This window comes from Schistocerca serialis, chromosome 9 (genome assembly GCF_023864345.2).
Source record: "Schistocerca serialis cubense isolate TAMUIC-IGC-003099 chromosome 9, iqSchSeri2.2, whole genome shotgun sequence".
NCBI classification, from domain to species: Eukaryota; Metazoa; Arthropoda; class Insecta; order Orthoptera; family Acrididae; genus Schistocerca; species Schistocerca serialis.
The window spans coordinates 317,817,829-317,962,007 of NC_064646.1; positions in this window are offsets into that span (position 1 = coordinate 317,817,829).

Genomic DNA, 144,179 nt, shown 5'->3' on the forward strand with positions numbered 1-144,179 from the left:
ACGCTTCCTACGCGACGTTGCTAAGATCCCAGCTTCCGACATCTTGGACATCCATTTGTCCATATTAAGCAGTACGGTGTATGTCAAAGTCGTCAATGACGCGGTATGTGAAAGAATACTTTGTGACACCAAACACGGACTACGCTTTTGCCACGCCGGCGGCAATGTCGGTGCGGTCACTATCGACCACGCAGGCTTAGGAATGCGCACGATACGAGTTTTCGAACTCCCGTTCGAGCTCCCGGCGGAAGACGTTATCGCAGCTTTCCGCCCCTATGGCACTGTACATGGCCCCACTACCGAACGCTGGGCGCAGCTCCAGACGTACCCCGTTCTTAACGGTGTACGACGGATCACCATCGATCTCCATCGCCACGTGCCATCTTACCTGCAAATTAGCGGGTGCCACGCGGTTGTCATATACGATGGCCAACCCAAGACCTGTTCCGGGTGCGGCAAAGAAGGCCACCTCAGATCTGAGTGTCTTCAGCGACGAATCACCCAACTGCCAGCCGCTACCGTGGCACCTCCGGCTCCGACGACGGTTTTACCGATCACCTACTCATCGGCGCTCTCTTCTCCTCCCACCGGCCACCGCGCGTCTATTTACCGGTGATCCTTCCAGCTGCTATGGACAGCGCCGGGGCCGACACGTCGCGCTCACAGCCTGAAGCTACTCCGGCGCCACTACCAACAGCGACGACTTCCGACCCCCGCCCGACCGACCATATGGACGCCCCTTCATTTGACGGCCTTCCTCCCAGAGCGACGCGACTCCCTTCCGTCTTCTGACACAGAGGGACGAACCTGCAAACAACGTTCACCTAAGAGGCGCAAGAGGAGGCGCCGTACGGTCTCGGAACGAGACGGATCACCTCCCCCTGATGCTCCAGAGGCCGTCCGACCCGACGAGGCCTCGGAGAACCTGCACGACGATTCGAATGACGACAACATGACGCCGACTGTGGCTGTGTCGATGCCTACTCTACTGGCCCACCCAGATCCTCCTGAACCAATGGACTCCACCGTTGCGACTGCCACCGAGACGTCCTCCGTCCCCACGACCGAAGTGGAACGCACAACCATCACACCTTCAACGGCGTGGAGTGAAGACGATGAAGACCCGGACCACACACTGGGGACAGAGTTACCCCAGACGGAAGCATCGTTACGCCGCTGATAACGCCGTCAGGTGGCGTACGGCACGACTCGCCGTTGCCTCGCCCCTCTTCATCCTCCGCTGGTGGAGTTCCCATCCACGGCGGGGTACGGCTCCAAGCCTACCGAGTAGCGACGATCAACACTGACACCATTAGCTCAACCGTGAAACTTCAACTGTTGCGGGAGATGATACGGGCGTCGGACGTCGACATCGCACTACTACAAGAAGTACACTTGGTCACACTTCCAGACGGCGCGGGATATAACACTTATCATTCTCCTGGTGACCATCTGGGCCGCGGCGTAGCCATCTACGCCCGAGAAGGCATTCCTGTGGCCGATATCACATATCTTCCATCTGCCAGAGGCATGGCCGTCACCGTCATGGGGACGCGTATTGTCAACATTTACGCTCCGCCAGGCTCCACCCGAAGACGCGACAGGGCACTTTTTTATTCAGAAGAAATCGCTCCTTTGTTTCTTGGACGCTGCGACCATTACTTGCTTGGGGGGTGATTTTAATTGTGTCTTGCACCCTAAAGATCAAGTACCCCACTACAACACCTGTCAAGAACTGCATATTGTCGCCCGAGATCTGTTGCTCCGCGACACTTGGGAAGTTCGGCACGGCGACACGGCTGGACATAGTTACCAGACGAGTCACTCCGCGAGCCGCCTTCATAGGGTTTACGTCTCTTGGGAACTCACACCTGCAGTCCAAGGTGCAGAACTATGGCCCCTGGCCTTTTCGGACCACTGTACCTACATCTGCAATATTCTCCTCCCCCAGGAAGTGGTCTAGCGTAGTCGTGCACCGTGGAAGCTAAACACCTCCCATCTACATAATCCCGAATTTCTTCAACGTGTTACCGAGACATGGGCCACCTGTGAACGTCGCTTACCTATGTACTGCACGATCTTGACCTGGTGCCTGGAATGTGCCAAACCTGCCATTCGATGTACGTATGGCAAGGAAGTTGCTACGTGGCGCCGGCACACTACCGACTATTTCTACGCCGTTCTCCGCGACCTGGAAGCCAAGCCGCCCACCCCGGATACCCAGAAGGAACGCAGCAGGATTAAGGTGCAAATTTTAGCGTTGACACGCCGTAGGCTGCAGGGGGCTATGGTGCGAACCCGATGTCAAGATTCGGCGGAACAAGAACATCCTACCATGCATCATATCGCCTCCTATAGGAAACATCGACGACAACATCACTTAGATTAACACCTGTCGCTGCCAGCACGTCACTTGCCAGGCCGAAATCGTCAGTGCCTTTGTCGACTACTACCGCACAATGTACCAGGAGGAGACTACCAACAACCACGCTGAGGAGTCTATGTTACCACACGTAACTCGCACCCTCACCAGCAACGAAGCGGACGAGCTGATGGAGCCCATTACGCGTGACGAAGTCCACGATGCAATCAATAAAGGTGCTCCGAATAAGTCACCTGGCGTCGACGGATTGCCGATAGAATTTTATCGCGCTTTCCTCACACTAATGACTCTGCTTAACGAAGACTATAAAATTTTTACGCGCCTACTGGCAACGCGATGCCGCAAGGTCCTGCCTAGCATTCTATCCCCGGAACAGACAACTCCGGGCGGCTCAGTTAACATACAAACGGCCACAGAAGAATGACGCGATTTAATTGTACTGGCAGCGGCATGCAGACTCCGCGCCACGTTGGTTGCCATTGATTTTGACAGCGCATTCGACAAAGTGCGGCATCTTTTACTGTTCTCAGTGATGAACCGCATGGGTTTTCCACCAGCCTTTATCGACGTCATCGGGCGCCTGTACGGCTCCGCTGAATCGTTGATTCAGGTCAACGGCCGTGTGGCGGGACCAGTGGTGATCCGGCGTTCCGTACGGCAAGGCTGCCCACTTTCGACCCTATGCCATAAGCCTAGAGCCACTCATCGGGAGTCTGACGAGCCACCTTTCTGGTCTCACTTTGCGACAGCACAGTTTTCGATGTCGTGCGTATGCGGACGACCTCCTCCTCTTGATACGCTCACGGAGTGAAACACAAACGGTACTTAATTTGATATCAACGTAAGGAACTGCAGCGGGCAGTAACATGAATGTGGCTAAATCCACAGCGAAGTCCATTGGACGCGACCTCTCACACGACGACTTAGCACCTCTCCCGTGTGTACAAAAAATACGACACCTTGGTATCATTTTCACCTCCACCGTGCGCCGCTCCGAGGCCATCAATTTTCGGCGTGCACTCCAAACTATCCGCACAACGGTGCGACAAAATCTTCTCCGCCGACTCGATTCTTTACAACGTGTCCAATACCCCAATCAACATGTGGCGTCCAGAATGGTCCACATTGCACAGGTCCTCCCGCTGCCATCAACTATTGGACGCAGCCTCCAGGCTGCCTTCGGATACTTTCTTAAGGCCGGTACGCTCTTTAAGGTCCGCTACGACACGCTCACCCTTCCCCCGCGAGCGGGGGCCCTCGGCCTTGGCAACGTGCGACTCCGAGCGGCGTCCTTGTACATGTCCACCATGCACAAGCAGTGGGACGGGGGCACCTCCCTTACGCGCAGCTTGCTGGAAATTCTTGTGCCCGAGACCATAACGCCACCAGTACCAGTCGGACACATCAGGCACCACCTGATACACATTTCTGATTTCATCGTCGACTTCAGTTATGCTCACACACACTTACCGACCACGTGTTCTCCGCGACCTACAGATTTTTACACCCCACTGCTACGTTCCATATCCAGCAGCAATATCTAACTCAGACATCCGTCCAAGCGGTGGCCCACGATTTGGTGTCATATCCACCAGATTTTTCTTCCCTCCAACGTCCGGAAAACATGGTACCAAGTCGCAAATGGAAAATTCGCCGCAAATCAACGTCTTCACGCCATCGGACTAACGGACTCGCCACTTTGCTCCATTTGCCAGCTCATGGATGACGATGTCCATCATCTGATTTGTGCTGCCACCAGTGATGTCTAGAAACTCGCACGACAGTTCATTGCCTGTTACCTCCATATTCCGCCGGACTCGATTGACCCATGGACTTTTCTCCATCCTGAGGATACTTATTTCCCCGCCACCAAAAATCATGCGATTGTATGGGTCAAGGGATGGACGATCACCTACATGTATAATAATGGCGACAAATCACGCCTTAATTTCTGGCAGTACTTACAAACCGCCCACAGTGAAGTTGATCACCGACCACACTACCGCGCCTTCTTCGCCAATTACTTACATGCGATCTTTACGTTATCCCCGCTCAGTAAGATGTTTCCACACGCCGACAGTACTCCCGCCCCCTCCTGCTGACATCTGAGACTCCCCGCACACTTTCTATATTGTAACCCACAGTGGAGTAGGCGCATGGACACGTACCTCCTTTCTTTTATGCACTATACAGAACACATTGGTTTTTCCTCCACTCCACTGCATATTACTTCACACCTGTTAGCTTAAATCAGTATTATTATTCTTTTTTCCTACAACTTGTTAATAAAAAAAAATTGCTCGCCTTGTACGAGTCTAATGTGTCGTGTTATTTCCGCCGGAAGGATAGCATTACTGTTGTATTTAAGCTTGTACCAATAAAGATATTTTGTTCATTTACCCTGTTCCTGGTTAAAAAAAAAATCAAAAAACTACTTTGAGGGAGTGATTCAGGGACGGGAGGGGGGAGGCATCGCGGCCAGGCCTCGGGTACCGACCCCTGCCCGCCCTGTCTCCATCTACTCATAACCGAACACTCTTAAAAAAAAAAAGCGAAATGTAAGTTCAAACCTTATTCGGTGCTTAATTTCTTCTTTCTTTAAAAAATAAAAAAAAAATAAAAAAAAAAGAAGCAAAGTTGGTAGAGCACTTGCCCACGAAAGGCAAAGGCCCCGAGTTTGAGTCTCAGTCCGGCACACAGTTTTAATCTGCCAGGAAGTTTCAACTTTAAAAATTGATTATGTAACTGATTCAATCTATAATACTCCATTTGTTTTCAAAACCTTACGTTGGATCGTGTTATTAGGTAACTTTGATGCTTTCAATGTTTTAGTGTTGACTCGTGTAATCAAGGTTGAACAAAATGTGTTATGAAAGCAACATTTTGGGGTGCTTCGTAAATGTAATCCGGTACGAGCATGAAACTGAATGAACGAGAGAAACTCTCCTTACCTCCGACCTTACCTTAAAACAGTCCTAGGATTCAACCAAAGCTATGATTGCCCTCTCTCGTTGAGACGTTATAGTGCAGCAGTATCAAATGAGTTGCAGAGTTCGTTAACTGCGTGACAACGTGTTCCGGATATTCTCCATAGAATTCGAAACGACATCGGCTTCTGACTCAGATAATTTTCTCGATCTTCAAAAGTCACTGTTTTGTGGATTTTCTAGAACAGAAAATGCTTATTTGCTCTTTCTGACGGTAGGAGAATACTACCAATGCATGGCTGTCCTGTTTACCTGAAATTCCTTGCCGTTTAACGTTGTGTCGAACAATTTTGTGCAATGAAAGTCACTGCAGAGGATAAAACAGTACTATTAAAATCTTTCACCTGTCAGGACAGCACATTCCACGCAACTTGTCCATTGTTGAATAATTTTATGTTCAGAAAAGTAAAATACTTTTATAGCATTTTGATGTTTCCAGTTCGGTACAAGATAAGCCAATCCTCCTTCTATAATTCATACATTTTAGTATTCTAAATGTTTTTACGGTGCCATAAAAAATACTAACATCCTTAACCACTTGTGTTTGTGCTACTTCCACTTCCTAAAATGATTTTGACTTTGACAGGTAATAAAACTCCTGCCCTGCATTACTTTCTTAGATCACGTACTCAGGCGTGTACCTGTTGGTTTAAAGTACGTTCACAAATTAAGATATAGTCTAAGAGTATCCTAACATCAGTAGCATTCAGGAGACGCTATGGGAGCATATTAAACTACCTCTCACAGCAACTAAAGAAGACTGGGTCAGTCACTGCAGCATTGTACGGAACTGCTCAATCTTCGTAGAAGTTAAGCACCTGGAAATATTTGTTTAATAGTAGATACTTCAACACTTCGTACCTAAAGTAAGAAATACAGTTTTGTAAGAACTTCCTCCGCCATTCGTCCTTCTACGAATGCAAGACTTAACCGAGTCGGGCGGAAATCGGTTTATGTGATGTAGAAATTTCAAACAGGTAACCGATTCATCTTCTCATAGTTAGTGGTGACTATCATTTAGCCTCGTATGTTGGCGAAAACACATGTTTAAATCCGGAGGTACACATAAAACATCATCCGAATTTGTGCTAAATGCATCCTCTGACAATTATTTCGAGCAGTTAGTTCATGAGTCCACGCGACTAGTAAACGGTTATGAAATCACACTTGACCTCTCAGCAACAAATAATGTTGAGCTAATAACGAGCATCAAAACGCATACAGGGATTAGTGAACAAAGGGCTGTCGTAGCAAGACTGACTATTGTAACCCCCAAATCCTCCGAAAATAAATGAAAAATATATCTTTAAAAAAAAAAGGATAAAAATTCACTTGACGCCCTCCTGAGAGACAATCTCCACTCCTTCCAAATTAACAATGTAAGTGTGGACCACATGTGGCCTGAATTCAAAGAAATACTCGACAGCAACTGAGATATTTATACCAACTAAATTAGCCGTCGACGGAGCTAATCCTCCTTGGTACACAAAACGAGTCAGAGCACTGTTGAAACAACGAAAAAAAGCCTGCCAAATTTAAACGGACGCAAAATCTCCAATACTCGCGTTCTTCTACAGAAGCCCCAAATTTAGTGCGGACGTCAATGCGAGATACTTATAATAGTTTCCACGACGAAACATGGTCTCGAGACCTGTCAGAAAATCTAAAGAGATTCTGGTAGTATGTAAAGTATGCTAGCGGTAAGACGGAATCAATACCTTCTCTGCGCGATACCAACGGAAACAGAATAGACGACAACGCTGACAAAGCAGAGTTACTAAAAACAGCCTTCCGAAATTCCTTCATCAAAACAGACGAAGTAAGTATTTCAGAATTCGAATCAGGAACTGCTGCCAACAAGAGTAACTTAGAAGTCGATACCCTCGGAGAAGTGAAGCCACTTAAATCACTTAATAAAAGCAAAAATTCTGGTCCAGACTCAATATCAATTAGGTTCCTTTCAGAGTATGCTGATGCAATAGCTCCATACTGAACTATGATATACAACCGCTCGCTTGACGAATGATCCCTACCCAAAGACTGGAAAGTTGCACAAGTCGCATCAATATTCAAGAAAGGTAGTAGGAGCAACACACTAAGTAACAAGCTCATATCATTCACGTTGAAATGCAGCAGGATTTTGAAACATATATTGTGTTCGAACATTATGAATTACATCGTAAAGAACAATCTATTGAAACACAGTCAACATAGATCTGTAAAACATCGTTCTTGTGAAACATAACTATCTCTTTGCACGCACGAAGTACTGAGTGCTATTGACAACGAATATGAAATTTAGTACGTATTTCTAGATCTCCAGGAGCCTTTTCAAACCGCGCCACACAAGCGGCTTGTAGTAAAAATGTTTGTTGTGGAATATCGTCTCAGTTATGTGACTGGATTCGTGATTTACAGTCAGAGAGGTCACAGTTCCTCGTAATTGACAGAAAGTCACAGAGGAAAACAGAAGTGATTTCCGGCTTTCCCTAAGGTAGTGTTATAGGCCCTTTGCTGTTCGTCATCTATATAAACGATTTAGGACACAATCAGAACAGTCGTCTTAGGTTGTTTGCCGATGAAGCATGTTTTGTGCTATCGCGGAATAGGGGAAAGAGTGTTGCTGACATGATACATTATTTGGTGTGGACATAATTAAAACAAAGGCGTTTTTCGTTGCGGCGGAATCTATTCGCGAAATTTCAATCACCAACATTCTCCTCCGATTGCAAAAGTATATTACTGACGCCGGCTCACACAGGGAGAAACGATCATCATAATAAAAGAAGGGAAATCAGAGGTTGTACGGGAAGATATAGATGTTCCTTTCTTCCGTGGGCTGTTTAAGATTGGAATAATAGAGAATTACTGTGGAGGTGGATCGATGAACTCCCTGCCAGGCAGGCAGGCAGGGTAGAGTACCCATGTAGATGTATATGTACATGTATAGACAAACAAATGATTATCAAAATGGTTCAAATGGCTCTGAGCACTATGGGACTTAACAGCTATGGTCATCAGTCCCCTAGAACTTAGAACTACTTAAACCTAACTAACCTAAGGACATCACACAACACCCAGGCATCACGAGGCAGAGGATATCCCTGACCCCGCCGGGAATCGAACCCGGGAACCCGGGCGCGGGAAGCGAGAACGATACCGCACGACCACGAAATGATTATCATTTCAGACAAATCGTATGATTTATTCAAGAGAAAGAGCTTCAGAACTTGAGCAAGTCAATAATGCTTTAGTTCATCACTAGCCCTTTTGCTAGCAGTTGTTCGGCTTCCAACTGATTGATAGAGTTGTTGTATTTCATCATGAGAGATGGTTGGCCAAATTCCGCCCAACTGGCGCGTTATAACGTCAAAGCCCCAACTTGGTTGGAAAGTTCTGCTCACAACGCTCCAAATGTTCTTAGTTGGGGAGAGATCCGGCGATTTTTCAGGCCATGATAACGTTTGGCAAGCAAGAAGTCAAACATTAGAAACGCTCGTGGTGTGCGTGCGTACGTTATCTTCCTGAAATGTATACCCAGGAAGGCTTGCCATGAAGGGCAACAGAACAGGGCTTAATAGTATCATCGACGTACCGCTGTGCTGTAAAGGTGTCGCAGGAGACAACCAGCGGAATCTTACTGTGAAGCGAAATGGTAACCCAGACCATCACTGTTGTTTGTCGGGCCGTATGGCCAGCGACAGTCACGTTTGTATCCTACGACTGCCCTGGGCATCGCGAGACACGTCTTTGCCTTGAGATGTTATTGACTGGGGCAGAATTGATAGTCCCGCTTCGAACAGCCGTGATGACCAGCGAAGACGTGTACTGACAGTGCTGTGTTACCAAACTGACTGGCGCATGGCTTACGTCCCGACTACCAGGAGTGATGGTCTGGAATGCCATTTCATTTCATAGCGGGAGCCCTTTGGTAGTTAATCGCAACACCCTTACAGCACAGCGGCACGTTGACCATAGTCTAAACTTCCACGCTTCGTTTCGTTTTCCTTGATGACAAGGCATCTTCGGCTTTCATTTCCGCAAGATCATGCCCGTCCATAGACGGCGAGAGTTTCTGCTGCTTGTCTTCGTGCTTGCCTTGGCCAGCAACGTCGTCTGATCTCTCCCCAATTGAGAATCGTTGGAGCATTATGGTCAGGGCCCTCCAACCAGCTCGGGATTTTAAAGATCTTAAAGGCCATTCGGACAGGAACATGAACGTTATGTCTCAGGACGACATCCAGCAGCTCTATTTATCAGCGCTAACCCGAATAACTGCTTACAATGTTCCAGAGTAGCAACAACGCGCTATTGACTTGCTTGGCTTACGAAACTCTTTGTCTACAATAAATAATACAAATTTCCGAAATTTTGTTTGCCTGTACACGTACATCACATCAGCCGACTTCCGTTCTATTCGCATGTTTCCGTCGTGATGCGTCGCTTTTTATTTCGTCGTGGTTGGTTGGTTGATTTGGAGGCAGGGCCAAACGGCAAGGTCATAGGTCCCATCCGATTAGGGAAGGACGGGAGAGGAAGTCGAACGTGCCCTTTCAATGGAACCGTCCCGGCATTTTCCTGAAGCGATTTAGGGAAATCAAAGAAAACCTGAATCAGGATGCCGGACGCGGGTTTGAATCGTCGTCCTCCCGAATGCGACTCCAGTGGGAAAACCACTGCTTCCACCTCGATCGGTCTTGTCGTGCATTCTGCGCTTGTCAGTACGTGCGACATGATTAAAAGATACAGAACTATTGACCAGCAAATCACAGCCACAACCACAGTTGAAAAATTCAGCAATATAAACCGAAGAGCAATTTCACAATCTGACACTCAAACTGAAGTGTCAGTCGGTAAATAAACTTGTAACAACTGGACGACCAATACGAGAAGTAAAAATTTACCTTTTTTGTGACAAGCTGTGTCTCTGCAACCAATAAAATTGGGCATACGTTATATGTATTGTTTGGAATTAGTCTATAACGTCTGATAAATAGTATCTGGACACATATCAGTGGACATTGAAATGGGATGTGTTCGCCCTTCACCCTGATGATGAATTGAACTTTTCTGGGGAAACGTTCAATGAGGTGTCTGAATGTCAGTGCGAGAATGGCAGTCGAAACCAGAGAACGTAGCGATGTTGGACGCTGGAGTCTGGAGGGGAGTCAACATTCTACAGGTGTTCCACTGGATTCATGTCCGGATTCTGGACAGGTGAGTCCATCCGAGAATTATTATTTTCCATAAATGATTGCCTCACAGATTATGCATTATAGCAAGGTGAATTGTCATGCTGAGACAGGGAATCATGGTCTACGGACAGATTCTCTACTCAGCGTGGTACACCAGTCGCTAAAATGTGTTAAAATTCTTCGGTATTTAGCACTGTCTCAAGCCCAGTAGTGGACCACACCCTAACCACGGAGAACACTCTCATACAATAACGCCACCTCTTCTGTACTTCATTGTTGGCAGTACAAGTGACAGCAGTCAACAACATCCAGATATACGAAAAACCCAAAAATTTCCATTTTTTTGCCTCTGGTACAGCTTGATTCATCTCTCTGAGCCACTCGTCTCCAGTCATCCGTTGTCCAGTGGCGCTGCGCTGCTATTTACACCGCCTCAAACGTCGCTTCCAACTTACTACAACAGTGTGTGGATTCTGAGAAGCTGCACGACCTTTGTACTTGCAGCACTGCTGGCAAAACTTAGGAACTGATATGAAATGAATTTTGGCAACCACCCTCCGCAGTGCTCTGCGGCTCCAGCAGTACATCAGCTCTGCGTGGTCCGAAAACACGGGATTTCCCACCTCTTGTGACATCTAGTGATCAATTTCGCATTACATAAGTGTCCGAACACTTTTGATTAGCTAGTGAATACCAATTTCTTCTAAAATATTTGCAATTACTTCCCAAATGCAACGCCGAAGTGCATAGTACATATAGAAATTGTTCACCTCAATAGAGGGGCATTAGGATTCACGTTCTTGAAACACATTTCACTTTAGTTCCACTTAAACAGCAGACATGTTAATGTGCAATTTCTATTTCCAGAGAAAGATAGTAATGACGCCATGTCCTTCCCTCACGACAGGTAAAATAATTTCACTCTGTACACTAACATGTGTGCAAAAATTATCTGCCTACGTAAGAAGAGCCCCCTATTGTCCAACGTAGGCCACGTAACTCTGAGGTAATTCAAGCCTCCTAGGAGGAAGCTGCATTAAAATTTCTGGCGTCCCTCCCGTATACGCTCTAGCCAGGGGCCATTCTTCACGCCTTAATCACGTCCACCACTGTTTACTTTTTTCTTTCTGAAGCGCTTTCTCAGTCTTTCTTAAAGGTATAGCCTCGGCAGACAACCGAGAAATCCACTTAAGCCTGCAGCCTTTGCAGGATAAATCTCCATTTGCCGGTGCCAGTGCGTCGTGGTGGCAAATGGTGCAGACACTGCCCTGAGGTACGGTGCCGATCCTGGAGAGGAATACGAGACGCCGCAGCCACACGTTATATTTCTTCGCTGTCCCATTATAGCCCCGACTGACGGGTCGCAACGCAAAGTCACTTTTAATATGCAGATGTCAAATGGCTGGACGTTGAAAGCTAGGTCTTGCTGTGCTTGTATACCGAATTTAAACAGAATACTTGTGAGACCATACTCTGACATGAACTAGGTGTTATATTTCTTGATGAAAGGATTCAACTTTAATATTCATTTATTGACAGAATGATTTCCTGAAACTGAAACTTTTTTGTTCGACCTATGATTATGCACAGTGACCTCCATGCCCTCTCCGACCTGCATCTCGTAGACTCGTAGAGCGACGAACTTAACTGGTACGTTGTTATGACTACCTTTTCATAATGTTGTAGTCTAGTCAGTTACTTTATATTTCTAAATTAAAGAAACCATTCTTTTTAAATAGTTTTCTACAGATTCCATTTGCGTTTTAAATTTTGCAGTCAAACTTAACCTAAAAATCTAAATCTCAGTAGCTCATGTCACTTTCTCCTATGAATGTCGTAATCTTTATTTCAAGTTTCTGATCCTTACTATTAAGTAACTTTGAAAAGTTCGTTCAGAGTAAAAGCCCACAACAATGAAAAAAATCTGCATTTTTTAAATTTCTTCGTAGTGGTGATTAAGTCCGTAGTATATATTATTGATACTGCGTTGATACTGGTAAGAGTGTGCTAAGAGATTTTTTAGGTTCTAGACCCTACTTACACATCAGTATCGCCTTAATAATAAGAGGGTAAGTCAAAAATTATCTACAGTTTTCATTCTACCGTTTATTAATATGAAACCAGGGGTGTAACTACGTAATCTCCTTCCTTATGAACGCACTTGGCCCAACGGTCAACGACCGTACGTATTCCTTCCAAATAAAAGGTTTTCGGTTGGTCGTCAAGCCACTTTTGCACCGTATTTCGCACGACCACATCTGAGGCAAACCGGCAACCACGCAAAGCATCATTGAGTGGCCTAAACAAGTGAACGTCACTTGGAGCAAGGTCTGGGCTGTAGGGAGGGTGTTCCAATACCTTGAATTTCATCTTGTTGAACGTTTCTTGAATTTTTTTCTCGTCGGCGATCCAGGGTGTTTCCACTGCACACTCTGGCACTTTGACTCAGCCTCTTAGTGCTGCACCCATGTTTCATCTCCGGTGACAATTCTGCTCAAAAATGCATCACCTTCGTTGTTGAACCGAGTGAGTAAGCGTTGACACATCCTAACATGGGTGAACTTATGGTCGTCCGTAAGCTTTCTTGGTACCCACCGTGCACAGACCTTATGGAAACCGAGCTCGTCGTGGATAATGTCATGGGCGAGGCCGTGGCTGATGTTCAAAACGGATGCTACCTTGTCGATAGTGATTCGCCTATTCTCCAGAACCATCTCTCGAGCTCTCTGAATGTTGTCATCTGTAGTGGAGGTTGATGGCCGTCCCGCTTGCTCTTCACGCGTTACACTTCTTCAACCACTTTTAAACATCTGATCCACGGAAACAAAGATTTACGTGATACTGCACTTCTCCCATATTGTCATGATAGTCTGCCATTAAAATCTGCCTCGACCAGATGAATCGGATCACCACCCGTTGTTCCTCTTTGGTGCGCACTTCTAATGGAGCTGCCATGCTGTACGTGCAACAGAAGGAAGAACAATGGCGGAAATAAGATCACACTGTCGCAGCATTACCACAACAGTATAACAATGACGTGTGAGGACAGAAGACAACGTGCGCAATGTAACAGACGTTATGGCAAAGGTGGGTAATTTTTGAGTTGCCCTCGTATTTTGTTAATATAACAACAGTTAACCAATTTTGTTATTTTCTAATTTTTCTTGGGTGGGCAAATAGTAGCCCCGCTCATCTTCGTAAGGCAAGTTATGGAATATGCCTTGACATTGCCAGGGTTAATACACCAAGTAATTCCGAACTTCCATGTGCATTATCTTTTGTACTAGAAAATACCGTATTAGAGGATCATAACTTCTTACATGAATAAACAGCAATGTAATATATGTGAAGCACTCAGGAAAAACTGCGTAAATTTTGGTTACCCGTAGTCACAAAACTAATAAAACTTGAAAGGTGGCTACACTGAGCCACAGCGCCAGAGATTGCGCCAAAGAGTATTATTCAGCCGCCTCCACTGGCAGTTCTTGTCGAGAAGTCATGGTGGAGAGTGCTTATTGAGAAGTAGCAGTAGGCAGTGCTTGTTGAGATGTAGCAGTGGTGAGTCGTTGTTGAGAAGTTCCCATGGAGAGTGCTTGTTCAGATGTTGTCATATTGTTTTGATGGGCTACACACCAGATATTGTTGGATTGGGGATGCTGTAATGATCAGAGTGTGCTTTTCGTCAATATATATGATGGTAAAAAATTCCTTTTTTTCTATTATTTCAATGTCTTAAACAATGATGCCTCTTGCTCACAGGTTCAGTCAACAAAGCATCTGGCTCGTGTTCTTGTATTAGACTGTATTTCTGGTTTCTATGTGCAATTATAGTATTTCTGGTTTTTTTAATTACTTCAGTATAAATGGTATTTAAAATATCTTGTCGTATTGAGGAAGAACCGTGCCAGATGTGTACGTTGAATCACACTTCCACACACAGAACAGCGACACTTGTGCCTTGTTGTTTCGTAGCTTTCATAGTTGCTGGGGACTTAATTAATTAATTGTGTTAACGGAAATTTCGTTTCATTTTTTGTTGTTGTTCTATGCAGTCAGATTCCGTACAAATACTAATCAGGGCCAACCGTTTACGAGACTTCGTAACCGGACATACAGCGACTAAAATTAAAAAGTATTTGCATTCATAAAATAATTAAGCCCCCATGCACGTGGCGACCGCTGCTTCGGATCGTCCCTTGGAATCTTCTGATAGTAAAAATAGCAGACAGTAGGATTGTTGTAGTAATTTGTAGTTTAGTAATTGTAGTCTGTATTGCATGTGTAGATTTGCTAATTGTCATTCTTTTAATGGTATATGGGCAGAATTTAATTTTTGATGTCTTGTATATGGGGTTTGACAATTTTGTGCAATTGTGAAGGTTCTAATTGTTCGTTAGGCGTGTTTGTCGGGAAACATTTCGTGTGAATGGTATTGTTGGTGATAAAGTCTCATTGTGTGTAATTTTCGTATAGTAACGAGTTTTGTATGTTTTGTAAATGATTACGCGATCGATGAGAAAAGGCAAAAATGATGGATAGTCAGAATAACGAAATTGTTGACATGGCGAACTCGCCAACACAGGAGAACTGGATGATGAATAATGAAGTGGAAAACAATTTAATAAGTCGGGAAAATAGTCCGGAAACAGTTCAAAATTTTTCACAATCAAAAAACTTTCAGAATACGAGATTAACGACAGAAGATTTTGGAATAGTATCGAACAAAGATAGCTTTACAGCTATGACGAAAGAAGTTGATTTTGCGGGAAATGTTAGGGGTGAAAAGAGTTTCGAACCAGTTAATATGGAGCAGTTGATGAGTGCAATATTAAATTTGGGATCACAAATAGGAACAATTACAACTGGTATGGGAACAATGGAAACACGGTTAGACTCACTGAGATCACAGATGGGAACAATGGAAACACAGTTAAGATCTGAATTAAAAACAGTGGGATCACAAATAGGAACAATTAAAACAGATATGGGAACAATGGAAACACGGTTAGACTCACTGGGATCGCAGTTAGGATCTGAATTAAAAACAGAGATGGGAACTTTGGTAACACGGTTAGAAACTGATATGGGAACAATGGAAACACGGTTAGACTCACGGATAGGGACATGTTTCAAAAACATGAAAGATGAATTAAAAAAAGAAATTAGAGAAGAAGTACAACCGATTTTGAATGCTCACAATAATAGATTAATTTCAATAGAAATCAGACAAAGGGAACAGGATAGAGAACAGGAAGAAAGAGATCGCGCGATAGTACAAAAATTTTCAGAGTTAAATTTACAACGTGCACACGATAAGGAAGAAATATTTGAAAGAATCGAGGAATCCGTACCAAATGACAGAATAAATAACCTAACACAACAGTATGAACAGTTAACTACTAAATGTGTCAATACTGAAACCCGAGTCGCGACACTTACGGAAGACTTAAATAAAAAGAGAGAAAAAATAGGTGACTTTTCGGAAAGAGTTGAGGAGATTTCAGATAAATTGACAAGCCTTAGTTTAAATGGGGACAGAGTTTCAGATGATACAGCTCCATTGCCATTTGCTGAAACCGAAGAGTACCAGAACATTAATAAACATGGTGAAAATCAAGGAAAATTTAATGAACGCGTTAAAAAGGAATTTGAGGCATTACAAAAGCATGTCAAACAAATTGAAGGCGAAATCGTAGGAAAAGACAGCAGAAGAAATTTGGAATCACAGATAGCAGAGGGGTATGAAGAAAATAATTTGCTTCATTTACGAGATGCAACAAGAGAGCGCCAGGCGCGCGAACTTGACAATAATCGACATTGGGACTGGGACAGACGCGGTAGGTCTTTGTCGCCACCAGGAGAAAACTTTGACTATAAACACTTCTTAACTGTTCGGAAATTTAAGATCTTTCGCAATTCTAAGAACGACATACATCCATGTTCGTGGTTAGATCAATTTATGTACGCACTTCCACCAAATTGGCCACTAAGTCACAAACTGGAATTTATGTGTGAATATTTAGAAAACGAACCGACGACGCGCATGCGTGCACTTATTAGAGATTGTAATAATCTAAATGATTTCTATCATGCATTTCTATCGGCATATTGGTCCGAAAACACGCAAGACAGAGTCAAACATAGTCTTATTATGCAGCGTAATTTTAAACAGTCTGAGTTCCTCACGCCAGCAGAATACTTTGAAGACATGATTCGAAAGAATCAGTTCCTTTCCAACCCTTATAGCCCGACTGAATTAACTCTCATTTGTTTAACTAAGCTGCCACAATCGATAAGACAAATTGCTTTAGCCGGAAGATGTAAAGACGACATTGAGACTTTTAAGACTTTGCTACAAGAACTTGAGTATGACAACGATGACGGGACTTCTTGTAATTTTTTCAGTAACGGTAATCACAATAGATATTCAGAGAAAAGGGATAGTGATCGGAACGGACGTTATATGGGTAATTTTGAGAATGACAGACGAAACAGACAGGACAATAGATACCAGCCTTATGACAATAACAGACGTTCTAACAGAAATTACACAGACAGTTATAATAACGGTATTTCCTACCGGAATGATCAATCATACGGAAACAGTAATCGTTATCATCAAGTCAGAAATTATTCATACAATAATAGAAATTCTTACTACAGAAATAACCAGGGTAGTAGATCTAACGGTAATTTCAGAAGCGACAGTCGAAATTACACAAGAAGCAGTCATGCAGAGAGACAGGAAAATAGAGATTTTTATAACACACAACCAAGAATTTCCATCTCACAGACAGGAGGGACCTAATTGGCATCCTCCGCGTGACAGAAATTCCGAGAGACAAGTGCAAATCGTAGAAATTGATCCGCGAAATGACGCGAATAATCAAAGACGTGATGCAAACAACCGACAATGACTTGTAGCTTCGGCTTCTGGCAGCAATATAGACGGTTCAGAAAGTAATGACACTACGACTTTACACTACGTACACCTGGAAGACATGAGAGACTTTTGCTAGACGAAAAGGAAAATAATGTAGATGCATTTTTACATCCTGTTATTGAAGTATGTGTGGGTAAGAATAAGTTCACTGCAGTTTTAGATTCTGGGAGCCCATTGAATGTTATTAGTGAATCAGTTTTTCGTATATGTGTAAGAACTATTGCTTGTCCTGTGTTACCTGTTTCTAAAACTACAATTCGAGGAGCTATTTCTGGAAAAAGTGTGGAAGTCAAACAACAGACCAACCTAAATTTCATTGGTCAAGGATACGAATTTTCTGCTAAAGGCAATTTTGAACTTTAAAGAAGGAAGTGTGAATTTGACTGTTGCCGGAATGCCGAAATGTTTGAAATTTTTCGAGTGTTTAACAAGATTTGAATCAGATACAAAATGTTTAAGGTTTCTTACTTCTGATGTTTTCGCTGAGTATTATGACGACAATGTGTTCATTCATGACAACGACAATAGATACAGAGACGCGATGGATGATGTAATTAATAGCGAAGAATTAATTAATGAAAAGGTTAAGAAAGCTGAAGTGCCAGATGACGTTGCAAGAGAAGAACTGCACCACATTTTGACTTCACATGCTACAGTATTTAGTCATCACACAGGAACTATACAAGGCTTACAATATTTATTTAAAGTAACAGAACACACACCATTTCGGGGGAAAACGTACGCTATTCCTTTGGCTTACAGAGACAAGGTTAAGAGTGAACTTCAATACATGTTAGATCAAGGCATTATTGAGCCAGCAGTCAGTCCTTATACCAGCCCATTACACGTCGTTCTTAAAAAGGATGGGTCAATTCGTTTGGTTCTGGATTCCAGGCAGATAAATAATATCATCATTCCTGAAGCTGACCGTCCACAAAATTTAGATGAACTTCTTCAACATTTCCATGGAATTAAAGTTTTATCCACGATTGACATGCGCGCAAGTTTTTGGCAAATAGAACTCCACCCTGATTGTAGAAAATACACAGCCTTTTTAGCCTTTGGTAACTGTTACCAAATTCGGAAATTACCGTTTGGACTTACTGTATCTTCAGCAGCATTCATTCGTAGTTTAAACGAAATTTTACCTGTTTATCTTCGTGACAATATTACTTCATATGTTGACGATATTCTTATTGCTAAAAGTTCTTGAAGTGAGCACAACAAAATTTTGGTTTATTATTACGTATTTTTGCAAGAGTTGGCATTACAGTGAACTTGGAAAAATCTGAATTTGGTCGTTCTCAGGTGAAATTTCTTGGTCATATTATTTCTACAGAAGGTATTCTTCCTGATCCAGAGAAACTAGATGCTATTCGTAATTATGCTGTTCCTATCACAAAACGTGATGTTCGTAGTTTCCTTGGTGTCTGTAATTTTCTTAGACCCTTTGTTAGATTGGACGATTTGGCCACATCTCGTTTATGTGAACTATCTGGAAAGAATTCTAATTGGTGTTGGGATGAGGAAGCTCAATCAGAATTTGAACAACTTCGTGATCCTTTAGTTGCTGCTCCACTTCTTTCACATCCGGATTTATCTAAAGATTTTTGTTTGGCGACGGACTCATCATACAAAGGCTTAGGTGCACATTTATTTCAAGAGATAGAAGAAAACGGCGTTGTAGTACAGAAAACTATTGCATTTAGAAGTCATGTTCTCTCTAAATCAGAAAAGAATTATTCGATTACAGAGCTTGAAGCCTTGGCTGTTGTTTGGGCTTTCACAAAATTTCGCGTATTTTTGTATGGCAGACATACTAAGGTTTACACCGATCACCAAGCTCTGGAATTTCTTATGTGAACAAAATTAACACATGGAAGATTGTCACGGTGGGCGCTGTATCTACAGGAATTTGATTTTAGTATTGTTTACATACAGGGTCCTTCAAATATTATTGCTGATGCTTTATCACGTGCACCTATGGGTTTGAAACAAAGTGCTGAAGAGGACTGCAAAGAAAACCATTATTGTTTGATGTATATTCAAGGTGTTGCGTTTGAGAATTTTATTTCGTCTTCGCTCCAGGATATCGCTAAGGAGCAAAATAAGGATCCAATCTGGAAGGACATTAAGGAGAAGTGGATGAGAAAGGAAAGCGTAGCGATTAGACAGTATTATTTAGTTCGCAATGATATTCTTTTTAAACTAAAATCAGTTGACAACTCTGTTTGGTTAGTTTGCATTCGCGATGAGCGGGTTAATAAATTGATTTGGTATATACATTTCAGTTATGCACACTTTGGTCCCAGAAAATGCTTTCATAAATTACGAGAAAATTGCTACTTCAGTAATATGGAAAAACGTATTCGATCTGTTCCTGCCAAATGCAAATTATGTCAAAAGGCTAAGCCGCCAACTATTTCTCACAGAGCACCGTTATTTCCTATCATTCCAGCGAAATTAAACGACATGGCTGCAGTCGATTTGTTCGGTCCAGTGGTTCATTCTACTAATGATTTTGCGTACATTTTGGTAGCAGTGGAATTGACATCAAAATATGTGTGTTTTACACCTTTACGCAAAGCAACAGCTCGTTCAGTATCTAATGCTTTCATCAAACATTTTCTTAAAGAAGTGGGTCATGTTGATAAGGTTATATCAGATAATGGATCACATTTTCACTCTAAAATTTGGCTTCGTACTCTACGGCGTCGTAAGATTAAACCAATTTTCATTTCACTTTTTCACCCTCAATCTAACGCTTCAGAGAGATGGATGAAGGAAATCAATAAATTGTGTCGACTTTATTGTCATCAGAATCACAGAACGTAGGATCAGTATCTTCATATTTTTCAAAACATTCTGAATGAACTCCCTAATGATTCAACTTCTTTACCGCCTATATTAGTATTAAAAAATAAAGCACCGACAAATCGCATTTCTGAAGGCGTTCCTTTTCCGCCTTCACGGAAACTGCGGCATTCTGAAGTTGTCAACCTGACTCTACAAAATATTGCATCTGCGGCTGCTAGAAGAGAGAAATCAGCTAAACGTCCTGGTCGTTTGAAAACCTTGTCAGTTGGTCAAAAGGTGTTAATTAAGTCTCATCGTTTGTCTCGTAAAGGAAAAAGCTTGTGTCGCAAATTTTTTCTGCTTTATAACGGTCCATAGAGGGTTCGCAAAATTATTCATGATAACACTGTCGAAGTAGAAACTCTTAAATCTCGGCGCTCTAAGGGAATACATCACATATCGAACGTTAAAATTTTTGAGGAATGCCATACTTTTGAGAGACTAACAGTTACATGTAAACACGCAGAGAATACAGGGATACCGCGCCGTGTTCCGGCGGCGGCACATACTCAAAGCAACAGTCAAGTCTGCGCGCCGCACAAGGCAGTCGTTGACCGCAAACAATCACTTTCTACGTCACGCGTCTACAGCTGATCGAGCGCTCAGTGCGAATGCACTGACAGCCGTAAACAAATACACAGTCTAATTTCTACGATTGAATTCAGTATAAAGCTATAGTGACTTGATAAATTATATTATTAACGTTCAGTATTTTTCAGGATACGGTTGTATAAAATATTTAAGAACTTCAGGTAAATTCTGTGTGTGTCCGATGTTAAGAGGACTTGCTATCGAGAAATTTTCAGGAAGAATGTAATTTCGAAGAAGAAACTAATAAACTAAAAAGTTAACTATTAATTGAGTTTATTTTTCAGGTAACATATTTCCACTTAGGTACGTACTTTAGACGTAATTTGCTGCTCGGGATTACGTGATTTATACTTTGTGCTAAATTTTATGTTCTATGAATTTACTTGTGAAGCGACGTGCTTGGGTACATTTGCTGATTTTGACAATGATTGATTAATGAACAGGGTTGTTACTTGTGTATATTATGCATCGCTTGGCTGCAATGCTTTTTCACTGATGTCATATTTTTTTATTATGTGTCTGCTGTGCTTATTTATTTAAATTATAATTGTCACCTGATTAGTTGTGCTGATATGGTTATGTATGTAGGTTACACTTTGTGATTTATCTGCTTGCGCCTTCATGTTTACTTATTAAGATTACATATGAACATTTATTTGCTTATGCTGATATGATGCTAATGACCTGTTTATTATGTAAGATAACATATTTGCTGCCTTGCTTATGGATTGCATATTTACACATTTATGTTTTGTTGTCATAACTATTCTTTAATATGGTATATATAAATGCTGATATATGGTGTACGAACATGGAGTTTAGGTCACACTATGGTATTAATTATAGATTGTTCGCTTGGCAGAGCCTCGTTGTAGGAATTGTGCTGCATCTACTTCTTGACATTCTGTTCTCTACTGGTATATTTACTCGCTATTGCATGTTTTGCTTACGCTCAGTGCCTTATATTTTAAGATAAGAAAATGAACTGCTATAATTCTACGAACGACGTTGGTACAATAAACTTCATTGAAGTCACATGAGCTGGAGGTTTTATGGAAGCTGTATAAATTTATGTTACTAGGGAGGAAGCTAACGATATGACATACCAACACTAGGTTTAGACCATTGACAGTTATTACACTGCATTCTTCGTGAGCAACTGAAATAGTGATACTTGACACAAGAAATACTCCTCATGTTTGCTTCTGTTTTGCCATGATTCTTGAAGTGGTGTACACACTGTGAAATATTACGATTTATTCACTCAAAGTCTTATGTGATATTTCATACTACGTACTCGCACCTACTTACTGAAAGTTATTTTAACTGAAGGCTGTTAGAGGTCATGTATGCATTTCTTTTATTTTATGATGGACAAGGTAACCAAAATGTATTTTATGATTCATAATGAGTAGAAGATTTGGATCAGATGGATTACACAGAAGTTGTGTGTGGACATTGTGTCTTCGGATTGTATGGGATGATCAATTGAAGTTTGCACTAGGATTTTATCTGTACTTGTTCGAGGAGACTGACTAGAGGAAAGAGTTGTTATTGAAGTGAAATGATATTGGTAATAAGGTTTATATGTATCGACGTATTGAAGAGGTATTATTGAGGTATTGAGATTATGTGAAGTTGATGATTATTGGAGTTTTGGTGGACAAGAGGTAAGGTAAATGATATTGATGATAAGGTTTATATGTATCGACGTAAGAGGTATTATTGAAGTATTGAGATTATGTGATGCTGATGGTTATTGGAGTTTTGGTGGATAAGAGGTAAAGTAAGTGAGGAGTATATTTTTTTTGTTGGTTTATATGGGACAAGGAGGATGAAGATGGCAGACTAGAACACTCAAGTAGAAATAAGATTGTCTACACACACACTTTGTTAAATCACTAAGCAGCATACACTTTTTTTTGAGAGAGCAAACATTTGCATATCTTGGCACACTGACAGTTGTTCAGCAACAGTACATTTAATTTGGCTTGGCAGACATTGGTCTTGACATGTTGACTATGACGTTGACTAACTATTATCGACTGTTATACATTGCTGCCACTACAACTTGATATACATGTCGAACATCAAATCTTTGACAAAATTGCATTTACACAGTTAACACTATTCAACTACACAGTAGCACTTAATGTGGATGAAAGATGAGTGAGTGTGTTTTGCGTGTTTTCCTTTCCTAATCCCAGATAATTGGTACCGACCTATCTCCTAAATATTATTTTACTTTTTTGTTGTGGCTTGCACTGACACCCATAAATATTATAGGTTTACTGATATTTGTGTATTGTAATAGTTAATATGACAATTACCTGATATCATTTGTGTGTTTATTATATTTTGTATGTTTAGTGTAAGAGCATTGACAATTACTTTGTAAAAGCAATTGTGTGTGCCTTCAAACTGTTGTTCGTGCTTGCACCTTGCTCAACATTACTGGGTGCCACTGTTGGAACTGCTTCTACTGAGATAATGTCACTTGTTGGTGTCTGCACCTGCTTAAAATTGCTGGGTGCCACTAATGGAATTGCTTCTACTGAAATGATGTCACTTGTTGGTGTCTGCACCTGTTTAACATTGCTGGGTGCCACTGATGGACTGCTTCTACTAATGTCACTTGTTGGTGTCTGCACCTGTTCAACATTGCTAGGTGCCACTAATGGAACTGCTTCTACTGAAATAATGTCACTTGTTGGTGTCTGCACCTGCTCAACATTACTGGGTGCCATTGATTGAATAATACTTATGTAAACTATTATGTAAAATCACATGTATGTAAGCATATGTATTCCTTATTGTATTTTATATACTAGGTTATTGAAGGTTCAGTGCAAAGCCAAAATTTATCTGGTTATGTATTATTTACTTATTAATATTATCTTTTATTTTTGTCTGTATTTTTTTTGACGAATTTGGTGGTATTTTCGCCACCAATGCTGGCAAAAATACCATCAAATTCTGGCCCGTGGAGGAGGGCATATGAAAGGTGGCTACACTGAGCCACAGCGCCAGAGATTGCGCCAAAGAGTATTATTCAGTCGCCTCCACTGGCAGTTCTTGTCGAGATGTCGTGGTGGAGAGTGCTTATTGAGAAGTAGCAGTAGGCAGTGCTTGTTGAGATTTGGTAGTGGAGAGTGCTTATTGAGAAGTAGCAGTAGGCAGTGCTTGTTGAGATGTAGCAGTGGTGAGTCGTTGTTGAGAAGTTCCCATGGAGAGTGCTTGTTCAGATGTCATATTGTTTTGATGGGCTACACACCAGATATTGTTGGATTTGGGATGCTGTAATGATCAGAGTGTGCTTTTCGTCAATATATATGAAGGTAAAAAATTCCTTTTTTTCTATTATGTCAATGTCTTAAACAATAATGCCTCTTGCTCACAGGTTCAGTCAACAAAGCATTTGGCTCGTGTTCTTGTATTAGACTGTATTTCTGGTTTCTATGTGCAATTATAGTATTTCTGGTTTTTTTAATTACTTCAGTATAAATGGTATTTAAAATATCTTGTCGTATTGAGGAAGAACCGTGCCAGATGTGTACGTTGAATCACACTTCCACACACAGAACAGCGACACTTGTGCCTTGTTGTTTCGTAGCTTTCATAGTTGCTGGGGACTTAATTAATTAATTGTGTTAACGGAAATTTCGTTTCATTCTTTGTTGTTGTTCTGTGCAGTCAGATTGCGTAGAAATACTAATCAAGGCCAACCGTTTACGAGACTTTGTAACCGGACATACAGCGACTAAAATTAAAAAGTATTTGCATTCATAAAATAATTAAGCCCCCACGCAAACTATTTAAAAAAATTTCAATTATCAGTTTTCTCCTCCGATTGCGAAAACATTCTGTTGTTATCCACCTACATAGGGAGAAATTACCATCACGATAAAATAAGAGAAATCATGGCTCGCGCAGAAAAATTTAAGTGCTCGTTTTTCCCCGCGTCGTTCAAGAGTGGAACGGTAGAGACTGCTTGAAGGTGGTTCATGAACCCTGTGCCATGCACTTTATTGTGAATAGCACAGTAATCACGAAGGTGTAGTTGCAGATGTAGACATGCTCAACAAACTCCACTGGCAGATGTTACAAGGGAGGGGTGGTGCATTACGGAGAGATTTGCTATTCAAATTTCCGAGAGAGCACTTTCCGGGAAGAGTCGGACAACATATTATCTTTCCTCCCCCCACTCCTCCCTCGGCCAAATACGTTTCACGTAATGATCATGAGGAGGAAATACGAGAAATACAGAGGCTTACCGACAGTCATTCTTCCCACACGCGATTAGTGAGTGGAACATGGTTGGAGGGCTACGTTAGTGGTACAAAAAGTACCCTCTGCCACGCACCATTAGGTAGCTTGCGGAGTATGATGTAGATGTAGATGTTTGACATCTGTTAAGCTGAGTTTATCGATGCTCTAGTAGTTCTTAAAATATTTTGTAGTTTTAAGTGTTGCGCCCATTATATTGGCATCTATTAAATCTGATGTGCTGATGATACGCCGTTGTCATTCTATCGTGTACAAGTTCAACGGTGTTAGTGATATTCATGAGAAGCAGGTTTGCTCCCCGTGCAAGTATACCTGTTGGAGGGAATTACGTTCGGTTGAAAGTATTTTCTTATAGTGCGTGTTAATAACGTGGTTATGCGCCGGCATATCCGGAACTGAGTGGGCTCATTTCACTATTTTTTTCTTAACCGTCGCTATCCGTAGGTGATCATATTAATTGCTCTACCACTAAGTTTCAGTAACTGTTGAGTGGGTTACCAGATTAGATTTATCTGTCGGTCACTGATATTTGAAGTTGGAGCAGGGTTATCAGTGGACGATCAAGTTGGAGATGGAGTCTATTGTTGGATTTTTTTTTCTTTTTAACCTGTCGATAGACGTTATTCTTTGTTATTTGCAGTTCATGTTTAGGGGCCTTAAGACGATTCTGAATTGTAGTGGAGCCTATGCACTATGTATCTCAAGTCGGTTAAAGCGACTCACTTGCTGTATTTAGTTGCTGGTCTCCAAATGAGGTTATACTTTAGTGTATATAAAGTGACCAGGGTACCATCTATAATTACACTGTGAAACACGTATCACTTTAAGCCTTGCAGAAGACTAGTTAGTGTGTGGCTCAGTTGCCCTAGTTGGTCCTTGGCTCTGGTCCCTGTCTTGGGTGTTGTAATTAGAGGTCGTTTAGGTTTCGCGAAGTGGATAAACCGCAGCTCTCCACTCAAGTACTGCTCGTGGCGCTGAGCAGGGGTTTCACCTTTGCCATCGCACCACAAACCATTTTATTAAAATTAATTACTAGTTTTGTCTTTGCAGCCATCGCCAGAGCTACAAACGAAGGAAATTTAAACAAAATCATATCACTTTCTTAATTATATCTTACGTAATAGAGTGGTGTCCAGAATTAAAGCAACAATCCGCTATTTCCCTGTCCTGTGGGTAATTAATGATATAATCATACAAACTGTACAGATGTCCGTACGATCGTGTTCTGCATGGAAGACGGCACTCCGATCAAAGGACAACCAACCCAACTATGAAGTCTGGGCACCTATCAAATAGGGTAGTGTTCGCGGGTAGTCCCACATCCGCAATCGCTGTGTCGATGGTCACAGACGTTGCAGTTCGCCACAGACAAAACGCGTACCAGACATTCTGCGGCGGAGGGCCATAGGAAGAATGGAAGCAGGATAGTAACGAGCTGGTGTGGCCCAGTGGCTTAGTGTAAATCGTTCTGTTGTTTCTCGGATAGGGCGACAGTTTATAGAGACCGAAACTGTATCCCGAAGACCAGGGCAGGGCCGACCACGTGTGACGTCAGAGGACCGTTATTTGGATGTAAGAGCACGACCGTACCGTCTTATTACTGCTCGAAACTGGTATCTGACCTCGCAGGACCCACTGGACGTGTTCCATCGATGCAAACAGCGTACAGAAGGCCTTTATTGACGGAGATCTGCTGTGTATGTACTTCTGAAGCATTTTCACAGAAGTGAACGTCTAGACTGGAGTCGCCACCACGCCAGTTGGGCCAATTTTCTTTTCATAGATGTGTCCCGATTTGGCCAGGAGAGTGATTTTCGACGGATTCGCTTTAGGAGGGAACATGAAACACAATTTCGGGACCCAAATATTGCGGAAAGAGACCGGTATTGAGAACAAACACCAACGGTGTGGGCAGGAGCTATGTTGACCTCTCGAACACTTCTTTATGACATTGCACGGGTAAATCGGCAAAGTTTAACCGGTGTCAGATATCGTGACGAGAACCTGGGACCTCATGTGCGGCTGTTGTGATGTACTATGGGCCCGGACTTGGTATTGATAGACAATAATGCTCGACCACATTCAACATGAGTGGTTAATGTTTTCGTGGAAATGGAAGGTATTACAGCGTGGCCTACTCGCTCTCCTGATTTTAATCACATAGAGCATGTCTGGGCTGCACTAGGGAGGTGGATAGAATCACGTCTGTGTGCACCCCACCACTCTCCAAGACTTGCGAGCGGCTCCGCAGGAATAATGGGAGTTATTGCGTCAACGTGAGATTGATGACGTAATTCACAGCAGGTCCCGTCATTGTCATACAGAGGTGGTCACACCAACCCTGAGCAGATTAATGAGTTGTCGGAATGAGTGTGTGCAAATCCGTTAAGTTGGAAGAAAAGAAGTACATTTTTGTCTACCGTCATGCATGTAGCAGTTGTTTGAGTTTTGTATTCTTTACACGATTTCTCTTTGGTACCACCTGTTTATACTGTTTTAAGGCAAAATAAACACAAACAGCCCAATTTTGTATGCAGATTGTCTGTTATGGGTAACAGAGTTCCGCCGTGGGGGAATCGCTGGCGCCAATGCTTCTCTTCCTAGTCGGGGCAGCAATCCAGGTTGATCTGGCATGCTTGTTTTCTCTTAGGATTTACTCTTCTGGCAGCTATTTAAGCGCGACACTTCCGGCGAGCCGGCCGGAGTGGCCGTACGGTTCTAGGCGCTACAGTCTGTAACCGCGTGACCGCTACGGTCGCAGGTTCGAAACCTGCCTCGGGCATGGATGTGTGTGCTGTCCTTAGGTTAGTTAGGTTTAAGTAGTTCTAAGTTCTAGGGGACTGATGACCACAGCAGTTAAGTCCCATAGTGCTCAGAGCCATTTGAACCATTTGAACTTCTGGCGATGTGAGGCATGGTTTCACGCACCGGGGCGCTAGAGGTCGTGCTTGCCCGTGGTACGGGCGTAGATCGTGTTGTGGAGTCTCGCAGTGACAGTAACTGGAGCGTTGGTCGCTCGTGGCGACATGTTATGATTTGAGAAGTGTATCGGGGCCGGACTGGTGGTGATGGCCTCTAATGTACTAGCGGAAGTGTGTATAGTACGATTTGATGCTGGATGCCTATGTACTGTTTGTGGAGTCTCGTCGCCTGCTGCTACTAACGGTGGGTACCCGCTATTTTCTTTGAAGTGGCATTGCTGATCAATCCGTCGTTATTTATGTTCACATCCCAAAACAGTGTTTGACTGTGATTATCCCCGCCGAGGCGGAAATAAGGAATTGACCCTTGGTTCTGGTAGATATTAATTGAATAGTGGTGTTCAGAGTATGAAACACTGCCAAGTGACGAGAGTACTAAGCGTGCGTAGTAAGAAACCTGCGTGAGTCATTGTAGAACAGTGCACAGGACATGTGTTTTATTAAGACAGTGGGTTTATAATCTACTTAAATACCTTGTGATTTATAATGTGGTCTCCGTTTGAAGGGACCTTCGTGTCTTACAGTATAGCGTTAATATTCTTTGTTTGGTAAGCCGTTAACTTTTCCTTACTTTAAGCACGTGAATGGGGGAGGAGGGGGTGGGGGGGCTTCCTTTAAGCGTTTTAGACTACGAACTGTAAGAAGTGAATAATTTTCCATGTCATTTATTTGAGACTTTCTTTCTGGGAAGTAACCTTGAAATTAGTGTTTTGTGTTGCCTCTTTTGGTTTAGTTGTCTTTGTTTTGTTTTAAAAATGTTCCAGTGTACTGCTATCGGTCAGCCGGCCACTGTGGCCGAGCGGTTCTAGGCGCTTCAGTCCGGAACCGCGCTGCTGCTACGGTCGCAGGTTCGAATCCTATTCCGGGCATGGATGTGTGTGATGTCCTTAGTTAGGTTTAAGTAGTTCTAAGTTCCAGGTGACTGATGACCCCAAGTAAAGTCCCATAGTGCTCAGAGCCATTTGAAGCATTTGAACTCGTCCAATGCTGCAGTGTATTCCAGTCATAAGTCCGCATGATATGTGCAGTGACACATGCTGGTGAACAGTGAATCAGATAATGACACATTTTTCAGATATTGTTTGTGTTGCCTGTTTAATAGGATGACGTAGTCCTGTTCAGCTGTCAAGATAAAATAAGATGGCATCACTCCAGAACATATGTTTATGATTTTTTTATCCACTGTAATAATATATATCGATTTAAATATTAACTACTATCGATATTATCCGAAATCGTTTGCTCCAAAACTTCACCTGCGTGGTTCTACTTGTGTAAATGTCTCTCCTACAGTCCTGGACTGTGCGGCTGGTCACGGCGGAGGTTGGAGTCCTCCTTCGGACATGGGCGTGTGTATTCGTCCTTAGGATTATTTAGGTTACGTAGTGTGTAAGCGTGACCCATGGTCTAGGGGCAGTCTGCCGCCGGCAGTGCTGCGAGGCGGTCACGCGCCAGAGCGCTACGGGCGAGACGCGCACGGTGTGTTTGTGTTTACTTCGGCCGCTGTAAGTGCCGTTTTCCCTTCTAGACCACCATGGCGCACAACTATCGGAAGACGACATTACGTTTCAACTTTTGTTCCGACTTCGCCCGACCCAAGGCCCTGGAGGTAGAACGATTTATTCGCGATGAAGTTAAAATACCACCAACGGATCTACTTGGTATCTACTTGTCCATAGTTAGCAGTACCGTCTACGTCAAAATGATCAACGATGCGGCGTGCGACAAGGTGCTTCAAGAGGCAAAACGTGGAATGCGCTTCTGTCATTCCGACGGCGACGTCGGACCCGTTACCGTCGATCACGCAGGTCTCGGCACGCGGACGATAAGGATCTTCGAACTGCCGTTCGAACTACCTGCAGACGTCGTCATCGAGGCGCTCCGTCCCTATGGCAACGTTCTGGAACATGTTGCCGAACGATGGGTACAATTTCAAACCCATCCCGTTTTAAACGGTGTTAGACAGGTCCGCATCGAGTTGCAGAAACACGTGCCTTCCTATCTATCTATCGGAGGCTGCCGTGCCATTATAATGTACGACGGCCAACCTCGGACTTGTTCCGGTTGCGGGAAAGAAGGTCACCTACGGTCTGAATGCATTCAACGACGTGTCACGCCGCTCCCGTTGTCGGAAGCGTCCGTCACACCCACGATGACCGCCCTACCGGTCACTTACACAACGGCTCTCGCCACGTCTACAGTTTCGTCCAGTCCGTCGCCCGGTCCTTCCGATCGGCACGTCCCACCGTCCCAGTCACCTATGGACGGTGCGGACGTCCCACCCGACGACCTTGCCGCCGAACAGGCTCGCGCACCGGACGCTGAGGAGAACAGTACTTCTTCACAACACCTGTTTGACAATTTCATTGTACCCACCGACGCCTTCGAACCAGGTCGACGCTCCTCCTTGCCGTCGTCCGACACTGAGGAACACGTGCGCAAACAACGCTCGCCACGTAGGCGCAAACGCCGTCGCCGTTCACCCACGGGCTCTCAAAGCGTCGCCACCCGCGACGACGAAGACGACACCCAACCAGCCGACATTTCCACACAGAGGTCGGCGGACAACTTTCACGATGAACAAGACGTTTCGCAGGACGGGACCACCATGGAGGTCGCCACGCACAATGTAACGATCGGTGCGCCGGTTGAGACGCCTGTCTCCCCGCCGACAATTCCAGATCTCTCTCATCACGACGCAGTTCCCATGGACATTGGACAGACCCACGGCACAGGAGCATGGGCCGACGACACTGAGGAAGATACGCCCCATCGTCCGGATGAGTTGCCTCCGCCGGACAAGGCTGCCTGTTAACATCAAAAGCGAGCCACTGCAGCTGATGGGACGGGACTTCCTGTCGGTGCCCTCCTCTTACTTCCCTTGGTGATGGTAGATGCGCGTCCACCACCACTAAAACAAACGTACCGGTTTGCCACACTGAACATCGGCACTGCACCCAAGCTGCAACTCCTATGTGACATGCTTCGGGCCTCTGACGTCGACGCCGCCCTTCTTCAGGATGTACGCGTTGTCACACTACCACCAGTCTACGGCTACGACTCATACACGTCCACATGTGATCAATCAGGGCGTGGAGTGGCTTTCTACATACGCGAAGGAGTCCCACTCAAGGACACGACAATCCTTCCCTGTGGAAGAGGCATGGCTGTTACCATCTTCGACACGCACGTCATCAATATCTACGCTCCGTCTGGCTCCACGAACCGTCGGCAGAGGTCCACTTTCTTCGGACATGACGTGGCGCCCCTGTTTTCTGGACGCTATGATCGTTTTATCATGGGAGGCGATTTCAACTGTGTCCTCCATCCGCAGGACCAAATACCTGGTTATCCGCCACGCCCGGCGCTGCTCACCTTAATCGACAAATTTCATCTAGTGGACGTTTGGGAGAACATTCATGGCAATACCCCCGGTTTTATCCATTATACAGCAAATTCTGCGAGCAGACTGGACCGGTTTTATGTCTCTGCCCACCTTGGCAATGAAGTCGCCCAAGCTGAACGATGGCCCCTTGCATTTTCGGACCACTGCGCCGTCATTTGCTCCCTGGCTCTGCCACCTCAGTCAGTGTGGCGCAGAAGAGGTTACTGGAAGCTTAATACCTCCCTCCTTAATGATCCACACTGCCGACAATGTATTGCCACTACATGGGCGTCTTGCGAAAGACGCCTTTCGCAGTACACATCCACGTTCCATTGGTGGCTCAAATGTGCCAAACCTGCAATCAGAAAGGCCTTCATACAATGTGGCAAGGAAGCAGCAGCATGGCATCGAGACACCACAAATTTTTCACTACGCCGTCCTCCGTGAGCTCGATGCGCTCCCTCCATTACCTGACACCCATAGGTAACGACAACGTACTGAAGCTCGTTCCTCTCTCTTCAACGTGCACGACTGCATAGTGTCGTGGTACGTTCCCGACCACAAGACCTCCTCCACGACGAAACCCCATCCACAATCCATGCCGCATCCGACCATAGTCGTCGACGTCGACTTTTCGTCCCCAACATCACGACCTCCGATGGTGTTCACCACACAACACAGGCGGCAGTGGTGTCTGCCTTTGCTGAACATTATCGCCAATTTCATGATGATGAACCGATGGCGACGCCCATTCCTGATGATCTCCGTCCTTCTCCTGATCGGACCCTCACCGTAGCGGAGTCAACGTCCATGATATCTGCAATCACCGCAGAAGAGGTGGTAGATGCGATCAACAAAGGGGCCAAGAACAACTCGCCCGGACCAGATGGTTTCCCAGTGGAGTTTTACAGGGCGTTCACCACGTTAATGCTTCCTCGCTGGACGGAAATGATTCAGGAACTCTTTACTCCGTCCTTCCCAATTCCACCTGAATTCGTCACTGGCATTCTTCTACCTGTGCCTAAACCGAAGGGAGGGTCTCATGTCTCTGCATATCGCCCCCGTACACTACTGAATGCAGACTATAAATTCTATGCACGCCTCTTAGCAGCGTGCATACGCACCGTCTTACCTACTGTCCTTTCACCTGAGCAGACTGCACGTGGTTGTGGGGCCACCTTACAAACAGCCCTAGGAGAATGCCGTGACCTCATTGCACTGGCGTCGGTTTGTCGCCTTCGTGCAGCACTGGTATCCGTCGATTTCACGAGTGCCTTTGATCGCGTTCGACACCCATTCCTCCTCATGGTGGCGACACGTATGGGGTTCCCATTACTTTTTGTCGATGCCATTCGCCAGTTACTACTTCCCGCGGTGTCGATGGTACAAGTCAATTGGAGGCTTGTAGGACCGATTCCTATACGCCACTCTGTGCGTCAAGGATGCCCTATGTCTACTTTACTATATGCCATTGCACATGAGCCTCTCATCACTGGACTTACCTCTAGACTACAGTGCCTCACTTTGCGTGACTACACCTTTCACTGTAGGGCTTATGCGGACGATCTCCTCTTTGTCACCTGCTCCTCCACGGAACTCAATGACGCCATCCAATGGATCCATCAGTATGGACGTCTTTCTGGTAGCATTCTTAATGTCCGTAAATCGACTATGATTCACATTGGTCGCGGCCTCCCGGCTATGGTGCCGACCCCACTCCCAGTCAGTGCCACCCTTCGTTACTTGGGTATCAAAGTCGATTCGCCACCATGTCCGCGGTCAAGTGCATCGTAACTTAAACCAACTCCAACGTGTGTCCTATGTCAACATGTATGTCGCCCCTAAACTGGTACACGTCGCCCAGATCCTCCCAATGCCGTTACCCCTTGGCCGCCGCATCCAATCAGCCTTTGGATATTTCGTGTCAGCAGGGGCACATTTCAAAGTCCGCTACAACACTCTAACACTGACTCCTGCAAAAGGTGGCCTCGGACTCGTCAACGTGCGGGCACGATCTTCTGCACTCTTTGTCCACACTCTGTTGCAGCACTGGCAGGAGTCGGTCCCGTCCTTAACACGCAGTCTCTTAGATATCCTCCGACCAGCTTCTCTCGATCCACCGATCAATGTGGCACCTATTTCTCCATTATTGTACCACGTCGCCAATTGTTTCATAGAACTCAGCTACGTTCGGGCCGATCCTCCAGTCACCCGTCCTCCCCGTACAAAAGATTATTATCGTTTGTTTATGCTGTCCAACCCTTGCGACCCCATGGTGCTACAGCATCCTGACATTAACTGGCGCACGGTTTGGGGGTGTGTGCATGCCCCCTTTTTACCGTCGTCTGTGTCTGCACTCTGGTGCGTTTTAGTCTATGGAAAATTCCCGACTAATAGCCGACTTTATCGCATAGGACTGGCCACCTCCCCACTCTGCCCTGACTGTCAGCTCGAAGACACCGACGAGCACCGTCTTACGTGCCCCCTGAAACAAAACGTATGGCTCCTCATCCAACGCATCGTGGGCTTTTACCTCCGTGCCCCGCCAACGTCGGTAACCCCGGATTTCCTGTTGTTGCCCCAGACATTTCACTACCCTCTTGCTAAGCACCATGCCCTAATCTGGTTTCGAGGACAGGCTTTAGAATACCTCTTTCAGAGTGGTCCGCATACAGTCCTTGACTTCTGGCACAAAGTTGTGACCGCGCATAGCACCCTCACCCGAAAACCATCTTACCGACAAACTTTTGCCGGTTATCTCCGCAGCGCCTTCCTTGACCCCCCTCACCCCCCTCAAAGTTGGGGTGTACCATGCCTACCTGTCACATGATGCAACACCCTTATCCACGTTCTCATGCATCCAGCAGCCCAGCAGCAAAAAAAAAAAAAAAAAAAAAAAAAAAAAAAAAAAAAAAAAAAAAAAAAAAAAAAAAAAAAAAAAAAGAAGAAGAAGAAGACAGAATGTGTTATATTTTGTTGTATTTAATGTTTTTCTTTTTAATATTTTTTTTGTTTAACTAACAGTCATTTGTATATGTTTAAATGGTACCTTGAAGAAGTCTTGCATAGTAAATATATATGTACTTTTAGTTTTTCAATACAAATTATTAAAAAAAAAACAGAGAACAGGATGTGTTATATTTTGTTGTATTTACTGTTATTCTAATAATTTGTTTACCTAACACTCATTTGTATATGTTTAACTGGTACCTTGAAGAACTGTTGCTTTGTGTATATACAGGGTGATTCAAAAAGAATACCACAACTTTAGGAATTTAAAACCGAAACGACAAGAGGCAGAGCTAAGCACTATCTGTCGGCGAATTAAGGGAGCTATAAAGCTTCATTTAGTTGTACATTTGTTCGCTTAAGGCGCTGTTGACTAGGCGTCAGCGTCAGTTGATGCTAAGATGGCGACCGCTCAACAGAAAGCTTTTTGTGTTATTGAGTACGGCAGAAGCGAATCGACGACAGTTGTTCAGCGTGCATTTCGAACGAAGTATGGTGTTAAACCTCCTGATAGGTGGTGTATTAAACGTTGGTATAAACAGTTTACAGAGAATGGGTGTTTGTGCAAAGGGAAAAGTTGTGGACGGCCGAGAACGAGTGATGAAAATGTAGCACGCATCCAGCAAGCATTTGTTCGCAGCCCAGGAAAATCGACTCGCAGAGCTAGCAGAGAGCTGCAAATTTCACAATCAACTGTATGGAGAGTCCTACGAAAAAGGTTAGTTATGAAACCTTATCGTCTGAAATTGGTTCAAGCACTGTCTGCAGCTGATAAGATTAAAAGAATCGATTTCTGTGATTTTATCCTTGCTCAAATGGAAACAGATGAATCTTTCGTTTCAAAGATTGTGTTTAATGATGAAGCAACTTTCCACACGAACAGGAAAGTCATCCGTCACAATGTCTGTATATGGGGCACTGAGAATCCGCGGAAAACAACTCAGCATGAACGTGACTCGCCTAAGGTGAACGTTTTCTGTGTCATTTCAGCCAATAAAGTTTTTGGTCCCTTTTTCTTCGAAGGTGCTACTGTAACTGGACTACAGTATTTGGAGATGTTAGAGAATTGGCTGTTCCCTCAGCTCGAACAAGAAGCACAACAATTCATATTTCAGCAGGATGGAGCGCCACCACATTGGCACTTATCTGTCCGTAACTACCTGAACGTCAACTACCCGAGGCGATGGATCGGCCGCCAGGCAGCCTGTCACATAGCACTTCATCACTGGCCTCCAAGAAGCCCTGATCTTACCCCCTGCTATTTTTTCTTATGGGGGTATGTTAAGGATTTGGTGTTTCGGCCACCTCTCCCAGCCACCATTGATGATTTGAAACGAGAAATAACAGCAGCTATCCAAACTGTTACGCCTGATATGCTACAGAGAGTGTGGAACGAGTTGGAGTATCGGGTTGATATTGCTCGAGTGTCTGGAGGGGGCCATATTGAACATCTCTGAACTTGTTTTTGAGTGAAAAAAAACCTTTTTCAATACTCTTTGTAATGATGCATAACAGAAGGTTATATTATGTTTCTTTCATTAAATACACATTTTTAAAGTTGTGGTATTCTTTTTGAATCACCCTGTATATATATAATCTCCGTTTGTTCAATTAAAAAAAAAAAAGGGCTAGCGTCTTTGATTTATAATCAAAACGTCTTCGGTTCCGGGTTCGATCCCCGCCACTGCCTAAATTTTGATAAATAATCAGCACTGGCGGTCGAAGACTTCCGGCATAAGAAGTCAGCCTCATTCTGCCAACGGCCTTGTCAAAGAGGGCGGAGGAGCGGATAGAGGTTCAGGGCACTCTCTTGTCCTAGGGGTGGTAAATTGCCCCTAAAGGCGGAAGAATCAGCAATGATCAACGACATGAGGATGAAGAAGGCAATAGATACCACTGCATTAAAGACACAGGACATGTGGCCTGTAATTGAAGAAGTGTCATGATGATCTCTCCATTGGCAAAAGATTTCGGAATAGTCCCCCATTCGGATCTCCGGGAGGGGACTGCCAAGGGTGAGGTTACCATGAGAAAAAGATTGAATAATCAACGAAAGGATAACATTCTACGAGTCGGGGCGTGGAATGTCAGAAGCTTGAACGTGGTAGGGAAACTAGAAAATCTGAAAAGGGAAATGCAAAGGCTCAATCTAGATATAGTAGGGGTCAGTGAAGTGAAGTGGAAGGAAGACAAGGATTTCTGGTCAGATGAGTATCGGGTAATATCAACAGCAGCAGAAAATGGTATAACAGGTGTAGCATTCGTTGTGAATAGGAAGGTAGGGCAGAGGGTATGTTACTGTGAACAGTTCAGTGACCGGGTTGTTCTAATCAGAATCGACAGCAGACCAACACCGACAACGATAGTTCAGGTATACATGCTGACGTCGCAAGCTGAAGATGAACAGATAGAGAAAGTGTATGAGGATGTTGAAAGGGTAATGCTGTATGTAAAGGGGGACGAAAATCTAATAGTCATGGGCGACTGGAATGCAGTTGTAGGGGAAGGAGTAGAAGAAAAGGTTACAGGAGAATATGGGCTTGGGACAAGGAATGAAAGAGGAGAAAGACTAATTGAGTTCTGTAACAAGTTTCAGCTAGTAATAGCGAATACCCTGTTCAAGAATCACAAGAGGAGGAGGTATACTTGGAAAAGGCCGGGAGATACGGGAAGTTTTCAATTAGATTACATCATGGTCAGACAGAGATTCCGAAATCAGATACTGGACTGTAAGGCGTACCCAGGAGCAGATATAGACTCAGATCACAATATAGTAGTGATGAAGAGTAGGCTGAAGTTCAAGACATTAGTCAGGAAGAATCAATACGCAAAGAATTGGGATACGGAAGTACTAAGGAATAACGAGATACGTTTGCAGTTCTCTAACGCTATAGATACAGCACTAAGGAATAGCGCAGTAGGCAGTACAGTTGAAGAGGAATGGACATCTCTAAAAAGGACCATCACAGAAGTTGGGAAGGAAAACATAGGTACAAAGAAGGTAGCTGCGAAGAAACCATGGATAACAGAAGAAATACTTCAATTGATTGATGAAAGGAGGAAGCACACATGTTCCGGGAAAATCAGGAATACAGAAATACAAGTCGCTGAGGAATGAAATAAATAGAAAGTGCAGGGAAGCTAAGACGAAATGGCTGCAGGAAAAATGTGAAGACATCGAAAAAGATATGATTGTCGGAAGAACAGACTCAGCATACAGGAAAGTCAAAACAACCTTTGGTGACATTAGAAGCAACGGTGGTAACATTAAGAGTGCAACGGCAATTCCACTGTTAAATGCAGAGGAGAGAGCAGATAGGTGGAAAGAATACATTGAAAGCCTCTATGAGGGTGAAGATTTGTCTGATGTGATAGAAGAAGAAACAGGAGTCGATTTAGACGAGATAGGGGATCCAGTATTAGAATCGGAATTTAAAAGAGCTTTGGAGGACTTACGTCAAATAAGGCAGAAGGGATAGATAACATCCCATCAGAATTTATAAAATCAATGGGGGAAGTGGCAACAAAACAACTATTCCCGTTGGTGTGTAGAATATATGAGTCTGGCGACATACCATCTGACTTTCGGAAAAGCATCATCCACACAATTTCGAAGACGGCAAGAGCTGACAAGTGCGAGAATTATCGCACAATAAGCTTAACAGCTCATGCATCGAATCTGATTACAAGAGTAATATACAGAAGAATGGAAAAGAAAATTGAGAATGCGCTAGGTGACGATCAGTTTGGCTTTAGGAAAAGTAAAGGGACGAGAGAGGCAATTCTGACATTTCGGCTAATAATGGAAGCAAGGCTAAAGAAAAATCAAGACACTTTCATAGGATTTGTCGACCTGGAAAAAGCGTTCGACAATACAAAATTGTGCAATCTGTTCGAGATTCTGAAAAAAGTAGGGGTAAGCTATAGGGAGAGACGGGTCATATACAATATGTACAACAGCCAAGAGGGAATAATAAGAGTGGACGATCAAGAACGAAGTGCTCGTATTAAGAAGGGTGTAAGACAAGGCTGTAGCCTTTCGCCCCTACTCTTCAATCTGTACATCGAGGAAGCAATGATGGAAATAAACGAAAGGTTCAGGAGTGGAATTAAAATACAAGGTGAAAGGATATCAATGATAAGATTCGCTTATGACATTGCTATCCTGAGTGAAAGTGAAGAAGAATTAAATGATCTGCTGAACGGAATGAACAGTCTAATGAGGTTGAGAGAAAATCGGAGAAAGACGAAGGTAATGAGAAGTAGTAGAAATGAGAACAGCGAGAAACTTAACATCAGGATTGATGGTCACGAAGTCAATGAAGTTAAGGAATTCTGCTACCTAGGCAGGAAATAAACAATGACTGACGGAGCAAGGAGGACATCAAAAGCGGACGCGCTATGGCAAAAAAGGCATTTCTGGCCAAGAGAAGTCTACTAATATCAAATACCGGCCTTAATTTGAGGAAGAAATTTCTGAGGATGTACGTCTGGAGTACAGCATTGTATGGTAGTGAAACATGGACTGTGGGAAAACCGGAACAGAAGAGAATCGAAGCATTTGAGATGTGGTGCTATAGACGAATGTTGAAAATTAGGTGGACTGATAAGGTAAGGAATGAGGAGGTTCTACGCAGAATCGGAGAGGAAAGGAATATGTGGAAAACACTGATAAGGAGATGGGACAGGATGATAGGACATCTGCTAAGACATGAGGGAATGACTTACATGGTACTAGAGGGAGCTGTAGAGGGCAAAAACTGTAGAGGAAGACAGAGATTGGAATACGTCAAGCAAATAATTGAGGACGTAGGTTGCAAGTGCTACTCTGAGATGAAGAGGTTAGCACAGGAAAGGAATTCGTGGCGGGCCGCATTAAACCAGTCAGTAGATTGATGACCAAAAACAAGTGTGTAAGCTTAGGGGTTGATGACCGTAGCAGTTAAGTCCCATCAGATTTCACACACATTTTTTTTCTCTTCTACAACATTGATAATATCTGTAAATTGAACATATGGGTGTGGGAGAGGGTGGGGGGGAGGAAACGTAAGGTAAGGAACAACTGATGTCAGCTGCAATGGGACTTAACACTAAATCAGTTGCAACGAATGAAAAATGTGTGCCGGACTGAGACTCGAAACTAGGATCTCCTGCTAACTAGGCAGGTGCTTTAACTACTGCGCTACCAAAAACACACAGTTTATCGCAACTGCCGTGGACTATCCGTGCACGCCTCTCGACTGACCCACACTCCAATCTACAGCCATGTCCATGCTCGCTACTCTGAGATTCCTGCTAGGGGCCGGACGTGATTGTGCATCCGGACGAAAGAGTGGATTCTTGCCCATAGAGGCGATATTAACTACATGAAACCACGATACAGTTAATGAGATCAAATGTACAGGCTGATTCATACAGGAAGAGCAGATTTCCGTTGTTTATTATAGAAAAGCTACGACGGATAGGAACACCTTTCGCATATCACTGGATACAGAAGGATTCCGTGTTTTATGCTCGCACAGGCACTCAACATGAACACCATGTCTTGCTCGAGAAACATAGAAACGGTGGCCCGTTTCATTCTACACGCGAATCAACAGGTCCCTGTTTATTGAATCGACAATTTCAACAATTCGATTTCTCAGCTCTTCAAAAATAGCTGCCATAAGTAGGACAAATGTGAGTCTTTCCATGTACTCGCACAGAAAAAAGATCGCAGAGTGTGAGGTCTGGTGACTTGAGAGACCAGAACGAATGACAAAGATCTTGATATCCACTTCTTCCAAATCGACGTTGTAGGATGGAGTTGTTAAGCTGACGCTGCACCAAAAAGTGAAAGTGAGGAGGAGTGCCGTCTTGGATAAAAATGAATTCATTGGAATCTTCATGAAAATGGAACAGTCCTGTAGCATGTCCAAGTATGATAGTCCATTCACAGTTTCCTCCGCAGAAAGAAAGGCCCATAAAGTCTGTGAAAGGTACAAGACGAATTTAGTGTCTTGCATGTTCGACGACGACTCCAGCATTCTGAGAGACCCAAATTCTCACATTGATGTGTCGGCAGCTGGGCCAACACCTTGTAGTTCGAGATGGCTGAAAATGCACGCTAGACTAACGCAGACGGGCGTGAAGTACTGGAACAGGCTACGTAATTAATGCTATGAGGAAAAGTACGTAGCTGGATTAATACTTATCTTTAATCAGTCATTGTGGTGCATCCCTCTTGACTATACACAGGAGACTTTAATTACAATCACTGTAAGGCTAATGGCGCCTTGCTAGTTCGTAGCCATTAACTTAGCTGAAGGCTATTCTGTCTCTCGGCTAATGAGAGAGAAAGGCTTCGTACATCTAGTCGCTAGCTAGGTCGTCCGTCCAACTGGGGCGAGTGCTTGTTCGTATCACGAGACCTGCCTTGTGGTGGCGCTAGGTCTGCGATTACACAGTGGCGACACGCGGGTCCGACATGTACTAAATGGACCGCGGCCGATTTAATCTACCACCTAGCAAGTGTGGTGTCTGGCGGTGACACCACACACATTATTGCGGTTTACTGTATCCGGTAGTTGTACATTCCTCCGAAAAGATGAGTGTTTCAAAAAATGTGTCATATCCTGGAGAACTTAAATGCAAAGCTCATACCTTCTATTATGGTCACCAGGATACAATTGCTGCAGCAACTGAGACTTGTAGGGCTTCATATGCAGGCGTCGTTCGAGGCCAAACCACATTGTTGTTTGAGCAAGTTGATCATCTTGGCCTTCCCGTTTAGTGTACTTCCGGGGTTGAACGCATCTCATATATTCTCAAAATTTTTATCAGACCTGCGTGGTCGAACTGTGATCTTTCTTTTGCATAGGCATCCAGCTTCCAAAAATTTTGTACTCTAGTCGTAAATCTGCTTCTAGATGGTGGAACGCACGTTGCACTTGAACAACGGATTGGCTTCGCACAAATTCCAACACACAAAATGATTTCTCTTGTGGAATGTTGCTACAAACAAATACCTTCCTTTATCCAGCAGCATGCGCAATGTGTCTCTATCTTCTACAATTAATCTGTAATAGACAACTGAGATTTGTTCAAGTGGTTAAAATTGCTCTGAACACTATGGGACTTAACATCTGAGGTCATAATACCCCTAGAACCTAGAACTACTTAAACCTAGCTAACCTAAGGACATCACACACATCCATGCCCGAGGCAGGATTCGAACCTACTACCGTAGAGGTCGCGCGGATCCCGGCTGAAGAGCCTAGAACCGCTCGGCCACAACGGCCGGCTGAGATCTGTTCTACCTTATTGAAACACCCAGTATTTGTGTGAGATTATTTGCGCGTTTTAGTAGACGGTCAGTGCCACAAGCTAGACAGTTATTTTGCAATAACAGTACACTGCTATGGAAATTATTGTGCAATTATAAAGTGAAATCGGCACTCATCTTACCAGGCCACGGTTTTCCAGTCGTCTAGGGTGCAGCCGATTTGGTCACGAGCCCAGGAGAGGCGCTGCAGGCGATCTCGTGCTATTAGCAGTGGCACTCACTTAGGTCGTCTGCTCTCATAGCACATTAACATTAAATTTCTCCGCGCTGTCCTAACGGATACGTTCGTCGTACGTCCAACATTGATTTCTGCGATTATTTCAAACAGTATTGCTTGTAATTTAACACTGACAACTCCACGCTAACACCGCTGCTTTCGGTTGTTAAGTGAAGGCCGTCGGCCGTTTCATTGTTCGTGATCAGAGATAATATCTGCAATTTGATATTCTCGGAACACTCTTGACAATGTGGATCTCGGAATATTGAATTCTCTAACGATTTCCAAAATGGATTGTCCCATGCGTCTAACTCCAACTACCGTTCCGCTTTAAAAGTCTGTGAATCCCCGTGGTGCAGCCATAATCACGACTAGAGCTTTACACATCAATCACCAGAGTACAAATGACAGCTTTGCTAGTGCACTGCCCTTTCATACTTTGTGTACCTAATACTACCGCCATGTGTATGTGTGCATGCAACTATTCCATTATTTTTGTCACTTCAGTGTACGTCCGCAGCTCGTGGCTTAGTGGCAAGCGTTGCTGCCTCTGGATCACGGGGTCCCGGGTTCGATTTCCGGCGGGGTAGAGGATATTCTCGGCCTCGGGACTGGGTGTTTGTGTTGTCCTCATCATTTCATCGTCATCATCATCATTTGTGTAATGACCGCGCTGTTGAACCCTCCACTGACCGAACATCATCTTCACTTTAGTTTCAGCAGCATCATTTTCAGGTTTTTACCAACGTTCTCGATTAGTTCTGTGGGAATGTCGAGCTTTCTCAAAGTCTTCTTTCAGAATGTTGTCTCATTTACCGTCTTCGTCTGAGAAGATATGATCGCACATTAGTTGTCAATGTTCCCATTGCCATATTAGGTAGCTGCAAAGTACAAGATGCGGCGATTTTTGTACACACAGGAATTATTTATATTTGTTCGCTCTTGTTTAGACAAGCCACGCGTTACGGGAAACATTCATTTAATGACGAACCACTTTGTTATGAAGAAGATATCTCCGACAGACCAGTGCGTGGCCGTCACTGACGTTTTGTGCGTGTGCTGCTTCCTCCGCGTCCTGCCGGAGTGATTCCTCTGTGGTCGAGGAACTGTGTGACGTCAGAGCCTGCTCGCCGCCGCCGGGCTGCGACGAGTCGGCAATGAGTGGCACTCGCGCGCTCGCGGCCGCGTCACAGGCTTAATAAATAATGGATGCCGGTGGGCGGGCGGCCCGCGCCAGGAATGGAAAGCAGGCCGGCCCTGTAGTCTAAATGCGCACAGGCCGCGAGGTGGCCAAATGAAACACGCCGGCGCGGCGCACTGGGTCACGCGTAATCGAGCGCGCCTGAAAAATCCGTGGACTTCATTGTTGTTGTTATGGTCGGCAGTCGGAACACTGGTTTGACGCAGCTCTCGACGACACTGTAAAGTGGGCCAGCCTCTTCGTCCCTCCGTAGCTACTGCAGCAAAGATCCATTCGCGTCTGCATGCTTGGTATCCCTGTATAACTTTTACCCCCACACATTCCCCCATAAACACACTGACGGTTCCTTTATGTCTCAGGACGTGTACTATCAGTAAATCTCATCTTTTAAAGGAGCTGTACCACGAATTTCTTGTCTCCTCAGTTCGATTCAGAAATTCCGGATTGCTTATTTGATGTACCGATCCAGTGTTGCGCATTATTCTGTTGCACTATATTCCAAAAGCTTCTATTCACGTCTTGTCTGCGATTTTTATCGTCCGCGTTTCACTTCCGTACAAAGCCCGTGCTCGGCTTCTACCAGTACGTGAAAATAATTTGACTCAGTATTCTGCAACCATCACTTTTTAAACTGAAGGTCGGGTAATATTCACACATGTGAGCACCACAGAAAATTGGCAGGAATTCAAATCTGTTTTGAAGTGACACGTACGCTACCGCTCATTAATTTCAGTACACATAATAACTGAAAACTAATTAAAAATTTTCCTTTCAAAAATTCAGTCTTGATCACACCACGTATGCTTCCAGAACATAGGTGACGGGTTTCGCTCACATCACATGGCCATAATCAGACCCGTGGCAACCTTCGTAGATGGTAGGTGGAGCACTCTTCTCAGCTGCTGTGATGTCTCCAGTTGACATCACATCCACCTACCATCTTCGAAGGTTGCCACGGGTCTGATTATGGTCATGTAATATGACCGAAACCCGTCACCCATGTTCTTGAAGCATACGTGGTGTGATCAAGACTGAATTTTTGAAAGAAATATTTTTAAAAATTATTGATCACTGTTCCAAAAATGTTTGTTAATATTGGCATCTAATTCCCTGTCGATACCATACAATACCACGACTAGGGTTGAGTAAGCAAAGGGATAGCACAACCTTCGTAGTCTTGTTAGGCTGATGTGTTTATTTTCATCTACATGTACTATTATCCACAAGTGCGTTGCGTACATTCAGAGTACACTGACGGGGAAAAAAGAAAACGAAAGATGGTAGGCGTGTTTCTACATCTGAAAAATGATCTCTATTCAAATTTTGCGCTAGTCCCGCAAAAGTGCCGCTATTAACTGGTTGGTTGATTGCTCGGTTGATTCGGGGAGGGGACCAAAGAGCGAAGTCATTGAGCCCATCGGAGTAGGGAAGGACGAGGAAGGAAGTGGGGCGTGCCCTTTCAAAGGAATTATCCCGGCATTTGCCCGAAGTGATTTAGGGAAATCACAGAAAACCTAAATCAGGGTGACCGGACGCGGGTTCGAACCGTCTCCCTCCCGAATGCCAGTCCACTGTAGAAACATTTACGCCACCTCACTCGGTGGCGCTTGTAGCTCCTCGGTGTGGATGAATACCAGTATTCCCTTGAATAGACGCTGTAATAGATGTGAACTTTCGTTACCTTTGAGACTGGATTTGATGAGTCGATGTTACTCAAGAATACCTTCAAGGCGACATTGACCCCATTATCAATACCTCACTGAACTTGAACGAGAAAGTGTAACAGGGCTACGATACACTGGATGCTCCTTCTGTGATATTGCAGAAATACTCGCCAAGAATGTAGCCATATGCTTTTTAGCACAGGTCGTCACGAGAATGGCTTCAAATGGCTCTGAGCACTATGGAACTTAACATCTGTGGTCATCAGTCACCTAGAACTTAGAACTACTTAAACCTAACTAAGGACATCACACACATCCATGCCCGAGGCAGGATTCGAACCTGCGACCGTAGCAGTCGCGCGGGTCCGGACTGAGCGCCTAGAACCGCTAGACCACCGCGGCCGGCGTCACGAGAATATTCAGCTACAAGAAGACCAAACTCCGGACGGTTCAAATGGTTCAAATGGCTCTGAGCACTATGGGACTTAACTTCTGAGGTCATCAGTCCCCTAGAACTTAGAACTATTTAAACCTAACTAACCTAAGAACATCACACACATCCATGCCCGAGGCAGGATGCGAACCTGTGACCGTAGTGGTCGCGCGGTTCCAGACTGAAGCGCCTAGGACTTCTCGGCCACTCCGGCCGGCTAAACTCCGGACGGCCACGTGGCACTACCAAGAGGCAAGACTATCGTGTTCGGCGTACGGCTCTGGCGCATCGTAATGCATCTGCTGCAGCAGTTTGAGCAGTGACGTAGAGAACAGCGACAAATCGCTTACTTCAAGGACAGCTCCGAGCTAGACGCCATGTAGCGTGCATTTCTCTGGCCCAGCCCACCGCCATTTGCGACTTCAGTGGTCTCAAGCGAGAGCTCACTGGAGGGTTGGCTAGAGGTCTGTTGTGTTTTCTGGTGAAAGCTTTTTCTGCCCCGGTGCCAGTGATGGCCATATGATGGTTAGGAGGAGGCCAATAGAGGGCCTGCAACCAGCCTGTCTACGTTCTAGACACATTGGCCCTACACGTGGACTTATGGTCTCTCGTGATTATCCCTCGTGCCCTTACTGAAAACGTGTACGTCAGTCTGTTGACTCGACCTGTAGTGATTCCATTCATGAACGGCATTCGAGGGGATGGTTTCCAACAGGATAGCATTCGTCCACATACCGGAGATGTAACCCTAAATACTGTACAGTGTGTGACACGTTGCCTTGGCCAATTCGATCACCAGATATGCCTCCAGTCGAGTACATATGTGACATCATTGGACAAAGCCTCAAGCGTCATCCACACACAGCATTAACAGGCCCTGTACTGACCGACCAAGTGCAATTGACATGGCCGGCCGAAGTGGCCGTGCGGTTAAAGGCGCTGCAGTCTGGAACCGCAAGACCGCTACGGTCGCAGGTTCGAATCCTGGCTCGGGCATGGATGTTTGTGATGTCCTTAGGTTAGTTAGGTTTAACTAGTTCTAAGTTCTAGGGGACTAATGACCTCAGCAGTTGAGTCCCATAGTGCTCAGAGCCATTTGAACCATTTTTTTGCAATTGACATGGAATTTCATCCCAAAAACTTACATCCACCACCTTTGCAACACAATGCATGCACGTTTACATGCTTGCATTCAACATTCTGGCGATTATATCGGTTATTAAAGTACCACCGTCTGAAATTTGCATTGCCTTATCTCATGCTTCCATTAAACTGCGATCTTGCAATGTTAATCGACGTTTACCTCAACAAATGTTTTTCCAAAATTTCGTTACTCTACGCTATTTTTTAGAATTGCGACTTCTTCCCGTCAGTGTCGTTACCTGAGCTGGTTTGTTTGTTTACCTGTGTGACCAGTGAATGGCTATTCAGTATCCTGTGGATCATGTTAAGTGGCGAAATGGTTCAAATCATAACTGGATAATGACCCACTACATAAGCAGGCATTCTGTAGGAAATACATTACATCAAAAGAAAAACAGCAAGAGATGTGGTATAACTGCCCCAAAGCCCTAAGAATAATCTTATTCAAATGGTCTTGGATGAAAAGGACAGACGTATCTGGAGAGTTCAAGTAACAAGTAAGGACATCTCTGGAATGCGGTTGGGAAGTGAGGAATCAGACAGACTCGCAACGCCGACAGAAACTTTTGGACTGCTGGCCTTAGTGTATGGAGCTGTCATTAAATTCCAGGAAGGTTCCTTTTATGAAAGTAAAATATAATTTCTCTGTTTCTGTTATATTTGTTTGAGCGTATATAATTACGGTTTTGGAGACATAATCCGTTGTTTGTGTTCGTGTTTGAAGTACCAGATAAGACCCATGGTTTACTGAAATTACTGAGCAGTACTGCACATAGATCTTTTACATTTCGGAAAATTAAATGAATATACTGCCGTTCTGGTTGCAAACGGGCCGACTGTGGCCGACCGACCGCCGCGTCATCCTCCGCTAATGGCGTCATCGAGAAGAGGTAAAGAGCGACGTGTGGGCATTAAACCCCTCTTCCGATCATTGTCGGGTTAGCACAGTGAAGTCAAACTTTCCTCCTTAGCACCCATTTTTCTGTCTCTCTTAGTAAGAAAGTTTATAAACCACTAACCCGTTCCACAGTAATGGTCATTTGTGAAGTAGGAAGTAACTTATAATTCATAAGAAAAAGTAACAGAAATTTAAAGCAGGTAATACCAATTACTTATCAAAGAGTTCGTGTCAGAATTTTACGAAAACCTAACGGAAATTTTTTTGAAGACTCTGCCGCCTACCACCCATTGTAAAAGCTGCGACGCCCACTAGTGGACGGCAGAGAAAAGTGTGACAACAAATGGGTTAGCTGGTACGGTGCCGCTGTTACTCGGTCGTGTAGCATCAGGAGGCTGAATGCACCCCACTGCAATCCCACCACCACGAAAAAGTCCGTGTCAGTATCGGGAACTGAACCAAAACAAAACTGGACTATTACGGAACATACTTTCTTCCTGATTTTGTAACTTTCTGTACAGCGAAGACAAGTTAATGGAAAGAAAACAGTCCAGGACCGAATAGTCATTATGGCTGCAATTTGTATTGCGTTCCCTATAAAGGAAAAATTCTCGCAGTTGTTTCCTCAGGGAACTATGACATAATTGGAATTCTTCCTCGCTCGCTTGGAAATCTGTATTATAAATAGGACCGTATTATTAATGGCCGTGTACGGCAAGAGTGGCGGATGAATGTACCGTTGGTTATAGGCAGAAAATGATGACCATATTAAATATAAAAAGCAGACTCGACAGTCAATGAAGCTGAGCCGTGCGCGGCTCGCGCTCATGCCATTTATTGCTAGTCATCTTGGTTTTATGGTTCTGTTGCATCGTTTTTCTTTAATTCGATTTACTGACGTCACTAGGTTGATGGTTTGCTTGCCCGTGAGTGGTAGCAGCAGCGCTTGTCGATAAGTGCACCGTCGTACTATTCTCTGGAGCGACCGCTAGTATTTCCGGGTCGTCGTGTGTCTGGAGACGAGTAGGGAGCTCAGTCGAGGCGCAGCAGCAGTGAAGTCGGGGACGGAGCGACAGTGAGGTGTGGACAACCAATGCTCGCCGGCCGCTGTCGGCACGCATAAACTGTCCGACGGGAGATTGGAGCGGGACGATCGTTGGTCAGTCGTTCGGTTGGTCTTCTCATCGGGCGACGTGTACTTGGTCTTTGACCGTTTCTGGGCATCGTCAGTTGGTCATCTTGGAGGGCGTGGTTCCTTCTTTGTGCAGAGATGTTGTGGTTAATGGGCAAGAGTTACCTCTGCATGGATGGGTTCGAGCCAGGGTGCCCGGATCGCCGTGTCTCCGAGTTCCGAACGGACATGGAGTTGAGTCGGGTTGGGGCTGCAGTCAGCCTCCGACAGCCAAGACTCTCCCGACAATTACCTATACACGTAACTTGAGTGGGAACGACCTGGGGTGGTCGTTCGGTTGGTCGTCTCATCGGACAACATGTATTTGGTCGCTAACCGCTTGTAGAAACTCTCTGTGTGTCGCATTGATTCGTCCTTCTTGTTCCACAGTGATTGCTTTTACTATTGTTCGAGTTCTTGTGCAAGTAAGTTTACGTGGAACCATGTGTAGCGTCTGTCATTTCCACTGAGCAGATAAATGCTGTCTGCAAAATGGAGTAGGCAGTTGGTCGGTTGCAACAGAGGGAATTGATTAGGTTGTTGGTTGGTTCTTCAGCGGTCCCTACGTCGTGTTACAACCCGACTGTTCAGTGTTGCGCTTGGCTGCCTGTCTCATTTAAACTGTGGTTAGTTTCCTCCCCAGGCCGACCCTTGGAACACTTCTGAGCACCATTGTTTTGGTTTGTGATTGTCATTTTATTTGGTCGCAGGTACTGTGCCAGGCCTTCAGCCCTGTAATAATATTGTCTCTTTTATGTTTAGTATATGACCTTCAGCCGAACTTCAACTATTTTAAGATTAGGCCTTCAGCCGTGTTTCATTTAAAATTCTTGTTGCTCTGTATTTAGGCTTTCAGCCACGTTTGTTTCTGATTCTGTGGCTTTAATATGTAAATCCTTGTCTGGAGGTTTCGCTTTAATTATCTTGGATTCTTAAAACGGCCTTCAGCTGTTTTCTGTAAATGTTTCTCTTAAGGTTGTCTTTAATTATTCTTGAGTAATTGTTTGGGCCTTCTGCCGACTAGATACTTCAAGTTTTCTTTAAATGTTTTTCTGTGTTACTGTTTAGCTCATCTTTAAGGCGTCTCTTTTATTACGTTAAGAAAAAATTTTATTGGCTTCTCAGCCGAAGAATTAACTTGAATTTTCCTTAACATGGCCTTTAGCCGGAATTTTCAAATGCTTGGCTTTTAAAGAAATCTGATCTGAAATATAATTTAAGCCTTTAGCAGAGAAGATATTGTAATTTTACTTAAGTAAGGCCTTCAGCCGTTATTCTAAATCCTGGTGTTTTAAAGGCAATCATTTAAACCTATTCTGGAGAAGTTACTTGGGCCCTCAGCCGTGAATTAATATTTTTTGTTTTAAAGAGAAAGCTGTGCATTTGTTTGACGAATAAAGTTGTGTGTGTTCTTGTATAAATAATAGTAACTGACCTTGGCCCCTTTCCACAACCTGATCCATTCTGTCCTGCGAAACGAGGATTCAAGAAGCATTACTTATTTCTTCACCAAACGCGTCCGGCTGCTTAGGCCATCGTCAGTGAGATGACAGTGTACATCAAAACCACTGAAGAAAAGACGTGTGATGTGCACGGATGTTATTCACATAGATAAAAAAGGTAAATAAAATGATGAAGAATTGCGTGTAATGGTTTTCGTATCCTATGAACCAATCGCTTTGAATTTTTGTGTCTATGTGTTGAGCAAGGTTATGGAACAACCTATCGCCGCGCGGGATTAGCAGAGCGGTCTGAGGCGCTTCAGTCATGCACTGTGCGGCTGGTCCCGATGGAGGTTTGAGTCCTCCCTCGGGCATGGGTGGGTGTGTTTGTCCTTAGGATAATTTACGTTAAGTAGAGTGTAAGCTTAGGGACTGATGACCATAGCAGTTGTCCAATTAGATTTCGCAGACACAACATTTGAACCACATATCGAGACTGGCCACCTACCTTATTCGAGATATGTAGTGGTTAACCAAACTGAGTTCTACACATTCTGTCAAACATATTGAAGCTGACTGTCTTACTGTCTCGTTGATCACCAAGCACCTTCTTTCAGCACACACTAAGTGACAGAGTGATGAACATATTGTGCCGTACTGCGTATGAGCATTAGAAAGTTAGGGTACAGAATTAACGTTTGGTACAGAATTAATATATCGTTACAAGGAGGTATTTGAATGGGATATGGTATGCATACTGGCAGATACAAACTTGTATTTGTCCAGCATCAACAATTCATACGAGTAAGCATTTGTATATTTTTTTACATGTTTCTCTTTAATGTGATCATAGATTAATATTTGGTTGTTGCCTAAGTTCCTAGCCTTTCCCCATAATCTTAATGAACACAACAATTACACATAATAGATACTTTAGTCATCAATAATATATTCTCCTTCGCCATTTACAACACTCTGCCACCGCTAGGTCAACTTTTCGATTCCGCGACTGTTAAAATCACTTCGTTTTGAGGCGAAGAACTCGTCGAGCCACGTTCGTAGCGCCGTTTAATCCAGAAAGGAAGTCTCTTGAAGGTTGTCAGACAGAAAGTGGAAAAGATGAGAATCTGAGCGCACAAGACTAGGTGAATAATGTGGGTGCGAAATGACTTCTCAACTCATGCATGGTGGTTTTTGTCAGTCTAGCAAAATGCGGACCGGCGTTATCGCGGAGTATTTCACTTCACGCAGTCTTCCTGCTCGTTGTTCTAGAATTGTGTCTGCAAGACGTCTCAGTCGTCGACAATAAATGTTAGCAGTGATGATTACACATCGCGAAGCAATTCGTAGTGGTTTCACGACACTGTCTCTGCTCCATCGGATGCATAACATTGTCTTTTGTGGGAGGTTCGCAGGTCTTTGTTTGGGCTTAAGCATTCCCTTCTTTCCTGCACGTTTACATAAGTTCACAATTTCTCGTCACCAGAAACAATGGAGGTTGCGTGAAAATATTACACGATGATGGAATGATCACAGCATCACATGTGCCAGTTCTCCCGTACACTGAAATGAATTATTGTGGATTAATGTGTTCAAACGAACTTCATCAAACCCAGAAGATCTTCCTGAGCGCGGAGAGTCACTAATGTCAAAACGATCCTTCTTAAAACGAGAAACCCATTTTCTTCCTGTACTCTCTCCACTAGCATTATCCCCGTACACCTCTCAAATGTTTCTAGATGTCTCTGCTGCTATCATTCCTCTGTTGAACTAAAATAGAAGAATATGTCGAACGTATTCCGATTTCACCACTTAGTACTCCAATTTGAAGTGCCCACGGCTACGCTATCTCCAAATGACAAAATCACGGTATGTAAACTGAAATAGCAACAGTGAACTACAAATAAACAGTGACAATCGATAAATAAATCCACAGCAACTGGAATACCAATGCAAAACAAAAACTGTCACAACTTATTCAACAACGTAATATTATCAGACAAAGTTCGTCACCACGTATTTCTGTTTTTATGTAAAGGCTAATCTGAAGCAATTTTGATACGGTTGTCGCGAATAGATAAACTTATTCACAAGAAAGGTTGATCACGACCCCTTATTTACGAGACCAGTGCTATACCACTGATCTAAGAAGGTGGCAGCTTTCCGTTCGTAGGGTATCTTGGAATTGTGACGTCATCGTCATCGTCATGAGCTGATGCTGGAGCTGTCCGAATCATCTACTGCAGACATGGCGGCCAGTCATAGATAGTGTAACACATTCGCAGCCCACACGAGTCAACAGTGATGTACGACATCTTACCCGGACACCTACTCATTGACATTATTATGAAGAGTGCACATCCTTTGTCTTTATGGGTGCTTGAACGCTGCTGGGGCCACTTTCAATGACGTGTCTGAACGTCTATATGCCGCCGCGGTGGCCGAGCGCTTCTAGGCGCTTCAATCCGGAACCGCGCGACTGCTACGGTCGCAGGTTCGAATCCGGCCTCGGGCATGGATGTGTGTCATGTCCTTAGGTTAGTCAGGTTTAAGTAGTTCTAAGTTCTAGGGGACTGATGACCACAGATGTTAAGTCGCATACTGCTCAGAGCCATTTGAACCATTTTGAATGTAAGAGTGGCAGTCAGTTCTTCCTCAAGAACCGATACCAGAGATCGTGGGGATATTTGACGGTGGGGTATGGAAATAAGTCGGCGTCCTAACTCATCCGATTGATTTTAGGTCGGAACTGTGGGTCGGCCAGGTTATTTAAGGAATTTAAACATGTTCAACATTTCGCGGCCATGTCAGCAATTGAATAAATTTTAACAGCCTCAGTTGCACCGTTTACCTTCAATTTACCTAGGTTTCAGTCGGGATATCCCAACCTTCTTCAGAATAACAGTAACTACCGTTTGTCCACAGTGGACATCGTCAAGCTAAAATTACAAATCCATAAATTATCGTCAGACTGTAAAAACGTATCTGAAACTGCCTCGGCCCCGCTTCGCGACCGCGATGCGGCAGCCGCGAGTGCTGTACTGGAACTGACCATAGCGTCATGAGGCCCGCCTAGGATGACACAATACTTTGCGCCTGCGCATAGACTGTATGATAGTTACCTGTTGGGACAAGACGTGATCTTAACTCCTGACCTTGAATTTACTAGTAAAGTGAAACAAAAAGGTATAGCCGAGGAAAAGGGCGTATATGTTATCTTGTACAGAACGTACTTAGATCGACTGTCTTAACATTTATGAAGTATTCATTGGTCACGATATGAGGAAGATATCATGTGATTACAAGGTATGGCCTATCTAGGAAAACTTTTGTGCTTAAGCACGAAGTTTAATCACCTAAAAAGAACTTAAGGGTGGGAAGGATAATACACTCCTGGAAATGGAAAAAAGAACACATTGACACCGGTGTGTCAGACCCACCATACTTGCTCCGGACACTGCGAGAGGGCTGTACAAGCAATGATCACACGCACGGCACAGCGGACACACCAGGAACTGCGGTGTTGGCCGTCGAATGGCGCTAGCTGCGCAGCATTTGTGCACCGCCGCCGTCAGTGTCAGCCAGTTTGCCGTGGCATACGGAGCTCCATCGCAGTCTTTAACACTGGTAGCATGCCGCGATAGCGTGGACGTGAACCGTATGTGCAGTTGACGGACTTTGAGCGAGGACGTATAGTGGGCATGCGGGAGGCCGGGTGGACGTACCGCCGAATTGCTCAACACGTGGGGCGTGAGGTCTCCACAGTACATCGATGTTGTCGCCAGTGGTCGGCGGAAGGTGCACGTGCCCGTCGACCTGGGACCGGACCGCAGCGACGCACGGATGCACGCCAAGACCGTAGGATCCTACGCAGTGCCGTAGGGGATCGCACCGCCACTTCCCAGCAAATTAGGGACACTGTTGCTCCTGGGGTATCGGCGAGGACCATTCGCAACCATCTCCATGAAGCTGGGCTACGGTCCCGGACACCGTTAGGCCGTCTTCCGCTCACGCCCCAACATCGTGCAGCCCGCCTCCAGTGGTGTCGCGACAGGCGTGAATGGAGGGACGAATGGAGACGTGTCGTCTTCAGCGATGAGAGTCGCTTATTCCTTGGTGCCAATGATAGTCGTATGCGTGTTTGGCGCCGTGCAGGTGAGCGCCACAATCAGGACTGCATACGACCGAGGCACACAGGGCCAACACCCGGCATCATGGTGTGGGGAGCGATCTCCTACACTGGCCGTACACCACTGATGATCGTCGAGGGGACACTGAATAGTGCACGGTACATCCAAACCGTCATCGAACCCATCGTTCTACCATTCCTAGACCGGCAAGGGAACTTGCTGTTCCAACAGGACAATGCACGTCCGCATGTATCCCGTGCCACCCAACGTGCTCTAGAAGGTGTAAGTCAACTACCCTGGCCAGCAAGATCTCCGGATCTGTCCCCCATTGAGCATGTTTGGGACTGGATGAAGCGGCGTCTCACGCGGTCTGCAAGTCCAGCACGAACGCTGGTCCAACTGAGGCGCCAGGTGGAAATGGCATGGCAAGCCGTTCCACAGGACTACATCCAGCATCTCTACGATCGTCTCCATGGGAGAATAGCAGCCTGCATTGCTGCGAAAGGTGAATATACACTGTACTAGTGCCGACATTGTGCATGCTCTGTTGCCTGTGTCTATGTGCCTGTGGTTCTGTCAGTGTGATCATGTGATGTATCTGACCCCAGGATTGTGTCAATAAAGTTTCCCCTTCCTGGGACAATGAATTCACGGTGTTCTTATTTCAATTTCCAGGAGTGTATAAAGAAAACATTATCATTATTACAACCAGCTCTAGAAATTTTTAAGACGTAATTGTTAAGCACTTGTTTCGCTATGGCTACAACCCATTTCACTTTTTTAGTAAATTCAAGGTCAGGAGTTAAGTTCTAGTCTTGTCCCATCATGTAACTACCATACAGTTTGTGCGCAGGCGCAAGGTATTGCGTCCGCCTAGGCGGCCTCATGACGCTACGGTCAGCTCCAGTACAGCACTTGTGGCTGCCGCATCGAGGTCGCGAAGCGGGGCCGAGGCAGTTTCAGATAAGTTTTTACAGTCTGACGATAATTTATGAATTTGTGGTTTTAGCTTGACGATGTCCACTATGGACAAACGGTAGTTACAATTATTCTGAAGAAGGTTGGGTTATCCCGACTGAAACCTATATAAATTCTAAGTGAACGGTGCAACTGAGGCTGTTGATTATTAAAATTAAAATTAATATTTCACTAATAACACCGGCCACAAACCATAGTCTTGTTGATGGCGCTACATGATATGGTGCATGGGCATGCTGATACGAACTGTCACCGGCTCCGTACTGCTCATCTCCTCTATGCAGCACACAACGCCGTAAAATGTTTTTTTTTTTTTTCAGCAAAAGAAGGCGACCACCCCTTATCCACGAAACACTTACCCATGGGAGATTTTCTCCGCTCAAGGACTGGGTGTTGTGTTGTCCTAATCATCATCATTTCATACCCATCGACGAGCAAATCACCGAAGTGGCGTCAAATCGAAAGACTTGCACCCGGCGAACGGTCTACCCGACGGGAGGCCCTAGTCACACCACATTTACATTTATCTACCGTAACACTAACTCCTCACGTATTCCACAACAGGCACTACATGATGGAAGGTTACTTTCTCCAGACATTTGCCCGACCCAGATACTCCCATAGATTTGCCAAAGCGTGTAGTGTGATTGATCAATCCAGATCACTCGTTTCAGTCATCCACTCAAGCATCCTTACTCACTGTGGTAGCTGGACTGCTAGTAGAACTTTGGAAGTCACTTGTTTTATCTGCTGCATGATTGTATAGTCCGGGCCTTAAGCCATTTTGAAGTATATAAAGAGTAAGCAATACACATAGGATGAATTAGTATCGCTTATAAATTTAACATAAGAATCAGTCGTATCCCAAAACATACCATAAGAATTATAACTTACTTTCAAGAGGATTCTTCAATCCCATGTATGTGGTTGCTTCCATGACTACTTGTAACTGCATGAAATAAACTGGAAATAGCTTTTTGTGCTTGTACAACTATGTTACTTTTGAGCACTTGTTACAAATCTCTTGTATACAAGTTCGATGCATTAAACGTACATATATTAGAAAAATTACATAGGACAAACAGGAAGGAAAGTTAGCACAATATTTAAAACGCACACGAGAATAAGTGACAATAACCCATACACTCTGCTGCACACTTAAAAGACGCCAACCACAAAATACCTAACATTAACGAAAAACACCGCAAATATTACGTAAGTTGCAAAAAGGTAAAGTCATGGACGACATGGAAGAAATTTAAATTTACATCGAACCGAAATACCAATGAGACAATTTTAAACGACCAAAAAGAGCTGCGAAATGAAAAATTCGGTGACACTTATTCACTAATCGACGACGAAATAATACTCGTTATGTGACTGAAGTGCGAATGATAACACAGTGATAAAAGAGGACATGCCCAATCTAAAATGACGTACTCCCGTAATAATATGAAAAAAGTATTTTCAACTTCTTTTATGGAAATTCCATGTAGCTATATTCACACCAGTGACGGACGATAATTACATATGTATAAGAACAAAGACTTACATGACTTAATTAACGAATTTCTGTAAAATAATTATAATTGTCCTAGTATATGTACGTTAAAAATACCGACCTCATACATGGGCTTTGCAACAGCTGATCGAAAGCAACGTTCTCCTGAAATCACGAAAAACTGATTACCATTTATTTTAGGGCAATCACATACAGTCAAAAATGGTTCAAATGGCTCTGAGCACTATGGCACTTAACATCTATGGTCATCAGTCCCCTAGAACTTAAAACTACTTAAACCTAACTAACTTAAGGACATCACACAACACCCAGTCATCACGAGGCAGAGAAAATCCCTGACCCCGCCGGGAATCGAACCCGGGAACCCGGGCGTAATCACATACAGTCATAGGAGCTAGATGTATATGGAATGCTATACCTTTAACGAATCTGTAAATGACTTATCCAAGTATATCACGGAACATGACTGATTATTTTGCTAAATTCATAACTGATACTAATTCATCCAATGTACAATTCTTCCTTTTCAGATACGTGAAAATGTCCCAAGTCACAGTTGTGAAAAAATACATGAAAGAAAAGAAATTTCAGATGAAAAAATAACAAAATCAATTAAAAAATTCAACGCAGTCTTGGAGCCTCTCACACTGAAGGTTATAGAGTCACTTGTGATTCCTCACGCTCCTTTCATAGTAAATTTGCAACCACACACCACAATACTCGACGGTCCTTTCCCAACAGTACATGACATCTGCCCGTTCTTACTTTAGCCATGGTTATTCATTCGCGTTTACATTTCACAAATCACACCACCAACAGTCAGAGAAGGCTTGAAATACAACTGATGCATTATCTACGCAGGTTACATCTAATGGCTAGTCCACATTCAAAGTCACTGAAAACTCCCCTTCAGCAAGTCATTGTACTCTTAGTGCGTCGTTTGTTAACAACACCCGCCCACTTCTGTTATAGTGTCGAATTCACCTGTCGTGATATCTAATGGTCAGTTGTGCGTTAGATAGGGGTGGTTCAAGTGGCTCTGAGTAAAATGGGACTTAACATCTGAGGTCATCAGTCCCCTAGAACTTAAAACTACTTAAACCTAACTAACCTAAGGACAAGACACACATCCAAGCCCGAGGTAGGATTCGAACCTGCGACCGTAGCAGCCGCGCGGTTCCAGATTGAAGCACATAGAACCACTCCGCCACAGCGGCAGGCCATAGGGGTGTCCAGATACTTTTGATGACATAGTATATAAACACTGCAGTCCTGGGGAGAGCAGATCCAGAAGCCGGCAGTTGGTAAACCAGTAAATACGCAGGAGATCTGTGCTGCTGCTAGACAATAAGCTCTATGACGTTCGAACAGAATGTGCTGACTCAAGTTTCTTCTCATTGTTAACACTGTAATGGTTGGAAAGGCGGTAGAATGCCCTCTGAAATCACCGGTTGGAGCTGATTTGAAATCTGGTAATGTGCAGAAGTCGTAAATGCGTTACTTTCAGATGTTTATTAAATTATGTTCTAAGTCAATTGAGAAGACTTTCGTAGACCGAGAGTGACGAGCATATAACTATTATAGGTCCTCCGCATAATTGGTGCGAACTTTTGTGACTCAGAAGTTGTGTAACAAATGGCGCTAATTTCTTTTTTTGGAGTAGCTGAAATGTAGCTTTTCGGTCTTTTGACGCAGCTACGTCTTAGGACGTGGGCTATACAATTAATCAGAAATGAAGAGTAAATGCTTAGTAGAACAGCTTGTCTTCTACATCTTTACCATTCGCTTAAAAAATAGTTGTTATTGTCCAGAAGGAATTAAAGTATTCCTTTAGTTTTACTTCTATTAAAGATATTCTCATCTGAGTTTATGACAAAACCAATCTCTATCTGAGAACCTATACCAGTCAGTATTTTTCATAAAGTTCATAAATGCTGAGTATTTGATGTAATTAATAGTATTCAAATAAAAGATTCGAGCTTAACTGGGTGACCCAAGCAACACAGTAACGAAATTAGTGCAATATTTCTGTCAAATCTATCCCGACTCAAATAGTGTTACGCTACCAGAAACTTTGGTTCAAATCGCTCCAAGCACTATGGGAGTTCTGAGGTCATCAGTCCCCTAGACTTAGAACAACTTAAACCTAATTAACCTAAGGACATCACACACATCCATGCCTGACGCAGGATTCGAACCTGCGACCGCAGCAGCAGCGCGGTTCCGGACTGAAGCGTCTAGAACCGCTCGGCCACAACGGTCAGCTCAGATACTTTGTTTTTCAGATTTTTTAAAGTATATCTTTTGTCTGGGGAGAGATAAGGTGGCCGTGAATCATTTTCATTTGATTTTATCATTCGTTTAGCTCTGCACTAACACAACGTCCGGCAATGAACATCTCTGGAAAAAAAGAAAAAGAGAAAAATTGATTAAGCTGGCATTGCACTATGTTAGCGAAACTGTAATTTCTAATGTCCGTTAACAACGCTGTAATCGCTAAACCAACTGAACTGCATGGTTGGCATTCACCACCCGCAACGAATTAAGCATCTTATACGGGATGAACCAGGACTCCATCGACGAACTTTCAGAGATGGGTGTATGGACCAAAAAAGAAATAAAGTTCTAATAAACATGGGCTCTAAAATACATATCCTAAGACCGATGAACACTTGTTCATCTTCGGTACAGTGAGACACATCTTCTCGTTTATTTTCAAGTCTTTGCTTTCCGTATTTTGGCTGGATATAGCATTAACCTAAGCAGGAAAATATATCCAGTAACGATGGAGTTTGAAATGCATAACCCACGAAAAGTGTGTTCTAGAGAAGAGATGCATTTCACAGTAGGTAAGATTAACAAGTTGTCATAGCTACTTAGCTATGCATTTTAAACCCGATATCTGCTGGACGTTTCTTCTTGTTGTGGTTCATATTACTTATGCCAAAAACATGGAAATAAAGGTATTTTCAGTAAAAGATATGTATTTCATAGCAAGAAAGATGGTAAGATAGTAAGATGATGATCGAAGTAGAAAGGATATAAAATGTAGGCTGGCAATGGCAAGGAAAGCGTTCCTGAAGAAGAGAAATTTGTTAACATCGAGTATAGATTTAAGTGTCAGGAAGTCGTTTCTGAAAGAATTTGTATGGAGTGTAGCCATGTATGCAAGTGAAACATGGACGATAAATAGTTTGGACAAGAAGAGAATAGAAGCTTTCGAAATGTGGTGCTACAGAAGAATGCTGAAGATTAGATGGGTAGATCACACAACTAATGAGAAAGTGTTGAATAGGATTGGGGAGAAGAGAAGTTTGTGGCACAACTTGAATAGAAGAAGGGATCGGTTGGTAGGAAATGTTCTGAGGCATCAAGGGATCACCAGTTTAGTATTGGAGGGCAGTGTGGAGGGTAAAAGTCGTAGAGGGAGACCAAGAGATGAATACACTAAGCAGATTCAGAAGGATGTAGGTTGCAGTAGGTACTGGGAGATGAAGAAGCTTGCACAGGATAGAGTAGCATGGAGAGCTGCATCAAACCAGTCTCAGGACTGAAGACCACAACAACAACAGTAAGAAAGATGAAAAAGCTGTAGAGCAGGATTCAAGAGGAGTCAAGTTCAGGTTGGGGTTCGTGCACATGCCATCCTCAATATTAAAATTATTTTATCTAGCATAAAAAACTGAAGTACACTTTCACCAAAGCTAAATATTTCTGTAGCTCGTAAAGATGTTTAAGCAGGGCTCCACACAATCCATACTTCTTCTATTAAATAAAAGGATAAAATGCAATATTTCCAATAGAGCATGAACAGTTTACAAAGTCTGGTCCTCAGAGATAGCTAGTCATCATATACGAGACAAAAGATTCACGAGGCCGTTGCTCACTGCTCTACCCAGAAGTCGCTCGTTCATCTCAGTGCAACGGAACCTTAAAGTCTATCCCGCCATCATGGATACCTCGCGCGAATCTGGTCCCTGTCAACGGACCGCAGACTTCTCCACCGGAATGGTGGCGATGATGGCAGTGGCCATAGGAAGATGTTACTGGTTGCTATTGCTGCAGCTGACTGGCCTGTCGCGCTTGCTACCGGCTCTGCCATGGCACCGATTCGCTATAAGCACGTGGGTGCACAGCCCGCCATCTCGTGGCCCTTACATTACACTCATCCCACAATGATTCTCAGGAGATGTGATAACAACCGTGCCGTTCGACGCCGCACAACGTGCTCATAGCTCTTACGGTATGAATTTTAGTACCAATGTTTACTAGAAACATTTTCTTATTTTGTCCATTGATTTGATTTGATTTGAACATGGAAGCTAAAACAGCTTAGGTCTAACCCACCACAGCCCACACCGAAACTGAGTTTATTGTGCGGTACCGCTGTATATCTAGTAAAGCCAACCAGTGCTCTTAAATACTGCAACGAGTGCCTTTACCAGTTTTTTGTTAGACACAATTTCTTCAGGTCTAGTTGTCCATAAGATTCTGTATCTTTTGCTCTCCAATGCCGTGCATTCGAAGATTAAGTGTGATGCAGTTTCTTCACCCTCATCACAGATCCTACATTTAGATTCTTCTTCCGTTATGACCCTTCTGTGCAGGTGTTTTTTGAAATTCCCGTGGCCTGTCATCAGTCCAGTCATGAGCTTGATCTCTTTCCTGTTCAATCCCAGGATTACAGTGCTTCTCTTAAAACATGGTTTGGGCATCATTACCTTACCATGTTTTTGTTTATAGAACTTGGTCCAATATTCTACGTGCTGTTTCCCAAGCCAGTTCCGTATACCTAGTTTGAACATGGCCTTGGTGATTGTCAGGACAGGTTCCGATCCAATAAACGGAGTCATTTCACCCATCCTGAACAATCTGTCGGCTTGTTCATTGCCACAGATCCCTGAGTGGCCAAGGACCCGTACTAGGTTTACCATATTGCTTCCCCCTAGCTCCACCAGAGCCCTGTGGCATTCTGCAACAATCTTAGATCTTGTTTCAGGAGCTGCCAATGATTTCAGGGCTGTCTGGCTGTCTGAATGCTACGGTCATTGTAGCACCTACTCGTATTCTCCTCCACACATGCCCTGACTGCAGTAATTTCTACTTGGAATACAGCGGCCAGTTTTCCTAGAGAGATGATGCCCTCCAGTCTTGGCTGAACCTCGTACACCGTTGCCCCAACTCCTTGATCTGATTTAGGCCCATCAGTAAACCAAATGAAGTCCCCCATACGGTGTCGAACTGTTTTCTCCCACTGCTCCATGCTTCCAATTATTATATTGTAAGGTTTGTTGAAGCAGTTTGGAGTTATTATACAGTCGGCAAGCATTTCCCCAGTCATTCCTATATTTACCTCACTCACTACATTAGAGTGTGATTCTGGATATCCGTATGAGGTCCAGTTTTTGCCAGTTTTAAGTCTGTATGCCACAGCTGCTGCCTCTATCTTGATCCAAAAGTGCAGTGGAGGCCTGTCCAGCATGGCTTCCATTCCAGCGGTTCATGTGCTGCTAATTCCGCCTGTTATGGCTAATCAGGCCATTTTCTGCACCTTAAAAAGCTCCTTAGCTGCAACCTGCTGTTCTACCTTCTTTCACCACCCTACGTCCCCATAGGAAATCCTTGGTCTAACCACTGTGGTGCACAACCAGTGCATACCCCTGGGGCTTAGGCCTCAGTTTTTGTCACAAGCCGTTCTGCTACTCACTAGGGTACTTTTTGTCTTGGAGCAGATGCTCTTAATGTGAGGGGTCCACGTTAGTTTCTCATCTAAGGTTACCCCTAGATATTTCACAACCCCTTCACACGTCGAGTTTCATCGAAGAGTTTTTGATTCCAACTTGAGTGTTGGATATGCCTCTTTGTAAATGGCACCACATCAGTCTTCTTAGGATTAACCCTCAGATCCTGTTTAATGCACCAATTTTGCACAATGTCCAATCCTCCTTGTGCCATATTTCTAATTGTGTCAGTAAATTTGCCAAGTATTACTATGACAAGATCATCTGCGTATACTTGGCAGAAGCATTGTCTGGAATTTAGGTCCGCAGTGAATTCGTTCACCACTAGATTCCGCAAGAAAGGGGACAGAACTCCTCCTTGTGGGCAGCATCTAGTGGTGTTAATTACGATCTTTTCATTTATCATGGTAACCTCTACCTTCCTTCCACTAAGCATGGCCCTGGTCCGCCTACATATAGTGGACCCTAGGCAATGCACTTCTGCTATCCTTACCATGGAATCGAAGGTCGTGTTACTGAAGGCCCCCTCGATACCCATGAAGATGCAGAGGTGCTTTCTCCACCCTCCCAACGAGTTGCTGGAGATCTGTCTCACATGATTTACCAGGTCGATGTGAATATAAAGGGGCCCAAATTAGCCTCCTCCTCCCCAAAGTACAAATTATTTTTCGAATGTTTTGAGTATGAAGGAGGAGAGACTGATTGGTCTCGTATCCTTGGCCTTGGTATGATCAATTCTCGCTGGCTTTGGAATGAAGACAACCTTCACTGCCCTCCAAGCACTGGAAATGATTACTGCTACTTCTCTAACCCTGAATAACCGGCATAACCTGCATAGGACTCTTACGAGCTTCTCTCCTGCCTGTTGCAGGAGAGCTGGAAAAATTCCATCTGGGCCAGACGGCTTGGTTGGAATGTTCCCACCACCCATTGGATTTTATTAAAGTCCACACACTCCTTGGCCGATTCCCAGTCTTCTCTTCGAGTGCCTGAGAACCACTGTCTCTCCAGCATCACATTCTGGTCTGTGTCGTCTGGCAGAGAATATTGTGAAAAGTGAGTTTTGAGGAGCAGTTACAGCGTCTCATGTGCCGTCTTTGTATATTCTCCATCATCCTTCCTCAATGTACCTCCTGGTTTGGTTGGTATTCTAGTGAGAATTCTGTGAGGTCTGGCTTGAGCAGCCATGCTCTCCATTTCCTCCAGAATGCCTTCTTTGCTTTTCTGATTGCAAGGTTGTAATTGACAAGGGCCTCACGATATTTAGACCATTGTTCTTTACCTCTCGCAATGTTAAACAGTCTCCGTACCTGGTTTCTTTGCATTTCCAAGTTATTATTCCACCAAGATACACTCCTATTTGTGCACTTCTCGGCGATTGTGCTGTTGTCCTGATATGAGGTCACTATGGCAGAGGTAACAGTCTACGCTGCTTCCTCAAACTCAACTGAATTCCTTATCGAGGTTTTAATTTCCGATAAGCCTAAGTCAAGGTCCGTCCTATATGTCTCCCAGTCTGCTTTCCTGTGATTCCTATAGGTCATTGTCTGTCTAATTCCAAACTTGAATTTAATGTACATGTGGTCCTATGAGAACGGCTATAACGCCACATGCCATTGTTTGACATAGCTGCCCATCATCATGGGACCAAAGGTTGTGTCAATTATTTCTTCCCTTCTGCTATTCCTGAATGTAGGTTCATTGCCCCGATTCAGGACCTCCAAGTTGTTAGCTAAAAGAAATTCAAGAAGATACTTACCTCTACTGTTGATGTCCTTGCTGTCTCAGACTAGACTGTGGGCATTGGCGTGGCATCCCACGAACAGTTGGTCACTTGGCCGGTGGCAAGCCACTACCAGAGAAGTAGCAGTGGCTGCGACTTGGCACAGGAACATCTCTTACTTGTCGAAATCAGGTGGACTGAGATTCTGTATATCGAAGTCTGGAGGATTCGTGAGAATACGGCAGGTAACCGATACTCTGTTGAATCGGATGTTGAGAGGTGTGTTCTATACCTTTTATTCTAAGTATTGTAGACAAACATATAACAACCTCTCACATATGTCATACGAATTGTCTGCAGTGAGAAAATCAGAGGCTTATTTGAAAGTTGTTACCAGGTGACAATCAGCAGCAAAATTTCTGTGTCTTGTTTTCTCGATAAATGAGAGACAACTTTCTTTCATGAGTTTTGTGTAACTATAAATGGATGGAGTGACATCTTAGTAGGTAGACTAAATTTACATCTATGTTTATATATATATACCTGTCATACCATGGCACAGTGCATGGTGGACGGTGCCCTGTACCGCTACTAGTCATTTCCTTTGTTATTGCACTCGCAAATAGAGTGAGGCGGAAAAGACTGTCTATATACTTTCAAATGAGCGCTACTTTCTCGTATCCTTAGTTCGTAGTCTTTAGACTAACCGTATGTTGGCTGCAGTGGAATCCTTCTGCAGTTAGCTTCAAATGGGGTTCTCAATAGTGTTCCACGGAAAAACATCGCATTCCCTGCAGGAATTTCCATTGAGTTCTCAAAGCATCACACACTAATTGGTCGGGAGTCAACAGGAATGGTTGTACAGGCCTGAATTCTGAGGGAGACGCAGGCCTGCAGGTTCATACACGTTTTGCGGCTGTGGTGGTGGCTGCTATTCACATGTGGGCCGGTGGTAGCGGCCAAAGGTGTCGCAGGGGTGGAGAAGAGACTGAAAAACCTACTGCAGACATGTGCTCTATCAAAGTGGGGGAGCCCTGTCTCCTGCAGACTAATTAAATAAAGAATAAGCAGATGGAATGAACAATATATTACTGGTTTTGGAGGGGAGGGGGAGGAGGGAAAGGGGGTAGAGGAGGGGAGACCTAGGGGATATCCCATGAGGCAGAAAAATGGCGCATGGCTGAACCTGGGTGGGTGGATGAGGAGGGGGGTGAGGGGTGAGGAGAGGGAGCGAAAGATATTTGGGATTCCTCAGAAGTATGGATTATCCACGGGAGGTCATAAATAATCCTGCAGGGGGTCATAAATCACGTAGCAGGTCAATTGCTTAAGGGAAGGGGTAGGGGATAATTTGTCACTGCCCATGAATGTATGAAACCCACACAAACAAAATGCACCAGTAGCAGCTTTATCCTAATACTTTCATAAATGATGTAAGTGCCTGTAACAGGGAAACGTGTGATACTGAAACCATAAAATCTGGTCTACAGAGAATGGAAGATATTAATTTGGTCAGATTGGTCTTGTTGCACACTGTTTCTTACTTCTGGTCGAATTTACACCCAATAGTGAAATATGGTGGGAATTTGGTGATCATTTGAGCAACCATCTAGTAGTACGCCACATTCACCAAGGATACTCACCGAAGTTGCATTGCTGTCATGAATTGCGTAACAATTTTGGCTGATGAGGTCCATCCCATTTTACAATGTCTATTCTTCAGTGGTGATACTGTGTTCCAAGCCAATAGGGCCCCTTTCAAGGCTTCAAGTACCTGCAACGTTCAGGGCTGTTTCTGTGAGCACGAGAACGGATTGTTGCATCTCCCCTTGTCAGATCACAATTTTATTAATCTATTGTTGTCTACTTTAGAAAGAAGAGTGAATGATGGCTATCCACATCCTTTATCATTACATCAACTTTCCACACTACTGCAGGGAGAATGATACTAAATTCCATAGAAAGCCATACAATAATTACACAGAGTTCGCGAAGGAACTTGCCCCCCCCCCCCCCCCCTTCTTGCAGCGGTGTACCGTAGGTCTCTAGAAGAGCGTAGCGATCCAAAGAAGGGACGTCGAACAGATGTGCAGAACTATAGACCTATATCTCTAACGTCGATCAGTTGTAGAATTTTGGAACACGTATTATGTTCGAATATAATGACTTTTCTGGAGACTAGAAACCTACTCTGTAGGAATCAGCATGGGTTTCGAAAAAGACGGTCATGTGAAACCCAGCTCGCGCTATTCGTCCACGAGACTCAGAGGGCCATAGACACGGGTTCACAGGTAGATGCCGTGTTTCATGACTTCCGCAAGGGGTTCGATACAGTTCCCCATAGACGTTTAATGAACAAAGTAAGAGCATATGGTCTATCAGACCAATTGTGTGATTGGATTGAAGAGTTCCTAGGTAACAGAACACAGCATGTCATTCTCAATGGAGAGAAATCTTCCGAAGTAAGAGTGATTTCAGGTGTGCCGCAGGGGAGTGTCATAGGACCATTGCTATTCACAATATACATAAATGACCTTGTGGATGACATCGGAAGTCCACTGAGGCTTTTTGCAGATGATGCTGTGGTGTATCGAGAGGTTGTAACAATGGAAAATTGTACTGAAATGCAGGAGGATCTGCAGCGAATTGACGCATGGTGCAGGGAATGGCAATTGAATCTCAATGTAGACAAGTGTAATGTGCTGCGAATACATAGAAAGATAGATCCTTTATCATTTAGCTACAAAATAGCAGGTCAGCAACTGGAAGCAGTTAATTCCATAAATTATCTGGGAGTACGCATTAGGAATGATTTAAAATGGAATGATAATATAAGTTTGATCATCGGTAAAGCAGATGCCAGACAGAGATTCATTGGAAGAATCCTAAGGAATTGCAATCCGAAAACAAAGGAAGTAGGTTCGCCCACTGCTTGAATACTGCTCAGCAGTGTGGGATCCGTACCAGATAGGGTTGACAGAAGAGATAGAGAAGATCCAACGGAGAGCAGCGCGCTTCGTTACAGGATCATTTAGTAATCGCGAAAACGTTACGGAGATGATAGATAAACTCCAGTGGAAGACTCTGCAGGAGAGACGCTCAGTAGCTCGGTACGGGCTTTTGTTAAAGTTTCGAGAACATACTTTCACCGAAGAGTCAAGCAGTATATTGCTCTCTCCAACGTATATCTCGCGAAGAGATCATGAGGATAAAATCTGAGAGATTAGAGCCCACTCAGAAGCATACCGACAGTCCTTCTTTCCACGAACAATACGAGACTGGAATAGAAGGGAGAACCGATAGAGGTACTCAGGGTACCCTCCGCCACATACCGTCAGGTGGCTTGCGGAATATGGATGTAGATGAATAACAGTATTAATCCATTCCAAGAAGACTGCGATTATAATAGTTTTCCTACTTCGTATTAAGCATGGTAATCTTTCAAAAGAATTTCGAGCATGTAGCTGGTCGTCGTTTAATTCATTAATGATATTTCGACTCGACACCTGCCAATCTCCACGTGAGCCATGGAAGACTGACGAAGACTTGCTCTGTTACGCCATATATAGCGAGGTGCGAGCATTCCGCACGAGTGCCAGGATTCAAGTTGAGAGACGGACAATGCATACATGCGGCAACGCTCTCACTGGTGGAGCTGCGAACCCAGCTGTCCTCTGCGCCACCACTCGCTGCGGTCGTTGGCGCATTCTGACGATTACAATAAATCGCGGAGATGATCGGGTTCCACGCACTGTCCTACTGGTAGCCGCTATCACGGCTCATTAGATTTCCCGCCAAGCGTATTTCCCCAGATTCTTTACTGATTGAATCGCATTTAATGTGCAATGGAAACACAGATTTTAGCAATAGTGGACTTATTTGGTTGAAAAAGGCGAGTACAACGATGATGTCCGTGCAGCACCCTTTCACACTGTGTGTGGTCTTCTTTTAGAAGAATTGTACTAGTTATGTTTAAAGAGATCTCTCTCCTGTATCATGGGATTTTGTTGATGAAGTGACTTCGGTCTAGTTCGGCTGTTCCATAAGGATGCAAGACTTTGCCAGATGTAAAAACTTGATTGTTTGTTGCTACAGCAGTCGCCGCTACAAGAGGTAACCGCACAACGTTCCGTTGTCAGCGTCACGGAGAAAAGTTTGGACGATGCGACGCTACGTGCTTTAATTAAAGAACTCCAGTTTGCATCTGCACCTGTAATCTGAGTGGTGTAGAAGAATCCATACATGTTCCTTCGGCTATGCTCTTTTGAAAGATTCTGCTCAACGTAGTAACTTAACCTCTTCAGAAAGAGCTGTACTGCGAAATCTACGAGAGGACACTGATGTAGTGGAACTTAAGGTTGACGAAGGTAAGGCAACAGTTTTCTTACCTCGTAGTGCTTATGGCGACACGATGTAAGGGCTGGTAAATGACTCTACCTTTAGGAGAAGGTATTACAGCCGTACAGGACATGTGCAACGGTAAAACTTCTGCGATACTGAATTCCTCCTCCTTAATTCAAGAGGTCGTTCAGAGGTAAGATCACATGGTTGCGAACCACCACGACTGTATGGACTTCCAAAAATTTATTGGCAAAGTGTTCTGTTAGTCAACAACATTGGAATACGTATATGTGATTTAGCCAAACACCTTCTTTGTTGAGACCGTTGGTAGGAAAACGGCCACATGACATCCATAACTCAGCTGCCTTTACCAATAGCCTGGAGGCTCTCCGTCTAAGTAGCTCTGACCGTTTGGTTAGCTATGATGTGGTATCTCTTTTTACAAAGTTTCCTCTCGCAGATTCTTTGGCACTAATTGGCCAAATGTTTTGGGTGGACATCACTGCTTTGTTTGTGCATGCTCTGTCCTCAGCCTATTTTACTGCTCTGTTTTTAACACCGTCTGTGTCCGTTGGTGAACAATCTTTTGTTTAGGATTTCGGGTACAGAGAGCTTGAAGCAGCTGCAAGTACAGCAACTGTATTTTAAAGGTATGTGGACGACATTTTCATAGCGTGACCGCGTGGGGAAATCGAGTTTCTTCGCCATTTCAACATTCGGTTCACTAAAGAAATAGAAAAATATGGTTGTATGCTTTCCTTGGATGTCTTGGTTGGACGAAAGAGTTAGAGCTCACTGGGGCACTCAGTTTATCGTAAGCCCACTCATACTTCTTTATATTTGCAAGCGTCAGTTTCTCACTCGTCGCAAACTGTGGATATACTTAAAACACTCATACACAGAGCTCACACTGAGATCTACACAGTTTGCCTCAAGAGTTCTGCCACCAAAGGCCATATCCACAAAAACAATAGGTATTCCACCTAATAGATTAATAGAGCACAGCCAGTTAAAATCAAGAACCAGGAAATGGACAAAGAAGAGAACATGCCGGTAAAATTTTTAGCTTCTCTATATTTTGTTAAAATAGTAGGAATCCTCTGTAAATTTCAGCTGAGTGATTTTCCATCCACTATCTAAGATTGCAGACCTTTTGGGATGGGTGAAGAACGATTTGTTATTGTGGAAGGCCGGAGTTTACAAAACACATTGTCAGTGTGGTACAGCTTACGTAGAAGAGACCACACGCCCTGTGTGAGAGAGCGCTGCACTGAACATCAACGTTGCACTCGCATTTTGCAACCAAGCAAGTCCGCTGCTGCCAAGCGCTGTATTTCCATTAGACATTCAATAGAGTATGATGGAACTATGATTCTGACCAAAACAACATATTTTACGGACTCCATTATTAAACAACCAGGGGAAATGCATCTGGTGGAAAATCTGAGGAACCGTGACAGCGGCTACCAGTTAGCCAGAGCGTGGAACCCCCTTATCCCCACGATTTGTACGCCAACGACCGCGGCGATTAGTAACGCAGAGGACAGCTGAGTCCCGCGGTTCCACCAGCAAGGGCGCTGCCGCCGTGAAGTGTGGTCCCCACGTCTACATGAATTTTGACCAGTGATCTCCACACTACCTGTATGTTGAACTTCCGCTGTCTGATCGTGCCAACCATAGATGCTAATATATTGTTTCTTACCAAACTACAATATGGCCGCGCCGGCCGGAGTGGCCGAGCGGTTCTAGGAGCTGCAGTCTGAAACCGCGCGACAGCTACGGTCGCAGGTTGGAATCCTGTCTCGGGCACGGATGTGTGTGATGTCCTTAGGTTAGTTAGGTTTAAGTAGTTCTAAGTTCTAGGGGACTGATGACATCAGAAGTTAAGTCCCGTAGCGCTCAGAGCCATACAATATGGTTGCTAGGGAATGTCAAGAACATGAAAAGAAAATACTTTTCGGTTTCGCTCCCACAGCAGTCTATTATATCACATATTAAGTCCAAAACAAGAAATCAGTCTGCATTTCTTTGTCACCTACAGATGAATGGAAATTTGTTTGCCAAACTACAACTTCGTGGACGATGCAAAACACATGAATCTGCAGACACGCTGCAGTTCTACACTCAGAAACCAGTCTCCTACATCCAGATCACTGATTTTGACGCATACGCAGAATACTCGCACCGCATTACATATGCTGGAAAGAAGAAAGCCTTCGTCAGTCGTCCATGGCTCACCTGAAAAGTTCTGGCAGGTACCAAGCCAAAATATCGTGTGATGAATTAAACGACGACCAGCTCCAAGACCGAAATTTGTTTCAACTTTCATTTCGCAGGAAAAATTTTAAAATTCACATGGTAATATGTTGCGTTTCTGTTGTGTCCTATTTTTTCCTCCCTCTGTAGATCGTAGTGACGTCAATTCGAACTTTCTCCTGCAACGCACTCTACAGAGGCAACCCAAATGGAAGGTATTGTCTCTTAAAAGTAAGTGAAAAAAAAGCCATGACACGAACTGACTCTCTACCTGGAGACTCGTCAGGTATTTCAAAGGAAAAAATAACTCCTTGCATTTCTGAAGTAGTATTTGTGGAAGGCAACTCGCTACAGAAGAGACGACGCACTCTGGATACCACCAGATAAAGCTTGAGAACTGTTCAAAAATATATAACGCGATGAAAAACTTTACAATAATTTCCCATGCAACAGTGCATCGAAGTTCTGCCCTCACCGTTTATCTTCAGAGTCCGCACTCGCCATAGGTTTATGAACTAATGGAGAAATATCAAACTCTGTTATGTCATTAAATCTGATTTAACGGGTTGCCTTAACGGGCATCTATTGACATGGGAAATTTGAAACATGAGACCTAAAAACACGAAAGTGTCCGCTTGCCACACGGTAATACACGACGACATTACATGGAAAACCTGGGATTGTAGGAAACTTAAAGCTAGTCGAAAAGCATGCGTCTCCACTTGATGCTTAGATCATATAGATAATTAAATGGAGTAACTTTATGAAAATTCAAACTTTGTCGTCAAAATTCACAAACGAAAACTTCTCGTGTTATCACCCGAATAGCAGTTCATCAATAGAAAAATAGCTTCAGAAATAGTGGGCATTTCATGGCAGTGAGATAATGCACTCATATAAAATAGAAACATATCACTCGCGTCCGGCCCGCCACATTTATGAAACGCTACGTGTTGCGCGACCTTTCACACCGTAAAATCGCCGAGCCTCTGCCCTTTCTGACTCAGCAGAAAAAACAGGATCCCGGTGGGCCAATGGTGTCTCATATCGTATTCTGTTTGTTTTTAGCGGGCACGGAGATTTTAGTTTGTGTTATTCGATAGCATGCATCACTTAACATCTCGCTCTAAAGCGAGTCTCCGTACGCTCCACGGTAAAGTTCGGGGAAGAAATAAATGATACAGCAAAAGAAAAACGCAACAGACGCATATAATTATTGTTACACATTACGTAATTGCTGACTACTGATCTTATTGTATCCCGGAACACTATATCAGAAAGTCCGTTAAGGTAAATATGGATAATTAAATGTAAACAGAAAAAACCAGCAACATCTGACACTATTGTGGGAGCTGTATGAGCTTAATAACTTAACTCCGTAACATAATTAAAGGAGAACTTTTTCGGTACCCCGTAACTGCCACCCATTACGAAGCTTAAGTTTGAAATTTTGCTCAAAGGTACTTACAGAGTACACCCATCTTCGTCTGCAACTGGCAAACTGTAACGTCACCATCAGATTCGAGGACGCTACAAACAGCTTGGTGTCGACACAGGTGAAAAAGAAATCACAGCTCAGAAGTACAAATTAGGTGTAAGGTGTGTGAATAATCACACGTTGTCAACGAATTTCAGCAAAATTCTTCCCAATGCTACAGAGGACCTGTCACACGATGGGAATGTCATCACACCCTCTCTCACTCAGTTCACGCCTTCTTTTGACGCCTTTACGACGGTGGCGAAATTCACAGCACCCAGAATTCAAATCACACTGTTTTCTCATGAGTGAACGAGGAAAATATTCCAGACATAGTCGCTCAGAAGCGGCACGGAAAGACCGCAGATATAGGGAGTAAACGTGCTCACTTCATTGCCTGAAGCATTGATTCCCACATATTTCGCAGTCGAAAGCGATAGTTCGCACTTCAATGAGTAACAGGGAGATTTTCTTCGCGACCTTTGACACTGCTTACACTCTCGGGAGTTTCAACCCTTCTGAGCGGTTGTGAGGTCGCATCTCCAACGAACGCGGTCGCACCCGTTTGGAGTGCACCGCGACAAAACTTTGCACAGGCTAGGGGCTGTTCAAAACCATTCGACGAAATCTGAACATGATTTGAAACAGAAACGAGTGCTAACGCTGTTTCACCGCTCCTACGTTTTGGTCTCCTGTGACGTGATCACGTAGTTTAGTGCAGTGACATCTGCGTGACTAAAACTGCAAACGGTCGCTCTAAGACCCCACGGTTTGATAGAATCCTCGTTGGCAGCAGCCCATCATTGTTGAGAATTTTAAAAATGTCGATGTATAACGAGAAACCGTGGCTCTTGCACACCGGCAACATCTTCGACATACTTCTGTTCTGGCTGGCCTACCGTCAGGCGCAACTCTGGTGGCGAGAGGGCAGCAGCGAGGACTGTCTGCAGGCGCCTGTAACTCTCGTCGCGGATCCTGTCTGTGCAGTGACATTTTTAAATGGTTCAAATGGCTCTGAGCACTATGGGACTTAACATCTATGGTCATCAGTCCCCTAGAACTTAGAACTACTTAAACCTAACTAACCTAAGGACAGCACACAACACCCAGCCATCACGAGGCAGAGAAAATCCCTGACCCCGCCGGGAATCGAACCCGGGAACCCGGGCGTGGGAAGCGAGAACGCTACCGCACGACCACGAGATGCGGGCTGACATTTTTAAGATTCTTAATACAGGTTCACGTGTAACTTATCATTCCTCTAAGACAAATACGTAATATACGCATTTCTGTTACAAACTACTTTCTCTCAATTAAAAAGTTTTTAATAGTTTTCAGTTTTACTTTGTAAGAAAGATGTCCTCCACTTTTCCCCCTTTCCACAAAATGCATTTGTGTAACAATACATACAGCTATGGAACGGGATGATGGCATACACTTAAGCGTATGTAAAACAGGTGGTAGATTTCATATGTCAATAGAAAAACGCAGTCACTCTACAAAGAAATTGCTTACAAAACACTCATGCGACTCACACTATAAATTCGCTGAGAAATGGGGGACCCATGCCAAGTAGGTCCTTCAACATATATCGAAGTATGTAAATAAGTGCAAAAATTGTTGTATGATTATTTGACACATGAGAAGCGTCACGGAGAGGCCGAAGGAATGTCTAGCTGACAGCTGAATCTAGACTGAAATCGTCCTATGAAAGCCTACTTAAAAAGTTTCTAGAACTTGCTTAAAGCCATGAATCTAGGAATATAGTAAAATCTCACACGTGTTACTAAGGAACTGCAAAGACAAGGTTAGGCTGTTAAATCACGCTTAGAGGCATTTAAGTAATTATACCCCGTGCTGTCCAAATGCGAGTTCAATGTCAAGACATCTGAATAACTGGTACGATGGGTGTACTCTCTATCATGCATTTCACAAAGGTCTGTGTACAGTATGGATGTAAATAAAAGTAATATGAGGAAACCCTCTCACCCGCCCCTCTCTACGCTCAACTCAATCGAAGCTCTTACGTAAGTCTGTCCACATAAAAATCTATAATTTGCTGCACTAAATCCACTATTTCAAAAATTGTTTAATATCTCTCAACATGCACTGCTAAGATAAGGCTTTGTCGATTTCTTTATTTCTGTACAGTTGTTACATTGTTGTCCATCTCACAGGATTCCTTCTTCACTTCACAGGTACAGCATAACCTATAGAACTTATCTGAGGTTAGTCATCAATATTACGCCACTAGGGGATCACTGACGCTAGACTCAGTGCTATTAGCATCAGCACTTTCCTCTCAGCAGTGTCGTCTTACAGATAAGGCAGTGTCACATGTCATGTCAGCATTAGCACTTCCTTATCTCCAAGGCCATACCAGGAATCGCATCCGATCACCCCCCATTACCGAATGTCACAAAACCTTATAAGTGCTGGTTCACCAGTCACGCTGCTGTACTCTGTTCGATATCCCCATGGAACATTGGAGTAAGTAGATAGCATGTTTCTCTATAAATACTTAAAATAAAACACTTGCTTACCCTATGTAAATAATGAAATAGGCATTCATATTTGTTAAACGCACGTTTTACCTTAAATACTAACCCACAACACCTGAAGATGAGAAATAAAATCACGTCTTGTTTGATATCCCAGTTGCCCCTATCACTGTAAAATGTCTGCACTGGAAAAACAAGGAGAGTTTGATCTTTGTAGTAGTAATCCCTTGAGGTTGTTATTGTCTGCAACAGATAGATCTCTGTGGAAAACGACATACTCGTATGTAGTACCATTAGTAGTTCTCACTGTCAACGACAGAAGTCTCCAGTGTTAAAAAAAAGGAACACTAAATTAATCATTTTCCACGTCTAAGAAGTTGCAATGTTCTAAAATGTCTGCAGCATACATCGGCAGCACAAGAAGTGCGATGTTTACACCGATTATCTATGACCTAGACGTTAAGTACGAGAAGACACGCTGTAAGGTTCAGACCAATTACTGTACCTTATCTATGGTCTCACTACAGAAAAATACATGCAAGCTAAAATTCAATATAAACAGGGAAGTGCACAAGCAAACTGACAATCTGGATGTGACTACTAGGCCTGCTCTTGGTGTAAGTCACAATACACGCTCAAAGTAAATATTTCCACCTTTTAATTGTTCACAAGCACCTTTTTGGGAGAGACAAACATGCGTCATTTTATACACTAGAGAGAAAATAATCGATGATACTGATTGACAGTTATTGTTATTATTACATAAGACATTGGTCTACTGGAGACTATGTACGGTAAAGCTGTTTTCAATGAGAATAATGGTGTAAAGGCTCTCTAAAAGTCTTAGGTGTTCCCTATGTTATTATAACTTAATCATAGCTAACACTTGGTTCAACAATCATAACAGAAGGTTGTATACATGGAAGAACCCTGGAGATACTAGAAGATATCAGATAGATTATATAATGGTAAGACAGAGATTTAGGAACAAGGTTTTAAATTGTAAGACATTTACAGGGGGAGATGTGGACTCTGAGCACAATTTATTGGTTATGAACTGAAGATCAAAACTGAAGAAACTGCAAAAAGGTGGGAATTTGAGGAGATGGGACATGGATAAACTAAACGAACCAGAGGTTGTAGAGAGTTTCAGGAAGAGCGTAAAAGAACAATTGACAACAATGGGGGAAAGAAATACAGTAGAAGGAGAATGGATAGCTTTGAGGGATGAAGTGGTGAAGGCAGCAGAGGATCAAGTAGGTAAAAAGACGAGAGCTAGTAGAAATACTTGGGTGACAGAAGAAATACTGAATTTAATTTATGAAAGCAGAAAATATAAAAATGCAGTAAATGAAGCAGGCAAAAAGGAATACAAACGTCTCAAAAATGAGATCGACATGAAGTGCAAAATGGCTAAGCAGGCATGGCTAGAGGACAAATGTAAGGATGTATAGGCTTACCTCACTAGGGGTAAGATAGATACTGCCTACAGGAAAATTAAAGAGACCTTTGGAGAAAAGAGAACCTCTTGTATGAATATCAAGGGCTCAGATGGAAACCCAGTTCTAAGCAAAGAAGGGAAAGCAGGAAGGTGGAAGGAGTATATAGAGGGACTACAAAAGGGCGATGTTCTTGGGGACAATATTATGGAAATGGAAGAGGATGTAGATGAAGATGAAATGGGAGATATGATAGAGCACTGAAAGACCTAAGTCGAAACAAGGGCCCAAGAGTAGACAACATTCTATTAGAACTACTGACAGCCTTGGGAGAGCCAGTCCTGACAAAACTCTACCATCTGGTGAGCAAAATGTATGAGATAAGCGAAATACCCTCAGACTTCAAGAAGAATATAATAATTCCAATCCCAAAGAGAGCAGCTGTTGACGGGTGTGTAAATTACCGAACTGTCAGTTTAATAAGTCACGACTGCAAAATACTAACGCGAACTCTGTACAGGCGAATGGAAAAACTGGTAGGAGCCGACCTCGGGGAAGATCAGTTTGGATTCCGTAGAAATATGGGAACACGTGAGGCAATACTGACACTACGACTTATCTTAGAAGCTAGATTAAGAAAAGGCAAACCTACTTTTCTAGCATTGGTAGACTTGGAGAATGCTTTTGACAATGTTGACTGGAATAATCTCTTTCAAATTCTGAGGATGGCAGGGGTAAAATAAAGGGAGCGAAAAGCTATTTACAATTTGTACAGAAACCAGATTGCAGTTATAAGTCGAGGGGCATGAAAGGGAAGCAGTGGTTGGGAAGGGAGTGAGACAGGGTTGTAGCCTCTCCCCGATGTTATTCAATCTATTTATTGAGCAAGCAGTAAAGGAAACAAAAGAAAAATTCGTAATAGGTATTGAAATTCATGGAGAAGAAATAAAAACTTTAAGGTTTGCCGATGACATTGTAATTCTGTCACAGACAGCAAAGGACTTGGGAGAGCAGTTGAACGGATCGGACAGTGTCTTGAAAGGAGGATATAAGATGAACATCAACAAAAGCAAAACGAGGATAATGGAATGTAGTCGAATTAAGTCGGGTGATGCTGAGGGAATTAGATTAGGAAATGACACACTTAAAGTAGTAAAGGAGTTTTGCTATTTGTGGACCAAAGTAGCTGACGACGGTCGAAGTAGAGAGGATATAAAATGTAGACTGGCAATGGCAAGCAGTAAAGGAAACAAAAGAAAAATTCGGAATAGGTATTAAAATTCATGGAGAAGAAATGAAAACTTTAAGGTTTGCCGATGACATTGTAATTCTATCACAGACAGCAAAGGACTTGGAAGAGCAGTTGAACGGAACGGACAGTGTCTTGAAAGGAGGATATAAGATGAACATCAACAAAAGCAAAACGAGGATAATGGAATGTAGTCGAATTAAGTCGGGTGATGCTGAGGGAATTAAATTAGGAAATGACACACTTAAAGTAGTAAAGGAGTTTTGCTGTTTGTGGACCAAAGTAGCTGACGACGGTCGAAGTAGAGAGGATATAAAATGTAGACTGGCAACGGCAAGGAAAGCGTTTCTGAAGAAGAGAAATTTGTTAACATCGAGCATAGATTTAAATGTCAAGAAGTCGTTTCTGAAAGTATTTGTATGGAGTGTAGCCATGAATGGAAGTGAAACATGGACGATAAATAGTTTGGACAAGAAGAGAATAGAAGCCTTTGAAATGTGGTGCTACAGAAGAAGGATGAATATTAGATGGGTATATCACGTAACTAATGAGGAAGTATTGAATAGGATTGGGGAGAAGAGGAGTTTATAGCACAACTTGACAAGAAGAAGGGATCGGTTGGTAGGACATGTTCTGAGGCATCAATGGATCACCAATTTAGTATTGGAGGGCAGCGTGGAGGGTAAAAATCGTAGACGGAGACCAAGAGATGAATACACTAAACAGATTCAGAAGGATGTAGGCTGCAGTACGTATTGGGAGATGAAGAAGCTTGCACAGGATAGAGTAGCATGGAGAGCTGCATCAAACCACTCTCAGGACTAAAGACCACAACAACATGTTATTTTCCACATCTATGATGTCACAACATTCTACAATAGAATTGTAAAATATGTCTGCAACGCTAAACGTGCGATGTTTACACCTGTTATCTACAAGTAGAGATCAAGTACAATAAATACGCTAAAAGACTCAATAACTTTACCACACCTATGGTGCCACATTATTCTAAAATGAATAGGAAAATGCAATTTTTACGTTGCAGCGGTCACTAAATATGTAAAGTGCATATTCAGCCTCTGGAGATGCCTTTCGGTAAACTATGGACTATGAAAGTAGAAGCTGTAATCAACTACACAATACTCACACACACGTGTCTTATTACGCAAGGAAGAAATAAAATGATCGTTTGTAGAAGGGAATGCTTTATTATGGTATATCATTTAAACTGTACTTTTGTACGCGCACACTGATGAGAGAACCGACCAAATAAATATAGTTTTATGGTATAGATTCCTTAGGCCCACCTTCTATAAAGTCAAATATAAGGTATTGGAAAAGCATTGCGGTATGTACTGTAGAATTCTGAGCACTCATTTGGTGAATGTGCGTGTGTGTGTGTGTGTGTTTACCTTTCTACATCTATATCCACATCAATACTCCACGAGCGACCTTGAAGTGTGTGGCGGAGTGTATTTAGTGTACCACTGTCAGTCCCCCGCCCCCCTCTTTCCTGTTACAGTCGCAAATACTTCGCGCGATGAAAGATTACTGGTAAGTCTACGTGAAGGCTCGAATCTTTTTAATTTTTATCTTTGTGGTCCTATCGCGCGATGAACAAGCACTACATTTGTTGATTTTTCTATGAATTTGCGCTCTCGGAACATCAACAATAAATGACATGCTGGAGAATTCCTCTCTTGTTGCGTCTGCCAGTGCAGTTGGTTGATAATCTCTCTTACATTTTCATGTTTATGCAGTTTCAACATTTTGTAGATGTGGGAACAGCAACTCTTTTGTCTCACGAACAGTTTATTACAAATCTTTCACAGTTGCAGTGTATGTATTACTTTCGAACTGACACGTTCTTAATAACAAGCAAATAAATGGCCAGTACGCCTATCGTGCAGGGACAGTAGATAAATATTACAATGTACGTATGGTCACTATACTCGTTCAAGTCTGAATCAAACTGCTGTCATGCTTATTAAATGAACCTGTATCGAAACGCGCTGCTCTTCTTTGTGACGATCAGTATTCAGGTTTTGTGTGAAAGAGTCTTTTGTGAGCTACTCCCTTTGTTGATGGACTACACTTCCTGAGGATTCTTCCAATAAATCTCAATCTGGTATCTCCCTTACTTGTAATTGATTGATTTTATGTGGACTTTGCATTTCAAATTGCTCCATACGTATACTTTCAGGTTTTTTATGAAAGTAACCGCTCCCAGTAATTGTTCTACAAGTTTGTAATACGTTACACTTGTTTATGTTTAGAGTCAGTTCCACTCTCTGCATCATGCATCGATCCTCTGCAGGTCTCCCTCATTTCACTACAATTTTCCACAATAGCGACTTCTCTGAAAAGCCTCATGAAACTTAGGACGTTATCTACTTGATCATTTATGTATAGTATGAAATTTAATGGTCCTATAATACTCCCCTGCGACTCGCCAGAAGTTACCTTTACGTTATTTTGTACCTCACCTCGTTCATGCGGAAGTGGCATGATATCCTTATTTGGACCTTTCGTGTCAGAGAATTCTTTTTAAAAAGTAGACAGAAAAACGAATCAGTACGTTGCGATACTCCGTGTGTCGCTAATTTTGTACTAATTTTATCGAGTTGTCCACAAAACTTTATACATCGGTACTGATTCCAAATATTGTATTTCGAAAGTGTTATTTGAACATTGGCACTTACAATTTGGTTCCAATTTCCCGTACCTCGATCTCTGAAGTGTCGGAGGCAGATCACGAATGCTCATTGAGTTCACAAAAAAATGGTTCAAATGGCTCTGAGCACTATGAGACTTAACTTCTGAGGTCATCAGTCCCCTAGAACTTAGAACTACTTAAGCCTAACTAACCTAAGGACATCACACATCCATGCGCGAGGCAGGATTCGAACCTGCGACCGTAGCAGTCGCGCGTTTCCAGACTGTAGCGCCTAGAACTGCTCGGACACTTCGGCCGGCCATTGAGTTCACAGACCATGTGTGAAACTGAAAGGGAAAAGTGAAACGTGACTAGAGAAGTTATGAGTGTGTGACTGATTAAGATAAATGGCTCTGTGGGAATCATCACAATCGTGCTACAATGTAACGAGAGTAGCTAGACAGCATACAGAAGGAGCAATGCAATAAGTCCTGAATAGGAAGTAGTGACAAGTCTCTGGATTAGAATGACTCAGACAATGGATTAGCAGATAACTATACGATTAACGAATTACGGAGCACGGTGGCTAATATAACAGCGATTGGCGCAAAATCAAGTGAGAAGAATTTCAAGCTATTCTTATGCGGGGCACAAGAAATCTCAAACTAAAATGTGCAGGTAAATGTAAGACTCATCTTTAGAACTGTATGGGAAAGTCGAATTTTTCGGGAACTGGAGGTTTCACTCGCGAAATATCAGAGTCTCAGATGCAACTGCATGTATCTTTTTCACAAAGTAGCGACGAGCTGTGATAAATTAATAGAGGACAGAAGTAATTAATGTCATGAAGAACTCTAGACAGTACAGGTAAATACGGCAATTCGAAGCAGGCTGTGAAGCGACAAATGTGGGAACAGAACACATGATTACAGGAAGTTAACGATGATCTATGGGCTAAGATAAATTTAGCACACTGAAAGAAACTACAATTAATGGGTTGCGTGGACGGATCAGTGTGTGACGAAGTGCTTGAGGAAACTATAGAGGTAGGTTAACGCTGTAACGATGTTTACAACTCTTAGGAGCGATAATACGCCACAAAATGCTTACCTTACATTCGACTGTGTGAGCTGTTGAGGGACAAAAAATGGCTCTGAGCACTATGGGACTTAACATCTGAGGTCATCAGTCCCCTAGAACTTAGAACTACTTAAACCTAACTAACCGAAGGACATCACACACATCCATGCCAGAGGCAGGATTCGTACCTGCGACCGTAGCGGTAACGCAGTTCCAGACTGAAGCGCCTAGAACCGCTCGGCCACCAGAGGCCGGCTGTTGTTGAGGGACAGTTGGATGTTTGTCGATAGAGCAGTGTGTTGCAGAGAGCACGGCCTTAGTCTGATCTGTCATACATATTCTCAAATTAATGAAGACTTCGCACGTAATGTGTTTGTGCTACATGGAAGGGACATTCATTTATTAGTTTTTGAATCAAGTCTTTAATCACAAACACGCATCTTCTATACTGTTAATTTTCTGAGTTAGTATAAATTGTTCCACATAAAGTTTTTCATAATGGTAATGCTTAAAACTTTATATATTTGTATTATCTTTGCAGATTATCTCTTAATTTTGAGAATGATATTTTTTTGTTTTTCAAACATAAATTCTTTCAGTTACCAGCAGTGATAATCAGTAATTCAATTATAATTTACATTTCATGACGTTGATATGATAAGAACACATAACTTCACGTTTACAGTCATATTTTCCAAACAATGTAATGAGCATTTACATCTTTATCTATACTTTGGGATATCAAGTTAGTGCGATAAGCTGTGTCACGCTGGTGAAATTCAGTGCGACAAAATTGATTTTCGTATTGTTTAAAAGAAGAGTGCGGACTATTTGTCGTCATCTATTACCGCTACACTAAGAGCTCAATTTCCATTGAGGAAGGTGTTGAAATGACTGTCTATACTTTGTCCTGTAATGTAATCCTACTTGGAGAACTAATATTTGTGACTTGATGCATTGGTCTCAGGAAACTCCCTCCCCCCCTCCCCCCTCCGTCCATCGCTCTCGTCTCCCTATGGGGCCTCATGGTGCAGGACTTAAGATCCAGCCCTCTCTTCTCCTCTCTGTGTGGGGCCTTATGGCGCAGGATTTAAGATACAGAGCGACTGAGGATGCGTTTCCAGATGATTGAAGAACATCAAGAAGTTAAGAACGCTGATCAGATTGCAATTTACTTCATTCATTCATTTATTTGTGTCTTTAGAGGAAAGGGATTTAGCACAATTTTGGATGTGAACCGTGATTTGAACTACTTCAGGCATACTGGTGGTGTGGCGAGATTGATTAGTCTTTTGGGAAAATATAGATACTGCTTGTTATGAATACTCTGAAGCATATTTTAAATATTTCGTTTCTGCAATAGCACTGCATTCAAATTCGAATATTTTCCATCTAATGTATTTTCGGTTGAATTTCTGATTTTGAGACTGTTCTGTGATAACAAGGAAAAATGTGATCGTGGTTTCTCTCGGTTCGATAATTAGGCGTTTTGTAAAATTTCTTGAAGATTAAGTGGATGGTTTTCCATATTTTGAATTGAACTAAAACATGTGAAAATGTCTTATTTCTGTACTGTGTTTTCCCCTGGTAGTTGTTGTCTGTATATTGGTGATTATTATATTCAGTACATATTGAACAACCGCACCATCTGTCAAAGAGAGACAGGAAGAGCACATTTTGGAAAGAGTACGGTGAGAGAGGAGAGAAAGTTGAGGAGATGGTTCATCGTGATTCTGATATCTTGCACAGTGCTGCTACTCAGGAAAATGATAGTATGGAAGATAGTGATCCAGGAAATATGATTGTTAGTGAAATAGAAAGTGTTAGAGCTAGTGACATTCTTGTTTTAACTAAGGTCAGTGATGTCAGGAATAAACGAAAAATTGGATCTGGTATGGTACTGTCAGTTGAGCCCACTAGTAGTTATCATACATTAATATATACTCTGGCAAGTCTACCAAATGTCATACCTGAAATGAAGAGCAGGGTGTTAATTCAGTTCCAAATGATATTTTAACGTGAAATGGAATTGTACTTTGTTGTCATCCATGGGGAGAATAGGGGTTAGTGTGAAGGGCACTTAGTGAGAAATTGAGAGGAAAAACTGAGGGCAGTGCTCGGGAGTTAACTGAGCGATTGGAACTAATGCTTTTGCTTTACATTGACAGGATCACAGTTTAGAGCAAAGATGTTTGAGAAAAATTAGATGTAATTAGCACTTGGTTAAGAGAAGACTTACATTCAGAATTTAATAAGAGGGTTTCTGCTACTGAAATTGTATTAGCCACTGCTTTATGAGGTCAGACTAAATTCCAGGAGATTTTTAGTGAACAACATAAGCTGCTGCAAAATCATTTTCAAGATTTAAGGGAGTACTGTGGGGAAAAGGGTCATTTGTCAGAGAGGTTTCAGACATAGTATAAATATAAATGGTCTTGTTCGTATCTGAACTTTACACAGCACCCGTAGACGTCGATGGTTGCTGGACGACTATCTTTTCAATTTACCAATCCTTTCTTTGCCAAGCCAAGACACTCAATAATCTTACAAATAACTAGTGACACAAAATAAAACACACATTAATTAGTAATAATTATATTCTGAGATAGAAACATAGTTTAAAAATACACTTACAACATGTGACTACGAGTACCGGTGATTGCAACTCGTGAATAAAATATTGAAATAATACAGTGTTAATAGCGGTGTGCCACACACATCCGATCTGTACAGGATCTATCCAACCAAAAGTAACCTATACTTTCGTCATCTGACGATCGTAATTCTTCCTCTGTTTTCCAGCGGCTGCAGCCAATGCTTGCATAGCCGTGGATTTCATCTATAGTTTTTTAATGTATCTTTATTTTTCAACTTACAACTACGACTTTTTTCCTAAATAACCGCTTAGCGTGCAAATGTGCCTTTAAAATAGCCTAATCAAGGGCAAGCTGCAAACAACACATATTTGCTACAGACATCAGAAAAGAATTTTCAGGAGTTGGAAGTCACCTCAGAGAAAGAGACGGAGAGCAGGGAAGAAGTTAAGTTTACAATTTAAATGTTTCATGATATGAAATATTCTGTTGCACAGATGGTTGTAGACGTTGAGCAGAGTTCCAGTGGGTAATGGTGAATCTGAGGAAGTGAGATAATTGCTGAGATTTAAGGGAGGTCACATGGAAAGTAATAGGAGGACGGAATTAGCTCAGAAACTAAATCAGAGAATGTTTAAGTATGCAGAAACGTCAGGAAAAATTGTTACTGTGGATAAAGCTGATCTGAAGAACAATAATAAAATTGAGGTCATGCACGATGCAAGCTTAAATTGTTGTTAGTACAAAGGGTAGAACATATGGTGACTGCACAAAACTTCCACACTGCTGGCAATGGGTTGCACTGATGACTTCTTTGCAGAACACAAAACTCTGAAATATGCAATTATTTTGTATAAGTTAAAAATAAACAGTTGTGCTGACACCAGTTTTCCACCATCAATGAAGGGTAAAGGTTTGACAATGCCAGCCAATCGTGGTGGTGGAACTTCACAAAAAACGTCAAAAAAAGACAAAAACCAACAGGCTATCTGTCAATAACAGGCCATAAAATTGTCAATAATTTTTTTGCAAATTATGATTAGTAAGCGGAGTTGGGCAATAGTCAGGAAGTACTACACAAAACTTACGCTTATTCCAAATTATACTGTCAATGAGTGGATGAATACTATTAGTACATAGATGAATTACATTATACATACCCACATGTAGTTTCTACCCATAAATAACAGGAATGTACTCACTAACAATGATGGATGCATTTCAATTTGGTGGTGCAAAATGCATTACTACAGCTTAAGGGGAACAACAAGGTAGTGGGTAGCCCCTAGAGGAAAAACCCTACTGTCCAATGTGTATCTTAAAGAGGATCTGACTTCTGAACACCTAGAAAGAAATCGAAAGTAACTATATACGATTTTTCAGTTTAAGGCTACATTATAATAATTTATTAATGAATAATAGATAAATTTATCTCCATCATCTCAGTATACTGACTTTGAAGTCAAGAAATTAAGGACTGCTGGAAGATGAGTGTAGAAAATACATAAACGATCATTCAATTGATGTTTTGACAAGAGAGTTACATTGCGACTTTTGATAGTGGTCGATCCGAATATCATGTTGTGAATAATGAATAAGATGACAGCTGCTAGAATGTAAAACTGTGTGTGTATCGGTGTGTTATCGTCCAATGGTGGTATATGTAAGAATGAATAGACAGTTTTTAATGATAAATAGTCCTGTGTATTAATGACGCAAAAGCTTTTTCCCACCTGTTTCATTTTCTTGAAGTTTTATTGTTTTCATTTCAATGATTTTAGGTTTTAATATATTTTCCAGTGTAATGTCTGGTTCACTTCTGTTGAACATACTTAATACCTGTGTTAATATTTTTCCAGTGTGGTGCCTGATGATTTTTAATTCCTTGCATTTTATATTAACATGTTGATGGGGTTACTTACTTAATGATTATGTCAGTTAGTTTCAATGTCTCTTCCTAAATCTCTTATTCTGTCCCCATAGAACCAGCTTATTTTGTGTAGGGAATCCTCTATTTTGTGTTCAGATACTGTGAGTGACTTCCCAAACCACTTAATTATTTACTGTAGGTATTGAAGCTGTGGCTATAGACCACTTTGTACTATTTTTAGATTATTGAACAATCTATTTCTGTGTATGCATTTTAGGTGCTAATACTCTGTACAGGAACCAACCAATTTTTGGTATAAAATGATTTGTTTTATGGATGTCTCTTTGTCAGTAGGAAGAAATCAGTCCGGTAAATGTTAATATTGTTTAGCTTTAGGAGGAATTCAGTATTTGTTTTTCAAACAAGTTGTGCCACTTGCCTTTTTCAGCGAGAGAAATAATATTACATACATGGATAATGTTTGGTCTTGACAATGTTCCCTAGAGTAGAGCCTTGTAGTGTTGGTATATCTGTAGGTGGACTGGGATCGTGTGCAGTACATGAGTAATGTTGTTGTAATGAGATTAAAAAGTAGTTCTTTGATACTAGTCTGAGGAATATAAGTCTTTCGCTTTTCATGGAATCTTGTTGTATCATGATTGATTTGAGTTTGCTTGGGCAAACCAGTAGTAAAGTGTGTGAACTACTTGTTCTATTCATTAGATTATGGTAATATTTAATAATTAAAGATTACGATTATAGTCATACATGATTTCCCTTTTCCAGAAACCATCATAATTATTCTACTTGGCAATATCTCGAGTAATTTCATAACAGTCATTTTTTAATTTCGTCTCTTACTAGCCGTTCAGACAAATGAGTGATCATCTATGTGTCAGATGTTTGTGTTGAAGTGTGAAAGAATTTTTGTAAGGTGAAATTACGATGTCAGTTTTCAGTCAGATTGGGATGAGGTAGATTACAGGCCGAAGATTTCCGGCATAAGAAGTCAGCCTCATTCTGCCAACGGCCTTGTCAAAGAGGGCGGAGGAGGGGATAGAGGTTCAGGGCACTCTCTTGTCCTAGGAGTGGGAAATTGCCCCTAAAGGCGGAAGAATCAGCAATGATCAACGACATGAGGATGCAGAAGGCAATGGAAACCACTGCATTAAAGACACATAACGTATATCCACAGGACATGTGGCCTGTAATTGAAGAAGTGTCATGATGATCTCTCCATTGGCAAAAGATTCCGGAATAGTCCCCCATTCGGATCGCCGGGAGGGGACTGCCAAGGGGGAGGTTACCATGAGAAAAAGATTGAATAATCTACGAAAGGATAACGTTCTGCAATTCGGGGCATGGAATGTCAGAAGCTTGAATGTGGTAGGGAAACTAGAAAATCTGAAAATGGAAATGTAAAGGCTCAATCTAGATACAGTAGGGGTCAGTGTGTAAGTAGGCTGTTAGGCTGTTTAGGTTTTTTATTGGTAACGCCACCTCTGTATGAAAATCACTGGCTGTGCTGTGTGCAGTCTGTGGCTGCTTTGCATTGTTGTAATACTCGCCATTGTAGTGTTAGGCAGCTGGATGTGAACAGCGCGTAGCGTTGCGCAGTTGGAGGTGAGCCGCCAGCAGTGGTGGATGTGGGGAGAGAGATGGCGGAGTTTTGAAATTTGTCATGAACTGCTATATTTATATATGATGATATCAAGGTAAATACATTGTTTGTTCTCTATTAATATCTTTCATTTGCTAACTATCCCTATCAGTAGTTAGTGCCTTCCATAGTTTGAATCTTTTATTTAGCTGGCAGTAGTGGCGCTCGCTGTATTGCAGTAGCTTGAGCAGCGAAGATTTTTGTGAGGTAAGTGATTTGTGAAAGGTACAGTTTAATGTTAGTTAGGGCCATTCTTTTGTAGGGAATTTTGAAAGTCAGATTGCGTTGCGCTAACAAAATATTGTGTGTCACTTTAAGCACAGTCGTGTATAAATTGTTCAAAGGGAAGTTTCAAGTGAAGTGAAGTGGAAGGAAGACAAGGATTTCTGGTCAGATGAGTATCGGGTAATATCAACAGCAGCAGAAAATGGTATAATAGGTGTAGGATTCGTTATGAATAGGAAGGTAAGGCAGAGGGTGCGTTAGTGTGAACAGTTCAGTGACCGGGTTGTTCTAACCAGAATCGACAGCAGACCAACACCGACAACGATATTTCAGGTATACAAGCTGAAGATGAACACATAGAGAAAGAGTATGAGGATATTGAAACGGTAATGCAGTATGTAAAGGGGGACGAAAATCTAATAGTCATGGGCGACTGGAATGCAGTTGTAGGGGAAGGAGTAGAAGAAAAGGTTACAGGAGAATATGGGCTTGGGACAAGGAATGAAAGAGGAGAAAGACTAATTGAGTTCTGAAACAAGTTTCAGCTAGTAATAGCGAATACCCTGTTCAAGAATCACAAGAGGAGGAGGTATACTTGGAAAAGGCAGGGAGATACGGGAAGATTTCGATTACATCATGATCAGACAGAGATTCCTAAATCAGATACTGGATTGTAAGGCGTACCCAGGAGTAGATATAGACTCAGATCACAATATAGTAGTGATGAAGAGTAGGTTGAAGTTCAAGACATTAGTCAGGAAGAATCAATACGCAGAGAAGTGGGATACGGAAGTACTAAGGAATGACGAGATAGGTTTGAAGTTCTCTAACGCTATAGATACAGCAATAAGGAATAGCGCAGTAGGCAGTACAGTTGAAGTGGAATGGACATTTCTAAAAAGGGCCATCACAGAAGTTGGGAAGGAAAACATAGGTACAAAGGAGGTAGCTGCGAAGAAACCATGGGTAACCGAAGAAATACTTCAGTTGATTGATGAAAGGAGGAAGTAAGAACATATTCCGGGAAAATCCGGAATACATAAATACAAGTCGCTGAGGAATGAAATAAATAGGAAGTGCAGGGAAGCTAAGACGAAATGGCTGCAGGATAAATGTGAAGACATCGAAAAAGATATGATTGTCGGAAGGAATGGTTCAAATGGCTCTGAGCACTATGGGACTTAACTGCTGTGGTCATCAGTCCCCTAGAACTTAGAACTACTTAAACCTAACTAACCTAAGAACATCATACACATCCATGCCCGAGGCAGGATTCGAACCTGCGACCGTAGCGGTCACGCGGTTCCAGACTGAAGCGCCTTTAACAGCACGGCCACACCGGCCGGCTGTCGAAAGGACAGACTCAGCATACAGGAAAGTCAAAACAACCTTTGGTGACATTAAAAGCAACGGTGGTAACATTAAGAGTGCAACGGGAATTCCACTGTTAAATGCAGAGGAGAGAGCAGATAGGTGGAAAGAATACATTGAAAGCCTGTATGAGGGTGAAGATTTGTCTGATGTGATAGAAGAAGAAACAGGAGTCGATTTAGAAGAGATAGGGGATCCAGTATTAGAATCGGAATTTAAAAGAGCTTTGGAGGACTTACGGTCAAATAAGGCAGAAGGGATAGATAACATTCCATCAGAATTTCTAAAATCATTGGGGGAAGTGGCAACAAATCGACTATTCACGTTGGTGTGTAGAATATATGAGTCTGGCGATATACCATCTGACTTTCGGAAAAGCATCATCCACACAATTCCGAAGACGGCAAGAGCTGACAAGTGCGAGAATTATCGCACAATAAGCTTAACAGCTCATGCATCGAAGCTGCTTACAAGAATAACATACAGAAGAATGGAAAAGAAAATTGAGAATGCGCTAGGTGACGATCAGTTTGGCTTTAGGAAAAGTAATGGGACGAGAGAGGCAATTCTGACGTTACGGCTAATAATGGAAGCAAGGCTAAAGAAAAATCAAGACACTTTCATAGGATTTGTCGACCTGGAAAAAGCGTTCGACAATATGAAATGGTGCAAGCTGTTCGAGATTCTGAAAAAAGTAGGGGTAAGCTATAGGGAGAGACGGGTCATATACAATATGTACAACAACCAAGAGGGAATAATAAGAGTGGACGATTAAGAACGAAGTGCTCGTATTAAGAAGGGTGTAAGACAAGGCTGTGGCCTTTCGGCCCTACTCTTCAATCTGTACATCGGGGAAGCAATGATGGAAATAAAAGAAAGGTTCAGTAGTGGAATTAAAATACAAGGTGAAAGGATATCAATGATACGATTCGCTGATGACATTGCTATCCTGAGTGAAAGTGAAGAAGAATTAAATGATCTGCTGAACGGAATGAACAGTCTAATGAGTAAGTATAGTTTGAGAGAAAATCGGAGAAAGACGAAGGTAATGAGAAGTAGTAGAAATGAGAACAGCGAGAAACTTAACATCAGGATTGATGGTCACGAACTCAATGAAGTTAAGGAATTCTGCTACCTAGGCAGTAAAATAACCAATGACGGGCAGAGCAAGGAGGACATCAAAAGCAGACTCGCTATGGCAAAAAAGGCATTTCTGGCCAAGAGAAGTCTACTAATATCAAATACCGGCCTTAATTTGAGGAAGAAATTTCTGAGGATGTACGTCTGGAGTACAGCATTGTATGGTAGTGAAACATGGACTGTGGGAAAACCAGAACAGAAGAGAATCGAAGCATTTAAGATATGGTGCTATAGACGAGTGTTGAAAATGAGGTGGACTGATAAGGTAAGGAATGAGGAGGTTCTACGCAGAATCGGGGAGGAAAGGAATATGTGGAAAACACTGATAAGGAGAAGGGTCAGGATGATAGGACATCTGCTAAGACATGAGGGAATGACTTCCATGGTACTAGAGGGAGCTGTAGAGGGCAAAAACTATAGAGGAAGACAAAGATTGGAATACGTCAAGCAAATAATTGAGGACGTAGGTTGCAAGGGCTACTGTGAGATGGTTAGCACAGGAAAGGAATTCGTGGCGGGCCGCATCAAACCAGTTGAAACGCGTATGTACTCGGTAGCAGCGATGGCGAGGCATGACAGAATCTCTGACCAGAGAGTTATTTATCGTTGTTAGTCTGCGCTTGACCGCGCGAGAGTTCAGTTCAGTGCAGTTGCGAGGCAGTTGTTGTACGTAGCGAGTCGCGAGAACAAGTAGTAGCGCGCGAGAGACAGTCGCAGTTGTGTGTGAGGAGTCGGCGGGCGTCGACATGGGCCTCTGGTCAAGGTTCAGTACGAGGTGTATTTTAAATAAGGTAATGAAGCAGCATTGCGCTCATCTGATAATGTAATGTATCTTAACAGTAATTAATTTGTTCAAGAATCGCCCCAATAATAATTTTGTTCTGAAAGCAATTTTTTAAGATAATAATCATTACAATTGAAACAATACTTCCTATGCTTTTCCTGCCAGAATCAATTTATCAGATTTGCACAGGGCCTAAGGTCAGCGCAGATTACCTTATAAAATTTATCAGGTTGATCATAACGTTAATTTTGTGGGGACTTAATATTTTTGCACATTGTTATTATCATTGAGTTTTACTACTGTGGGAAGCTAACATTTGGGTCTATTTGCATTTTCATCCAGTTCATATCATTTAAAAATAATTACGGGGAGGTTACACTTAGCAGAATGAATATTCACATTTAAAAATTATCTTTCATTTTTGCGGGAAGGTTACACTTGGCTCTATTCCCATTAACATTTAAGTATTGTCATTTCTAAATTTCTCCGGGGAGGTTACACTTGGCGACATCCGGTCCAGGATCGTATTTCGTTGAGAATCTTCTGAGAAGTAGTCAGATATTTGCTCTTATTTACTTAATATAATTAGCATTTGGCGCAACGCTTTTACTAATTTTATGACTTTCTTTCCTCAGATCATCGGCAATTCGTTGCTCTGTTGTATTTGTGTTTGTTGCTTTTTGCATTGTGCTTATTTCATTTGTGAGTAATTGTGACTATTGTAAAAATGCCGCGAAAGACTGTGAATAGTGTATCGCGTGGTATTATGAATGAAATTACCGACTTAAACAACCTCACTGATAGTATTTGTGACACGCAGTGTAATGACGACAATCCTGCGTTCACTGACAATCAGTGCGTTCCAACCACTCATGATGATTTTTATTTTAATGATGAACAAACGAATTCAATTGTCTCTTCTGTTAATTTGACGACAATTGATGACGCGGGGAGCCCTACTGTAATGAGCGCTGCCCAGCTTAACACACCCGGTTTGAAAAATTCGAGTAACGTACAGACAATTTTTTTTAATGAAAATCGACAGTGTACTGAAAGTACGACGGATTCATTTAATTCCGAAATAGTGTCTGACAGTGTACATTTGACTGGCAAACCTTTTTGTAAATCTCAGATTAACCAAATGGTTACAGAAAGCGAGACAATTGCAGATCCACCATTAAACAGCACAGAGGATAGAAATGCTAATTTTGGCTTGGATCAAACGACGGCATTATTGTTACAAATTCTTGAACAGAACAAACAACAGAATGAAAGACAAGACAAAAATCACAAAGAACTTAGTGAACAGGTCAGACAACAGAGTGAAGATTTCAGACAACTTGGAGAACAGAATAAACAAGATAACGAAAATCTCAAACAACACTTAAATGAAAAATTAGACAACAATTCCAGACAGCTTAGTGAACAGATTAGAGCCGTTGCCGCACAATGTCATGATACTAAGGAACAGTTAAGCGAGGAAATTCAGGCTTGTTCAAGAAAAAGTAGCGAAGAAATTAGGTCTGTTGCTCAGGAATTAAGGGAAATGCAAACAGCTGCAACAGAAACACTTAGAGACGAAATTAGCGGAGTCGCTAAACAATGCTCTGGAAAGGCTACACAATTACGTGACGAGTTTAAAGCAATGACAGAACTTTCACGCACAATGGACGCAAAGATAGACGCGAAATTCGACCAACAGAACACTCAGATTGATGAACGTTTTAATCACCACATACAAAACAGTGATACGCGTTTCCGCAAATTTATTCAGGATCAAAATAAAGTAAAACGTCAAGTCACGGACACAATCACTGCTCAGAGACAAGAAGACAAACGTTAAATGTTTGCGAAGGCAAAAACATATGTAGACAACAATATTGCTACGGTATCGGACAAAATTAATACCATCGAACAGTTGAACGCCGAATTACGTGATGAAATTTCTGATCTTAAATCAAAAACAGGTACACACACAGCAGATATCCAGACAGTGACAGACAGATTCGAACAATTAGAACTGACACAGGATTCCGATGTCGTGAAAGCTGACGTTAAAAAATTGAACGAAACCACACGTAAATTACAAAAACAGATTAATACTACTGACACTAAAAACGATGATCAGGTTAAAATACTGACTGAAAAATATGATGAATTGGCCAGTCGTATTGATGTTATCGAAAGTACTAATGACAATAAATCAGACGATACTGCACCGATTTCATTTAACCAAACACCTGAATTCCAAAATTTACAGCAGACAATTAATGAGATAGATTCATCTAATAACACCTTACGTAGAAAATTGTCATGTTTACAGCAAGAGGTAACAGAGATGAAAAGTATTGCAGTCAATAACACATCACAGCAGATGCCACTTTGTGAACATTTTTCAGACTCACGCAGCGCGTATAATTTGAGTAATCTACAGAGAGTACGGGACTTAGATTCCGAACAGACACAGACAAATAGATTCTCTTACAATCATGAACCTGTTCCGTCATACAGAGACGATAATTTCGATTATAAACATTTTCTATCAGTGAGAAAATTTAAAGTGTTTAAAAATGACAGAACACAGATTCACCCACTGGATTGGATACAACAGTTTAGCTTTGCTTTTCCACCGACTTGGCCTGTAACGCACAAACTTGAATTTATTTGCAGTTTTTTGGAAGGCGAACCGGCATCTCGTATGAGGCCGATCGCGAGACAATGCTACTCGGTAGAAGAATTTCAGAATGCTTTTCTGTCAGCGTACTGGTCGAAGACGACACAGCGTGGAATTAAAGATCAACTTATTAATTTGCCAAATTGTGAGAACTCCAATTTTCCCAGTATGACGCAATTTTTTGAGCATATGGTCCAACAAAACCAGTACTTAAGTGAACCTTATAGTGAATCTGCACTTATACAATTATGCATTTCTAAATTGCCACGATCATTAAGAGTGTCACTTTTAACACGTCAACAAAAAGAAAATATTTCGGCATTCAGGGATCTGCTGCAGCTTTTAGAAGTGCAGCAATCAGATTATTCTTTCGTAAACAAAAATTTTTCATATAACAACCAAGGCCAAGAAACGTACAGTAATTACGATCAACCATGTAATTTCAATAGTAAAAGTAACAGACGCTTTAGGAACGACAACCACCAGAACTTTAATAACAGACAAAATTCTAATTATCAATATCGTCAAAATTTTCAGCAACAGGAACCACATTTTAGTAACAATAGAGGTTTTTCACAACAACAGCAACAAAACCAGCCGATTAGCATACCTAACCAACAATGTAATACACAAGGTCAACCTAACTTCAATGTTTCGCCGCGTGCACGTATAGTCCCTGATACAACAAATAGTAATGCACGGCAGCAAAGGAACAACTACGTACAGAAAACACAGTATTTCAATTCCTAACGCAATGCACCGTATAGGAATGACTATTACGACAGACGTAAAAATAATGAGGACAATTTTCAGCGTACATATAATAACAGTCGGTCTTACCAACAGCAAAATTATCCACAAGAACCTATTCTCATGAATGAACCCGACAGTAGGTATCGTCCAGAGCGTAATACGTCTGGAAGAAGTAATAGAACAGTTCAAATAGTAGAAATGCCACAACATCCTCCTGAAAATAGTAACACGTCAGATAGAATCTGACTAGATACTGTACAGGTCGCATCTTCCAGTAACACAAGCACTACTTTAGACACGCAGAATGTTGTTCACGAAAATGTAATTACTTTTGACGATATCAAAGACACTCTTTTGCAGGAAAGACCAGTTGTTCAAAAAAACCATTTCACATCCTGTTATCGAAATTAAAATAGGTTCATCGAAATTTTCAGCAGTAATCGATTCAGGATCACCTATGTCAGTAATAAATGAAGAAACTTTCAACGAGTGTAATAAAGAGAATACCTATCCTACATTACCGTTAGGAAAAACGAAAGTAAAAGGAGCAGTATCGAGTAAAGGAGTAGACGTTAAATTACAGACACATTTATCATTTTGTATTGCAGGTCACACATTTCACTCAAATTTTTGGATTGTTCCTTTATTGGCAACAGACGTTATTTTAGGTACTAATTTTCTGGTACAACACGACGCAGTTATTGATTTTCAAAATTCCTATTTAATGTTGAAGGATGAAAATGTACAATTGGCTTTAGAATTTCAGCACTCACTATCTGCGGAAGAACAAACAATTAATCGCACAGAGGTCATTTCCGCAACACGTAACATAGACTGTAATTCCAGATTGTTCACAGATACGTACGTACATAACTATAATACTCCAGACGAAGCTGACTACGACGTAATGCAGATGATTTCTGAAAAAGTTAAACAAAGTAGTGCAAATACAGACGACGAACGCACGCAACTACACAAAATTCTTTTACAGCAAGCTCCAGTTTTCGACAACATTCCTGGTACTATGTCCGGATTTATGTATGAATTTAAAGTCAAACAGCACGACACATTTAAAGCCAAGCATTATCCCATTCCGTATATTCATAGAGAACAAGTTAAAAAAGAATTGCAGGATATGCTTGACCAAGGAATTATTGAACCAGCAGTTAGTCCGTACATAAACTCGCTGCATATTGTTAAGAAAGAAGATGGCTCACTTCGTCTCGTACTTGATTCACGTCACATCAATGACATTATTATTAATGAAACAGATCGACCACAGACACTAGAGGAACTACTTCAGAAATTTCACGGTACGGCTATTTATTCTACATTAGATTTGAAATCGGGATTTTGGCAAATTCAACTTCATCCGAATTGCAGAAAGTATACAGCTTTTCTCTGTTTTGGCGACTGTTATCAAATTTGCAAACTACCATTCGGTTTCACTATTTCTTCAGCAGCTTTTATTCGCGGTTTGAACACAATACTTCCGACAGAACTTAAAGACAGAATCACGACGTACGTAGATGACATTCTTATTGCAGAAGCAAACTGGTCTGAACACAATATGATTCTTGAACGTCTGTTGCAAACTTTTCGTGCGCAAGGACTCACAGTTAATCTCAGTAAATCGCATTTTGGTAAAACTTCTATAAAATTTCTTGGACACGTAATTTCAGCAGAAGACATTGCGCCTGATCCGGAAAAACTTCAAGCTCTACGTGACATTACTGTTCCTACGACGAAGAAACAACTACGCAGTCTTTTGGGCTTAATTAACTTTTTTCGTAAGTTTATTCATCACTCTGCTTTAGACACACCTTTAGACACACCTAGATTATGCCAATTAACAGGTAAAAACAGTATTTGGTCCTCGGATAAGCAAGCACACTCTGAAAGCACACACCTGAAAGAAGCCTTGTTGAATGCTCCACTTTTATCGCACCCAGATCTTACCAGAAATTTTTCCATTGCCACCGACAGTTCCAACACAGCTTTAGGCGTACATATTTTTCAGGAAATTGAAGAAGATGGTTGTACAGTAATTAGAAACATCGCATTTGCAAGTCGCATTCTGTCACCTGCTGAACGAAATTATTCTGTTACAGAACTGGAAACGTTACGTGTTGTTTGGGCTTTTACGAGATTTCGGCACTTTCTTTATGGCAGACACACCACCGTTTACACAGATCACAGAGCGATACAATTTCGACTTTCAGCTAAATTTACTCACGACAGGTTAAGTAGATGGAAGCTTTATTTACAGGAATTTAATTTTACAATTGTTCACATTCCCGGCACACAAAATGTTATAGCAGACGCACTATCTCGTTCTCTCAGCAACAAACAGCAAGACATCGCAACCAACTTCTGCAAAGCAAATTTCAGCGTCATGTACATTCAGTAAGTTGCATTTGAAAATTTTATTTCATCGTCATTACAGGACATAGCAAAAGATCAATAAAGACAACGTGTGGAAAGAAATTAAACACCTTTGGCAAGATAAGAATAATGTTACCATTAGAAACCATTACACTGTACGCAATGACATTCTGTTTCGCCGCTCTCATCCTGACAGCAACAATTGGTTATTATGCATTCCTGACGAACTGGTTAACAAATTAATCTGGTACACTCATTCAAGTTATGCACATTACGGAGCCAGAAAATGTTTTCTTATACTGAGACAGAACTGTTATTTTACCAACATGGAGAAACGTATACGACAAGTTTTAGCGTCATGTAAAATTTGCCAGAAAGCTAAGTCAGACACCACTTCACATATTCCTCCATTATATCCCATTGTACTTGTTAAATTAAGACATATGGCCGCTGTAGACATTTTTGGTCCGATTCCCAGAACTAATAGAGGTTTTTGCTACATCTTTGTCGCTGTTGAACTCACTTCAAAATTTGTTACCTTCACTCCGTTACGCAAAGCTACTGCTAAAACCGTTTCGAAAGCATTTGTAAAACATTTTCTATTTCATGTAGGACATGTGATGAGAGTAATTTCCGATAATGGATCACAATTTCGTTCTGGTATATGGACACGCATGTTACGAGCTAGAAACATTTCTCCGATCTATATATCCAAGTAACATGCTTCTTCGAAACCCTGCGAACGATTAATGAAAGAAATTGGTAAACTGTGTATAATATACTGCCACAAAAGACATATTGATTGGGACTCACACATATTCTCATTCCAAGATGTAATTAATTCCATTCCAAATGAATCCACTATGCTATCTCCGTCTGTTATACTGAAAAACGTTGAACCACCAAACAAAATTACAGAATTAGTAAACCTTCCTACATCTCGTCGATTACGACATCACGAAATAATTGACATTGCGCTGAACAACATCAAACGTGCCGCAGAGCGCCGGAGAAGACAGCAAAAACAGGTTTGTACACGCCGAGACTTTCACATTGGACAGAAGATATTAGTACGAACACACTATTTATCCAGCAAATTAAAAGGTAGGTGCAGTAAATTTGAACTTCTATACGCAGGTCCATATCGGATTCGCAGCATTCCTCACCCCAATGTAGTACACGTCGAAACTCTGAGAACCAGAAAAAGTAAAGGCAACCACCATGTCTCAAACATTAAACCCTTTATTGAATGAAGACACTTTATGACTTAACATGCTATGATGCCATTTGCACATTTTATGACCACTTATGCAATTATATTTATGTGACTACTTATTGATGATTATCATATTTTTTCTTGGCAAGTGCCCGGCAAGGTAAGGTTAGCAGGTCGCTCTTCTTGTCGTTACACATCAGACCGTGCATATTTTTTCAGATGAACTTACACATTTTATGACCACTTATACAATTATATTTATGTGACTACTTACTGATGTTTGTCGTATTTTTTCTTGGCAAGTGCTCGTTAAGGTAAGGTTAGCAGGTCGCTCTTCTTGTCGTTACACATCAGACTGTGCACATTTTCCATTTTTTTATGTATGTACGATTGTTTTCATGCTTTGTTTGTATGTACTATGAAATGGTTAAGAATAGCAAACACCAGTTGACTTTGACATTTTTTGCCCTCTGATATCTCAACATCGTGACTGTTTTACTTTTTTTTTTTTTTTTTTTTTGCTGCTGCATTGTGATATTCTGTATACATTTTTGCCCTTGAACACTGTCTATGCTTTTGACATATTACGTTTTCTGTCATGTTATGCTGTATGGTTAATTATGTTACCATAAACCAGTCATTATTTAGTGAGTATATGATGTAAATGCAAGACATTAACCTTTGTTCATCATTTTCAGAAAGAAATAACGTGTAAAGGAAATAAATTAAACAGAAATGGGAATTTCACCTACGTAACAGACGAAAGAAGATACAAAAACCTTATGAGGAAGAGTAAATGGATCAGAATTAACAAGCATTAACAAGAATATACTATACATCGTAGAATAGCAGTTTTAACTAATTTTTGCTTTCAGAATACGAAGCGATTGATGCAGGCTGTCAGACAGAACTGCACATCTTAGTTTTAGTGATGAAATATGCTAGAGATAAGGAATAGTTATGTAATGAGTAATGAAGTGACTTTTTTGCAGATGATAATGAATGCTGATGAATAATGATGAAGAATATGCTACTATGAATTATGAAGTTTTTCTTTACAGGTGATGATAAGAATGGAGTTATGATAATATGGATAATGAAGTGATGGATAATGAAGTTTTTTCTTTGCAGATGAGGTTGATGTTGAAGTTTATGTATTTATGCTATGTAGTTATTTAAGTATGTGTTGTAGTTTGTTTTGACAGTATGTTTTATATCGTATGGTATGATGACAAGGTTTTGGAAAGGACAGCTAGAGAACAAATATTTTTATACACATTTCACTACCTGTTAATTCGAAGTTCACTACTTTTCAGCATAAAATGCGTTTCTTCTTTCAGCTTAATAATCCATTTTTCTTATATATTTTTGCAGGGGAAATTATTTATGAAATTAATGTGCTGTAAGCAGTTGTTCATTAAATCTATGTGATTTATGAATGTGATTACATATACTCTACTTGTTTCATAACGTTGCTACAGCTGACTCATGACAAATGACGTTACACATTTTCATTTACAGGAACAACCCAGAAGCAATTTTTTTTCTTTTTCTTGCTTTCCCCTATAATTACCCAAAGCAATGTATTGCTAACAAAAAAAAAAAAAATGTATTACCAGTCCCAAATAATGCTACCCGTTTAAGAGAGTTCTTAATAATACTGATCAGCTCTGAATAGTATGTCAATTGAATACATAAATACTATGCCCATAATTTCAGTGAATAATACTTTTATTCTACTGTTCTCTGTGAAATGTTCTCTGTAAAACGAATGACTTCTGATGATTTGCAAATAGGCAATCAATTTCAATGTTGTCAGTAAAACGAATGACTTCTGATGATTTGTAATTAAGCAACGAATTTCAATCTTATCTGTAAAACGAATAATTTCTATGATTTATAATTAGGAAATGAGTGCCAATGTTGTCAGTAAAACGCCAAACAATGAACATGATTCTGTAATACTACATACATGGTACAGAAATGTTCAATAACTGGGCAATGAATGCCGCAAACTACTAATGTAATTTTCAGTGAAGACTAGTATGTGACTTAATGTCCTTCACCTTCTGGCCTAACTACCCTGAATTACTGCAATATCCATTTGTCCTGTCTATCCTCATGATCATGGAGCACTATATTTGGTTTTTGCACTAATTCCACGTTGGTGTGCCTTGTAAGAGCGTGGTGTTGACACGACATGCTGTCCACCACCGTGAGCGATGGAGACGTTATTATGGTCCCACTGTTTGGTGTACCTGATGTACTGCCAAAATGATAACATGGAATATTACTACGACATTTCAGTGTCTTGGCTACGCTGATAAACACTTCTGGGAAAATAACTTCAGATTGTCTCACTTGGTGTTGTACTTCTGTGGAAAGATATGAACTTTCAGTGCAGCTGCGTGCAACCTAAGTGCTACAACCATGACGCAATCCTTCCTATTCCTTTCCTAATTCTTGGAAAATGAAAAAGTCATATACAGTGTGTGTGCATTTCCTTTCAGTTGTTAATAAGATCAGTTGTCCTGAAATTACTAAAGATTTCTATAGTGCATGTGGACTTTATTACATTCCTTGATTTGTTTGTTTGTTGTAGAAAAATACTAGAGAGTATTACAGTGTGTGTGCACTTTTGCCATTTGTTAATATGTTTTGTACTTAGCTTCAGTGAGTGTTCACTTTATGCCATTTGTACTCATTACGTATACATTTGTGATTTCCTGATATGTTCACTATTTCATTTTTTTTCATTTTGTCATTTGTCAATATGATTTGTACTCATTAGGTTTATTTGTCGTAAAAATATTAGAGAGATTTACAGTGCGTGTGCACTTTATGCCATTTGTACACATTACATATACATTTTGATTTGCTGATATGTTCTGAACTGCAGTGCATGTGCACTTATGTCACTTGTCAACATGATTTTTTGTTGTGAAGATGCTAAAGAGCTTTTCAGTGTGTGCACTTATGTCATATGTTCTGTACTCATTGTCATTGTCTGAAATGTTTTGTACTCGGTGCATGTGCACCACATTTAATTCATGTTCTACATCTGAATACTCTGTGAATTGTAAAAGTTAATTAGTTGCAAAAAAATTTGTTGCTCATGGCAAGTCCAAATGACTCACCATCGCTGCCATATGAAACGCGTATGTACTCGGTAGCAGCGATGGCGAGGCATGACAGAATCTCTGACCAGAGAGTTATTTATTGCTGCTAGTCTGCGCTTGACCGCGCGAGAGTTCAGTGCAGTTGCGAGGCAGTTGTTGTACGTAGCGAGTCGCGAGAACAAGTAGTAGCGCGCGAGAGACAGTCGCAGTTGTGTGTGAGGAGTCGGCGGGCGTCGACATGGGCCTCTGGTCAAGGTTCAGGACGAGGTGTATTTTAAATAAGGTAATGAAGCAGCATTGCGCTCATCTGATAATGTAATGTATCTTAACAGTAATTAATTTGTTCAAGAATCGCCCCAATAATAATTTTGTTCTGAAAGCAATTTTTTAAGAAAATAATCATTACAATTGAAACAATACTTCCTATGCTTTTCCTGCCAGAATCAATTTATCAGATTTGCACAGGGCCTAAGGTCAGCGCAGATTACCTTATAAAATTTATCAGGTTGATCATAACGTTAATTTTGTGGGGACTTAATATTTTTGCACATTGTTATTATCATTGAGTTTTACTACTGTGGGAAGCTAACATTTGGGTCTATTTGCATTTTCATCCAATTCATATCATTTAAAAATAATTACGGGGAGGTTACACTTAGCAGAATGAATATTCACATTTAAAAATTATCTTTCATTTTTGCGGGAAGGTTACACTTGGTTCTATTCCCAATAACATTTAATTATTGTCATTTCTAAATTTCTCCGGGGAGGTTACACAGTCAGTAGACTGATGACAAAAAATAATAATAATAATAATAAGATTACAGGAGAGGAAGAGAGGGTCTGGGCACAAGAATTGTGCGCCTAGAACAATCAGGTCTCATGGATGTTTTCACTGCAGCCACAAAACATCACAGCTGAGAGTGAGGAACCTGGTATCATCAACAACCGAGTGTGCACAAAGGTAACAAGAGTATCCTGACCTGCATGTCAATGTGTAAATGTGTGCTTGGGAAACGTCTTTCTGTGAATCGACGTGGAGTGTTATGTGTAGCCAGACCACAAGGACCATCACACTGACATTATTTACGTCAAGCGATTTCACATGCTGATGGAGGGATGTCTGCAACGTTTAAATTCGTGCATTCTGGAGGCTTCCTGGCGCTCACTCATCCAACGTCTTATCCACTGTCTTTGAGGCATCATTCAACAGTATTCCAGTGATTCCTCAGTGTATCGTTATTTGCAAAAATATGAAGCAGCGTCTAGAGTACCTCAACAGATTTCGCACTCTCCTTCTCATATACTGATCTATTCAAATACTGCCCATGAAACAATTGCCCAGAACCCCAGATTCACCGTTATCATCGATCCGCCATTCAATTGCTGCTTTAATGACGGCAAGGATTATTAACAGGTGGCTTACAGAAGGGGCTGAGCTCATAGCGCCCCTTGCGCCAGCTACAGTTGACCTCTGTACACCAAAAAGCCCGTTATGCAGTTGTATGGGGCACATTTGGCCTAGAATCTCATTAAATGTGATAGAATTGTCTTCATTGCTGAGTCCCACTTCGAACTGGGGCCCCAATGAGCAGCGAAGACGTGTCTGGGAAACCCCCATACAGTGGTGAATGTCAACTTCTCTGCCGACCGTCATACAGTTTGACATCCGGCAATGATGGTCTGAGCTCCGTTTCCTTTCACAGGAGGAACCCTCCGCAACACCCTTACAGCACAGAAGTACCTCGACGATATGCTACGGCCCATTTTGTTGCCTTCATGGCAAGCCATCTTGGTCTTACATTCCAGCAAAATAATGCCCGCCTGGACACACTGAGAGCTTATATGCTTGTCTTCGTGCTTGCCACACCCTACCTTGGTCAATTGAGAACGTTTGGACCATTATGGTCCTGGCCTTCCTAATTTACCAATTAGACAGAATATGGCACGACATCCCTCAGGTGGACGTGTAAGAACACTGTCGGTGAATCCTTCAGAGAATAACTCGAAGAATAGCTGTTTTCCAAAGGTCCAGACATGGACCAACGCGTTAGTGAATTGGTCAGTTTGTGAAGTTTGTACATGTACATGCAATCTACTGGTCTCAGTCCCATTCAGATGAATTTGCTGCGAGTCTCTTTTTCCTCAGAGTCTATTAACACAGTTATGCAGTCGTGTAAGTATTACAGATAAAATTCAGATTGTAAAACCGAGGAGACATCGTTGCTTCTCTGCTGGACGCTGAAAGGAGGAAGATAACACAAGATACTATTCTTTATGAATCAGTCCTCACTTTGCATATTTACACTACTGGCCATTAAAATTGCTACACCACGAAGATGACGTGCTGCAGACGCGAAATTTAACCGACATGAAGAAGATGCTGTGATTTGCAAATGATTAGCTATTCAGAGCGTTCACACAAGGTTGGCGCCGGTGGCGACACCTAGGACTTGCTGACACGAGGAAAGTTTCCATACACAAACAGCAGTTGACCGGCGTTGCTTGGTGAAACGTTGTTGTGATGCCTCGTGTAAGGAGGAGGAATGCGTACCATCACGTTTCCGACTTTGATAAAGATCGGATTGTAGCCTATCGCCATTGCGGTTTATTGTATCGCGATATTGCTGCTCGCGTTGGTCGAGATCCAATGACTATTAGCAGAATATAGAATGGCTGGGTTCAGGAGGGTATACGGAATGCAGCGCTGGATCCCAACGGCCTCGTATTTCTAGCCGTCGAGATGACAGGCATCTTATCCGCATGGCTGTAACGGATCGTACAGTCACGTCTCGATCCCTGAGTCAACAGATGGGGACGTTCGTAAGACAACAACCATCTGCACGAACAGTTCGACGACGTTTGCAGCAGCATGGACTATCAGCTCGGAGACCATGGCTGCGGTTACGCTTAACTCTGCATCACAGACAGGAGCGCTTGCGGTGGTGTACTGAACGAGGAACCTGGGTGCACGAATGGCAAAACGTCATTTTTTCGGATGAATCCAGGTTCTCTTTACAGCATTATGATGGTCGCATCCGAGTTTGGCGACATCTCTGTGAACGCACACTGGAAGCATGTATTCGTCATCGCCATACTGGCGTATCACCTGGCGTGATGGTATGGGGTGCCATTGGTTACACGTCTCGGTCACACCTTGTTCGCATTGACGGCACTTTGAACAGTGGACGTTACATTTCACATGTGTTACGACCCGTGGCCCTACACTTCATTCGATCCCTGCGAAACCCTACATTTCAGCAGAATAATGCACGACCGCATGTTGCAGGTCCTTTACGGGCCTTTCTGGATACAGGAAATGCTCGACTGCTGCCCTGGCCAGCACATTATCCAGATCTCTCACCAACTGAAAACGTCTGGTCAGCGGTGGCCGAGCAACTGGCTCTTCACAATACGCGAGTCACTACTCTTGATGAACTATGGTATCGTGTTGAAGCTGCATGGGCAGCTGTACCTGTACGCGCCATCCAAGCTCTGTTTGACTCAATGCCCAGTCGTATCAAGGCCGTTATTACGGCCAGCGGTGGTTGTTCTAGGCACTGATTTCTCAGGCTCTATGTACCCAAATTGCGTGAAAATGTAATCTCATGTCAGTTCTAGTATAATATATTTGTCCAATGAATTTCCGGTTATCTTCTGCATTTCTTCTTGGTGTAGCGACTTTAATGGCCAGTAGTGTAGTAATAAACGGTGCACGTCCAATTTATTTAATGAAAGTACTTGTTTTTTTTTCCTAGTCAAATTCAAATTCGTGAGTAAGACAGCGTTTCCTAATACTTTTGCTGGGGCATGAGATTTGTAGATTTCGTATAGCGCGGAGGTTTCACTACTTATGGGAGCAGCCCTGGCCCTTAATCACATACAGTGTTTGACGGGATTGAGAATCTTGATCTCGATGTTCCCCAGCACTTCATTTGGCATGTGGTTTTTGACTTCTTACATGAGGAAACTGTGGGCAGAATGTCCTTATAACTTCATGGGTATCCTGTAGACAACTTGTAACCGAGGGGCCGGAAGGGAGGAACGAAGAACATGGAGAGATGAATTGGGGCCCATAAATTCTGAGTGCAGCGAACAGGCAGCGTGAATTATTCTGGGGAGCAGCACTCAGTGGAACACACCTGCAGAGACTTCTGGCTACAGCACTCCCCTTCTTCCTCTTAGGGTCAGACAGGAGAGCCCAGTTCAAGAAACATTTTACCTGGTCAGGCGGCAGTCCATCGCGAAGGTGGCCAGTTGGCGGAAAGTGGGTAGAGACTGCTGCGAACTGAGCCTTCTTGCAAACTGTGGGAAGGTCGTAAAATGTCAATCATTATCATGATAGAAGCTGGGAAGATACGAACAGAGCAAATAGTGCTTATGTTTTGTAGAGACAAGGCCATTACTCCCATGACGCCAGAGAATCGCAATGGTTTTCTTAATGAACGACAAAAAACACATACTTCATGCGGTACGACTGTCTGAAAAGCTTAACAGCTTTCTTTCAGAAATTGTAAATGGTCGGCCTTGAAAAATTAGATCTCTGTTTAAACGAGGGACTTTGGTCCCATCTAGATAGATGTATGTGATGTGATGTTTTTAGTTTTCCTTCTTTTTTTGCCCAAACATTGTCACACTTACCGTGAGAACGACGCCTCCCTAGTCGGTGTCGCTGATTGGCTCCTCTCAGGATATTCAAAGTGAAGGCTTCGTTTTGTTAATTCGGCTCCCATATCGAGGCTTGGAGGAAAGTGGTTGTGTTTCTTTGCCTTCTTCATCTTCTGGTCCTTCCCTGGTGGAGAGCTTTAGGTCTTTACCTTGTGGGTAAGACGTATGGTCTGTATCGTATGGCGAACTAAGAGCTAGTAGCGGCTTCCATCTGTACCAAATGTGGAACTGCATATGAACTCGAACATATCGTGAGTCACGAGGTTGAATTTATTCGTGCGAGTCGGCCGTCCAACGTTTTACAATTCCAGCACGCACCGTCATGCCTGTCAGTCAAAATTGGTTTGGCCAGACCAGTAAACGGGTGCACCTCACACTGAAATCTGCCAGGATTTCAGGATTCTGATAGAGAAGTTTCCCGCGTTCTGGTAATCAGAACGTCAGACCGGGTAGTTCAAAAAATTTACGTTGACGCACCTGAACGTCACAGCTGTTGCAGCGCCCCACTCCTCGCCCACAGTGCGCCGTCTTCTGCTGACGCCTCAATCAAGGTGGAAGGGTGAACTACTGCTGCACCGTCGTAGTGTTGTTAAATTATATCCACAGCTACCTGTTCACATTTAGACCATAGTTTGTGGTGTACTTGCTCATTGTTTATCCCATTTGAATAGACTTGCACTTCACAGTGGATTCATGTAAACGAAATAGGATTGCCTTGTAAAACGGGTTCAATAAGGAGAGAACTTGTATAACTTCCACCCCAAAGTATGCTTTGCCAATCAAACACCATCCCTTTTCTGATTTGTGTTTATCATTTTTGTGTAAAATCTATCAGCTGATTGAAGTTGTAAAAGGGTTAATAAAACATGCCATTATTTCGTGAACTTATATACGCCACTGTTCTCATTCAAATCCTCTCAACTATTCACTGTTTTTATTTTATTGTTATGGTATATGGGTACACCAGCAATTTAACGTTCACTCTTATTAAATTAATTTTATTATTGATCAAGGCTTAGGCAACAAAAATGCCATGAGTAACTTCACTAATTCAAATATACCGACTGAGTCACTAACTGTTGCCACCTAGAGTAACTCCGAAAGTATGAGAGGAGCTGAGAAGTTTGTGGAACAAATATTGCATGGGACACTGTTTGACGCTGGTTTTTTGTTGTTAGATGGGGTCGCGTCAGAGATATGAAGGTCAATTTCGTTTTTTTTTTTAATGAGATGCTATACGTTGGTCATTATTTTCTGATAGCGGCTATCGAGACGAATCCAATGATGTCTATCAGTAAGGTCTTGGAAGGTCAACGAAGGTAAAAGAGGTTCCATGGACGTCCACTTACAGAAGGTATCAATGCAGTGCTGCAATCTGCTTACCATGGATTCTGTGGTATTCCTTATCACTTCGGCACTTATCGAAGCACGTGCTCTGACAATTCTCTCTCGTATATCGTGTAAACAGTATATTCGCTAAATACGGTGTAACCATTTAACGTGTCATTGACATGTAAACACCATTTGACGGTTTCGCAATGCGACACTAATAGGAACGGTAAGACTAGTATCGGAGAATCAAGCGAATGTGCATGATGTATTCCTTCGAAGAACAAGTCGATACGCTTCTCATTTGCGGAGAATGCCAACGAAATCCAGTGAGAGCTGGAGACTTATACGTTGAAAGATATACTCAACGTAATCACTCTACCCGTCGCACTTTTAAGTATGTGTATGATACATTGAGAACAACTGGGTCTTTAACACATCGGAAGTATATGCGGCAAAGGAAACTTACTAACGAGGAAACGGTACTATTGCCACTGTGGTTCGAGATCCTTGTGTTAGTTCGCGTCAAATAGCAAGGGAAACTGACATGAGGCAGAGTAGTATTGTTCGTGTTCTGCATGGCCATAAATATCATCCTTAGCATATCAGTCTCCACCAAGAATTAACTGGTACCGATTGTATGCGTCGCATTGAATTCTGCCGATGGCCTCAACTTCAGATTCAGAGGAATGAGACACTTATTAGTTTGATTTTATTTTCTGACGAGGCTACATTCACAAACCATGGAAATGTTACTTTGTAATACATGCATTATTGGGCAACTGAAAATCCATGTTGACTGAGGGCTGTCCGTTGTTGCCGAGCGGTTCTAGGTGCATCAGTCCGGAACCGCGCGACCGCTACGGTCGCAGGTTCTAATTCTGCCTCGGGCATGGATGTGTGTGATGTCCTTAGGTTAGTTGGGTTTAAGTAGTTCTAGGTTCTAGGGGACTGATGACCTCAGATGTGAAGTCCCATAGTGCTCAGAGCCATTTGTTGGTTGCGGCAAGTTGCACACCAAAAACTGTGGTCGGTGAATGTATGGTGTTGGAGTCTGGAGGACAGAATTATAGGCCCCTATTTCATCGAAGGAAATCTTAGTGGTAGGAAATACACCACAGCCCTGCAAGAAACATTAGGTCAGTTATCGGAAGTAATACCTTTAGGAACAAGGAACGGAATGTGGTATCAACACAATGGGTGTCCGGCACACTTCTCGCTGATGCATAGAAATAGTCGGAGAGACAATTCGCAAATCGTTGGTTTGGACGCGGAGATGATGTGTCGTGGCCGGTTCGTTCGCCAGACCTGACGCCTCTGGATTTTTTTCTTGTAGGGATTCATAAAAGACATTGTTTATAAAGACGTTTCAACTACACCTGATGATATACCAGAGAGGATTGTCAGAGCATGTTCTTCGATAAGTGCCGATGTGATAAGGAATACCACTCAATCCATGATAAGATGATTGAACCAATGCATTGATACCAATGGTCATGACTTCGAACACCTTCTGTAAATGGACGTTCGTGCCACCTTTGTGACCTTCGTTGACTTTCAAGCACGTTACTGTTACACATCATTGGATTCGTATCGATAGCCACTATCATAAAATAAGTAGCAAACTATAGCATTTAAAAAAAACAAAGCTGACCTTCGTATCTCTGAGTGACCCGACCTAGCAACAAAAAACCAATGTCATATTATGGCTCCCGTTGTCCCATGCAGTTTTTGTCCCACAAACTTTTCAGTTCCTATCATACTTTCGGAATTATTCTAGGTGGCAATAGTTAGTGACTCACCCTGTATATATGTATGTAGCTGAAGATTTGGAGGTTATTCGGAAGATAATACTTTTCTTCATGTAAAGATAATAACATATAGCACCCCTCAGACATATATTTATGACTGAAGCAAGCGACGGCTTGCAATTTCTTTAAGCGCGACTGCAGATATTCATGTCAGATTATGGTGTCCTTAAACAATCTACCGGGCGGTCCACATGTGTGGAACAACCTTTCTGAAACATAAAAAGGTGGATGAACAGAAAGCAGGAGCACTATTGTTCTTCGGGTCTAGTTTTCTGTGCAGTTACGTACAGCAAGTTGCATCCACAACGTCGTTTAAAATCCTCTTTCCGAAACACAGGGACGAAAGCTACTACTGTCAGCTTCCTAAGAAGCACTTTTACGACAACACTGACCATAATATGTGCACATTAAGCACGGCGGTCCCAACTACGTTATTTGAAAGGGACATTTTTCGGGCCAGCACCGGATTTCACCGTTTCTATTTCTTTCATTAATAACAACGGAACACTGTACACACACTTACCACTGTTATCAACACAGCACACACACTTGACATTTCGTGACAGGGTGGAGAAAGGCAACGGCAAACCCGTTGGCGATACAGGGTTTCTGCATATAGTTCCCTGCTTTGATTGAGGAACCGGTTTGACTTTTGACCGCTTGAAGAATAATCAGTGACGCCGAAATCGCTACTGTTGAAGCCTACAACAAAATCATGGGGAGATGTAGATATTAAGAGGTTGCTGGTATCAGATGCGTTTTCTGCTGATTCAGTGAGAAGCGAAAATTAAAAACAATTTATAAAGTGAAGGTGGCTGATGATTGGCGTGGTTGAAATTAGTCATAGGAACTCATCAAAATCTCAAACAGACTTAACTGTTGCCAGAGATATTTCAAGTAACTTATAAACCAAGGAGAAATACAATTAGGAACAATAACAAAAGGAAGGTGTAGAAAACAGCACGACAGAGATAACCAAAAAGTTGGAAACATATACGGGAACGATGATAGAAAATACCTATAAGAATATAAAAGATGTTTTAGAGAAGATTTTGGGCGTGTAACAAGAACTGATGTAGTGAGCAAGAAAACTAATGAGTGATACAGAGGAACTCAGTTACGAAATGCAAGCAGAAAATGCCGGTGCTACAATGAACGGGACGTTAAGAATGATATCAGTGAAGTTTTAACACACAAAGAGAAAATTAGTCCTGTGCAAGTGATGATACCTACTATAAAAACAGAATTTTTCCATTAGAAAATTATTCATGGATTGACAAAACATTGAGTACTTTATATAGCCATTAGCAAACCGTGTCACCATTGTATGTATTATATATATATATATATATATATATATATATATATATATATATATATATTATAAATGAAATGTCATTTTCTTGGTGCAGTATTAATGTTTATTTCTAGACGCGTTTCGCCTACTTTGACAATGGTATTCTCAGTGGATTTTCCTGCTATGATATACTATTCCGATTTTACGTATGTGATTTTTGCGTTTCAAACTGTTCACGCCACAATTCCTACGAATACGAAATATTACTCACAACGACTCCTTACCGCCCCTGATACTTTCTGCATTTCCTCTGATGTGGCCATATTTTACGAAACGTACCTACACTTCATATAAAAAATTTTGATTTTTCGATTTTTCTTCCGTTTTCCCTCTCAGATATGTATACCTGATTAGTACGATATCGAAGGAAAGATATGTCTTATGAAGGTGTGTCCGGAAATGCATCGCCGCGCGGTAGATGATGCTGACGAATGGACGTTCCTCTGACCACGTGCTGCGTGTTCCTTGCGTGTAGCAGGCTGTGCGATTGACGCAGTTCACTGTAAGCAGCAGAGCGGCCCAGTAGTCATGTCGCGAACAAGGTGAGATGATGTCTGTGTGCAGCCAGGTACATGGAAACAGTCGAAAGGCAGCGCGGCCGTACCACAACAAGTCCCCTCACAGACACCAACCACATCACGCAACATTTCAAGCCCTTTTTGGGCTTTTGTGTGATGGTGTGTCCTTTCAGACATACCAACGTGCAGAGACGCGGCAGACTGTACGTACACCAGACTTAGAGGACCGGGTTCCACAGGAGAGTGAGGCGAACCCTAGTACAAGCTCCAGGCAAGTGGCCCGCCAACAAGTTGTAAGCCAAAGTACCAGTATGAGTATCCTGCATGACAATCGCTACTATCCCTCTCTCTTGCAACGGGTGTGAGGATGATCAGCAGCGGACTTCCCTCAATGGGAAGGATTTTGGCGATGGTTTCTGTACCAGATCATCATAATTATGGATATTCTGCCAGCAGTGCTCTTTACCTACGAAGCACTTCTTTCAGAACTGGCGTCATGAATCTACATAATCATCTGTGGACTACAGACACGGCTCGTGGTCAGAGGAACTTTTATATGTCTGTGCCATTTATTGTGCCGACGATCCATTTTCGACCATGTGTTCATAGGACCTTTTTCCCTCCATTTCCAGTGAGGAAGCCATGTCTGTAGCTTGTCGTTTTTATTAGGAGGATAAGTCACATAAGACGTAACACCTCTTCGGCTTTTATTTCGTGAAGGGTTACACATATCGAAACTCGGTTTTCTGCACATGTCAGAGTGTCGAGGAGCAGGTATTTCCTTGTAACTCTTCAGGCTTTCCCGGCGATCTAATGACATCTTGGGTTGTCGGGTGTTCTGCCGGATATCAGCGTCGTACTTGCACGATATTTCGGTCACGTAGCTCGAGACCTTCATCAGGTGCGACCTGAGACTGCTCCTCGAGTGGACCTGGTCCAGTATTTATGCCTATGGACTTCCCCCTCCACCAACGGCTGCAGGCGCTTCCTCTGTGGTCCGCGCCCATTCCCTGTGTCCTGCTGGAGCGTTGCTGCTCCGTTTTCCGTCCGCTGCGGTTCTAGGTGTTCCCTCTGCGGTCCGCGCCCACCAAACCCGCTCCTGGGGGTTTCATCTACGGTCTGGGGTACCAGGCGTTCCCCCTGCGGTCCGCGCCCGCTCATCACGACCTGTTGGAGCGTTGCCGTTCCGTTTCTCATCTGCTGCGGCTCTGGATGTTCCCTCTGCGGTCCGCGCCCACCAGTCCCACTTCTGGGTGTTCCATCTTCGGTCTGGTGCTCCTGGCAGTTCGTCAGGGGCTCGTTTACCATCTCCATGTCTCTGGTTCTTCTGTTTGTGTAGTGTTGCAGCTGGCCCCGTTGCTCCTTTAACAATTCCAGAGCCGGATCCCAGGCTCTGCTTAGCTGGTACCCTGTGTCACGATTCATAAGATCGTCAGCCATTTTAATCTCAATCGATTCTCTTATGACACTGTCCCAAAATCTGGGTGTTTGTGCTAGAATCTTCGTATCCTCATACTTCATGGCATGATCTAGCTCTAGGCAGTGTTCAGCAATGGCTGACTTAGTCACCTGTCTTAATCTAGTGTGCCTCTGATGTTCTTTGCACCTGATCTCCACAGTTCTTGTCGTCTGGCCAATGTAGGACATGCCACATTGACAAGGTATATTGTAAATCCCTGGTTTTCGTAACCCCAGGTCGTCTTTGACACTCCCCAGCAGTCCCCCGATCTTGTTGGATGGACAGAAAACACACTTGATATTGTGTTTACGCAGGATCCTACTGATTCTGGCAGAAATAGAGCCAGCATAGGGCAGATATGCCACCTTCCTTGCTTCATCTTGGTCTTCTTCAGGAACCTGTGGTATAGTGGCTGGTCGGAGTGCCCTCTCAATTTGTCTGTCCATGTATCCATTCTTGGAGAAAACTGTTTTGAGACGTTCTATCTCTATGGGTAGATTCTCTTGGTCTGATAGGGCACGTGCTCTGTGGACCAAAGTCTTCAGAACCCCATTCTTCTGTGCAGGGTGGTGACAACTGCTGGCCTGCAGATATAAATCAGTGTGTGTAGGTTTTCGGTACACACTGTGGCCAATTGATCCATCTGCTTTCCTCTGGACTAGTACATCCAGAAATGACAGCTGGCCATTCTTCTCCAGTTCCATGGTGAACTTGATATTAGGGTGGCATGAGTTAAGATGTTCAAGAAACTCATTGAGCCTGTCCATCCCATGTGGCCAGATCACGAAGGTGTCATCCACATACCTAAAGAAGCATGTGGGTTTAAATGTGGCTGTCTCCAATGCCCTCTCCTCAAAACTCTCCATAAACATGTTGGCAACCACAGGGGACAGTGGGCTGCCCATAGCTACACCTTCAGTTTGCTCGTAATATTGGTTTCTGTACAGGAAATACGTGGATGTCAGTGTATGACTGAACAGGTCCAACAGAGCACCATCAAATTTCTCTGCAATCAGTTCTAGTGAGTCCTTCAGTGGGACCCTGGTGAACAGCGATACCACATCAAAACTAACCATGATGTCCGAATCTGTGATGTGCAGTTGCTTGAGGCGTTGCAGGAAATCTTCTGAGTTGCGGATGTGGTGAATACATTTCCCCACATATGGAGCCAGGAGACCTTTCAGGTACTTGGCTGTTGTGTACGTAGGTGCCCCAATATTACTGACAATAGGACGTAGGGGCACACCCTCCTTGTGTGTTTTAGGCAGACCATACAGTCTGGGTGGCACTGGCGCTTTTTCCCGTAGTTGTCTGATGATCTTGTCGGGCATCCCTGTTTCCTTCAAGAGAGCACTAGTCTTCTTGGCCACCTTGTCCGTGGGGTCACACTCCAGAATTCTGTATGCAGGGTCCTCCAGAAGTTGGCGTACTTTCTCATCATAATCCACTCGCTGCAAGATGACAGTGGAGTTCCCTTTGTCTGCTGGCAGTACCACAATGCTGTTGTCTTCCCGTAGTTTCTTGAGTGCAAGCCTCTCCTCGGTTGTGATGTTCGGGCTGCGTGTGTGTATAGCGTAAGGTAGGCCTGCGCTACGAGAAGAAAGATTTATTTCTCCTTCAACCAACTTACGACCTAGATGCAGGTTCAGTTACAAATGTTGTATATAGAAATACGAATAGGCTAGAATGTATTGTACAACAAAGAGCTTAGAAAACTATTTCACACATGTGTCTCTTCCCAGATTTACTTGAGCTGAAACAGAGCAATCAACAGTTCATTCTTTAAAAATAAAGATGCTTTACACGCTGCGAAAAAGTAAGTTCTGTATTAAATATATAAACGATAGAAGGAAGATTTGATCTATCTTTTCCTGTACGTGGCTGTATGCTTCTTAGAGACAAAATACATGCTGTCGTACACCTGCCGCGCGGGGTACCCTTGTGGTCTGGGCGCCTTGCCACGCTTCGCGCGTCTCGAGTCCTCCCTTCGGTCATGGGTGTGTGTTTGTTGTCCTCAGCGTAAATTAGTTTCAGTTAGATTAAGTAGTGTGTGAGCGGATGACCTCAGCAGTTTGGTCCCATTGGAACTTACAACAAATTTCCAATTTCTGTAGACCTGTCTCTACCTATGTACTTCAAATTATGTCATATAGGAAACATTCGTTGAACTAAACGTTTTAGTAAAAAATACTTTGGTGACCATCTCTACACAGCAAGATATTATCCTTAAAGAAAAGTCTTCCATCCTCAGCGTAAGCGCGTAATGACAATGTTACCAGCTTCGTGCGATACATGCTGTCGACTTATTTGACACTGCATTCCAATTTCGTAACACGTAAATGAAATAAACAATTTACTAACGATGATTTGGTAACCACACAAATTATCCAAAGTGACAGTCATTTCGACAAGATGTGGTTCTTGCGTGACCGAGTTCGTCCCCATTGAAGTAGCAGAGTGTTTGACTTTGGGGACCGCATTCCGGCTCTGGGGTAACAAGGGGCCACTGTTATTGGCCTCGATTGGCCCCCATATTCTCCGGATCTGAACGCCTGCGATTCCTTTTTGTGGGGCTGTACAGGAATAACCCCAAAACCACTGCTGAGCTGAAAACAACATTCAGGAGGTGATCGGTAGCATCATGCAGAATTTCGCTATTCGTATGCACCACATCATCGCCAATGATGGCAGGAATATCGAATATGACATAACCTAAATGCAAATATGTGTACTGACATTACATGTTGAATATATATGTTGAATAAAGTGTGAACAGGTTGTAGTTTCTATTTACGCTTCTCTCTCTCGTGTGTGTGTGTGAGTGTGTGTGTGTGTGTGTGTGTGTGTGTGTATGTGTGTGTCTTTGTATGTGTAAGGTTGTGTCTGTTTTTAAAAGGAAATAGGGGTATTTGATAGCATAAGGGATATTAACATTAGGTTACAACACTTTGGGAGATTGGTATTGTGGGTGTTCCAAGAAGATGGTTCAAATGGCTCTGAGCACTATGGGACTTAACATCTGAGGTCACGAGTCGCCTAGAACTTAGAACTACTTAAACCTAACTAAGGACACCATACACATCCATGCCCGAGGCAGGATTCGAACCTGAAACCGTAGCAGCAGCGCGGTTCCGGACTGAAGCGCCTAGAACCGCTCGGCCACCTTGGCCGGCGTTGCAAGAAGATAGGAGGATGTAGAAAGTCGAATGTGGCCATTAGTGATGCCAAGAGATATTTGAATATGTAATGCGGACAATAGCCATACCAAAAAACTTATATCACAAAATATTCCCTTGGTTACGAAGCACTATCGCTGCATGCGTCGGCTCACTAATGACATCAGTCGTATTGTATTTGTAACACCATCAAGGTTCAGAAATTACGCAAAGACAACAATCCGAGCTTAGAATACGGCACAGCAACTCACATTTCGACGAAAAGTACTGATACACCCTGACATCACATAATAAAGAAAGAGTTCTCTCTCATTATGGACTTGCTTAAAATACTTTGCACTCTGCGAAAGACTTCCATTTACTGTGGCATACGCTTCTTATTTGCTCGCGTCTCTTTATGGGTCCTTATGTGCTTTGTATGCTTCCGTGCGAGCGTATGTTGATAGTGCGTGTGTGTGTGAAAGAGACAGAGGGCGAGCGCGGGCGCTCGTGCATGTCCTGCCTCCCAGCTTCACGGTTCTTTCTTCGGACGAGCGCTACTCCAGAGGCTATGAATACATGAATAACAGTAGCTGCGCAAGATTATCTATAAATCGTCGCACCATTTCTGAGAGGGGCGGCTATGCCAGCGGAATTCTACACGAATACTCCCTGAATAAATCATTGCCTCGGTTGCTCCTGTGGCAAAGTCATAAAAGGGAAGAACACTAGTTTAACACTTGCTGCGTAATTCCAGTACAGGCGCTGCCGTTCTGTTTCCCAGCTTGTGTATCACAGCGTTATGGCCTACGCTATCTCTTAGAAGTAACTGGCTGACCTTTACAGAGACTACTAAAATGTTTGTGACGCTTGTCTTCTTCAGAACAATTGTTTGGGTATCTGCCTGTTTCTCATAATAAATTTTTTTTCATGTGAGTATCATATTTCTTTCCTATTAAGAAAACGGTTAAAATGTGAAGTTTTTTTTTATCAGATTTTGTCATAGCAGTAATAATAACGAAAAAATCGTGTCTTTTACTAAAGACAAAGTACGACAGTAAGCACTGACACCATGTAGTAAAGGAACGGAGAGGTGATTCCAACGATTTTCAAATGTTTTCACTAACTCATGAGCCGGCCGGTGTGGCCGAGCGGTTCTAGCCGCTTCAGTCTGGAGACCGCTACGGTCGCCGGTTCGAATCCTGCCTCGGGCATGGATATGTGTGATGTGCTTAGGTTAGATAGGTTTAAGTAGTTTTAAGTTCTAGGGGACGGATTATCTCAGATGTTAAGTCACATAGTGCTCAGAGCCATTTGAACCATTAACTCATGATAAATACATAAACAAGTAAAACAATAAGAGGAGCTACTACGTCCAGGAGGAGGTCAAATATAGCAAATTAAATTAAAAAAATCTCCCTCACTTTATGTCAAGGGTGTCTCTGATCGAATGGACAAGGTGTTTCGCAGTTCAAGCTTACCAGCAATCTTCCGGTGTGGTTCCAGAATGCAGACAGTGGTGGGGTTCGCAAAGGACGCAGGAAAGCCCTCAACGGTTCTGGTATATGCGAGATACAGAGTTAGACAAAGATATGGAAACACCGATAAAATGCAGCATGTTGCGCTGTTGATTTGGGTGACCATATCGTAGTGCTCCATAGGCGCTATGGGATGTTGCGCAAGGCAGCGTTACTGCCAAGGATTATGAGATCATACTGGATGATCAGTTCCATCCCATTGTATAATGTTTGCTCCCCATTGGTGATGGTGTGTTCCAAGATGGTGGAGCTGCTGTTCTCATATTTCTCGTATCGTTCAAGGAATGGTTTCTTGAGCAAGAGGAAGAAGGTTCGCTTCTCCCCTGGCCACCGCACTCATCGTATATCAGCGTCTGCTCTATTTTGGAGAGAACGGTGCATGATCGCTACCAACCTACAGCATAGTTAGCTGTACTTGCCACTATTTTAAAGCAAGAATCGTATAAGATGCTTCTAAAAAAACGTAGAGGACCTGTATTTATCCATTTCAAGACGAATGGAAGCGGTTTTCCTACACTGTATTATATACGGTGATGCGTTGCATTCTTGCTGTTTGCATACTGCTGTAGAGTGACCGTAGTGCTGCCTACTCTGGGGAAACCGGAAGGCCTATCAATACCGGCATAGCAGAAGCATGAGCGTTAGTTTCGGTTGGGGCAACACAACAGATCGTTTATGACACGGCAAGATAGCGATTGTGATGGAGCTATCGCACACAGAAAGAATAAGAGAAATCCTGCAGCAGTCCGACAACGGCGACAGGGAAGACGGCTACGGGCTGCCGGTGTCCTGAGCGCCAGCAATCCCATCATCACAGGCCGCGAGTGATCGCAGGGCGGAGGCCTTAGAATACACTGCCGCGACCCGCCGAGCGAACAGCGCGTACAAAGCCGCCTCTGCCACCAGCCTCAAGAAAACACGACCCCCAGTGGCTTGTCGTTGATTATTAGCGGGCTACCAATTGCCAGAAAACCATGAAATTCACGAATGGTCTGCCACTCATTTCCCCCCTCTCCCCTTAAGTTGTGACGCTTCACTTAGGAAATCATATTAATGTTTTCTTTCAATAAATTACTAAGAAAATTACAAAACTGACTTCAGTCATTTATTGTGAAACCTTAAGATTGTCTTATTTATTTTGGTGGGAGTTCCGAACGTCACAATTTTCAACCCAGAACAAAATTTCAAAGACTGGTTTGTAAGTACATAGGGATATTTAAAAATATATTTTTTAACAAAATAATGGCGGCATTCTGAAATAAAAGTCTACGTTTTCCGACAAAAAAATGGCTCTGAGTACTATGGGACTTAACTTCTGAGTGCGTTTCTAGGCACTTCAGTCCGGAACCGCGTGACTGCTACGGTCGCAGGTTCGAATCCTGCATCGGGCATGGATGTGTGTGATGTCCTTAGGTTAGTTAGGTTTCAGTAGTTCTAAGTTCTAGGGGACTGATGACCTCAGATGTTGAGTCCCATAGTGCTCAGAGCCATTTGAACCATTTGAACTTAACTTCTGAGGTCATCAGTCCCCTAGAACGTAGAACTACTTAACCCTAACCAACCTAAGGATATCACACACATCCATGCCCGAGGCAGGATTCGAACCTGCGGCCGTAGCGGTCGCGCGTTTCCAGACTGCAGCGCCTAGAACCGCTCGGCCACCCCGGCCGGCTGTTTCCCAACATCGTTATAGAAACGTGCACCAAAGACTGAAATTAAAATAGATCTGCAAAATCCTACGTATCAGAGTTGAAAAAACACCGATTCACGAGTTGAAAATCGGTGTAGCATAATTGCATGTAAATTTAATGAGTTGTAGCTCCTGTCAAGCTGAAAAATATTTTAAAAGAAACAAGCTTTTTAAGTTCCTGCATGTGTTTTTTTGTTTAATGTGGAAAGTTAGAAAACCTATAATCGACGCTGTCTGCAGCGTACAGTTGGCATTTTCCCTCCGATTTCGAAATACACTCCTTTCGACGAAATTATGTCCTTTAACTGGCTTCCGCTTACAAATTGAAGCGTTTCATGACCGACTGGGATTACTTTTCGGATCTTTTCTATCCGTATAAATACGTTTGCGTTTTTTTTTACGTCGTATAAAAAATAAGCGCGCAAGATAGTCAGAACCGAAACAAGTATATTCTTTCAGATTGTTTAGCACAAACGAATGAAGTTACGAAGAGAAATCTTGTTCAGAATAGTATTTTAGTTGATACTAACGTTCTCTGTGATACTATCCGAAACTAATAACATCTCTATTCCATCGGTAACTATTCTAGTATTACATCAGTTGCATTCGAGCGCTCGAACGCGCCAGACGCCCCACACAGTAAATCACGGTTTCAACATATTTTACCATTTATGGCACACGTTATATGAATTAATCACTAAAATAGACTCTCTAAGAAAAATGTGAACTCAATATAAAAATTAAACTAAAATGTTTCTACCCTGGTTTACTCCTCTAAACACCAACAATATCATTTTAAGACCAATAAAACTAATAAGTATGAAATCAGTGGTATAGTAACACAGTCAGAAAAGCGATATATTCATGCAACTACACTCCAGAGAATGAGCCTGATTAAAACTAGTTACCCTGAGTAAAGTTGTTGCAACTCGGCCGAAGCGCCGGTACATTTTAGTATTTTATAAGACGTCGCGGCAGTATACGCAGAATGCTTTTAGTGGGGCTGACACTGGCCGCGCAAGCATTGATAAATCCAAGTAAAGCACTCACGAAAATTAAAAAATTCTCCCCGAGAAATCCATATCTGTTCGTACATAGCATTACAATTCAAAATAATACACGAATTTAAATTACTGTCTGAGGCTGTCTAATGTAATAATTAATACGGTTTAACTGTTTTGAGAAATTTCAGCTGTGCCTGTAGATGCTGTTTACGAAGTTGGGAATCAACAATGCAAATATCGTGATTACTCTGCATATGCTGATAAGCGTGAGAAGGATTCACCTACTGCACGGTATGACAGTGATAAGCTTCCATTGTTGTACTAAATTTCAGCTTCTTTTATAGAGCTGTTTCAACGGTTAGTCAATCAGCAGCTTGCTATGGAAGAGTGGTGTGCTCATGTGATTATGCAGTGTGTGTGTGTGTGTGTATGTGTATGTGTGTGTGTGTGTATGTGTGTGTGTGTGTGTGTGTGTGACGTTTAGAGTCGAAATACGATGTCATAACAACCTATTTTATTTTCTTTCTGTTAAACTAATGACAGCATATTGTAAAAGACATAGATAAGTGCGGGTCTATTGAAAGAAACGCTAGTGAATGTGATGGTGATCTGCTTTCTGAATCTTCAGTTAGTCTGCCTCACACTTTGAACATAGTATGTACCACACTCGTAATCCTAAACAAATTGCTGAACGCGAGACTGAGCACCAACAAGAACGGTAAAGTTGGTTGTACTTTGGCCATAATCTGGGGAAGGGCTTTTTACAAATTCTGTGTAATGCATATAAAGAAATGATATGGAAGCCCTAAAGAAACAAGGGTCGTGTTCATATCTGTAACTTTCACTAAATTTAGAACAGCTGCTGGAAGCACAGGAAAACTAGAAAAACAATCCAGATCAGGAAAATATGCAAAAGCTGTTGCACTTGAAAATTGTAAATTACAGGGATCAAACATCTCAGTTAGTGAGCAGATAATAAAGCCAAATAAAACTGAAAAAGTGTTAAATTGCTAAGCAGTGTCCTCTTTCATTCGAAGTATGTACTTCCTTAGTAAGGAAGAAATCCCCAACACAGCCAAATATAAACTCTAGTTCGTCAGAAAGTACTAAAAAGGGACTAAATGTTGAAAAGTGGGTTAAATTTCAGAGTGAAAGATTCACATATGTCATCAAATAAACTGATTCACATTTATTACATTGCATTGGTGAGGTTTTTGACAATCAGAATGAAACAATTATCCATGATAAATACTTTTCGCTATCAGCAGACGTATCTACAAATCTTTCTAAAGAAAGTAAATTGTCTTCGCTTGTTCGTTATGTTGCGCAGTCTTTGTCCTTTGAAATGACTGAAAAGTTTTGTATCTATTTGAATTAAAGAATAACACAGTTGAGTCGATATTTATAGGAATTCATACTGAAATAAAGAAACGATCACTTTCTTAACAAATCAGTAACACGCTCTTTCGATGGTGCTGCTAATTTTAGTGGTTTTGTCAACGGTGTCCTCGCTCTGTTATGACGGCAGAGGACATGTTTTTTTCAATTGCTGCCACCAGCTGTAGGAATAAACCTCGTAGAATAAGACGCAAATAGCGCATTGTTAAGAACATTTATAAACTTTTTCGTGCTTCTCCTAAACGAGAACATGGAATGGATGAAATTCAGTGTGCTTTTGAATAACCCGTTTTAAAAATACCCGAAGCTGTTGTCATTCGTTGGTTGAGTATCTGTCCTACAGTTCATGCAACACTCTTGTGCTACAATTCCATGGTGATGGCATATGAACATATATACACAAGGACTGCGTGTATTTAACAAGTTTGGTTGGAGGAATCTTGTTAGAAATAATGAGCTACAATTTCATTGCACGTTAAGTGATTTTGGAAGATACATTAAATGACGTCTCAAACTTAAGTAAGGTTTTGCAAACATAATCACTCAAAATTTCACAACTCCCCGTAATTGTTTCTAGAACTCTGGACACATCGACTGCCTTTGCGGCTGCGATGAGATTAGCGGGGGAAATGAAACACTGAACAAAATTTAAAAACCTACAAGTGAACGCAACGTAAATTATAATTGGCCTATTTACAGATGACAAGAAACAGGCTATGAAAAACGCAAGAATTGTTTAATTATTGAAATTGAGCAACTGTTCAACGAAAAATCTGTGAAAGAGATATAACTTACTGCATACTTCGAAATCTTCAAAACATTTTAAGAATTTAGTGATAATCATTGTAAAGTACTGTACATGATATTAGGAGTTAAATACGTTGAGGCTATTGTTACAGAGTTCTAAGTATGTTGCTCTAAAAAAGTCAGAAGATTCGCCTTCTGATGCTACTTCTTTTATCTTAAAGGCAGACATCGGCTATGACACACTAATGATACACGCTGAATGTGTACTGCGTATTCCCGTTTCCCCTGCCAGTGCAAATGTTCAAATGTGTGTGAAATCTTATGGGACTTAACTGCTAAGGTCATCTGTCCCTAAGATTACACACTACTTAACCTAAATTATCCTAAGGACAAACACACACGCCCATGCCCGAGGGAGGACTCGAACCTCCGCTGGGACCAGCCACACAGTCGATGACTGCAGCGCCCTAGACCGCTCGGCTAATCCCGCGCGGCCTGCCAGTGCAGAAAGATCATTGAGCACAATGAACAGGGTGATGATACAATTAAGAAACAAGATGGGTCAGGATATGCTTCAAGCTTATGTGAAGGTGTCAACAGAAGGGAATGAGGAACCCACAGAAATTTTCATTGACGTTGTCATCAATATATGATATGCCTCGGGTCATTATTATTGTAAAGTGTAAGTTACTGCACGCAGTCATATTATTTTATTGATTGTTATAATTTTGTTGTATAAGACAAATAACTGTACCTCCTCATTACTACGTGCAAAAATATAATGGGACATAAAGAATGCTCCACTGAACATTTGGAAGTAATGAATGTGGGTCGGAGAAGCCAACGTAATAAGATATGGAAGTAAACTCGTCTGACATTTTTCTAGAATTACTGTTTTACAGCTTATTTACAACTAACATGCGTACAAGTATACACGTACTGTACTGTTTATTTGCATGTGCATTCTCTATTTCCTGCGGGGAAACAAGGAGCACCAACTTGATTACTAGGAAGTCCGTGGAAAGACTTGATATTCGTGCAAAGAGTTCTAGCTGAGTTGTTGGAGAACGTACTCGTGGCTGTTCTGGAGAGAATGTGGATACAACAGTACCGTGCACCGCCTCACATCAGTGAGGAAGTCCGCAACCACCTCAATGCTGTGTTCCTCGTCGCTGGATTGGAATACGAGGTCCTATTTCATGACCTGTGATGTGAGCAGACTTCAGTCCCTTTGATTATTTCCTGTGGGGATATCTAAAGGCATTTGTGTACAAGACCACAATGGATACGGAGATGGAATTAGCTGCCTGTTCTGTGATTCGAAACACACCGTGGATATATGTCAGGTTGCGTCAGAATCTTGTTCGCCGACGCCATGCTTGCATTGAGGTTTAAGGCCCGTCACTTTCAGCACATTTTGTAACATACATTACAAATGGTACGTTCGTTGCATCAGTGATGGTATTTTCATTTATCTGTATCTAATGTAAATAAAAATGTACATTATAATATGATTTTATTCCTATTATCTCCTTAAGCTGCCTTCTCCGACCCCAGGTTCGCTACCTCAGATTGTTCAGTGGAGCAACCTCTACACTCTTACGAAAATATCCTGTGTAGGGTAAAAACTACCCTGAACTCTGCCTCATTTTTATGTAGAAGTCTAACAACAAAATGCTCGGATAGGAGAAAAGTGTTATCTGAAAAAATATTTTAGTCAATGGCGAACTCTGTGAAACTTTGTGGGGCAATCGGCCGAAAGCATTGTGTCCGATGTAGGGACACTAGAACCGCTGGAGTGGGGACACCGGAGCAGCCTCGGTAGCGTCACAATGCAACAGAGGGGTGACCTGAACCGATGATGGCGAATGATATGGGAGTGCTGCAGAAATATAGAGATAATTAACAGTTTTGAAAGAACACTAAGGTGTGAGGCCTAAATAAGAAAATTATCGAGCAAGTTTTATTTTAACAAGGAAGTAATGTGGTGCAACCAATGGTAATGTTGTAAGATAATAGTAGCTACTGCAAAACAAATTGGAGATAGTAAGTAATAATCAAACGAAGATTATATATGTCTGTTACACATTTAATCACTCACCTACAATATTACATGAATAAAAAATCGACGCCTTGATGCTGAACTCACCATCATTTTAAAGGTGACACAGAGCAGCTTATTCGCACATCTAGCTGAAACTGATTCAAGAGAAAGACTGCGGAATTTAAATTATGCAGATTATTTCATTGTGACAAATTCTTCCATGAACATTGTCTAGCAGTCAGATTACATTTGAACTGATACAAAACTCTGTTGCGCAAATGGACAGTTAAAAGTTAACTACAACGTTAAAAACCCAACAGAAGGCACGTTATAATTAACAAAGAGAAAAATTATAAACATTTAATAACGAAAGCTCACACGATCTAACATCTATCTTCTATATAAATATAAAAGAGAAGTCCTCTTCAGCGGTTCGGTTTGTATGTACGGACTAATCTCAGGAATAGTTTCAACCAAAAAATATACACTCCTGGAAATTGAAATAAGAACACCGTGAATTCATTGTCCCAGGAAGGGGAAACTTTATTGACACATTCCTGGGGTCAGATACATCACATGATCACACTGACAGAACCACAGGCACATAGACACAGGCAACAGAGCATGCACAATGTCGGCACTAGTACAGTGTATATCCACCTTTCGCAGCAATGCAGGCTGCTATTCTCCCATGGAGACGATCGTAGAGATGCTGGATGTAGTCCTGTGGAACGGCTTGCCATGCCATTTCACCTGGCGCCTCAGTTGGACCAGCGTTCGTGCTGGACGTGCAGACCGCGTGAGACGACGCTTCATCCAGTACCAAACATGCTCAATGGGGGACAGATCCGGAGATCTTGCTGGCCAGGGTAGTTGACTTACACCTTCTAGAGCACGTTGGGTGGCACGGGATACATGCGGACGTGCATTGTCTTGTTGGAACAGCAAGTTCCCTTGCCGGTCTAGGAATGGTAGAACGATGGGTTCGATGACGGTTTGGATGTACCGTGCACTATTCAGTGTCCCCTCGACGATCACCAGTGGTGTACGGCCAGTGTAGGAGATCGCTCCCCACACCATGATGCCGGGTGTTGGCCCTGTGTGCCTCGGTCGTATGCAGTCCTGATTGTGGCGCTCACCTGCACGGCGCCAAACACGCATACGACCATCATTGGCACCAAGGCAGAAGCGACTCTCATCGCTGAAGACGACACGTCTCCATTCGTCCCTCCATTCACGCCTGTCGCGACACCACTGGAGGCGGGCTGCACGATGTTGGGGCGTGAGCGGAAGACGGCCTAACGGTGTGCGGGACCGTAGCCCAGCTTCATGGAGACGGTTGCGAATGGTCCTCGCCGATACCCCAGGAGCAACAGTGTCCCTAATTTGCTGGGAAGTGGCGGTGCGGTCCCCTACGGCACTGCGTAGGATCCTACGGTCTTGGCGTGCATCCGTGCGTCGCTGCGGTCCGGTCCCAGGTCGACGGGCACGTGCACCTTCCGCCGACCACTGGCGACAACATCGATGTACTGTGGAGACCTCACGCCTCCCGTGTTGAGCAATTGGGCGGTACGTCCACCCGGCCTCCCGCATGCCCACTATACGCCCTCGCTCAAAGTCCGTCAACTGCACATACGGTTCACGTCCACGCTGTCGCGGCATGCTGCCAGTGTTAAAGACTGCGATGGAGCTCCGTATGCCACGGCAAACTGGCTGACACTGACGGCGGCGGTGCACAAATGCTGCGCAGCTAGCGCCATTCGACGGCCAACACTGCGGTTCCTGGTGTGTCCGCTGTGCCGTGCGTGTGATCATTGCTTGTACAGCCCTCTCGCAGTGTCCGGAGCAAGTATGGTGGGTCTGACACACCGGTGTCAATGTGTTCTTTTTTCCATTTCCAGGAGTGTAGTTATTTTCAAGAAGTGGGTTTGCGTAAATAATTCATAAGTATTTTGTGCAATTTGACTATACTATGATGAGTTTAAGTCTCCAGCCACTGGAAAAACGATTGCTTTGACATCTAGCTGTGAATTACAGAACTCTTTGGTATCGTAGTAGCTTGCACAGTGCTCCGTACCAATTTTACGAGGCAGAGGATGCTTCATACCAACGCAGTTTGGTAGAGTGTGCTTCTTGCTAATTTTATACCACAAAGGGTGGTTAGTAACCATTTAGGGGCAGAGAGTGTTTGTATCAATGTTACGCGGCAGAGTGCGCTGTGAACTGATTTTGCGTTGCAGGGGACGCTCCGTACAAACGCTGCAACGCAAAGAACGCTTTGTATCAATGTTACGTGGCAGAGGGTGCTCCATACCGTATTACAGTTAGAAGGGATGCCGTACGGACTGCTCATGTAAGAGTGTCCTTCATACCAATGCTGTGTACCAGAGAGTGCTTTTCGCTGATGCTGCATAGTAGAGAGTGCTTTATACCAATCTTTCACGGCAGGTGGTGTATCTTAATCGCGTTGTGTGGCAGAGGATCCTTCGTACCGAAGTTACGATGGGAAATTCAGGGAAAGGTCTAACTTATAGGTAGCCGTGCCAGACTAGCGCTGGAGTTTGGCGGCCAGGAAGTCTATGTAGTTCGCATCAAATCCCATTATGGTCATGCAGACACTACCAGATACTCTCACTGCAGGTAGGAGGCTAGCAAACTGAGTTGTTCAAACCAAACTGGCACTTCAGTCTGGCAGAGCAGGGGGTGCGATAGGTTGCAGCTCCTATCATTGCCACAAGATGTCACTCCAAACGCCAGTTAAGTATAGAACGGATAACATGCATGCCTCTTGAGAACTTTCCTGTTGTGCATTGCTTCAGTTGGGTAAGGTGCAAGAAGGTGATGATATTCAGCTACCTAACATTAGTTTCTTAATTGTTGTCATAACTGTACACAGTGGTCCATCAACAAATTTACCTTTTTGCCACACCAATCACGAAGCCTTAAATATTTAGTGCTGCACGTGCGTGGGTTGGGAGGATCGGTAGTAGTTTATACCGCCCAGTGTGCAATGCCAACCACTCTCTTACTTAATAGACCGTAATAAGTGTTCTATCATCTAAAACTACGATTGAATATAATACCGTCGCCTTTCAACTCGGCTATGACGGTCGTAAGCCTGGGGCCTCATCGTGCAAGTAATAAGGACGGAGAAGGGGGGAGGAGTAAGAACTTCATAAAAAAAACCAACGCTCATCTGGCCCGGTTTATAGCATCCCGTGAGGAGTCCATGCTAGAGTTACAGTGAAGATTTTAACATTAGTAAAGGCGGAAATAATGAATCTAAGAACGGCGAAAGTAACGGAAGGAGTAACACGGGAAAAAAATCGACATTGCGTCTGACTTGCAGCAAGCGCAAAGTGATCAGCGTCCGTTCACCAGAGGTGCGGCTGGAAACATATTCCTCAGAGTTAACACCCCTGAGTAGTATGCTTAATGGATCTGTTCCGCTAACTCAACAAGCAATTAACAATGGAGATTCACTCTTTAAGAGATTATACCCCAGGGAGCACCCAGTCTCCCATTCTCAAGGAAATGAAAACTAAACATTCCGGTTCTGGCTGACCACGACATCGTTCAAAGAATGAGACGGGGCATTCTGAAACCTGCTGTAAATAATAAAACCATGAAATCAAAAACAGATACATAAATTACCTAGCCACTTTTGATACAAATTCTTAAAAACAGGAAAACTTGAAACCCTAATAAACTTTCTGGAGAAGAGCCATAATGATAACAGCACTGTGAGAAAGAAGATTTACTGATGAACATACTTATGATTCAGAAGAACTCAGGATATTCAAGAGAAAACCAGAAAAAGTTATCAAAAATGTACACCAACAGTTTCATTGAAAACAACAGTTTCATTGGAAACAAAAATATATTGAACTCAATAATAGAATTTAAATGAATAAGTGAAAGATTATCCGCACTAACTGTATCAGATGGTTAACACTGTATTAGATACACGTGCATCAACAAAAGAGAAAAACTGAACATAGAAAGAGCAAACAGGAAATTTTTGGCACACTATGTCAAACACCCTAAACCACATCCCATCGAGAAACGCAGTATTACTACTTGGAAGCTTAAATGTTCCAACTGGCAAAGAACGTCAGCACAGTTCAGTAGCACGAAAATTCTGAGCACATAAAAGAACCAACGCAAACGAAGAAAGACTCTTCAGTCTATGCAGGCAGCACAACATAATACTAAAATCTACATTCTTCAATAAAAGTCCTGGAAAATAAACTACATAGATATCACCAAATCCGATTTGTGATCAAAAACAACTCGATCACATTGCTCTAAGTAGACATTGTGCGGTTGAAGTATTCAATGTTATCAAGAGCGCCGGGTTAGATTCAGTTTGCATATCTGTCAAACTCCAGTTGGCCTAATATTTATAAAAAAAGAGATAATACGAACTCAGAAGTTTTGACGTACAGAAATTATTGTAAAATGCAGGTGGGAAAAAAATACCTAAATGTTGCGAACGACCTCAGAACGATGCTTGGTGGAATGAGGTTTGTCACAATTACAAAGAGGCAATGTGCTTGGTATATCTGGACTGAAAATAAAAATAAGGACACGAAAAAATTTATAGAAGCAAGGAAATTGCATCGAAAGGTCTCAAAAAGAGCAGAGTATAACATGTACAAGATCAACTAACGTCAACTGAGTTATATTTTAAGCACAGCGCAAGGAAATTTGATAGAACATTCAAAAATAGTTTAAAGAAGTACACACCATCAAGTTTACAGTTCATACATCCAAAAGCACCAAAGACTGCAAATAATAAAACGGAAAGCTGCATAGCACTTACTAGGTTCTTCAAAGAATTGCAGAACTGCAGTCCGTCAAAAGAATAATTTAATTTTGATAACGTAATCAAAATACAACCTGACTCAAAGTTTCCAAAAATTAAGGAAATCAGAGAAATCGTGAAAAAACTTAAAAAAATGAGGAGAAGACAATACAGTTGACGAATTGTGATAACACTCAAGTGACAACATTGGTGTATGTCCAACAGAAATCATTAACGAAATTTGGACAACAAACAGCTAACTATCATAATGGGATCGGCATTAACGCATCCACTACATAGAGAAGAAAGGAAAACCGATCCTAATAATTATAGAGGGATCTGCCTCTTACCAGTAACATAAGATCTTGCCACACACACTTTGAAAGAGAGCTGAAGGAATACTTGACCGACAACTAGGAGAGCACCAAACAGGATAGTGGAAGGGAAAGTCTTGTGCAGAGCAAATACTTAATCTAAAGATCATAATAGACACGAGGAAAATTAGAAACTTAAAGTACCTCACAACATTTGCAGATTTAAAAGAAAATCTATTGGTAGAAATGCACTGATCAACATTTTAAAGTCAGGCTCGACAGGAAAACCACATAAATAATTAAAGGAACCTTAACAAACAAATCAAAAGGAAAATTTATGAGGGAACTGTCAAAATTTGTTGAAACAAAATTAGGATAAGACAGGGAGATGACCTATCAAACTTAATTTTTTGCTGCGCGCTAGAGAAGGTAGTGACAGAGGGGCGAAAATCGATCAATACTAAGTGTTCTCCAATAGGCAGAAACCCAAATAAAATCACCATGAATTTTTCAATTTTTGCAGATGATATGGCATTAATTACTCACTGGATAGTGACAAAGAACAGATGTCAGAACTACAGAAATTACCAGACGAAATAGGATTAAAAATCTCATTTAAAGAAACACATTTCATGACCAGTATCAATGATGCCGCTCCAGATCTTAATATTCATAACAAAATGTCTAAAACAAACCACTTTAAACACCTAACAAAATGGATCACAAACAGCAAAAAAGGAAAGATGCCCATAGAAAATGGAGTATGTAAAATGGAAACAGCATTCCAACAAAAAGGCTTTCCCCTGGAACACAAAACTAAGGCATTATCAAACATTGGTAGGGCCTGAAACACTGAATGCATCAGAAATATTTAAACTAACAAGTCTTAGGATCTGAAAAAACTGGAAGCATTTGAAGAAAGAATTCTAAGGATAAACCAGAACCTAGAAGTAATAGTAACATTGAATACAAATTAAGATGAAACAGAGCTCCATTTGGAAATAGGAAAGCTAACTGATGTAATAAGGAAAAGAAGACTGCAGTTTTATGGCCACACTTACCGTATGGATAGTTACAGTGTTACCAAGCAGATCTTAAATTTACTAAGCAGTTACAAATGCAAATCCACATGGTTCCTCGAAATTCACAAAGATATGAAAAATACAGGAATTAGAATAACATAATTGATAACAGATAACTTTTTAGAGAAGCAACAGAAAAAGGCAGGATTTCAGAAAAGAAAGAGGTCTCCAGAAGGAAGAATATGAACCCAGGAAGAGAAGGATCAACACTCTCGAAGGGTGAAGGAAGTCTGGGAACAACGAAAATTAAATAGAAATAAGCAAAACCAAAGTTTGTTTATCGTACCCTCCAAAAGGTTTATTGAAATAAATATAGTTATCACTCCTGGTTTTCATGATGGGGGAGGAGGGGGGAGGCAGGTCGGGACCAACATCCATGGGTGTTATTTGTTATCACTGAAAATACTGAATAAGAAAATACAGGAATGACCACTGAAAGAATTACCAGAAATTATTTGCCGACGGTTCCTAGTAGAATATCAAGGATATAGGCCCACCCTGACACGGTGTGAGGTGGGAACATGTAATCCCTCCAGGAACACTGTCGGATATGATCGTTTTGGCAGTCGGGGTGTAATCGTTTGGGGAGGTAAAATGTTGCGTGGGCGTAGTGACCTCCAAATGTTTGAATATGGTACACTCACGGGTCAGTATTATTATGACACTTTCTCCTTAGACGTGTGCGTCTTTTCAGGGGTGCATTCGGCCCTAACTTCTCTATTACGGATGACAAATTGCGGCGTCTTTGAACAGAGCATGTGTAGGAGCTCTTGTACCGACAGGATATTCAGAAATGAACTGCCCTGTTAGTTTCCTCGGCTTAAATGGCATCGATCAGATGTGGGGTGTGTTGGGGAGGCACACTGCAGCACTTTCACATTGTAAGGTGTATGCTTCGCCGGCGATGGGTGAGGCATGACAGAATCTCTGACCAGAGAGTAGTTTATTGTTGCTTGTCGCGAGTCTGCGCGAGTCTGCAGTAGTGGTCAGTCGGATACAGTAGTAGTCGGTCGGCTTTAGTACCGAGTGGACGGTAGTAGTCTGCAGGAGTCGGCATGCGTCGACTGTGTGCTCTGGTGGCGACTCTGGTCAGGACTCTGGACGATGAGTATTGTTGTAGAAGGTAAAGAAGCAGTCTTGCGCATAATTAATAATGTATGTTAATTGTAATTTAATTTGTTCAGAAAAAATGCCCCAATAATAATTTTTTTATAAAGTAACTTTTTTAAAGAAAAGTATTCATTTCAATTCAAAGAATTTTACCACTCTTTTGAAGAAAAAGCATTCATTTCAATTTAAAGAATTTTTCCTATGCATTCCTTCCAAGAATCAAAAAAAAAAATATACGCCAGCATTGCACGAAGCTGTGTCGATAAATAAGAGCAGATATAGTTGCAGTTTTTATTAAGGTAAGAATTTTGCTTTAGTTATTCAGAATACAGGGCCGAAGGTCAGCGCTGCTGTCATAAAATTTACCAGATATTATTATTTCTGTTAGGAGGTTACATTTCGTTCATGGTTCATTATTTAATTAATATTATTGTGGGTTCATGGTCAATTTTCATTCATTAATTTTTTTGTGTGGGGAGTTTACGCATGGCTCCATTTTACATTTTTTATTAAACATTATTTTGTTGGGAGGTTACATTTGGCTCCATTTTCTTATTTTTCATTTAATTAATAATTTTCCGGGGAGGTTACACCGTAACCTCCCAACAAAATAATGTTTAATAAAAAATGTGAAATAGAACCATGCGTAAACTCCCCACACAGAAAAATTAATGAATGAAAATTGACCATGAACCCACAATAATATTAATTAAATAATGAACCATGAACGAAATGTAACCTCCTAACAGAAATAATAATATCTGGTAAATTTTATAAGGACAGCAGCGCTGACCTTCGGCCCTGTATTCTGAATAACAAAAGCTAAATTCTTACCTCAATAAAAACTGCAACTATATCTGCTCTTATTTATCGACACAGCTTCGTGCAATGCTGGCGTATATATTGTTTTTTTTTTATTCTTGGAAGGAATGCACAGGAAAAATTCTTTAAATTGAAATGAATGCTTTTTCTTCAAAAGAGTGGAAAAATTCTTTAAATTGAAATGAATACTTTTCTTTAAAAAAGTTACTTTATAAAAAAATTATTATTGGGCCATTTTGCTGAACAAATTAAATTACAATTAACATACATTATTAATTATGCGCAAGGCTGCTTCTTTACCTTCTACAACAATACTCATCGTCCAGAGTCCCGACCAGAGTCGCGACCAGAGCACACAGCCGACGCATGCCGACTCCTGCAGACTACCACCGTCCACTTGGTACTAAAGCCGACCGACTACTACTGTATCCGACTGACTACTACTGCAGACTCGCGCAGACTCGCGACAAGCAACAATAAACTACTCTCTGGTCAGAGATTCTGTCATGCCTCGCCCATCGCCGGCGAAGCATACACCTTACAACATGCACAAGCCATGCAGCAGTTGTCGACTGCGATGCTGAAGGAATGGAATGCTCCACTCCAAGAACTCCTTACCAACCTTACGGCCACCACTGGAGCACGTTGTAGAATACACAATACCGTATGTTGTGATCGCATACCCTATTCACAACCATTTCCCGCCTTTTGTAATGTCCAGGGGATTTGTGCGTAATTATTGTCTTTCAACAGAAAGTGTCACTTCTGTTCGTGTCATTGCGTATTTCTTTCATTTAATTTCAGCGCTATACTGAAGCAGTTCTTTCTATGTTCGGTCGACGTCTCACGAAGCTATGTTTCTTGACGGTGACACATAAAGCGGCGCTTACTTTCGTCCTTACGATTTTCTTACTGTGTATCTTATATTCCATTATTGTGGTGCGTAACATGTATGAGGGCGCAGAATATTAAGGAGCATAAATTAAGAAAATTTTATTAAAGCTCAATCACACTGCCACAGGAAAATCCAAATCACGCCAGAAACAGAGGCGGAAACAGGAAGAAAGCCAGTACGTCGCAAGTGAGGTCGACGACACTGCGGGCCGAGTATCGATACGCGTTCAACAGAAAGGAGACTGTGACTAAAAATCAAGAAAAGCGAGACAAGCTTATTCATTAGCTCGTACGATATGTTGCTGGAAACTCTATCTCTTTCATAAGAGGATGTAGCTAGGGACAGACACAGCAGTTAACAGCCTGTTAAGGGAAGGCAGCAGAATAAGCAGGACACATTCGGTGTTTACGAACCGGAGTTTGCCTCACTCTTGTTCCATTTAAATACTCCATCTCTCCAGCTCTCATCATGAGTTGATTATTGGAATCGATGGCATTCACAGTAATAGCACTCAATTCGATGATTCCGATGCTGTCGAGAATCTATGTCCTCCTTGCTGCTCGCCGCCTTGCATCTGGTGATGGAGAAACTGCGGTGTAGTGTCGCTTAGGTGATTTTTACGGACAGTGCGAGTGCAATGAATATAAAAACAGTGAATAACATAAAATAGACAAGACTTAAAAGGCATTTGTGAAGAACTATACTAGTAATATTTATAAAGCCTCTAACGTAAATACTCTGATGCGAAAAGGACTTTATCGCTAATGATTAATATCGTAGTGAGAAATATGTCGAAATCAAATGTTGGTATCTTTGTGTGATTATATATACGATGAACAGAACATATCTTCTTTTTTTCTTTTGTTCGTCAGAGGTTGCGGGTGCCGCTTAACGCTTTCAGATGTTCGTATTGTTCTCTCTCCTAGACGATGTAAGGTGTGTATGTAAAGTATTGCTTAAAATATATGTATAAAAAATAGCTCATGTTATTATTTCAAGGTAATATAAGCAACTCATTTCAATGTTTCACTTGCAGAGGAAGATTAATTAGTATTTTTCAGCTGCTACGACGCCCAAAAGCCGTTTTCGCTGACAGACAACAATTGGCCGCCATTACGGGGTAGATTGAAATATTCAGTTATTTTGCTTGTTTCATTCATAGCAATGGCTAGTAAATCATTTTAAATCATTATTTACTTTGTGTTTGAGGATTTCAGCAATTCACATTTACAAAAGTTCAGCTATTTTCAGCTATATGAATTTAGGCAGATCACTGAACTCTGGCCTGGACTACATTTCGTGAAATTATTATCTTCTAGAGAGGCTGGCGCTCATCTACAATGAAATCAAGCATTTTTTTGACCTCCTACAAGGTATTCAGCTTATATTGGCCCCGCCTATGTAATAAAAATAATTAATGTTAAAGTCTCATCTTACGTAGTGTAAAGTAAGGAACCAATATAGCTGCCAATACCGGACATCAATGCGGAAGCCAGCAACAAGGCCTCTTGGGGTCCACGTTCCTGTTCAACACTTAGAATTTGGAGTGAGACAGCGTATCACTTAGTACTGGCGGAAAGACAGCGCCTGCTCGTCGGCAGCCCGCCGCGCAGAGGGTCGCCGACATCACATCTTGGCCGTGAAAACGCCGTCTGCTAGAATCCAATGCGCAACTGAACGAGCAACAGCCGAGACCAGTTCGTGAGCATGACGACTTGTAAACATTGTGAATAAGTGACTTAACTCTAATAATATTACTATAGCGTCTAAAACGCTTCTCAGTTCCCCAAAAGCTATTCTGACATCACGCAAAGGTGTCTTCGCTCGGTACTCTGTACTTATTGGTTGTCGTGAGTAACCAAAATATTATCTGGTGGCTGGGTTCCAGGGTGTTTCAAATCTTTGTGTGGTACTATTTCAGAATCAAACAGTTGAAGTGAAGGATCAAGATGTAAAAAACGCAATGTTAGCAAATGCGCCTGTTTAAACGAAAGTGAAACATGCGAGATGTGTTGCCGAGGAATCTGTTACCTCCACTGGGGCTCGAGGCAGTTCCTGACATCTTCAGCTTGGATGCACTTTTCTCATATATTTACGCCAGGTGGGCGGAGGGGTGGCCGTTGAATCCCAGGGTCCTCGATGAACATTGTGGTGCATCGTCTTGAAGACGCCTGGAGATGCTTCGCCCATCGCGGCTCAGCAGCTGGACTACCTGCTGTAGCAAGCGGTCCTCGGCGCGAAGTTCCAGCACTGCTACATCGCTAGCAGGGCAGATGGGGGGAATTGCTCAGCCATGGTAAGTGGCAGAACCCATGACATCCATAGCGCAAACACCTGAGGCATGACATGTCGTGTTGTTGGGACCCCAGCGGATCGGTGGTTGGGAGGATTTCAGTTCGACCAGCACCTCATCTGTGCTGTGGCTGGACCCCCAAATTAGGCGGTCCAGTAGGAAGGCGCACGTAGATACCTTCTCCACTGGATGTTGGGTGAGTGATGATAGTCTTACAGCGGTAGCCCGCTGTACAGCAGTCGCCGATGTGATGCAACTTGTCCACTGCACGGGCAGTATTGATACACATCGGGGCAGACTTGTTGATGAGGTGTCGCAGGTGTCACGTACTCCACTTGACGCAATGCCCCCAAAGTGCCCTGGATCTCGGTAATGCCGTTGGTAGCTGACCGTATGATTACACCAGTGCTCGGAGGCAGCCATTCTGGTGAGCGCGCTGGCTTCCTATGGCAGCAGTACGATTATGGCAATGGACACTTCAACTGGTACGTGCTGCTAGACTTCAGGAGGTCTGCTTGCCACCACTGAAACAAAACGCCCAAATTGTGAATTTAGGAAAAAATGAAAAAGGTGTTTTCAGAAAAATTCTGCAGGGTGAAGAATAATTCGCGCACTCTGATTTCGCAGCGCGATTTCCCACATACTACCAATTCAAAAGTGCCTGTCACAAAATTTCGTCTTCTGCATACTTCTGGGAGTAAATGGACGTTAAAAATGGGAAATCTGGCAACAATGTAATCACATGTACGATAACTACCTCTGTCAGCACGTAGCACCAGTGTTGTGCAGTTGGTGCAATGGATAAATTTTTGGGTTAGAATGCAGGATGTCGAGGGTTCGATTCTTGCTAACACCGCATCTTTAGCCACACGTATTTGACATCTACATTGTAGAGGTGGTACTGGCAGAAGTAAAGCTGTGAGGACGTGACGTGAGTCGTGCTTGGATAGCTCAGTTGGTAGAGCACTTGCTCGCGAAAGGCAAAGGTCCCGAGTTCGAGTCTCGGTCCGGCACACAGTTTTAACCTTCCAGGAAGTTTTCTATCAGCGCACACTCCGCTGCAGAGTGAAAATCTCGTACTAGCTACATAGTACAAGGTTTTGTAACGGTGAACATAACGGAAACGTGATATGACAAGTCTCAAACAAATTGTTGAAACCTATCGCAGGACAGAATTTTCCGCTCAGATATAGATCATTAGCAACCAGTGACAATAAATTTCAATATTAATGACCGCATGACGTTTAGAAAACAATACGTTGTCCCCAGAACAGATGCTCAAAGCAACCCCCCTGCGCGTCCAAACATTGCGCGGCCCGCTGGATCACACCGCTCAGGACTCTTCGCAACAAGGATGCATCCGCATATACAAGGGCAGTATGTGCACGCGCCATCAGTTCTTTCACATGTCTAGGCAAAGTAGAATAGACGTGCTCTTTCAAGCATCCCACAGGAAGAAATGCAGGGGCTTTAGAAGGGAGGGAGAAAACCTGTCCCCCCGAAGGCGAAGTTCCAGACGACGAAACACTTTTATCTGGATAGCGACGACCAGGATATCTAGCAGAGTATTCACGAGCGGCAACACCAGCCAAGTTATCAGATGCACCAAGGACGAGAACCATATCCGTATATTTGTCGTTTGTATAGGCCGTACGTCTGCAATACCGTTTTAGAATAACGTAAGAAGAAAATACGATACGTGTACGATTGTGCATGGAGTCTGCCACCTATGCGTTACTACGCTAATAACTAGTCCGTGTCTGACAAACAGCGCATGCAGTATAAACGCGTCATTAGTCGCAGCGGGCTGTTCACCTAATTCGCTTCACCTCTCTCACAGCTTTTGTTCGTGTTTAATCCAGACACAGCTAATTGTGAAATGTTCGTTGTCGAATTACACTGTTTCCCTAACGACAATGGACGTCATGTTTCCACATTTCCATCAATAATAATAATAATAAAACTCTTGGATGTACTGACCTTCATGCTCTTATCAGACTCGATGTTGAGAGCCATAATTAATGGTTCCATGGAAACAATACATCCTAATGGGAAGCGAGTTTGGAAATTATTTGCAAAGCACATTGCTATCCTATTGTTGACGTAAGTCCCTATGGAAATGTTATGGTTCTGAACGTGGCAATAATAATAGTTGGTACAAATCAATGGGACAGTTGGAGGGGTGAGTGGGTACACAGAAAACAGGTTTGGAATCTAGTAGGTGGAGTGTTACGAAACAGTTCCCGTCTACGAAGTGCGAAAAGGCTTCTTTAAAAGCTGCATATTTCTGTGCAAATGTTTTGTACAAGGTCCACTGTGATCGCTGCATGACGATTAAGGCGCAAGATACTGTACCGCGGAGACTATATTTAGCAAAGTAAAACAAATATGCCTCAATCCAAAAGCGAACCCTCTACCTGCTGCATACTAATCCAAAACGTTATCCACTGTGCATGGAGTCTACCACTGGGGCGTTGCCAATCTTTTACTTCCATTTATTGCCGGAAATATGTGCAGGACGACATACAAATGTGTCAGCTTACATTACGTTGACATGGCTTAAAGCCATAATATGTAAGCAACATGGCTACATAGTTAAAATGTCTTGTATAATCGGAACAACATCGAGATACATAATGAATAGGTAAAATAATTTTTTAAACATTCTGTATTTTTCAGCAGTACTTGATAATGCCCTAAGGCCGAAATTGCAATAGTGTAATAAAAACTTATAACAGACACTGGCGTGAAGATGATATCCATCAAAAAAAATTTTATGACTTTTAATCCCAGCTACAACAAGTTTATTTAGTCAGACATTTTTGTATCGGTAGTATGTGAGGAATTGCGCTGCGAGGTCCGAATGCGCAAATTTATTTTTTATTTATTTTTTTATGCTGTGTATTAATAAATGCTTGTATCATAGATAACGTGAAAACTAACAAGATGGATATTAATTATTTTTGCATGAAGGCTGTACAGCCACTCACGATTTTTTCTTTTCCAGGATTTTATGAGGTAATGCTACATTTATTTAAAAATCATATAATTAGTTTTAAAATTAGCATACAGTTGTTATGAAAAGGAGCTGCTATATTACGGTGGTAGTCAACCTGGTGTCTATCGTCCACTAGCGAACGTTCAAACTTTCATGATGGGCGATAGACGATATGTGTTTTAGAAACATTTGCATTACGTTTTCATTATATTTTTTACAGAGTATTTGGTAATTAATTATTATTACATGCTTTTACTTGCTCTAACTGCTTTATAAATTTCGTGAAGTAGCATTACTTCCCTACTTTATAAGTCACCGTTTCCGTTGAACCGGTGGGCAGCTACAAAATTTTACTGTTAACAGAGGCACAAAAGTGGGTCATGGGTAAAGTAGGTTCATTCCCCTGCTGTATTAGTTGGTATATCTGATCAGTTGTTTCAAGAAATCATTGTACTCGTTTGCATATAGTTTTAAGTCGGAATAAACGTGACTTATTTTCTGGTGCTACTCCATCACATTCACAGTAATGACTAACTCAAACGTGCATTCGGTGAAAATGGAGAGTACAATCTCAGTGTATTATGAACGCTACAAACATTTCATTGGCCTAACTTGTATGGAATCAGTGTTTCTGCCAATAATTTTTCCCTTTACTGCGTATCGATAATAGACATTCGTCCCCCCGTTGGTGTCTTGCTCTTGTCCTAATCTTAGTCTGCACGTATGATAGCGGTAATAAGGAGTTTTAAGTGTGTCATTTTAAGCGGCAGTCTTCACTTAGTGGTCGATTGTTTTATATTTAATGTTAACGTTTCTCTTTACGAACATATAAATTTTACGTTCTTCTACATTTCGTTTTAATTGACGGCTTTCATAATGTCCATTTTAAAAAAATGGTTCAAATGGCTATGAGCACTATGGGACTTAACATCTATGGTCATCAGTCCCCTAGAACTTAGAACTACTTAAACCTAACTAACCTAAGCTCATCACACAACACGCAGGCACCACGAGGCAGAGAATATCCCTGACCCCGCCGGGAATCGAACCCGGGAACCCGGGCGCGGGAAGCGAGAACGCTACCGCACGACAACGAGCTGCGGCCGTCCGTTTTCACTATATTAATTTTCTTGTGAAGGACAAATGTGAACATATCCTCGAGCACGCTTCTAGTGTCCGTTACATTGTTTTTACTGAGAGGTTATGCATGTGATGTAAAGTTTAGAGTGTAGGTGTGGATACTAGAAGCCTCACTGAGAAGTGAGTCAATTCCTCATCTGTGATGGCTCACAGGAAAGCGCTACTCACTCTGCTGTTATCCGCGATATTGGAGCAGTCAGTATATAGGTTCGCAGCACAAAAATTAGTCACCCCAGTGCGGACGCACAGATGAATCATTAAGCCTTCACAGTTGGCACAGCAATGCAGTCACGTGTTCAACCGCACGAGAGCTACGTCAGTGTAAGGAAGTAGCGACCAGTGAACAATCTACGTCCTCAATTATTAACTGGATGTATTCCACTCTCTGTCATCTTACCCCTGCAGGTCTCTCTAGCACCGTGGGAGTTATTCCCTGATGTCTCAACAGATATCCTGGCATCCTGTCCCTTCTTCTTGTCAACGTTTTCCATATATTCCTTACCTCTCCGATTCTGGGGAGAACCACCTGGTTCCACACCTTATGAGTCCACCCAATTTTCAATACTCTTCTGTAGCACCGCAAATCGAATGCTTCGATTCCCTTCTGTTTCGGGGGTCCTAAAGTCCTTGTTTCACTGCCACGCAATGCTTCCTCCAAACATAAATTCTCTGAAATTTCTTCTTCAAATTAAGGCTTATGTTTGATACGATTAGAGTTCTCTTGGCCAGCAATGCCGTTTCTGCCAGTGCTAGTCGGCATCTTAAGTCCTCCTTGCTCCGTTCGTCATGGGTTATTTTGCTACCTCGGTAGCAGAATTTCTTTACTTCATCTGCTTCGTGATCACCAATCCTCATATTGATGAGTTATCTTCTTCTGTTTTGGATTTTCTACTCTATGATATCCGTGAAGAAGCAAAAGAGCTTCATATCTTCACCGATGAGTGTGGGCGTCAAACTCCTTACTACACCGTCTACATCTACTTAAACACACAGTAGGTTACCCTACAGTGCGAGGTGGAGGGAACCTTGTACCACTACTAGTCATTTCCTTTCCTGTTCAATTATCAGATAGAGCGAGGAAAGAACAGTTATCTAAAAATCCCTATGCAATCCCTAATTTCTCGTATCCTATCTCTGTGGCCCTTGCACGAGATGTACATTGGTGGTAGGACAATCGTTCTGGAGTCGACCTCAAATTTCGGTTCCCCAAATTTCCACAATAACGTCTCGATTAAAGATTGCCGTACTTCCTCCAGGCATAACCCATTTTAGTTGACAAGGCTGCTCCGTAGTACTTCCGTGCTGATCGAACCTACGGTAAGAAATGTAGCAGCACGCCTCTGCATTTCTTCAATGTCTTTCCTTAATTCGACCTAATGGGGATCCAAAATTCTGGAATAGTACTCAAGAACGGACCGTACTAGAGATATACACACCGTCTCCGTTATAGATGAGCTACACTTTTCAAATAGTCTCCCAATAAAGCGAAGTCGATCATTCGCCTTCCCTACTACCAACATCACGTGCTCATTCTATCTCATATCGCTTAGCAACGTATTTAATAGATGAGAGTATGTCAGGCGGAAGCATAGTAATGCTCTATCCGAACGTTACAGGATTGATTTTTATACATTTAGAGGAAGTATCAATTCATCACACCAACTAGAAATTCTGTCGAAGTCATCTTGTACCCTCTCACATCAACTCATCGACGATACCTTCCGTACGCCACAGAGTCATCTGCAAACATTTGTAAATTGCTGTTCACCCCGCCAGTCATATCATCTGTACTACTGTATCTGGTTCTTTCACGTTGTTACAAAAAATCTTGGACAGTGCTTGATCTATTTGCTTCAAATTGTTACACGATACTCTAATATCCGTTCGGATGGACATAAGCGACGTATCTTTAAATACATTTGGTATAAAAATTGATAGACACTTTGAAAAACAGAAGACTTTTTGGTAAAAATATCGAAAATCTTTCGACCGATTTACTTCCAGTTTTTACATTATACTCTAATAAAGCTTTGGACAGAGGTAGGCTACATATTTTTTAATTATATATGCTGTATAAACGCATAATCGATATCTACACTGCAAACGCAGGACAATGCTTAACGTTCTTTGTTAAAAATGTCGAAAAGTTCTACACCATTTTACTTCACATTTTTACACGAGACTCGAATAAACGTTCGGACGGACGTAGGGTTCATACTCTTTGATATATATGTCACATAAAAAATGTATATGCCAAAAAAATGGTTCAAATGGTTCAAATGGCTCTGAGCACTATGGGACTTAACATCTGTGGTCATCAGTCCCCTAGAACTTAGAACTACTTAAACCTAACTAACCTAAGGACATCACACACATCCATGCCCGAGGCAGTCGCGCGGTTCCGGACTGAGCGCCTAGAACCGCTAGACCACCGCGGCCGGCTATATGCCAAAACCTGTTAGCAAGTATTTCGAGAAGTTCTTCAAATACTTATACAAACTTTTACACAATACTTTAATGAACATTCGGATCGAAATACGCTTTACATTTTCACTGTGTATAGCACATAAATGCATATGTAATGTTTAAAGTCGAAACATTGCTGCTAAAAATCTCGAAAAGTACTTCACTGGTTTACTTTATATTTTTGAACGATACTCCAAAGAAAATTCGGGCAGACACAGGCTACCGGAATATATTGTATAAATGTTTTCAAGGTGTAAATATGTATGTGCTATATAGAGAGGAAATGATGTTGACAAAAATCTCTAAAAGTCTTATACCGATTTACATCAATTTTTTCACAGGAGGCTTTAAACACATTAATATGAACATAGACTATCGGGGGTATTTCACGATTCATATGACACGTGTCTAGAGGTTGTAGTTAGCGCTGTGTAGATCAAATTGCACGCAGGAAACCATGTGCGGAAACTTCTCGTGTCCATGTTACAAATCACGAGGTCTCGGATTCAGTTCCCGGCAGTGTCAGGGATTTTCTATGGCCGGGAAAGGGGTGTTTGTGTTATCCTCATCATTCGGTAAAATGGCGAGACTGGACAGTGAACATATTGGGCATCTGCATGGGCGCTGGTAACCAAGCAGTTGTCATCATCATGTTACAAGGAAAACAAGGGCTATTCAGTCGTGCGCTAGATGCATGTTGCGCATTGCGCCTGTTAGGATACTCACATTCATAAATGGGATGATGATGCTATGTCACGTGATATTCTCCGTTTCCATCTGTTTTGTTTTCACGCTTCCTCGTGATGGGTCATGTGAGATTATGGTGAATAGTCCTGTAGTAGTACTGTGCCTGAGTACACATTTGTAGAGTACACCGATATGCATCGAGTGCTGTTGACAAGGGATTTAAAATTGGTTTCGTATTTCTAGATTTCCAGAAGGCTTTTGACAATGCACCACACAAGCGGCTTGTAGTGAAATTGTTTGCTTATGGAATATCGCCGCAGTTATGTGACTAGATTCATTTCCTGTCAGAGAGGACAAAGTTCGTAATAACTGACAAAAAGTTATCGAGTAAAACAAAAGTGATTTCTGGCGTTCCCCAAGGTAGTGTTACAGGTCCTCTTCTGTTCCTTATCGATATAAACGATTTAGGAGACAATCTAAGCAGCTGTCTTAGGTTATTTGTACATGACGCTGTCGCTTATTTTCTAATAAAGTCATCAAAAGATCAAAACAAATTGCAAAGCGATTTAGAAATGATACCTGTATGGTGCAATAATTGACAATTGATCCTAAATAAAGAAAAGTGTGAGGTCATCCGCATGAGGGCTATTGAGAATATTTAAAGAAGGGCAGCAATTTTTGTATTATTGTGATATAGGGGGTGTGGTATCGATAGCAATGATGCCACGGCATAGTTTCAAAGATTGGCACTACCACGAGACAACGACGACAGCGCCCTCTAGCTGGTGCTGTGCAGCTCTACGAGCTCCGCTACAGTTTCAGCCCATTTCATCAAGTGCAGATAACCTGGACATTTCGCTTCAGCTTTGCTCTTCACACGACGGGTCTAAGACTTCACATCTGTACTTATGTATTCTTTCTTGCACCAGTAAACCATCCTTACTCACTGCAGTAACGACGAAATTTTCCTGCTCCTGCTCCTACCCACGCGCCGCCTTCCAGGAGGGATACAAAAAGGGGAGAGAGTGTCACTGATATGATACAGGACTTGGGGTTCACATCATTAAAACAAAGGCGTTTTTCGTTGCGGCGGAATCTTCTCACGAAATTTCAGTCATCAACTTTATCCTCCGTATGCGTTAATATTTTGTTGACGTTGATGTACGTAGGGAGAATTGATAGTCATGATAAAATAAGGGAACTCAGAGCTTGCACCGAAAGATATAGGTGTACGTTTCTTCCGTGCACTGTTCGAGATTGAAATAATAGAGAATTGTTGTGAAGGTGGTTCAATGAGCCCTCTGCCAAGCACGTAAGTGTGATGTCCAGATTATCTATGTAGATGAAGATGTAGATATGATGTTAATTTACGGTGAAATTCGCAATAATGGAAGAAGTTCAATGTCTGTACCACGAGTACTTCCCAAATCGAGTGGCACCATCTCATCCCATGTTCGACAGAGAAGAAAACGCTTGCGGGAAAGTTGAAAAATAGCAAGTGATAGCAAACTGTGTTTCTCCAAGAAGTCACCGCTCTGTGTTATTGGAACAGGAAGTGCTTCATCAAACTGAAAAGAACCCATCGACCAATACTCAAGGTAATGCAGGTGTCTCGCTTGTGTCTTACTCGTCTGTCAATCGTGTTCTGAATGAACAGAACCTCCACCAGCATTACCCTCAGAAGATACACGCCATGTTACCGGTAGGTTTTGTGCCACGTGTCAATTTCTATACTTTATTTTTACACGTTGTGTGAATTTTCCTCGGTTTCCAACGTGACTTTTGTTCACCGACGAAGAGAATTCCAACAGGGATGATGTTGGACATTCGAGACGAATTGTTGTTCTAGCATG